Source organism: Thamnophis sirtalis, unplaced genomic scaffold (genome assembly GCF_051295495.1).
Source record: "Thamnophis sirtalis isolate CommonGarterSnake01/CBP01778 unplaced genomic scaffold, rThaSir2_p1.2 scaffold_5, whole genome shotgun sequence".
NCBI classification, from domain to species: Eukaryota; Metazoa; Chordata; class Lepidosauria; order Squamata; family Natricidae; genus Thamnophis; species Thamnophis sirtalis.
In genome coordinates, this window is record NW_028261385.1 from 106469015 (window position 1) to 106590910 (window position 121896).

Here is a 121896-nt window from a genome sequence, read left to right on the forward strand (position 1 = left end):
ACTTTCATAAATTTCTATTGCTACAAAAAGTTTTCAATGCAATATATTTTCCGATATTAGAAGCCTTCTCATCCAGATTCATGACTGACTCTAACTGAAGTTAGACCTGATTGATTGGGATAATCTAAGTCTACTGGATTTCCTTCAAAGATATTTTAGAAGTAACTACCATACTATAGTAGAAAATTTAACATATGTTTGTGTAGGAAGTTAAACCCTACCCTTCTTTTAGAAGAATGAAATATCCTAGGAAATATTTAAAAGACAGATTTTTTTCCCCTAAAAAGAGAGGTAGAAACTCAAGAGAGGCAGAAACTCAGCCACCCCCACCTTTATCAATAGGCCATTGGGCCCTGGGGCAGTATTCTACATAACAAAGGTAGGATTAGCCTTCTACCCATCTCACCACATGGCATTTGAAAATAAACAATGCTCAACCAAACCTGGACTCAAAGCACCACCTACAGAGTTGCCCCTGCATGGCCCCATGGGAATCTGACAACCAATCAGAATACAAGTTCAATATCAAAGGCCAGAGAGGGCATAAAACCAGGGACTTTCAGCCTCTCGGCCCTTTTTCTTCTTCACCCAACATCTGGAAGCATGTGATCCCCCTTTTCTGTTCAGGAGCTCAAGCCATATGATCCTGTCCACCCTTAAACCATCTTTCCAAGCAGCCTCCATGTTTCCAGTGTCTTTTCCCCCACTTGGAACTGAACCCAGAAGGACATTTCTTCCAACAGTTGCCAGATTATTTGGGACAAATTGGAAGAATTCAGTATTACTGGTGTACTGCTATTTTAAAATAAGAAAAGGAGAGCTTTTTTCCTGTCAGTTCAGCCCTCTTGGCTTTGTTCAATTTTGGGGCCCTTCAACAAGACCTATATTCTGCCCAAACAAGTTTCCTATTTCATCAACCCTGCTAATGCCCTTTCAGGAGTGCCAGCAGGATTGAGTCTACCTATTCTTTATCTTGCCTCCCCATTCTCAGCTGTTGAAATACAAGACATAGGTAGTAAAACTGATCAATATAAGACCTGGGCTGGATTAGGCAAAAAGACCAGCATACAGTGTTCACAAGTTTCTGACCAAAGCAATTAAGCTCATAAACCCTACCGGGAGTACAATAGCCTTACCCACCACTTACCAGTTGGTATGTAAGTATGTTGCTTTTGATTCAGAAGATAGTCAACAACCATTCACAGTCCAATCATAATAAATTCTCCAACTAGAGATCATATTAGGCAACAAGTGGCTAGGCCACTTCCCTCAGTGCATATCTTAACGATTTGGGAAATAGCTAAACCAAATTGACAGGAGCTGTCTACTGCATTCCATGCTCAGGAATAACATCAAGGAGAGGTCCTAGCTGAGCTGGTTTCCTTTTTTCATATCTGCCATTCAAAGTTACAAGCTTGATGAAGGAGATTTCTGTATGAAAAAGATTCTGAAGAAAAGTGTTTCTCTTGGCCCTTCTCCATGAAAAAAAAAAGATTGTTCTGGGTTAAATAATATCACAGATTGAAGTAAATGAAGATCCTCTGATGACATTTGCCTGACAGGTCAGTGGGAGGCCAACTTTGATCAACTCCAGTTCTTCAATCTTGATACAAAGCCATAAATGGTTTGGATAAGAATTGGGATACAAGCTTGGTGAAAGCACTTACCGTAATTGCCATGACCTAGTCAGAGTTTGGATTCAGAGATCCCTTCTAACTCTGTTATACAGTTACATGTTTGAGATGTGTGGCTATAGAAATGGAATAAATAAAGAAAATACACTGTAACATGGCTCAGCTACTCTGTGAACTAGGCCTGTTGTGTTGGCTTAATTTTTGTGCCACCCCAGTCACTGAAACATTCAATAAACTCTGATTAATAAACTGTGGGTTGTAGTAAGGGTGGGCAAACTGTGGCTTATAAACCAAGCATATCAAGGAGGCAACTTCATGCAGAAATAGTTTGGATGGCTACAGGTTACCTACCTCTTGTAATTCAATTCACTATCCATAGAAACTGGATTCACATACATTAAGTCATAATGTGGCTCATTTGTTCAGGTTTAACATGACCTGTAAACCCATTTCTTGGTGTCTGTAAAGCCGTAAGGGTGAGCAAACTGTGGCCCTCAAGGGCATTTGCAGGCCGATTGCCCAGCCATTTGATATAATGTTGAGGTGTCCAATGCAAATTGCCCGTTCGAAAGTGCTACAGTATCTTAAATCTTCTTAGATTTACATGGAGTTACATAGAGTTAATATTTACAAACAATTCCAGAAAGTCTTTGTATACGGCTAGGAAATCTTGCTAAGCTGCTTGTTTCAGGATGAAGTTTCCTTGGAGTGGAAGTGGATGCCTAGTGCAATGCATACTTGATTTGCCATTGCTTTTTTCCAGATATTTGGATTTCCTTGTTCAGCTTCCTGACCCAAATAGGAGCAAATTTTTGCCACTTTTGTTTTGTTTTGTTTAAATCATGAAAAATAACATTTAGGACACTTTCACCTAGCAAATGGTTTTAACTGGGTTTGACATGCACAGCATTTGATGGTCAGCCTACTGTATTTTTAAATGCTATGTTTAATAAAGAGAATAAATCTTGTATATACATGAAATAATACATCTAAGTGTTATGCTTTTTGAAGCTTTATTTTTTCTATTGTGTGGACACATGGGTCAGCTAGTTTTAAACAGATATTCTAAAACAATTTCCCCACCCTAAATGTCCCTCCTGAAATACCTCACCCCATCGTTTTCGAGAGGGGGGAACCCACTTTCCAGTTACCACGGAAACCGTCGCCAATATTCCTTTCCCTCCCCTCCCCCATGGCCTCATTCCCATTCCCTCCATTTCTTCCACAGTGCAGCTTTTTCCCCAACAGCCAATAAAAAGCCTGTTACTAAGCCTCCTGCTCGTTTAAATAACCCAATCATATGTCTTCCCTGCTTTCTCCTTATAAGGGGAGTGAAACGCAGCGTATCCTTCTAAAACCACGTGGATTCCCGTTAAGAGCGCGGGAAAAAGTGTTCCCCTTCCCCCAACTCAGTACTCTCGCGCGCTCAAGTAAATAAGCTCCGCCTCCTTGGCTAGAGGAGGACCCTGGGAGGGAGGTTCTGTGAGCCCGGGAGTTCGTTGAGAGCGAGAGCGGGCGGAACGTGGAGGGAGGCGCGTTGTAACGCGGGGGGAGAGGGAGAGAGTGACAGGCAGCTGGAGTGGAAAATTACAAGGATGAGAAGGCGCAAGATGGAGGCTTTGTGTTCTCAGGCTTGTAACCTTCTCTACGCAGCTCATGTCGCCATGTTGTTTGCTAGTTGTTGCTGGTTTACCTCGCAAGACAAGAACTTGAAATTTCGACGACGCATTCCTTGTTCGTTCGACAACCGTAAAAACGTCCCAGGATGCATATTGTTAGTTTTGATCATGCAACTTACGGTGACCACAAAATATGCAAGGCTGTCAAATTCTCCACAACACTCAAGTAAACAAAGTGAGGGGGTGGAAAAAATAACGCTAAGCAAACGCTGATCTGATTCTTTTAAACATTAGCGATAAATAAGATTTACTTCCTTGTATTTCTATGCGTGACACCACAGTTCAAGATTCATTTTTAGCATTTGGGTCGATTCAAGGTCTGAATGCCATTGTGGAGAAGCTCCCCCCCCTCCTTCCCAAAATCGTGATGAGATTTAGACTGCCAACTATTTCTTTTCTACAGGATTTGCTTATTAAGAACATTTTAACTGCAGAAGGGAATGGAATTGGAGGGAATTCTGAGTCCCTGAGGAGTTTCTGTGTCGTTTGGCTAGTGCTTCATAAGATGTCTGAAGGTGCTGTTGGGCTTGCAGAGACTTTTCTCATTCAATGACAAATTACTTGTCCTGACTTCTAAGATTTTAAAATAGTTAAAAGGGGGAGCCTAGCTTCCTGCTAAGCAAAGCAGTATTCTTTTGTACAATCTTTATTTGAAGAATGGTTGTGGGCTCAATATACAAAGTTAGAAATTAAAAATGGAAGGTGTTGTAGCCCAGTGCCTTATTTCAAGTACCAGCATCTTTCCCAAAAGCTAGAGGGTGACTTTTTGGTAAATCAGTGCTTTCTGATTGTTTCTTAGGGCATCATGATGAGAAGCAAACTTCCAGGAAACTATTGTAAGACCACCACCAACATATTTTAAAAATTCCAAAATAAGCCCATCAGTTGAATCCTTGGAGATTTTGTAGTGTCAACCGTAATGAAAAAACAATGGAAGGCTTAATTTATAGGTTTGTTAAATAACCAAAGTCAATTTTCATGAGAATTAACCATGATAAAATAAGTGAATGGAATATAAGTGGTAGAAGATTCAAGTGAAAGACAAGAAAGACCCTGTACATTGTGTTGGAGCAACTATGTAAAATCATAGTATTCCCCTCCACGTATTTCCACAGTGCTATTTACTAATTCAAATTCAATAATTTGATCTGAGAATAAGGAACTCACCTGTTGAAATATGCTTTTAAATCTGTATTATAGTTATTATAACTTCAAATAATCCAAAATTTAATCTTCTCTGTTATTGAATGAATTTAATTTTGGGAGGCCTAAGGATAGCAAGATTTCTAGAAAGGTATAGTGTACTGTAACACCTAGCTGCTGAACCATTGGAGTTTGTGACACTTAATGTAAGAGAGGTTTTATGCCTTGTGTAAGAGATATTGAATTGTTGTGTAAGGTATCAGTATAACCATGTCTTAAGATGCACTCCTTATACAGTAACATAAAGTTATAATAAATGTTCAGTTGCAAAAAACTAAGCTAGGTTCCTTATTAATAACTAGAATAATCATGTCACAGTTAAAAGCGCTGATTCTTTGGAATAAATTCTCTCAAGGATGACTCTTGGAATCAAGTCAATTGAAAACTGTTTTCAAAAATCCATGTGAAATTGCTTTAAAGTTAATGAATCCTTACTATCCTGAGTCTAATATTCATAGAAGTTTTGATTTAGAGGAGCTTCATTTTATATAATGAAAATTGAATTGATTGCAGTATGCTTTTGCATCAATTGTTCTGTACTCGTGTATTGGTATAAGTTTGGTATTCATTTTAGTAGGTTTATATTCTACTGCAAATGGAAAGTGACTCTTAGTGGCTTATATTACACATACGTGCACAAGCCTAATACACATACACTTATGTGTAGTCCTAGTACACTTAATGTTAAAAGTGTAAGATGTTAAAATAATTAAGGCAATGAAAAATAGTAACAACTCAAAACAGGAACAATACAACAGTAATAATATACCAGGAGGGCTTGTCTCTATTTAAAGACCTGTTGAAATATTTAAGTTTTTATTGGCTTTCTAAATTCCAGTAAGTTTAGGATTAAATATAGTGACATGTTTAGCCATGCATGGGAAAAGCTACACTTAAAATCGGAGGGGTTAGGATTTGTTTTATGAGAAATTTCAAGAGGGAACTATCAATAACAAGTAAACTCTCCTCCTCAACTATGGCTGAAAACTACAATAAGGATGATTGGCATCTTGGTAGCAGCACCAATTAGTAATCTCTGGAAGCAAAGAATGGGAGTGGAACAGGCAAAATGACACTTCTTCCCTCTCTTAGCCTTTGCTTTCTTTAACTTACCCCACATTAAAATAATGCTGTCAGCCTCAGTACTGTTGCAGAATAAAGCATCAGATGTTAGGATTTGAGAGACTAGTGGGTACCACTTGAGTGCAACTTTTTTATGCCCAGAGACTCTTGTTTCTCTTTAGTTTTTTCTTGAATGTTTTACTGAGGTTTATGTCATAAGCTTTGTTACTGTTCTAGTTTGACTACCCAAATTGGGAAATGAGCATCATATTGTGAGAGTTATACTATCTGGATGTCCGCTTCAAAATGATGCTGGAAAAACTATCAACCTCATAACATTTGCAATATGCTGTGTTTTGTCACTCATGCTTCTAATTGTTGGATGAGGTTGCCAATTATTTTTGAAATGGTGGAAAGCCCTAAACTGATGCCTGAGCTTAGTAAACTGAAATGGAGTTTAGAAAAAACGAGTCTGTTTGGTGGCTTCTATATGCAGGTTGGTGTCTTGATTTTTGGGGATGAGTTTATATTCTCTTCACTTTAGTGTGCTTCTACATCCAGTTGATTCCTGGAGATACATATGCTTTCATGGCACCAAGTGCCCTAAGCAAGCTTTCCAAGTGATGGATCAACTATATTCTGATCCAAGTTATCCATGCATTGATCTAGGCTGCAAATTCAGAAAGTTTGTCATAACTAGGGAGGGGATGGAGATGTTGAACTTTTTTTTCTTAAAAAAGGAACTTGAGGAACAAGGATATGTGTACAATGAAGATAAATTAAGGAAAAGTGGCAGATACCACTACATCTCTTTAAAAGACATTACCAAAACCCTGCTCTGAGTCTGAAACATTAATTGTAGATGTGGTTGGAAGAATGCTGCAAAATGTAGATGAAAAACCTGTCTGCTTAAAGGTAGTCACTTTAAGGCTACTTTATATCTTAGGTTTTGGAACTCTTATTCCCCTTGTATAACATACATTTATGTTGATTATGAATTGGATATAGCTAATTATATAAAGCAGCATTTAATCTAAAAACCTGAACAGATTTCTAACTCTGGGATTCTACTTGTTTAACTGAGATAAGCCTTTTATTTTTCATCAGGCCACTGGGTTTTTAAAATCTCTCTGTGGTACTTCTTTTGTCACTTGAACAGAGACTCCTTAATCTTTCATGCTGTTCTTTTTCCTTATAATCATATCACCTATTTACTTTATAACTATTCCTCTTTTTATTGTACTGTGTAATTGTGAAAACCTCCTTGGAGGGTGAATATAAAATTATCTTTATTTCAAAACATACTAGTGCTGATGTATTATTGACAGGAATGTTTTTTCAGGCTAGAAAGCTGGTGGCCCTGGGCCTCTTTCATCTCCTTTAGGCCTGTGGCATAGTTGGCACTACTATGAAGGAGAAATAGGCTAGCACTAGACTTATACTATTGAAATGTATGCCATGTCTCAAGTGGGGAAGGGATATTGCATCTTTTCCAAAATGGTAGCCATATTTTTACTATTCCAGGGAAAACTGCAGTAAAGCCTACATATCCAGAATTGTGCCATACCCATATCCTGCTCCTATAAATAAGTATCAGAAAAACCATAGGGGGCAAGGCAAGGTACCCTTACTTGTCCATTACTGTACAGTACAAAGCACCAACCTTGTGACACCCTGATCTCCAGTGGCACAACAAGCAACATTGCTACCAATTTAGGCTACAGTGTAATCACAGGTTCAAGTCCTCTTATCCTATTTGTAATTGCCTTTTCTGAAGAAGAAAAAATACTTTCACCTGTCCTGAAGGACAGGACAAAATTGTATTTGCGCAAAGTAGAGTGAAGATGAAATTTTGTAGCTACCTGTGTAGGTAGAATCAAAGGTGAGGATAAAAAGCAATTGTTTGAGGAATTAATATTTAGCTTTAGATGAATATGGGCACTAATTCTGAGGGAGAAATGGTGTAGTCTGAATATTTAGTAGTTATAACTGGAACTCTTGTGCATTTTATACTTAGCTGATTCTGCACAAATCTTCAATTTAGGTTTGCAAAGCAGTAGTGTTAATTAGTTTTTGATTAGTAATGACAATGTGCTTCCCTATGTTGGAGACACTGTGTAAAGGATACAGCTTCCTACTTCTTGGTGTATTGGGTAATGTTAAAATAACTCCCAAGAACCACCAGTATTAATATAAAAGGTAATGTAAAATAATCTTGTAGTTTTGTTTTATCTTTCTTGCTTTCCTGTGTAAATGAACTTAAGAGTATTGGAGTAGTGATTGCTGCTATGTTTCAAGTTTCAAAGTAGGTTATCTCTTTAAGGAGAAGCACTAGGATACTAAATAAAAGCAACAACAATAAACAAGTTTCCATGTGTATCGTATAAAATGCCATTTCTTCATATCTCCTTTTAGAGTATTACAAAATGAGCCATTTCATATATCTTGTATTTAAGTTGTGTTTATATTTAGTTATTAAATTTGTTATTATTGCCCAGTGCAGTAAGATTCTAGGCAGCTTACAAAAGCCAATAGAGTTTTAAAAAATAAAATCAGACAGGCAAAACTAGAAACAATGATACACAATAAAAACACAATGACCCCCAGGCCTGGGAGCAGAGACAGGTTTTATTTTTTAAATAGTGAATTCAATGAGGGGGGGGTAGAGAAGTTGAACATGAGTGCATCTTTATTAAGAGGAAGTTGATGCACCCCAGGAGACTGGGTAGCATCTGTATCTCTATGGGGATACCATTCCAGAAGATGGCAGTAACAGAGAAAGCGCACTTCATTAGTAGAAGGGATTTGGAGGGCACTCATTCTGGACACATATACCTGGGCGGGTAGAAACAATTGGAAGTACGTAGTGGTGGGTTTCAATGTATTTTACTACCATTTCACTCGTGTGCGCTCACGCAATGCTTCTGTGCATGTGCAGAAGCGTTGGGGCAGGTGAGCGGAGCCTCCTGCCACCGCCACTACCAGTTCACCCAATCCAGGGCGAACCGGCAGAAACCCAACTCTGGAAATACATGGTCCCTCTGATAACCAGACCCAATCAGCATCTTGAATTGTACCTGGAACCCCACTAGCAATAAACGCAGCTCGCATAGTGGCAACGATGCATGGACATAGTGAGAAGTGTCCATTACTGCTTGTACCACTGTATTTTGCACCAGGTGTATCTTCCATATGGTCTTTTATGGTAGCCCGTATAGAGCACATTGCAATAGACCCATTGTAAGATGACCAGGCCATGAGTACCATCTGAAAGGCTTCCTGCTTGAGAAAGCACAAGATGAATCTCTGCAAAGTTTTTTTTTGTCACAACTGCATCTGCACCTTGAGCAGTAACTTGAGTGCTGTACAAGAGGCCCAAATTGTGTACTCCCAAATGAAGTGCAATACCATCCAAGTCTGGTGGTAAAAACATTCCCGATCCACTGGGGGAGGGAAGAAAACAGCCCTAGCTACTCAGTCTTGCAGGATTGAGCAGGAGTCTATTCCTCCCTATCCATACTTGAACAGCCTCCAAACACCAAGTTGGTACAGCTTCACTTGCATGCCAGGTGTTAAAATGTATGATCTCACCCATGTAATATGGCAGTGCCATGATTTGAGTATTGAATTACATCATATCCTGAGCTGTATACCCAGGGCAGTTATTAACTGGATGGCAGATAGATTTTAATATGTTTTGTTACTGAAGATAATGGAAAATAGTTATTTCTGCTGAAGCGAAGTCTGCTAGAAAGTGTCATCATCAAAAGGGAGGATCGGGTTATGTTCTGGGAATTCTAGGATGTAGCATCCATGTTCTGCTTTTCCTCTGGTCTCATGATTCATCACATTTTAGATATTTTATCAGTGAAACAGCAATTTTTAGCGGTTGATAAATTTCTTTAATTTCATAATTTTGGGAGGGGGGATTGCCAAATTTTAACATTTTTACATAGCACAAATAGAAAACAACTAAATTGTATGCACATACCACTTCTTTGGTTATTGATGTTTGTATGAGTTTGTGTACTATATGGATGTATGTTACGGATACATTGTAGGTACAAACAGATGAAATGCAATCCTAGGTAGGCAATCCTACACATGCTCTGAAACTTACTTTGACCAAAGGACTATACTTCCAGAAAAGTGCTTAGGATTGTAAGACTCCAAAACAGGAACCGTTATGGCAAGATGAATCTTGCTTTATCTTTCTCTGCTTAAAGGAATACTACAGACAAACAAGAATTTGAATTCAGACCGTTGCAAAACTTGAACTCATTAAACTGAACAACTCCTAGTATATTTTTGCGATGAAGTTTCCATCTTGTTAGCTCCTGGAAAATGCCTCAGGCATTTTGAAGTAAGAAATATAGAATGCTGCCTGATCACTTGGCAAAGATACAAAGCACTAGATAATCCAACAATAAATGTAGAGGAGACCTAGTGATGCTCAGCACCATTAACTAAACCTGGCACTTTGCCATTTACCATGTTCATTTTGGGATAAAAATAGCCTGGCTCCACCTATCTGTACCTAATAACTTCCAGATTATAAACTACTGCACTATAATAAATTACATTTAAAGTTGTCTTTGAAGACAATTTAAAAATTGCCTTGTAAATTGAAAACAAAGCCATGTGCTGGTTAACCCGGACTGAGTTTGATTATGCTTTGCCAAAAGTACATGCTCCGGATTATCAAGGCTCAGTCCCAAGGATAAGCCTAAAAGGCCATCACAACTTGGGGAAAGGATATGTGATGGAATGCTAACTTTCATGTTTTTCAGTCAATATATCATCTAAAATACAAAGAGTGGATGAAGAGGAAAAGTCTTTCACATCTCCATAAATTTCCATATTTTCTCTATGAACACAAATAGGAGTCCCACTCCTTTGTAAGCAATGCTCAGATCAGCGACTTCTTGGCACAAAGGCAGCAGCAGAACTTTGTGTGGTGACAAGATGTTTCCGTATAGTTTAAACTAGAATGATTTTTTTTTCATTTTCAAGAAATATTTCACCTATTTGGAGATGTGTGCAGTCCACAAATATACTGCATTGAATTGGGGCAAACATCCTCAATCAAGTACATTCCATACCAACCTATTAATTATTTAGTTGCTATATTTTCCATTGTTTTATAGGACAGCAAAGCATTATTTAAACTAAGGAAAAAGAGCATAGTGTCAACTGCACTAAAACAGGATTCAGGGAAGAGAATGTTTCACATTTTGAATATGGCTGTCAAATAGACCAGTGTTTCTCAAGCTTGGCAGTGGACTTCAACTCCCACAATCCCTCAGCCAGCTTTGGGAGTTGGTCCACATATCTTCAAGCTGCCAAGCTGGAGAAATAGTGAAGTAGACCTTTATAATTTGGCTGCTATTTTCTAATTTGTCCAAAGCTGATATTTGGAAATTATCGGCTGAAGATGAATGGTATGGCTTTTGGATACTTAATAAAGCCATCCTTCTTAGATATTGTGGACTGGTTAGTGCCTGTTGATGGACAAATAGAAGAGTGGGAACTTTGCTTCTTTGTCCTCAGAAACATTGAAGACAACTGTCTAGAGGTGGTTACTCAGATTATGATACTATTTATGATGTCATGTAATTTTTATACTCGATTATTCTTTGGTTTAAATCAGTTTAAAGTGATTATATCCTCTGGTTGCATACAAATTAGGCAGGCTTGGCACTTACATTTTTAATGCAGTGTGACAGGTAACAAGTATGGCAGAAGTAAAGAATCCATGCATGTGGACTGTCATGAAGCACTCCGAGCATACATACAAGGTTACTTAACACTGGTGCTTTGGAAAATGTGAATGTAATGTTTTGATACTGGCAGAATCAATCCTTGGTTTGACAACACCAGTCCTCTCTGAGCATATGCAGAGAGCTGCTGAGTGACATTATGCAGCGCACAGCTGTAAAGTGGCAATATCTGGAAATGTTGCCACTGCAATAGGAACCCGGTGTTCTTGCCGGGACACAATCCTGCCGCATGTTTTGTCACAATCAAGAATGGCAGACCGAAGGAGAAAAAAAAGTGCGATTATTCGTGATCGTTGGGTGGAAAGCAAAAAAGTAGGCGCTTAGTTAATCTGGAATAAATAACGCGGCGTAGTACAAAGGGCGTGTGCGATCGTCTGTAGGCGGTGCGGGCGAAAGAAAGGGCAAACAAAGGAACAGAGGACAAAGCATACACGGCAGCGTCCCCAAGGGCAGGAGCTCAGGTTCATGGCTCTCGGTGCAGCCCTGGACCGCATAATCTCCTTTAACCCGCCCGATAGATAATTATTTGCAAAGCTATCTTCGTTGGTTTTGCAAAACGCAGCGGTGCCGCTTCGCGAGCCGTTCTTTCCCGCTTGCCACTCGCTTCTTTCCCCTCTGCCTCTAATCTCTCCCCTCCCTCCCGCAGGCCCCTCCCTCCCCGCTCTCTCGTCACCGAGCCCTTTTTCTGGCACTGCCTTGTCGCGGGAGAGAAGGATTTTGTTCCTGGCGCTTGGGAGCAGAGCGGCGGCAGCTGGCAGGTCCCTGCTTCGAAACTGCATCTCGTCTGCCTAGCCTTATTCTCGCTGCTGCCAGGATGTCAGAGAAGTCCGCCGACGAGGCTCCGGTGGAGCTCGGAGCCAAGGTGAGACGCTCGGATCGAGCCGGTGGCTACGCGCAAGACCTGGGAGACCTTCGTCTTCCAAGCTCGGTCCATTCCGAAATCATCGCGGCGCGCCAAGACTCTTTCGGAAAGGCAGCTTCGGAAAGGAGAAGGGGGAAGAAAGAAGCGCTCGCCTTGCCTCCTTTCCCGCCGCCAGCCTTCTCCCGGGTCCGATTCTCCTGTCCGCTCCCTTCTCCCTCCCTCATCCTCCTTGCGCCCCGCGCGCGCTTCCTTTTTTGTTTCCTTGGAAATGGAGCAGCTCCTGGCTGGAGATTGGGGTCGAGAAAAGCTCCTGGCGCGCTCAGGCGGTGTGTGGGCTTCGGTCCTTCCAACACCGCCCCCCCCCCCGGGAGCGCCCTCCTCTCGGTGCCATTAACCCCAAGCGCCCTTGGCTCCTTATTTATTTATTTTTGCCAAAGGTCCTTTGCCTTTGACAACTGGCGGCGGTAAAGGCAGATTCCGCCGAGATAAATCGTTCTTCTTTTGAAAAGCCCCGACAGGCAACAATGGTGGGAGGGGGGGGATTCATTCTTCAAAAGCCCGCGCTCTCCTGGGCTTAGCGCTCAAAAGGTGCGCTGCTTGGAAAGGAGGAGGCCGATCCTCCCACCGGGTACTTTGGAGGGCAGAGGAGGCTAAACCGCTTCGCTTGTATTAGAAAGAAAGCCGTAAGGCGGAGGAGCGCAACACAAAGCCAGGAAAAAAATGGAAGGCAATTAAAGGGCGGGGGTGCGCGCGGGCTCGCGCTTGCCTGCCAGGTTGCCAGCATATGCGTCCTTCTCATCGCCCGCTCAGTCTCTGGACTCCGGAGGCATCAGGTTTTAGGTATTGGCGGCTTCAGCGGTTCGACCGTTAGTAGCAGCATACTCTGTACATCTGTTCCGGAAACAGCGGGTGTTACTGGCGTTCAGCGGAGCAGAAAATGGGTTACCGGGCTTATTGTGTTCTTGTGAGGATGGTCCTCAAAGGATAAGACAAAACATCCCTCAGAAAAATCGCACAGGTCTTTCGGGGTTGGGGAGTGAGATAGATAATACCAGAGGGCAGGTTTCCCCCCCTACCTTTTAATTTACATTCCATCAACTAGTTTGTGAATAAGACCCGTTTGAAATTAATTGAAGAGGAGGTGAAAAGACAAGTAAAAATAGTCAAATGTTAGTCACAATATTAGGCACCAGGAGTCTTGTTACTAAGCACTTTCATATGGAATGAAACACAGAGACTTTCGAGATGCAAAATCCCCAATATGTTTATTTGGAAGTAAACTGTGGGATCCAATGAGGCTGTGCTGTTCGCCTCCCTTGTGCCTTTACAGAGAAGGGCAAACAATGGCACAGGATACTTTTCCTGTTGGAAAACAGGGAGATAGATGGAAAATGCAGACAAACGGCAAACAGCTCGTGTTCCAGAGTTGAAGCTTGCACAATGTTTTTTTTTAACCAGTTGAAAAGGAAAAGAAATAATTAATTGGAACAATCCTAAGAGCAGCCAGGGACATGGGGATAAAGGTTAAACATTGCAGAGGACTCAGCCTCGCTTCTGCTTTGTCTTTGCTGTCATGAAAACCAAAGAGAACTGGAACTTGGTTGAATAATTTTCCATATAGGGTAAGGCAGTGTTTTTGTAGCCCAGAACTATATGCTTAATTCTGTGCAATCGCTTCAGAAGGGGGACTGCCCTAGTGATCTTCTGTGTTGTTTCTTGTACCCAATTTAACAGCTTCCTTCAGAGATGAATTGATCTGAACAGTTATTTGCTGTTTTATAACTGGATGATGTCTATTCTATGATTTGTGTCTTAGTTTTTCATCCTGCACTGAGAACCTTTACGTTTTAAGGCCATTGTGCACTATAACTTTGGACACAGACCATCCATGTGGGAATTCAGAAAGCTACTATAAATAGCAGGATAGTGGGTACAGTGAAAAGGTAGTAGTTTTACAGAGAAAATCCAGAATGGGATCCATTATGAAGGCCCCTGGGTTTTTGGAAGAAGAAGATACCAAGGAAGTTTCATTTGAGATTTGGATGTATTAAATAAAGCAGTTTGGAGGGAGACATGCAGATTTGGATGCTGTGGGTCTGCTACCCAAACGATCAATTCAGGTGAGATTAGCATGTAACTAGGCCAGAGTAGGCTCCCCTGTGGCTGGCAGGATCAGAAATATTATGTCTTCAAAAATAACACAATGCCCTCTAGTGGAAAATGACAGCTTGGAACCTTTCTCATCTATGATACCTTGTACCATTTTGTCCCATCCCCCCTTTCAATCTTACACTGACACTTGCCTACACTGTAATTTTAGTTGTAGTTGCATTAAAGAGAACATGATTTATTATTTAGCTGGCCCTTGAAGGAAGTGATGTAGAATTTCAAGTTTTTTTTAAAAAAAAGACAGATTTCTTTTCTATAAATTCTCAATACAAAAAACAAAAGCGAATTGTAGAATATTTATGGGACATGTTTCCTGCCTTCCATCTCCCTCCCCCCTCCCCCTCGTCTTAAATTTATACTCTATACACCTGATGGAATGATTCTGAGAGGCTTACAAAAATGATGAAAAGATAAATAACAAACAGTTAAAATTAATAAGAATGAAATAGAGACTAAAAAAACCCCCAACGGGACAGATGGCTTGGGGGTGGGGTCTTCTCTCTTATCCTGTTAAGCACCTTTATCCTGCCTTTATTGTTATAGATAACTCAAGGTAGCAAACATACCTAATACTCCTCTCTCCTCCTATTTTCACCACTACCACCAACAAACCTGAGAGGTGGGTTGGGATGACAGGAAAAGAGAGAGACTGGGCCAAAATCACCTAGCTGGCTTTCATGCTAAGGCAGGACTAGAATTCACAGTCCCCTGGTTTCTAGCTGATGCCTTAACCATTAGACTAAGGTGGTCCTCATTGTTTCTGCCATCTCAATAAGCCTTTTTGATCATGTAAACATGTTCTTGGTTGATACTTGCAGAGACAATTACTGGAATACAGTTGAGTTACATGTTTGCTAAACTAGCATCGTGTAGCACAAAAAGGGTTTGAATCTGCAAAGCTGCATCACAAGAATTATAGAAATACAAGAAAGCCACTTTCTGTATTGACATTCTTGCAAACATTTAGCAGTTCCTGTTTAGAAAGAAGTAATATTTGGTGTATATTGCTGAACATATTGGAGATTTAATGTTACTTCTAATGTACTACAACTTAAGAAGCAATCATAAGGTTTGTATTTATTTCATGAGATGTTACAACAGGTTGCAGATTTTATGCATCATTAAAGACAGCAGTATAGGAAATGGACAGAGCACAACCCTTTTGCAAGTTATTTTCCATACGGCCCAATTAAAAGAATGCTGATGGATTGGTGAATTCTGCCACATGTTTAGTGAAAGGTGCAATTTGGAGTGTATGTCTCAGTCTAGAGGTAAATTATACAACAAGTACTGAATATTGACAAACCCTCAGTTGGATTTCAATGTGCCTTACCTTATCTGGGTTTTCTTATTTGTTACAGGTGTGAAAATGACAGGCATGTGCAATTTCAATGACATACTGTGATTTTTTAAAAAGTACAAAGCATCTCTCAAATGTTCTCTCATATAATGTGTAATCCTGGCTGCTTTTGCATTTCATTAAATGATCTTTTAAAAAAAACAATTGCTGAGTCACTCCTTCAGCTGCCTCCCTATTTTGCAACATTTTTTTTATCATACCAGCCATGGTGAATGTAACATTAATGTAGTTTGCATCATCTCTTTCAGGAGCTGAAGGAGAAGAAGGAGAAGCATGAGGAGAAGTCTGCTCGCAAAGACAAGAAAGAGATCATAGAGGTAAAATTGGGTCTGCATTTCATGCAGGAGCCAGAGGTGAGCAGGTATGGCAAGAATGAGGCAGAAGAAAGAGGGCAAGGTGAGGAAATGCATGGGGTCTGCCCACATCTCACTTTTTTGATGGACCTTCTGCATTGCTTCTCGTGATCATTATTGAACCAAGCTATGGTGAAATGAAATGATGAAACAATAAACATAGTCTCTGAGTTGAAAAAGTTTTTTGGCCTAAAGGGGAGTGGCAATGCCAGCCATCATCTTTTTTTTGCTGCCAACTGATAGAGCTTTGGAGTTGCAAAGTAAAAGCATGCCTCTGAAAGCAGCATTGTGGTGCAGTTTCCAATCCCTCTTTTCTTCAATGAACTCTCCATGAGACCCTGAGAAGAGGTGGAATAGAATCTTATCAGCAATAGAAGACCCTGGAAAATGGACCAAACCAAAGAATGAACGGACAAATGTTGCAGAGTAGTTCCCATTGGCTCAGACTTCAGGCATTGCAGAACTGAAGACCTGGGGTAAAGGAGAGTCTAGAGAAGGCAATAAAAAGTCAAAGGGCCAGTGAGGCTTCCCAAGGTTTGCTCCTAGAATTCCAGTTGTGAGAAAAATTAGGAAAGAAGAGCAGGAAGCATTCCCTTTCCCTCCCTTCATAACAAATAGCAGGTAGAAAAAGGGGCAGCCTAGATGTTTTTTAAATGCTGAGTTAGTTTTTCATAGATCTGTCATTCTTTTTTTCCCCTGGTAAGTACTTTGTGGTTAACAGCTGCACAGTTGGCAGACATTCCAAAATATGTGGCTTCTTTTGGCTTAGCTAGGCTGTCATTAGGTCAGTTCTTTTGTTTCTGTATCTGTCTTTGGGAGCCGTGGAAGGAGTCCGTGCAGATGGCAGAACACAGAGGGCAAGTGAAATTACTGTTGGCTACCATAACCCCTTCGATGTCTTGCAATTTGCTTTGAAGAGAACCAGCGAATGAGCAGAGTTGTATAGGTATTGGGCTCAGAAGACACAATTTAACATTTGATTCTCAGAGTGGGCATGGGATGATTGCCTCCCTAGAAACCTTCTTGGTTTGGTATAGTATTGGTGGATAAAGTTGTTCCCCCCCCCCTACTATAAAAATACACCCACCTTTCAGTGATTTTTTTTTCTCTGTGCAGAGAAATACAAAGACCGGAGTGGAGTTTGGAGAAAAATGATGGATACAAAAGCTCTATCCCTAATCTGTATAATCCAAAAGTCTTGGTGACAAGATAACTTGCACTCTATCCAAAATTAGATAAAAATGAAGAAGTCCCTAAGAGAAAAGGAGGAAGAAATACAAGGAAGACTTTCACATAATCTATTAAATATATATTGCTGCAAAAGACCACATTTACATAGTAGAGCATTTTGTTTCTAACTAGGGCTTATCACATATTTACCTGTATAGTTTACACTGTTACATATCATTCTTTTTTCCATCCTTCTCCTACTGCATAGTTCACAGTAGTGTCCCAAAACTTTGATTCAGCTTTTTGCATAATATTTATTTTTATCAGAGTAACCTATAAAAACAAAGATGAAGTGGAGTGCACAGTAACAAAGTTACTGTGGAGTGGTTCCATAATTATAAGTAAAGCAGGTACTCAAAAGTGTTAGTCACAAAGTATTTGCTAGGAAAAACAATAATGACAAATCAATGAAGATCTGACCCAGCATTTGAAAATCATAATTAGGACTTGACATGATGTGGCTAAAAATATTTCAAGTGATAATGTCAACGAATTTAAACGAAATATGTGTAGGCTCTTAGCAGTGAATCTGTTGTTAAAATGCCTAATATAGTGCATGGAATGTGCATGCATCCACTCTGATTCTTACTCTATCCCCATGCTGGCTTGCAAACTACTCTAGAAATGGATTTAGAATGATGAGTAAGATAACTTTGAAAAGCAAGAGAACTGTCAGTATAAGAAGACAAAAAAAGAATAGGTTCGTAGCACAGTCCTGCTGATGAAAATTAGCAGTTTTGGTGCTGAGAGTTGCTAAGAACTCCCAACTTCTCAAAAGAAGAGTGAGCTATATGTGTAATAGAATAATGGTAGCTATAATTTCAACCTGTCTTGGGGATAGGAGCTGAAATAAACAGATATAAATACAGCCAAAGTCTACTGGGGTTGGCTTTATGACCTGTTTGGCAGGTTGCGCTTATCATGTGACTTTCCTTTATGCAGGATGATGAAAATGGGGCTGAGGAAGAGGAAGATGATGAAGATGCAAATCCCGAGGATGTAGATGATGAGGATGAAGAAGATGAAGGTAAGAGCAAGTCAGCCACATAGTTCATACATTTTTGGTAAGTGAATTCCATGGGTAGATTAATTAGCATTGATTTACTTTTTGTTCTAATTCCAAGATGATGAGAATGAACGGGAACCAGATACACATGCAGTAAAACGATCTGCAGAAAAGAAGCAGGAAGAGGTGAGTAGGAACTTTGTTTAGTGTGTTCAGGAAAGCCTTAATAGGAATATACAGGGAAAGTGAGCAACACTACAGCACCTAAGTACCCAGGGGCTGATTCAACACTACATTGATTGATTTATCAAATTTAGACACTGCCTCTCTCACTATGTAACTGACTCTGGACAGTTTACAATTTCCTTTGTATAAAGGCAACAGATACAATGATTGAGTATATAAGTATGTTGAGAAGTTTTGGACTAAGGGAGTCTACATTTAGAATTTCTAGGGATTGCGGCAAGGTTTGTATCTGAAACTGTGGGCCTAGGCATGAACTAGAAGCTAACAAGAAGTTGCCCTTTTCCCCACCCTTTTCATAACAATTTATGAAACCTGTTCTTAGGATTCTGTGGAAATCTTAATTCCCGAAGACCCTTTGTACAAGTAGAATATAAAATGGAGTTAGACAATTTCTAACATAAGGCAAGATTTTGGTGGCAGGTCCCTCCATGGAGATTGGTGGTAGTGAACCTAGATTGTTCTTCATTCCACAGTCTTGCTTGTCTCACAGACTTGCTGGGTGGTATTGGCTATTTTTCCAACATTAGATCATAGCTTAAAATTGGAGGTGGCATGTGGAACCCAAAAGAGTTATTAATGTCAGGCAAGAAATTTAACATTATAGGCACAAATAAAGAAGATATATCTCTCTATGTGTCTTGTGGATCCACAGCAGTGATTATTTTACAGAAACCTCTGGGATTCACTTTCCAAATTGCTGGCTGGCGCAACCGATGCAACAGTTCTTTGATTTTCCACTCACCAATCAACTGAGTTAGAAGTACCTGTATTAAAGCCAAAGTGTTTCTTATCAAATACATCCACCTTTTTCTGTTGAAGGATGAAGTTGACCCGAAAAGAAAGAAGACAGAAAATGGCTCTTCAGCTTGATCCTCTTGGCTCCATCTGCATCCTCTTCTCCGCTGTCCAACTATCCGCACACCTTCATTCCTCTGTCTGTGCAGGCAGCCTCTGTAGTGCTGTAGCTGCAGATGAGGAAGAAGAGGAATTCAATGTGCTTTCTGTCAAGAGGAAGCTGAAGGAAGCTCTTCTCCAGCTCCAAGATTTGTTTCCATATTACAGTGCTCTCTACAGTTTCATTACCCTTCACCCTCCATTCAGATAGCTCCAGTCTTTAGAAACATTGCTTCCTCCGATCTCTTCCCAGAACACCCTCACAATTGCTGCCTGAGATCCTCACGCCTCCTCAGCTTTCAACACCTCCTTGCAAACTCCTCCCTGCTCCCATCCAGCACTTCACCCCTGCCCATTCCTCTTGGCCCCTTCCACAACCTTGTGGAGTTTCTATGGTGCTGAAAGGGTTAAATCACATTTGGCACACAGGAAGTCCAGGGCAAGGGAAATCTGCCACGATGTGTTCCTGGGCTGTGCCTGTTCCCTTTCGATTGCAGGAAAAAAGTCAAAATGTAGTGATGGTGATGATGATAATACAGTGAAATGTGTTTTACTTAAAAAAATATTTACAGTTTTTAATTAATGCATTTTGTACAAATTTAAATGACAGGCAGCAAGCTGAATCTGGTGAACTTTTTTCTTCCTGGAGGCAAAGCTTGTTTTTAATGTGTAAAGTAATGTGTGATTCAGTGGTTTTTTTTCCCATTTTGGGTGTTTGTTATTTTTTAATTAGAGGACCAAAGTTTGATTTCTCCCTTGTTCCTGTCAGGTTCTTCGGTTGTTTTTCTTTGTAAATTAAAGCAGATCCATCTGCAGTATTTTCTATGGCACAGACATTATGAGGATGAGATATATAAATATATATATTGTTTAGCACTGTAAATAAAAAACCTTTCAAAAAGATTTCAGATAATTTTTGCTTTGGAAAAATTGCCATGCAGATGGCACAATCATCTGCATTCAGTTCAAGTCAGATCTAGTACACAATAATTTATTTTTCTTAAACTAACAAATGTTGCTAACTTAAAAATACATTCTATTCCTTGTTGACATTTAACCACTTCCCATTTGTAGTTACATTTTTAAAAGTTAGGGATAAAAGAGAGGCCATTGGTTTGATGATAGATTAAGATGGAAACACCCTTTAATTATTCCCATATGTGGGGAAAACCAGTCAGTGGCGGGGCTGAAAAATAATGGTACAGTAAGAACAAAAAATATTCTGTCAGATCAAAGACACATTTATTTCTGATGACTTGTTAACTGATCCAGAGCTTTTGAAAAGCCTATAAGCAGCGGATAGGTATATGGATCTCCAACTTTTGTCGTCCACCAAATGGTTTTGAGATTATAGTATTTGAAGCTGATAGCTAGTAGTCACTGATATCTTCATTATGCATTTATTCTCTTTTATACTTCTCCAGCTTGGTTGTTAACCCTGATTTTTGGTAACAAAATCTGGAGTTTGTTATTGTGCATAGAAAAATATTAGAAATTTAGGATTCTGGAGGAGAGAAAGAAAAAAAACACCATTTTCTTTATGCTGCGCATAAATCTATGGTAATTCTACAGGAGCCAAAAAGGGGTGAGAAAAGAGTTACACATAGTAACAGTAATAAATAAAAAACATGGTTTCAAAATACTTTGATAAAACTATAGTGGAGCTTCCTTTTGAAGTTTTTGTGATGACTTTGTAATTTTGTGAATCAGTTTTTCAGTGATCAACAATGATCTGTTACTGTAACTTTAGTATATGTGATACACATAGTGCTAAAAGTGAGCAGATTTTAGCCTACAGGTAGTCCTCAACCTATGACCACAATTGAGCCCATCATTTCTGTGGCTAAGCAAGGCAGTTGTTAAGTGAATTGGGCTCCATTTTGCAACCTTTCTACCAGTTGTGGTTAAGTTGTTAAGCAAAGCGGTGCAGTTGTTAAACGAATCTGGCTTCCCCCATTGACTTTGCTCATCTGAAACTGGCTGGTTAAGGTTGCAAATGGTGATCACAGGACCCTGGAGCAGCACAACTGCCAAAAATATACATGCCACCTGCTGAGCACCTGAATTTTGATCCTGGGACCATGGGGATGCTGCAATGGTTGCAAGTGTGAGATTTGATAATAAGTCATCTTTTCAGTGCTGTTCTAAATTCAAATGGTCACTAAGTGAATGGTTTTAAGTTGGGGGTTACCTGAATATGCTTCCTTTATAGGGAAGCCTGTTGGCAAGCTTCTGGGGGGGGATGGGGGATTACTATTTTATTAGATTGCAGTTCTATGCAAGTTTCCTTGAGTTCCAGTTAATGGTTGGATTGACCATCGGGAAAGTTTTTACAGCATTGTTCTGTCCCTAGGTTGAATTACCACACATTCAACCAATGCAGTCGCAAGCATTTATAGGTTTGGCTGGAATCAGAGCATCATAATCCTGGAGAGGGAAACGGAACAAGTTGTACTGAACACAGAATGCGCAGCAGATGCCCCTCTAGAATTTACACATTTCCTGCTTAGAAGAAAGAATCACAGACTGATCCTCTAAAAAGGAGTTTGGACCATAAATGTGGGAAGGGATATAAAGGCAAGGAATAACTTGATGCCAATAATATTTGGGAGGATTGGCTATGGATAGGTAAAAGGGAATTCCTTGGGAGAGGTTTGGCATTAGAGGCATTGTACATGGACTGTACTGTAAATTATATGGAAGCCTCAATTCCTGCTAAGGGGTACGGTAAGATTTACAGGGGCCTGAAAGCCCAGCTGGGTGGACGCTACCAATTGATCTGAATAAAAGTTAAGCTGGCTCAGATAATTCTTCCCGTGAAATAAAATGCATGGGACCTGCTTTCTCAGCTGCTTACAACATTACATTTTAAAATGCTACAACAATCATATCACTCTGCAAAGCAGCTTCCAAATGACAAATAAAATAGATGTGTGGAAGAGTGTAAAAATGCCTAGGGGAGTAAAAAAGGATTGGCTGGCCCTTAAATGGCACTCTGTTTTGTGAGTCTAGGGAAAGCTTTGCTGTTGCTGCAAACTGGATCATAAGTGCCTTCACTGAAATCAAGAGGCCTGAGAAGAAAGGCTATTCCTCTCCTCCTAAAAGGATTAGCTCTGAATAGTGAGGCAGCCATTTTGGTGGCCATTTTGGTGGCCATTTTGGAGCAATGCTCTCACAGCATCAGCTAGGCTCATTGGGTGCTCCAGAGACATTCCTGTTTCTCTGCATGCATGCAGTTTGCTGCTGAAGTTCCATTTGGGGAAATATTCAAACATAACAATTTTTCTTAAATCTGAATTCACAGAGTTCCCCAAAGGTTGCCTTTCTCAAGCAGATTAGTACTGTAAAATGTCATTTCTGCGGTGCTCTAAATCGGTGTTTGGCAACTTTAAAATGGATGCACTTTAACGCCCAGAATTCCCCACCTGGCTTAAAGCTGTCAAAGTTGGGGAACACCGTTCTAAATGATCTTTCTTTAGTGATTACAATCAGATTGAGGAAGTTGCATATTCTGATTTGGGACTCTCTGTATCACAGTGCAACTGCCCATTACAGTAGAATGCTTATCTGATTCAGCAAATGAAAATTTATATGACTTGTGAATCAACTCTGAATATACAAAATGCATTAGCACTTTTCTAATTATTCAATCCAATGTTAAAGATAATGCCCTGTTCTAGGCCCACCTATATGATACTATATTTTTGACGGTGATTAAAAACCACTTTCCTACAGTTGATCCAAGAAAGCCTGGATATACAGTATGTGCATGGATTTGGTTCCCTTTGTTCCCTCTGGTGGCCACACTTAGCATTGCTCAGAACAGAAGCCAAGGACAATCTCTGCGAAGTGTATGAATAAACTGGATTTAATTCAACTAAAATGCCTGTCTCAGGAGCAATCAATCAGGCAACCTTTCACAAGGCATTTTGCACTTAACCAGTGACATGAATCACATATGTGTAGTGCATCAATTGTAAAGAAGACATTCATGTTTTTAAATAAATGTTATTTCTATACTGCAGTGGCTGGAAAAGCTAACAAATCATTTACAAATTGATTCGGTTTATATATTACTCAAACTGTTGTTGTCATGACTTTTAACTAGTGAAATAGTGCATTAAAATGCAACAATTTTTGAACCAAGGTACCTCATGGAGTAAATTACAGACTGAGTCCAAAATCTGGGACCCATAACTCCCAAAGGGAATGAAATTTGGGGGAGTTGTAGCTGCGCTACAACTTGTGATCTTCATATTCTAAGTTCTTTGACAGTTTCCCAGCCAGTCTTGTAAATCCCTCACTTCTTCCCACACCCAGCAGCAGCCACTTAATTGCCTGCAAGGAAGGGGGAAAGAAGTAAGAGAGGGAGAGAGAGGGAGCTTTCCAATGCTCCCTGCTAGAAGAAAACCCAACGGGGAAGCCACTCTAAAGTCACTCCTATTCCCACTATAGGATGTATATTTTTAAAATGGACTGCAATATCCATGTAATCAGGAACAAGTCAAGGAGGGTTGGTCCCCCTCTCAATTGTTGGAAGAAATATCCATCTGGGTTCAGTTCCAAGTGGGGAAAAAGACACTGGAAACATGGAGGCTGTTTGGAAAGATGGTTTAATGGTGGACAGGATCACATGGGTTTTTTGGGTCATGGGCAAAATGAGCACATGGATGTTTGTGTGTGTGAAAGATTTATACCCTTTTCTGGATCCCACCTTGGAGCTTCCTGTTCCTGTGTAAAAAATGTACTTTGATTGGTTGTCATTCTTCTAGGAGAGGGGTGGGTGCTAACTTCCTGCAACCAAAAATATGTGGATGGAACACATGTTATTGGCAAAAGATTAAAAATTAATCAGATCAGGGAGACTTGATGGGTGCTTTTAATTTTTGTGGTGCAAAGGGGAAGGTACAGATAGAGGCAGCAGAAAAGGATTCCTTCAGTGGCTCCCAAAAGGAGAGCTTTCAACCATGAAGGTCTGGCAGCCAGGGCAAAAGTTCTGGAAAGAAATTTACGGTATCCAATTTTCTATGCCGATTATTTTCAGATGTTTGATGTCAGTTTCTGTGAGCTTCCAGTCAGGTTTCAAGAAAGCACATATCCCAAAATTCTTCACAGCCATGGTTTTGCTTTAAATTACAGGATGCCCATCTCTAAGGGTTGTTTCTTGAACCTGCCCTAGCTCTTATTTTAGTGCATCCAGGATTTGTGAGTCCAAATTGAGGTTAGCTAGTGTGCAATCCAGGCTATTTAGTATTTTTAAAATTACACACAATGAGCCTTGGTACTCCTACTAATGGGACCACCAGTGCAACATATCCTGCTTTACTGGGCAACTGGGCAGCATCATTTGGGTGTCCCAATCAGGGCTTGAGTTTTGGAGATCTCTTTTCTACTATCTCTTCAAGTGAGGGAATTGCCTGAGATGGATGCCCCTTCCCCATGGAATTAGCAGGGAGATATGACTACTTGGGCCACAGAGCAAAAAGGAGAAGCTTTGTGTGGAGGTAGGTAAATGGGTGTCTCTCTGTGTCTGAGTGTGTATGCAGCTACTTTTACAATACAGGCAATACAAACATGCTGGACAAATTTCCCTCCCACCAGACAAAAGTCCAAGGTGTTCAGAACTTGCTGTGGCAACCACTCCTAAATACAACCCCCCAGAGTCCATTTAACTGAATACAACGTAAATGAGGCAAGAAAGAAAACTTTACAATGAATTTCCACCCTCCCCCATAGTCTTTCTAGCTGTCTTCTGGGAATTGAAGAGAGTCTTGTGGTCTTTACTTGTCCATCTCAGAGTCCTTTCTTTCATGTCTACTGGGTGGCATTAGGCTTGGCTTGGTGGTAAGGGTGGTCAGTCAAACTTGGGAAGGTCTGCTCCACTCTGGTTGCTGTGTTGACTTTCAGGTGGATGACTGGACCCAAACCCAATTTCTGGCTCAAATTGATGGAACATCCTCCTCTGGAGGCAGCATCTGGATCAGCGTGATCAGCTTCTACAGGTTGCAGAGTCATCTGTGCAGGGCTGAAAGACATGAGAACAAGGGCCCCTCCCCCCTTTGTGGGTAATCTTCCTAGGAAAGGCATTGTAAGAGGATTAGAGATGAGTGTGTGTGGAGGGCGATAGATAGCTTGCAGGCAGAGTTTGAGGGGGGGGAACATCAGTACTACAGTTATTAAACAGATAAAGCAATTATAACAAAATGGAGACATTACAGTTGAGGAAGGAAGAAAAACTAGATTCACGTGCTTCAGAAAAAGGACGGACAGATGAAATCATTTAAACACACAGTAAATCCAAGAATGAAATTTTTCCTGTAAATTAATTTAAAACATTCCCTCATAACCTTGGGCTGTTCTTAAAAGTATATAGAGAGAAGAAAACTTCACCCTGTTCTGTTGGCCAGGCATTCAGGGTGATGGCATTTTTTTTAAAAAAAAATGTTTTAACTCTTTTTCCTAACAATTTAAAATTCTTTTCTCAGTTGCAATTATCTTGAGGGCACACAAAGACTTAGACACACACACACATGCACCTTCCAGTGGTGGGTTTCAAAAATTGTTCGAACCTACTCTGTGGGTGTGGCCTCTTTTGTGGGAGTGGCTTGCTGCCCATGTGACCGGATATGAAGATGCCGATGACACTTGTCTTAAATTACCTCACACGCAGCACTGGCATGCATAAGAATATAATGTAAACTTGTTTTTTACAAGGCATCTTTGATTTGCGTTAAAACAACTTCAATATACGCAATGTTCTGATTGCACCACAAACACAGTAGTCATCCTTACCTTTCACAGAGGCACTGAGTTTTATAAATATGAGCACGATAGTGTAGAATAATCATATCCAAGGACCAGTGGTGGGTTTCAAAAAAATTTGGAACCTCTTCTGTAGGTGTGGCCTGCTTTCCGGGTCCACTGGTGGAACCTCTTCTAACTGGTTCGGTAGATTTGACGAACCGGTTCTACCGAATAGGTGCGAACTGGTAGGAACCCACCTCTGGCACATGCACAAAAAACAAGGACAAAAAGAGAGGAAAACAGAACTCTCAGGTTTACACACACTGGTCATTCCCACCATAAATCTCAGTTAAATTAGGGAAGGCACAAATCTTAACAAACATACCACATGGTTCCATGGTAGACAGAGGGAAAGAGAGAGAACAAAACAAAATCCCAGTGTTCCTATTTATATATTTCCCTTTTCTTTTAAGTAACTTTATTTAGCGAAATTGGGTTTTTTTCTTGCTTCATTCCTGAGCAGAGTTCATTTCTCACATAGCTTGCGAATGCGCGTCTTCCTCATTCCTGCTTGGACAGGCAATTTGTCCCAAACTCAGGCCTCCATCGGTCTCCCTTGGGGAGATTTCAGTGGGATACTAGACTCTGGGCTTCCCATTTCCTGATCTGCTCTTACCACTGTCCGTGACAAGTCTCCAAGGCCCTATTCTCTTTTCTTTTACTTGGCCCCTCGCAACCATGGAATACACCACCCCCAAACAGGTGAGGATACTTTCTAACCTGTGGTCAACCCCTCAGTTTTTCAGGCAAATGGCCTGGGAGAAGGTCCTGCACTCTGGATCTAACGCCCTATACCTGTGATGTCTACCGAAATTGAGTATGGGTACCTCCTTTACAGAATAGGGGTGTTTTCAATGATGCTCAGCCAGTCACCCAAAAGTGAACCTCTCATTTGCCTTTCAATCCCTTCCCGCACACTCTATCCCTTTCTTAACAGAAGGTCCTGCACTCTGGATTTAACCCCCTATACCTGTGATGGGGAACCTATGGCACGCATGCCACAGGTGGTACACGAAGCCATACTTGGTGACACGCCAGCCGTCAGCTCCAGCGCTCATGCGCGCGATGGCCAGGAAATTTTTTGCTCTTCCAGAGGGCCAGGGGAAGCCGTTTTCACCCGCCCGGCTTCAGGAAAGCCTCCAGAGGCTTTGGGGGGGGGGGTGAAAAACGCCCCCAACAGGCCAACAGGAAGTTCATTCCCAAACTTCTGGTTAGGCCATTGGGGTCATTTTTCACCCTCCCCAGGCTTCAGGAAAGCTTCTGGAGGCTGGAGAGGGCAAAAAACAGCCCCAATGGGCCAACCAGAAGTTCAGGAAACAATCAATTTCTGGCTTCTGGGGGGCTGAGGGAGGCCGTTTTCGCCCTCCACATGCTTCAAGAAAGCCTCTGGAGCCCGGGGAGAGGTTGTGCACGCATATGCGGGGAGGTCATGTGCGCATGCACAATTGGGCAGGGAGGATTTAGTGTGCATGCATGATAGTGTGCGTGAATGCAATTTTGTCACAACATAAGAAAAAGGTTCACCATCACTGCCCTATACTTTCCAGGCTTTGCTTTCTGTGTTTAGGAAAGGCACAGGAAAGACTCAATGGGTCTGCTGCCGGCAAGGGAGGCTTACCTGGGCGAGGTCCATTGGCCAGGTTAGCTTGGAATCCCATCTGGGGTGCCAAATTGTTGAGGAAATGTCAATCTGGGTTCAGTTCCAAGTGGGGAGAAAGACACTGGAAACATGGAGGCTGTTTGGAAAGATGGTTTAATGGTGGACAGGATCACATGGGCTTTTGGGGTCCTGGGCAAAATGAGCACATGGTTTAGAGAGGGAGAGAAAGAGATTCATACCCTCTCTTGGGCCCTGCCTTGGAGCTTCCTGTTCCTGTGTAAGAAACGTACTCTGATTGGTTGTCAGACTCCCATGGGGCCATGCAGGGCTAACTTTGTAGGTTGTCTTGAGTCCCAGACTTGGTTAAATCTTGCAGGGGGATGTAATGAAGGGGCTTTGGACAATTCCTATTATGGCTTAATGGCTTTGTCCTGGTTTGGATCTTGAGTGAGGGATAATCCTATCACCCTGGAGCTGAATGTCTTTTGCAGATAAGATGGCCCAGTTTTTTGTCTTGTAGCTAGATTAGCACCAGCCTTTCTGGGCTATTAACAAAGATGGGGGCTGCTTTCCAAGAGCATGTTTCTCCTTTTCTCATCCAGGGAGGTATAATATTCTGCCTTTTTAATATTTCTTAGAATATTTAATTCTTCTAGGAGAGGGATGGATGGCTAACTTCCTAGACTATCTTTCTATCTTATATCTCTCTTGCCTTTAAAATACTAGATAAACTGTTTTCTTCTTTTCTTTGGTGATACCCAGGGGTGGGTTCCTGCCAGTTCTAACCTCTTCTATAGAAGAGGTTCCACAAATCTACAGTGCTGTTTAGAAGCGGTTCCAGCTCCCTCCCCCCCGCCCGTGCGCACATCGTCAAGATGAAGAGTGAGAGGAGGAATTCTGGGAGTTGAAGTCCACAGGTCTTAAAGCTGTCAAGTTTGAACACCCCTGGGGTTTTGTTTTCTAAAGGGCTAGGGGTGCAAGGGTCTTGTAACTTGACAGCTTTAAGTCTTGCGTGATTCAAATGCCAGTGTTTCCGGGCCAACATTTTGGTTGCTAAGCAAGAGCGTTGTTAAGTGAGTTTCACCACATTTTACAAGTTGGCTATGCCCACCCAGTCACATGGCCGGCAAGCCACTTCCACCCAGTCACATGGCCGGCAAGTCACTCCCACAAAGCAGGCCACACCTATAGAAGAGGTTCTAAAAATTTTGAAACCCACTACTGGTGATACCCCTGAACTTTAATGTTGAAAATGGAAGCAGTAGAAGAGCATTGAGATAGAAAAGGCAAAATAATATTTTGAGAATAATCTTAATAGAGACATAGAAGTAAAAATAGTTTGGGATGCAAGGAAAGCTTTTATAAGAGGGTATTTTATAGTGTTTCAGTGACTTTAAATAGAAAGGGCAAGAAGAAATAACAATTGATGTTGAATGAAGACAATAAATAGAGAACTATTACCCTCCAAATTAAGTTTCTATAGAGGAAATTATCTATGTTACCAGTGAAGGAGATGGAAATAGAAATGAATTAGGCAATAGCATGCCCTGTTCTTTTAAAGGTCATGTAAAGTGGCATGTGAGAAAACCACACCTCTGAGCATGTACTATTTTCTTCTCCTTACTTGGGGGAAACCAGTAACCAAAGAGAGCTGCTCTTGCTGCTACCAATGGCAAACACTATGCAAAATATTTAGAAAATGAAACCCTCCCAACTTTATAATAAATCCCTGAAGATAAATGAGGCCTCTCTTGTTTCTTTTTTGCTTGCCAAACATTTTGGCCTGTCAGTGAGTTTTGCAAGCTTCCTGTCAAACAGAATTATGCATATGCACCACTTGATTACTTCAGCAGGATATCTTTGATGCATTTTACATGATTTATCTGTGCAATGTGCATGTAACTGAGGTGTTGATTAATAGAAGTTGGTGGAATCTGCCAGCAAGCAAACTTTTTTTTAATATATGAACGTTTATCGTGGTGAGCAAAAGAGAGCATGATACAATGGAGCTGATGACTGACTCAAGTCTTGGGAAAAGAAGATTAATCTGGATCTACTTCCACTGTTTCCCACTGACTCCACTTTGCTATTAGATCTTCAGAGGAGAAAAATGCCAATATGGACTGCATCCTCCTCACCTACCAAAGCAATGCAAATTCTTTCTTCTTTCTACCATGCCCCATGACTATCACCATCTTGTTGGTAATCCAGATGAGACAAGGCTCAGCTGTCTTTAGTTGTACTGGTATTAAGATAATTGCCACTTATTCTGACACCATCCAAAGTGGGTAAAATCTGTTAGGCTGTACCTTGGAGGGGAATCAGATGCCTGGCTATAATTGAAGATAGAGGCAAGACAGGGAAATCAGCAAGCGGTATTATAAATATCAGGACAACTCCAAGATAGGTAGATAGTGCTAGAAATCAGTAGTGAGGAAAGACCGTGTATTTGCTTCCGAAGTTTCAGTTGGATGTTCCTGAATTATAGAACTTTGTAAACAAGGTAAAAGGACAAGATCTCTGTAATCTTTTTCTATAACATATGTTACTTGCATTGTGTTACACATTAGTCTTTTTAAAATAATTTAGTTTAATTGAAGGAGGTCTTCTTCAGTTGTTTGCAATAATAAACCTTCAGGAAGGCTCCAGCTCTTTTCAGACAATCCTAAATCTCTCTTCCAAGTTCCTTCATCCTCAAGTATCCTCCTTCAGTCAAGTTTCTGAAACACTTTGAAGAGTTTTGAATAAACTTCCTTTAAAAGACATTTTGATAAGCATGACATCTTTTAGTTAAAAATATTATAATTATTTATTATTTTCACCATATGACTCCATTGTTTAATTCTCAGGGTACTTGAATTTGTTTATTTCCTATTTGCATTTCATTATGACCATCATATATTGTATGGTGATAAGTCTGCATATGCCAAAAGTATAAATTCAGTACATGTGTGTGTGTGTGTGTGTGTGTGTGTGTGTGTGTGTACGTACATACATACACACACATTATATATAATGGAGGATATATATATACACACATACATACATACACACACACACATACACACACATACATATACACACACTATATATGTATATATGTATGTATGTATATGTATATGTATATGTATATGTATATGTATATGTATATGTATATGTATATGTATATGTATATGTATATGTATATGTATATGTATATGTATATGTATATGTATATGTATATGTATATGTATATGTATATGTATATGTATATGTATATGTATATGTATATGTATATAGTGTGTGTGTGTGTGTATCCTCCATGGTTTATTGCTAAAAAGAACATAATCTTATACTATGGTATTCATGTCTATTCTCTTGTGATGCACAGTGAAAACTTGTACTAAAAGGCAACGGTGGGCCGCGATTGGGTGTCTATTCTTCAGGAATGTCTGTTAAATAGATGAGAATAACACTGCAGGGATTCACATAATTTCTGCTATGTTGCCATTATGCAAATGCCATAAATTGACATAAATTACATAATTTTCATCATTTGGGTAATGATATCATTAGCGAATGAGGTTGAATCAGTGGAACAAAGCCTGGTAAATTGAGATTTCATTATATTGCATAAGGTTTATACCATACAATAAAATAATGTCTTTTTAAGGTAGTTGCCTAAATACTATAGCTCTTGAAATGATTGGCAAAGACTGTTCTTGAACCTAGAAACCCAAGCACTTTCAGATGAATCTTCTGTTGTGGAATTTCTTGGACCCAAATCACAGAACTTTATAGGGCTCAAAGGATGTCTTCTTTCATTTATAAATGTTTTCCCATTTTTTGAAGAAGCTGTCAAAGAGGGAAAGACTGACAAACAGACCAATAATGCTTTTGTTCCTTTTTTGTCTAGCAAAATTGTTTTGCCTGCCTTTCATGCACGGATTGATTGCATCAGTTTATTTCAATTGTCTCAGTTAATTCCCCTACCACCAAATGGATTAGGGTTACTAATAGATTTACAAATTTGGGTAACCACACAGGTTTTAACACCAGTAGGAACAAAAGCCCAAATGCCTTTGGATGTCTTCCAATTGAAAGCACTCCATTATCTATGAGGGTGGGTGCACCATCACCTACTCATATGTTGAAGGTCTCCTTGATCCAGAAAGAGTCCATCCTAAATGAAAAGGATGTTACAACAATGGCTTCAACTATTATTGCTGAATTCAATTACTATTGCTGGATTGGGAACAAACCATGATGGTTACACTGTTCTTAATACCTTGCTCATTTGAATTACAAATGTTTTATGAAAAGAAGAACAACTGAAACTTTACAAATACATTAGGCTATAGAGGAAGATTTCACGAATTGCCATCTTGTTGTACACAAGAGTTTTATGTTAACCTTCCCCAAAAGCTCTCTCCTAAGTGCCTAGATTAGGAATGTTAAAGAGCAGCTGGGAAGACTCATTAAGCCCATTAATAATTTTCCCTTCTTTTTGATCCACATGGAGAGAAATTATACAGGTAGTCCTACCCATATAATCAGAACTGTGCCCAAAATTTCTGTTGGTAAGTGAGACATTTGTTACAGGAGTTTTGCCCCATTTTACAATCATTCTTGCCACAGTTGTTAAGTTAGTAACATGGTTGCTAAGTGAATCTGGCTTCCCCACTGACTCTGCTTGTCAGAAGGTCATAAAAGGTGATGACAGGACAATCCGGCAGCTAACTATGAATCAGCTGCCAAGCATCTAAATTTTGATCACCTGACCAGAGGGTCAGCAATGGTCATAGGTGTGAAAAATAGTCATAAGTCACTTTTCAGTGCCATTGTAAACTTCAAACAGTCACTAAAGGAACTGTTGTAAGCCAAGGACTATCTTTAATGCCTAAAACAGCAACTGTATTCCCTGAACGTCTTACAGCTGTAGAAATAGGGCTACTACTGTAGATTTCGTCTGCAAAATCCCAGAGCACCACTAGAGGGCCACCAGTCAATGATTGCTTCCGAATAAAATTGAGATTTCATTTCTGGGATCAATTTCAGGAGGACAAACTGCTGGCAGGTATTGGGCTGCAGCTCAAAAGGACAATGAAGAACACATGCAGCCATACATAAATTGGGCATCTTTAAACTAATTTTAAGTTTAATTTTGTGAAAGTTGAGGCATAAATCCATAACTCCAGATAAGAATTTGGGCATAGAAAGAGGTAACAAGCAGTGGTGGGTTCCTAACCAATTTACTACTGGGTTGCTGAGATGGTGTTTTGCGCCATGCTGCTCACTTCTGTTGCCCGCATGCCTGCTGCGTGTTGCTGCACATGCACAGTTGACTGAAAACTGTTCTGCACATGCACAGAAATGTGCCAGCAATTGCAAAAGAGGCTGGGGAACTGCTTTGGCCGCATGGCAGGTCTGGGTCACTGCCAATTGCAGCATACCACTACCAGTTCAGCCGAACCAGTAGGAACCCACCCCTGGTAACAAGAGAATAACTATATTTGTGAAGAATCAGGAAGAATCTAATTTATCTGATACTAAACATAGAACTATATAAATAAACTGGAGAGTTTGAATTCTTAATTTAATAAGGCAAATGTTATTATCAGTCATATAACTGAGACTTGGGGAAGGATTTATGAATGTAATATCTTTCAGCAACTGAAAGATATAATTTGTTCAAAAGTATTAGAAGCAATAGAAAGGGAAGAAGATTTGAAGTCCATGTTAAAAATACTTATACTGACACAATAAACCCAAGAAATGAACTTCATACATCTCTTTGTAAATATGTATGTGTGTGTGCGTGCGTGCGCGCACACACACACTGTAGTTCTTTGGGGAAATTCCTGACCTGTCTTGTGGACAACCTTTTCCTTTAATCTTGAGTAAAAAGTCTGAGCAACCTGAGAGAGGATTCCCTCTTCAGCGAGATGAAACATGGTCTGTGAAACTGACAATTCTCTTTTGTGGATTCTTATCTTGTAGTAGCAAAGGGGTACACTATATGCACATGATTTTATGACCTATATTGTTATGCATGTACAATCCAAGGAGAATTAGGCTATCCACTGGAGATGGAAAAGACATCTCACCCTAGTATTCTGCCAAGAAAATCATATGGACATTCACAATGAAGACAACATCAACACACTATTGGAAGATGAGCTCTGTGGGTCAGAAAGTATCCCTTGACCTACAGAGGAAAAGCAGAGGGCAAGTATAAGTAGCAGTGGTATTTAGGATATGTCTGGATTAAATATCAGAGGACCTCCCACTACCAATGATCCCAGAAGTAAAAAGAAAATTGGATGGTGCAATGATTTTTAGACTATTCCCATGTGGAGTATCAGATCCATGAAGCAAGGCAAACTTGACGTGGTTGGAGCTGCAATGTCATAAACGTTTTGGGGATCAGTGAATTGAAATTGACTTGCATGGTTATTTCACAGCACAAAAGACCCAGAATGCAGGGACGTGCAGGCAGGGGAGGCAGGGGAGGCAGAGTCTCACCACTGTCATTATGAAAAGAAAAGCCTCTAAAAAAGCGCCCTCTACGGGAGGAGGCAGGAGAACCACGTGCCTCATCTAGTCTGACTTTTTATGATCCCTTGAGCAGAGTTAAGCAAGGGTTAAAAGCCTAAAAATTCCTGGATAGGGATATCATTCTCCTGCCTCCTCCTGTAGAGGGTGCATTTTTAGAGGCTTTTTTAAACAGTTAAGCAAAGTCATCCACGGTGACTCTGGCAGCAACTAGCTCAGCCTGGCCTCAGTTCTTGCTTTTTCCTTTTAAATTTTTTTTCTTTTCATGATGACAGGCAAGAGCAGAGTTGAAATCCTATCTGAAACAGCTGGAAAAGGTACGTGTGTGGGTCGGAGGGAGGGGGAGGAATTCAAACTTCATCCTCAAGTGTAGATCCCTCCCAAGTGTAGTTTGATTGCGGACAGAGCCACGTTGCCTTTTCAAACACACACACACACACACACACACAGAGACACACCCCTGGATAAAACTATAAGCCCAGATTACAAGTTTGAAAAGGCAACGTGGCTCCGCCTGCAATCAAAGGCTCGAATCAGCTCCAATCCGGCTTCTCTGCCTCTTCTCTCACCCCAGCCTGCAAGCAGGAGGTGAGTGGGTGGGTGGGCTTTATTGCATTTCAGGAATTTCCCATCCAGACAGCAGGCTGCATTTGGGGTGGTGGTGGCAGAGGAGCTGCTTTCAAGTCATTGGAAAATATATCCAATCCCACTTCTGTGTTTGTGTTTGTTTGAGAGAAAGTGAGTGAGAGGGGGAAGGGGGTAGGAGAGATAGTCCAATCCAACTTCTCTGTGTGCGTGTGTCTGTTTGAGAGAGGGGGGAGGGAGAGAGGGAGGAAGGAGGGGGAGGAAGAAGAAAAAGAATGAAGGAAACCTTTTCACAAAGGAGAAAAACAAATGCTGTCGCTTTAAATTGGAACTGAGCATGCCTGGCTGTGGAATTCTGGGAGTTGAAGTCCACAAGTCTAAAAAAATTTGAAACCCACCACTGTATCAGTGCCTCATCAGCCATAAACCTCACCGCATGTCACTGCCAGAACGTCTATGGAAAAGAAATTCTAAGAAGAGAGAATGTATTAATGGGCATAAAAGTCAATGCTCTGATATAACCCCAACTGACAGAATGATGATATTATTATTATTATTATTATTATTATTATTATTATTATTATTATTATTATTATTATGTTTTGTTCAGGGAGATAGAGGAAATGGAATTGAAATAGTTCTATTGCAGCTGGTAGAATCTTTTTAACACAACATAAAAAGTCATCCTAATTAGAAGAAATCTGAATGCTGAAGCCAGAAGAAAATCACATTTTGAATAAGGGGGGGGGGGTGTCTGGTATAGAAAAACAAAGCAGGTAATGGGCTAATAAAGGCCAGGAAAATTCAATGTTCATAGCAAGTATCCAACAACTTGAAAGAATACTGAATACCCATAGATGAATGATGGAACATAGTGAAATAAAATGGGCAAGATATCCTGAGACCAGACAGGAAAGGTGTGTTGAATCCACTAAAACAAGACCTGATGCAAAATTCATGCAAAATTATAACTTAAACTGAGGAAAAAAAGAACACTCAGACCAACTCAATTTGATCTTAACAGTTTTCTGTAATGATTATGTAGTGAAGGTAAAGAGTAGATATAATGGCCCAGAAGTGATGGCTAGAATGTCTGAAGAACTGCGGAATGAAATTGAAGACATAATTAAAGATGAAGCAAACAAAAGAGAAAAAAACAAAATAAACCTGGTGGCTGCTTGCAAGTACTTTAAAAACTGCAGATGAAAGAGAGAAAGGAAAAGGCAACAAGAGACCGAGGAAAGCTTGTCCAACTAAATGCTGAGTTTCAGAACAAGCCAAGATGAGACAAGGAGTTACAGCTACTCCTCGTCTTACAACCATTTATTTAGTGACTATCTGAAGTGAACTGGAAAAACAACCATTTTCCACATAAGACAATTATGACATGGTGACATGATCAAAAATTTGCATGTTTGGCGACCGATTCATATTTATGACGGTTGCAGTGTCCTGGTGTCATGTGATCACCTTTTGTGACCTTCTGACAAGTAAAGTCAATGGGGAAGCCAGATTCACTTTATAACCTTGTTACTAACTTAAGAACGGCAATGATTCACTTAACAACTGTGGCAAGAAAGGTCATGAAATGGATCAAATTTCACTTAACAACTGTCTCGCTTAGCAACAAAAATTTTGAACTCAATTCTGATCATAAGTCAAGGACTACCTGTATATCTAAAGAAAAAATGTAAAGAAATTGAGAACAAGAAAGTTGAAGGATGAGAGTTTTATTTAAGAAAATTGCAGACATGATAGGAAAATACTGTCCAAACAAGGGCATGGTAAAATATGCAGAAGGCAAAAATATACAGAAGAAAATGGTCCAAGAAAGAATGCCAACTGTTGATACATATGAAGATTGAACTAAGCTACACAACCTGAAGTAAAACTGGCCCTTAAAAAATTCAGCAACTAGCAAGGCTGCAGGAATTGAGGAAATACCAGCAGTTAAAGTGCAATATGAATACAATTTGTAAGCTGACATGGGAAACACAGCATTGGCCAACAGACAGGAATAGATCAATTTATATTCTGCTACCAAAAAAGAGATTGCTACGGAATACTCAAGGAGGCTATGAAATAATTGAATTCCTCTCACATTTGAGTAAGACTCAATATCAATACTCCACTCGAGTCGTCTTGAAGGAAAATGGGCAGCAAAGATGTTTAATAAAAAGATAAAGTATTTTGCATTCCAGACTTCATCAAAATATGGAACAAGAATAGCTAGATGTAATGAGGTGCTGGGGAAATGCTTGAGGGGGACAAAATAAATGTTCAGTACTGCGTGATGTAAACCCAGATTACTCACTGGGGTCACTAATAATGAAGCTAATACTCAGATGTTTTGGAAACATAATGTGTAATGATAAATGGGAATGACCTTAGCATACAGAAGGGGAAACCTCAGACCAGACAACCATCATGCTAAACGTATCTCAGCCCACAAAAGGAAAAAGGTTGTGGGAAGTGTTTCAGAAGGGATCCTCCCCAGTATTCTGGAAAGTAAAGGTAAGAGGGGAGGTGTGTGTTCAGATTTGCAAGATTCTGTTACTGTATACTTACAGCAGGGGTGGGTTCCTGCCAGTTCTAACCTTTTCTGTGGAAGAGGTTCCACAAATCTACAGTGCTGTTTAGAACCGGTTCCAGCTCCCTCTCCCCGCCCATCCGTACATCATCAAGATGAAGAGTGAGAGGAGGAATTCTGGGAGTTGAAGTCCACAAGTCTTAAAGCAGTCACGTTTGAATACCCCTGGGTTTTTTTTTTCTAAAGAGTTAGGGGTGCAAGCGTCTTGTAACTTGACAGCTTTAAGACTTGTGTGTTTCAAATGCCAGAGTTTCTAAGCCAACATTTTGGTTGCTAAGCAAGAGCGTTGTTAAGTGAGTTTTACCACATTTTACAAGTTGGTCACGCCCACCCAGTCACATGGCCGGCAAGCCACTTTCACCCAGTCACATGGCCAACAAGCCACTCCCACAAAGCAGGTCACACCTACAGAAGAGGTTCTAAAAAATTTTGAAACCCACCACTGCCTTACAGTAAAGGTAGTGTTCCTCATGGTTTATGCTTTTTGTCTGGATTATCTTGAAAAGTGACATAAGGTGCAGGCAAAAATCACCGGAGAATACACTAATTGAAAGGAAGAATTTGAGAGCAAATTTTAAAAAGAGGAGACAAGATAGCTAGATTAGAGTTGCCTTGAATCGTGAGATTGGCGGCATATGTATTTAATAAATAAATGACAGCAGCAAGAGTTTATAAGAACTTGAAGATGCAGTTGCAGACAATCCTGGCAAAATGATATCCATCAGGTTAGGAAGTCAGAAACTAAATAGCAAATGAAGAAACTGGTTGAGTGGCTGAATCTCTATCAGTCAACCTTTCAGAAATCTTGAACAAAGTGCGAAATGCTAGATAATTAGAAGAATGGTCTTATTTTCAAAAGTGGGGGGAAAGAGGATCCCGTGAACTAGATTGCAATCAGACTGATATCAATACCAGAGGAAATTCTACATCAGAGCATAGAACGAACTATCTGTAAGAATTTTAAAATAATAGTGATTAACCTTAGTAAGCATGGACTTTTTAAGAACAAGCCTTATAAGACTAAATCTTATTTTATCTTTTGATGTTCTTTTGTAGATTGTAGGAATGGTGTGGACATTACACAGCATTCTTGTCTTTAACATCTGACTTCAACAAAACATTCTGTTTAGCAAGCTAATTAAAGTTAGAGTGGATGGCATAGCAGTTCTCTTAAGAGAGCTGATCAACAGTTCCCATGAAACTGCAGTGAAGTATGAAGGAACTGATCCTCCAACTGATTAGTTTCCACATGAAGAAATGGAGAGAGCGCTTATCAAGGTGATCGGGAGAATGGAGAGACTGATACCTTGAAATAGTAAGTGCAGGACATGATAGCACTTTACAAATATTAGAGACTGTTCTATATTATCCCAGGATATAAAAAGTGAAATAATGGTCTTCTATAAAAGTAGATTCTGCTTGCTCAATAAGCAAACATTTCTAACTATAGGAGCAATCTGACAACTGCTCAGTTTTCATGAATGGCAGCAATTTCACTTTATACATTCTGGCAAAGACCAAAGATTAATCTGGATTCTTTCACTCAGCAGGGGATTAGATTCAATGGCCTAAAAGGACCCATTTCAATTTTATGATTGGATGTCATCTAGATGTGTTGAACTCTTGGCTAGCTGGAGATCTGAGAGTTGAATTCTGACAAATTTGGAGGTCACCTTGATGAGAGCTGGCTTACGCCATAAAACATTTCTTATATTCTGGTTTTTATTTCTACCCGTCTGGAAATAATTTGAGAACATGTAATTTCCTGGAGAGCCAATTTGACACGGGTTTAAAACATTGGGTTAGAAACCAGACACCATGAATTCTGGTCTCACATTAGACACAAAACCAACTGAGTGACTTTAGGACAGTTCCTGTTTCTCAGCCAATGAAAGGAAGCAGGCAATGACAACCCACTTCTGAAAAGTTTTGCCAAGAAAACTTCAGGGACTTTTCCAGGCAGTCCCCAGGAATCAAAATCTGACTGGAAGGTATGCATGCATGCATGTATGGACATCCATCAATCAATCCTGGATAATTTAATTCTTTATTTTCCTTCCAAGCACATTTTTACAGCACCTTTTCTCTCTGACAGTATTTAATTTTCAGACATACTGGTAATAGCAATAAAAAATGATTATTTCATCATTTAAGGAAGATTTCCCTGACAATCTGAACTTCCAATGAGAGAAACAGTATACATTAATGTGTCTGTGAGTATGGTAACTATCAAGTTAATGTGATTAATTAGTCTTCTAATGTCAAATTATATGTTATATCCACTTGTAATTTAATTTTTCTTTGGCAGGCTTATTTGGCCTTTTTTATTATAAAAAGAAATGGTTAAACTTGCATACCAAAGAAAAAAGACTATAATGCCTGAACCCTTTTTCTGTTCCTGCTCTGCTGCTAAATTCATTTTTTATTATAATGGAATAGAATTTATAAGCAAGTAGACTTTCCTGAGAGCTGAAGCCTAATCAGTTTAAGAGGTGTGCAGAATTTTGAAGTTAGATTTTTCAATTCAATTTCTTTTCTAAAATGGAAGTGTTTTTGCCTTTCAACAGATCTAGCATACTGCTTATTGACTATTTCGGGGTGATGCATGCACATCTTCTCTCCTTTGTGGCTAGTCAGCCTCAATGTCTGTGATTCTCCTGTTATTTTCTTTTAAGAGCACTGTACTTCAGTGCAAAGAGATAGCTATATGATTGATCTTTTAGTGTCTTTTGGGAATGGCCAATTCTCCTTGACCACTACTAGATCAGATTCTTGTAAGTAGAAGAATCTGAAATAAACTTCTAGTATTTTTGAATTCTGTTCTAGTTCCTGATTCATTGTACCTGAAACCTTCTCATTGTTATACCTTTTTTCCTACTACCCAGAGTTATATCTGACTTGTAAAATCCAGACAACCACTAGATAGGAGTTCAGAGTTTTCTATTTCTCTTTTCTGGCATGGAAATTATTTGAAATGGAAAGAAAAACACAGCAAGTAAATGATTGCCTCAAAGAGTGTCACCAAGATAGATTTTATTTCTGGGACCCTGATCTCCATTTTCTGGAAGACTGACTGCTGGCACCGAGTGGGGTGCATTCTGCCAAAGAATGCAAAGGAATAGTAGCCTTCCACTCAGATTCATTCTATCCCCACTATATTTCAACACTGTTTTTCATTCATTTGCTTTAATATATAGAACAATTAATGTCAGACCTGCCCCAGTCAAGTCCCTTAGGAAAGAAAGATCCTCAACTCCATTTGGGTAATGTGATAAGTTCTTTTACTAAAGGTTGCTGGTTGCAGTAAAGTCAGGATAGAACTAAGAGTCACGTGTGAAAGGTTACAATTCCCCCCCCCCTCACCCCAGCCCTCACCCCTTGACCAGTTCATCTTCAGCCAATAGAGAGCTGCATCGGTGTTTTGAGAATCGCTGAGATGTTTGGGGCAATCCACATTTCACTCTCAGGATGTGTGGTCTTGAAGATTTGCACAAACTGGTTCCACACCTCTTTGGTCAAACTGCCATTTCCCTCCTCCCTATTCCCCATCATAAAACAGGTTTATTGTCCACTTGTCCCCCATGCCCCCTCCCCTCTAACTTTTGATAGCAGGATGCCAACAAAGCGCCAAGCTGAAATTGGCAGAACTGACAATAGTTTGCAGGTTTGCATATGTGTGTAGATAGGTAATGCTTTAAATACAAGCCTTTCTCTGATTTTGAACAGATGGTTGCAATTTGTACACACATACATATTGATCCGCTATTCCTACTTGGGGCATGTGATCTTAGACAAAGTGCAGAAAATAAGGAACAGAATGCAAAATAAATTAAAAGGAAAGATAGCAAAGTCTAGATTACACAACACTTCACTTCTCACTTCACTTTATCTTTTTATCCTTGTAAATGATCTTTGTTTCTACCATATTCATGTGCAGCTTTATATACTGCTTTTTCTTCTTTAAAGTATTTCATCGATTATATCCTTTCCCTTTCTTAGTTTCAAAGATAACCAACATATCTAACTGTGTGGTGGCACAGTGGTTAGAATGCAGTATTGCAGGCTAACTCTGCCAACTGCCAGCAGTTTGATTCTGAGCAGCTGATTCAGCCTTTCATCCTTCTGAGGTGGGTAAAATGAGGACCCAGATAGTTGGGGGCAATATGCTGACTCTGTAAACCACTTAGAGAGGGCTGTGAAGCACTGTGAAGCGGTATATAAGTCTAAGTGCTATTGCTATTATTATTTTCTTGCTTAATTTCATTCATTATATTTGCCCAGTGTTTCAAATTGTTATCTTTAATACAGCTAGTCCTCAACTTGCAACAGTTTGTTTAGTGACTATTCAAAGTTACATCGGCTCTGAAAAAAGTGATTATTGATCATTTTTCAGACTTATGTCAGTTGCAGCATTCCCATGCTCCCATGCTCAAAATTCAGATGCTTGGCAACTGGCTTATATTTATGACAGTATCCCAGGCTCATGTGATCACCTTTTGGAAGCCAGATTCACTTAACTACATATTACTAACAACTACAATAATTCAATTAATAACAGTGGCAAGAAAGATCGTAAAATGAGGAAAAACTTACTTAACAAATATCTCACTTAGCAATGTAAATTTTGGGTTCAGTTATGGTTGTAAGTTGAGAACTACCTATAACTGTAGACATGACAAGATGTTCCCACAGATATTGACCACTACTTCATGTTACTTTTTCATGGAGACTTTAACATTGGCCCCTCTACTTCTAGAGGCCCATGCACCCAAATTTCTCCAGCGGTTTGGGTAACATTCCTGAGAAGACCTACAAATGCAAGGACAATCAGAGAAGATAAAAGAGAAGTCCCATTGCTGGGATGGATACCGAGTCACACAAATTAATCACAGAAAAATACAAAAATGTTCATATAAAATAAACAATAGTCATAAGGTAATCCAGGCAAATATCAAATTAAAAAGCTAGAATAAAACAAACAAATCACCCAGAAAATGTTGCCTGGGAAGGCTTAAGAAAATAACTAAATATTTGATGGAAATCAAAATGATTTACTTAAAATTCTAATTGTGAATGGATTAACAATATGTAAGTAAAATGTGCCAAAGGAAGTTTCCTAATGAATGGGTCATTTCATGTTTGTGATGCAACATTTGATCAATTGTTCTTACCAGCTTCTCTTCACTTCAGAAGTCTGGAGCGCATGAAGAGAAGCCTCTGGCAATTACTGGAAGAATCAAGCAGATTTTTATTCATAAAAAGTGTTGATTCTTCAGATATAGAGATCTGAATAATTCATGTAAAGCTGGGAAACTCAGGAGCCTCTGCATGTTACTTAACTCCCTAAGTCCTTCCCTGGTTACAGACTACAAAGAATAGTAGCAAATTTTTAATGGGTTTGGAAAGGGTCAAGACCCAGTGGGGTTATTAAATGGCACATTCCCATTGCTGAGTAGCAACTCTATTCTGAACCTCCTGAGGCAACATGCAATGTCAGAAGTCAGTCTCCGAGAACTGTGGAATCATCATTCAGCCAAAGCATGCTATTGTTACAGCAGAACTCAGAGAAAACTTCTATTAAGGTATACAGCAAACACATCCTATGAGGATGGAAAATTGGTAACAATGTTTTGGCACATAAAGTCAGTGGAAAATAAGTTACAATTTACCTCTCTCACGTATTCAGAACAAACACTATGAATTCCAAATTACCCATGAATAATAGTAGCACTTTTACAGATGCCTGCAACAGACTTACCTATCACCTGAAAGATAGGTTGGAAAAAATAACAGCTTTATTTTTTGCGAATTCCAAAAGCTGGCTTGTTGTTGCTTTCAGCTTAAACATCTTCCCTCTTCTTGAATAGACTGAAGAAATGCAAGAATTACAGGTAGACAAGTACCAGAAGAAAACAAGAATAACTACTGTTTATTCAAGGGGATTGTAGTGATTATGAAATGATAAGGTCTCCAAGTCAAGCTATACGCAGTGGCTTTATTGACATTACTATATTACTTCCATGGTAGCGTTATGAAAATGGTTTACCATTCCTTTCATCAAGAGACTTTTTTTTAGTTCACAATCTAATTTATAACTTCATAGCCATAGGATGTCCTGGTGTTTCCCATTCAACCACAATTTCTTCACTAGAATAGAATAACAGAGTTGGAAGGGACCTTGTATTCCAATCTCCTGCTCAGGCAGGAAACTTTATACCATTTCAGACAAATGGTTGTCCAACCCCTGCTTAAAACTCCCAGTGTTGGAGCATCCAAAAGTTTTGGTGGCAAGTTGTTCCACTGATTAATTGTTCTGTCAGATTCTAGGTTGCTTCTCTCTTTGATTAGTTTCCATCCATTGCTTCTTGTCCTGCCTTCAGGTGCTTTGGAGAAGAGGCTGATTCTATCCTCTTTCTGGCAATCCCTGAGACATTGGAATACTGCTATCATGTCACCCCTAGTCCTTCTTTATCCCTGCACACCTTTATTAAGCTCAATTAAGATTGGCCAGATGCTGTCACTTAGCCAATTCAAAATCCCATTCAGGACTGAAGCTGAGTTTGACTTCCAAAGATGACTTTGGAAGCTTATCCTTTTTCAACTGATTCCTCCCGCCACTGCTACTACGGGTTCAGCCGATCCGGGCTGAACTGGCAGCAACCCACCTCTGCTGTGGTAATGTTAAATCATTTTTAGTTTGATTGTACATCTATGTCCTTCCCTAGGCATTTTGGAACATCTATGCACTGGCATCACCCACCTCCTCAGGCTCTAATAAGGCAAGATCCACAATTATATAGAAAGTTCAACTCACATTCAAATGAATTTACACAGAACTTCCCTTCAGATCTCCTTCTCCCTTCTGTCCTTTCCTTGCACCATAAACATTCTAGCTTATTATTCAGTCTATAAGCAGTTCAGAGAATTTACCCTAACAACCATTTTCTGATAATATACAAACTCCTGTATTCTAGAGTTCTGTTTATCCAGTTTTCTTTCCTGGGAATGGCCTAGGGGCCTTCTCATAAGGCTCGAATATTTCCTATGAACGTCATTGTAAACAACATTGTTTAAACAAATGGCCAAAGAAAATACATACTTCCTTTCCATCTCCAGATCAGTGTTAGTATTTGGCCTTCATGGCTCAAGAAAAAAACATAGATGCTATTGGCCCTGCAAAGTTTTAATAAGCATATTGTTAAAGAAAAAGGAAAAAGAAAGAAGACCCCATCAGTATTTTTATACAATAAATTCCTTCTCTCTGATACACATTCCAAAATAGCCAGAAAAGAAACTTTTTTGAGAAATAATTCTCTGAATGTTCAATCATGTTTGCACAATGAACGAAGGACCGAGTTACATAAATTGGTTATTGACACAGGGTTATTCTGTTACTGGACAAAAGTAGCCTGGGCTAGGAAGAGGAGGCATTAACATAGTTATTTCCTGGCCATTCCTTCTGAGCCCTGCTCCACTGAAGTGGGATCAATGCGATTAATTCCTTGTGATAAACGCAGAAAGAAGTAGGATAAATCGTGTATAATTCTAATGAAAATTATCAACATTTTTTTCCTGGATCAAACTTCTTCTTTGACTTTGAGGAAAATGTATAGGTGAACTACATACAACTTGTTTATCTACCAGCTTTAATTCCAATTGGTTCTTTTGAAACCAATTTTGGGGACATTTAAGGACCCCTGGACACTTTAATTAGAAGGACTCCATTTGCCCCTTGCTATGGGAAGTAAATTTGGGGACCTGTGTTTGTGTGTTAAGTAAGATCTATGCTTATGAAGCACTTTGAACATCATGAATTATAGGTAGTTCCTTGCACAGTCAGCCAGATGTTTAGATTGGATTTGGCATTCTTATCCACCTATCAAGTTCTTTCCAAGGACTTGGGATAATCAGATGTTGCTGTGGTTGATGGTGTTAAAGGTATTATCGCAGGATGTGGGCTGTTTTGAGTAAAGCTGTCTTTTGCAATTCACTGATGGTGATTTTCCCAATGGTTTTCAAGGGCTGCTCCGGGTTTTTTAGGGTTGCACCCAAGGCACTTTGTTATTATTGGTACTATTTTTGCTTTCTTTTGCCACAGTCATTCTATTTCTACGTGCAGCTCATTGTATTTTGTGATTTTCTTCAGTTCTTTCTCTTCTCTTCTGCTGTCTCCAGGTATTACTCTTTTTATTCCTTCAAAGAAAGTCAAAAATAAAAATATCAGAAAGGGGAAAATGTCAACACTTCAAAGAAAAATACACCAAAGGTACTTCCTGAGAAATTAGCCCTTATATATTTTCCACTGCAGGCAAAAACAATAGTTAATGAGTGGACTGAAAGAGGAAGAAAAAAAATGTTATTGTGGTCATTAACCAGCAGAGAGAATGAGAAAGAAACAGTTTCCATTGAAGAGTGCTTTCAGAACCATTCTGCCTTCCTGCGCATGTTTTTGTTTTTTTGCTTTTTAAAAAAAATTGGGGGTAATTTCTCGGCTGTGACGTTCACTTCAATGCAATCAGGAAACCAATAGCCCATCTGCAATATAAGGGCAACCTTTCGTGTCCTTTGATCAGAAATTCATCTTTCCTACCTTTGTCTGAATCTCTTCTGCAAACCAGGTCAATCCACCCCCATTCAAAGCCAGGCCAATTGGCAAGGGGCTGAGGGGGCTGGAGGATTCACCTTTCTCTCGGATGCAAGGATGACTCTACTCCTGCTTTTCTGCACTCTTGTTCTTATTCTGCAGATGACCAGTGGTAAGTTAGGGCAGGTAGAGGTTTTTTTTTAACCATGGGAGGTGGTGGGTGGGGAGAAAATCTGCATTAATTGTTTTGTATCAGTTCCTAGCATTTGTGCCCTTGTTGCCTAATATGCTATTATCTAGCTATGTCTTCCATGTTTTAAAGCCACAGATTGTCCCCTTCTGAGTCTTCTTTCAGATGCCTTTATCTTGTTTGGGCTCAGAGCCGAACTACTTTCAAAATGTCTTTTATTTTGCATTGGATCAATAATCTTCCTGCAGCTAGAAATATATCTTATTTAACAGGAGAGAAGTACAGGGTGTGGGGTGAGGAAGGCATAGGTGTGACCCTTCCTTGCTACCTAAGTCCCCAGGTGGTGAAAGACAACTTGAGGCACCTGCACAAAGGATTAGAGATTCACTGGGTGCGCCATGGAGGCAGGTAAGATAAAATGATCCAGTTTTATCTAATTTGGAACGGAGGGCGGAGTGAATCAGTGGCACTTCTGTTTTATATTCCACTTTCTCCTTTCCTTTTTTCTTTATGACCAGTTCTTCCATGAAACGTCATTTGGTGCTCAAGGTGAAGCCCAGTGGGCTGAAGAGTCTGGCCCATTCCATGATGCGCCGAGTAACTGTCTGGGACACTGGCTTTCTTAAGGGGAATTTTTCACTCCAGATTAACCCATTGCTGAAGGAAGACGCAGGAACCTATGAGGCACACGTGAGCCATGGGAACAAGAACTGGCACTGCCTCGTGGAGCTTGGTCTGGTGTCAGGTAGGTGGATGGGATAACTGCTCAAAGAGAAAAGTATGGAGACTCTCACAGGGACAAAGCCTGAATCCGGATGGATGGAATCCTTTAAAAACTTGGATTCTTTGATAAGCAAGCAGCAATTCTGAAGTTGCATGCATCTATGGGATTCAACATTTCAAAATGATTCATGTCCCCTGTTGAATAGAAGCAGTAAGCTAACTAAGACTATGCGGGACATGAAAGTCCCCACCATCTTACCTTGTTATTTTCAGCATTCTTTTCCCTGTAAGAGTTATCCATTTAACAGTATCAAAACCAGGCTGATAGGGTGCTTCAAGAAACCATGATTTCCCTTCTTTTCTCACTCCCTTCCTCCATATCATAAAAATAGGTCTTCTGAACACGGCAGGCCTAACAATCAATTCATGAATAGTCCCATAGGCTAGGGATCAAAGTGTTCTATGACTATTACTACACAATTTTCCTTTTCTTAACAGTCACTGCTCACCCTTCTCGTCCTCTAATTGAATCTGAATCGGTCAGGCTAAACTGCAAATCCAGCCACCCAGGAAATCCTACCAACGTCCTCTGGTTCCACAGAGATGTCCTCGTCCGCACCTCCTACAGTCTTCATCCTATGGGTCAAACCCTGCTTATCACTGAATCAGTCAGTAGTGACAGTGGGCACTGGGTTTGCCAACTCACCTTTGCAGATGGGGAGATAATTGTGGTCAGATACAACCTGCAAGTTATAGGTGAGATCCATCTTCTCATCTCATCTTCCCTTTTCTCACATTTCTACTCTTTGGGGGCGGGGGGCGGGGGAGAACCAGGGTAAGTAAAACCATGCTTATTTCTCTCTCATTCTTAGTGTGCTTGAATGAGTCAGAAAGACCATTGTGCACTGAATTCTAGCTATCGCTCATTTTTGCACCCTCTGGTATCCCACCGCTAAACACAGAGTGTTATTTTTATTATCTCCACTATAGGATTTACTGAGCAAGCCCCCTCTGTCATCTATACAGCAGCTGGATCTGATGCTCATCTGCCCTGTGTCCTGAATTCCAATCCCACGAATTATGGAATTTCAGAAGTGGCTATCCAATGGAGATACATGACGGGGAGAGATCTGAAGGCTAAACCCACTCCCAGTTATGAACATTATCAAGATTTCACTCTTCATCTCCCAGCTGTTGGATTAAATGATGCAGGCCAATATCTCTGCGAGGTCACCATCCAAGGCGTTACTATAATTCAGAATGTCACTCTGGCAGTGATGACAGGTGAGGAAGAAACTTGTAGCAAGCCCATTCTTTTCTTAAGGGATTTCCCCTGAAAGTTAAGGGAACCTAATCCATCCTATCTCCCAGCACCCTGAAAGAAAGTTGAACTGGTAGCACATTTATCTTTTGAGGTGGGACCATGGACCACCAGAATACTTACCACTTTGGGATAATTGAATACGGTGTATCCTATCATTCCCATGGACTCCCTATCATTCTTACCATTGGCCAGGCTATCTGGAAAGATGGAACTGATGGCCAATGTAGCCAGAGAGTAATAGATGAGGCAAGCTGATCAAAAGACTTGTAGACTTAAACTCAGTCAGAATAGCTACAGAACAAAACTCTTCACCTTTTTCTCTAATGGACTATTCTGAGAGTTGGGTGAAACCTATACAGACCTTCCCAGAAAGATATATTTTAATGCATAAAATAAAATACATACTGTAATTATGGAGGGAACCCAATTATGACAACCTGGCAATATTCTTTTTTAAGGTATAATCATTTTAGACAGCTGGATTTATTGAAGTTAACAAACATTTTTGGAGTCTGTGGGCAATACATTACATTGTTTGCCTATATGCATTATGACATGACAACTAAAATTTAGCTGAAGATCAGTAAAAACAGTTATATTTTTTCACACAGATTCATAGATCTGTAATCTATCCACAGGCTCCATGTAAAAAAATCCTGCTCTAAAGTTCTATAGTAAAGAGCTTCCCTTATTTTTTTAAATGCTTGTATCGCTCGTATGGGAGCCAGAATGGTGCAGCTATTAAGGAATCAGGCTAGAAATAGGGAGATTGTGAGTTCTAATCCTACCTTGGGCAGAACCCGGCTGGGTGACTTTGGGCCAAACACTTTGTCTCAGCCCTAGGAAGGAGGCAATGGCAAACAACCACTTCAGAAAAACCTTGTCAAGAAAATTGCAGGGGCTTGTCCAGTCAATTTCTTAGAATCAGACGCAACTGAACCAGTGGGAGGTGGAGAGGGATTCCTTATCCAGGAAAAAAAATAAATCCAAGGCTGATATTCTATGATTATTTATCTGAGAGTCAGCCACAATGAATGGAAACTCCGAATCATATTTGGTGGTACTGAGCCTGGTGGTGGGCAGATGTGATGCCGTGTTGTTTTTTGTTGGCTTAATTTTTTTCTGCTTCTGGGAAAATGAGTTTTGAGGAAGGAATTGAGAAAGAAATCTCCAGGAGACTGTGAGTTCTAGTCCTGCTTTAGACATGAAAGCCATCTGGATGACTTTGGACTGCCAGTCATTCTTTCTTAGCCAGTCAGGGTCAGGCGACAAGCCAATCAGTCAATTTATTGCACAACCAATGCATAGCAATAACAATAGCACTTAGACTTACATACCACCCCACAGTGCTTTATAGCACTCTATGGACAGTTTAGAGAGTCACCATATTTTCCCCCAACAATGTGCGTCCTCATTTTACCAACCTCGGAAGGATGGAAGGCTGAGTCAACCTCCAGTCCTGTCAGGATCAAACTCCTGACTGTGGCCAGAGTTACAGATAGATACAGATTAACAGAGTTGGAAGTCATCTAGTCCAACCCCCCACCCAAGTAGACCCTACACCAGTAATGGTTAACCTTTTCGGCATGCGCACAGCGGCCACCTGCTCTTCCGGGTTCCGTTGTGCACTTGCGCGCCTGACAGCTAGTCATACATGTGCTTGACAAAACCCAGAAGAGCAGCTGGCAATCGCACGCGTGCCCAGAGAGGGCTCTGCATGCCACGTCTGGCATGTGTGCCATAGGTTCACCATCATGGCCCTACACCATTTTTGTCAGATGGCAGTCCAGTCTCTTCTTGAAAGCTCCCAGTGATGAAGCTCCCACAACAGAAGACAAGCTGTCCCATTGGTTGATTGTTCTCACTGTCAGAAAATTTATCCTTATTTCCTAGTTAAATCTCTCCTTTTTCAGTTTCAATCCATTATTCCTTGTCCAGCCTGCAATACTGCATTTCTAATCACTACACCACTAGGGCTCCTTCTTTTAATTGATTAAAAAAACAAACAGGTCCTGCACTTGCAGAAAAATGCTAGGAAGAAAAACAAAGAACAATATAATAGTAACTATAGAAGTCCAAGAGAAATTAAATAAATTAAAGAGAATTACAGACATCAAAATAATGGCCGTTCATAAATGGATGAATGTGTCCCACAGGATTCCACTTGCTCCACAGGATGCCGAAAATGTGAACAACCTGAAATTAAATTCAGACAGCTAGTATAGTGTAGTAGCTATAAAATTGGGATAGGACCAAAGAGACCCAGGTTCAAATATATTCTTAGTTATAGAAGCTCATTTTATGACTTTAGACTAGTCATCTTCCTCAATCCAACCTAGGATTGTTGAGTATTGGAATAATACATAATAATATAGTACTTTATATAGATCCAAGTCTCAGTATTGCAGTTTGATTAACCTAACTGAGTGTTGTAAGAGGAAGGTGAGAGGGACAGGGGATTGGTGATTTCTGTTTCCTTGCTTTTTTTCAGTCGTTGCCAACACTATTGGGCCAAGAATTCCTGAAGGTTCTGACTTGGTCCTCATCTGTAACCTCAGCTACTACACAGGAAAAGAGCATTTTCAGTGGAAGTGGCTGGACCTGGAATCCAGCAACAGCTCTCAGTCTGGTTCCAGTAGGCCTGTGAAATGGGGCCCAATCCAGGAATTCCGCCAGGTGTCATCAAGGGATGCAGGCATCTGGGAATGCAGTGCCCATGGTCCAGAGGGGAAGCTGGGATCGGTGCAGTATCACCTGGAAATTGCAGGTATTCTTTGTTTCTTTAATTGCAGAAATGCCTATTTCACTGCAAATTATATGATCACAACAGTTCCCATGTTTATGCTTGACAAGAAAAAGAAGGTAGAAACTTCAGCACAGTGCCAGGATAAAGCAGATCAACAGAAGCTTGGAGAAAATAGAAACTTCTTCTGGTATTATGCATTCCAAGAAGTTGTTTGGGAACAGCATTCAAAAGTAACCTCCACCCCTACTCCCTTTACCAGCTGCCCCAGATAGCAAAAAAATTGAAAGATCTCCCATGAAGCTCAGAAAGCAGGTTAAAAGTGACCCGGCTTTGAAGCCAAACCCACAAACTGGGCTTGAAAACAAACAAGAACGCAGCGCAGTGTGGCCCCTGTGACCCCACAACCAGATCGCATTGAGCAGCTCTCATTGTTAGCCTCATTCCCTGCTTTTGAATTAGAAGAGTTTCCCGATTACCCCCCCCCCCCCCAAGAAGCAGGCTTAGATCTAACGTCCTGCAATAGTGTGACCCAGACGACATGAGAGGGCAGGCGAAACTCTGCTGAACCCCACGGAGAAATTCTACCGCAAGATTTCAAAATTTTGCTGGGCTGGCAGATGCTTGTGGGAGGGGGAGCGTGACCTGGACGGGTTCCAGCCACGAGCCGCTGACGTCACCCCGCTCTCTTCCTCCCCCCCCCCCCCATTCGCAACCCTTCTCCGAAACAGCTCGGAGGCTTCTCCCCAACCCGGCCAGGCGAAGCCATCGCCGCGGCAGGTGACTAAAGAGGGCGAGCCAGGCTGTCAAACGCTTGGTGGTCGCCCTCGGCTCCATTTATGCGCTCAGCCACTGGTGGAAAGGGAGAAGGGAGAGAGAGAGAGACCGCGGCTCCTGCTGCCACAGCCCCGCCTCTGCTCTTTCACTTGCGGGAGCCGCGGGTGCCGTGGCTGAGAGGAGCGGAAGCAACCGCGGCAGCTTCCCTCGCCGCTCGCCCCAAAAGGAGGAGCGAAGTGGGGCCAGGGTGGGGGTAACGGGCTGGAACAATATCGCCCCAAGCGTTGGGTGGAGCCTGGCGCATCTCCAGCATGTCAATTGCACGGGCTGCAATTTCGTTCCTCGACCCTCCTTCGCCTTTCGCCTGAACAAAGGAGAGCCGGGAAGAGGGCTGAAGAACAGCGCTGCCGTTCGCCTATTTCCCTTCTCATGCTTCATGTTCGGTTCTTTGTGAGAACAAAGCCCCCTTGCGAAGGCGGAGGAGGGAGATCCTGAGCTCATTTCCTTTTCAGGCGGGGAGGGGAGGGAGAGCAATTCGGTCGTCTTGGAAATTGGAGCTCCGTCCCGATTTTAAAAAAGCTCTCGACTCCCTGCCTTCAAAGGAACTGAACTGCAACTGATTCCTCCACCCCACCCCCCGCCGCCGCCGCCCTTGTTCAGCCTGGCTAAAACTATCGGGGGTTGCAATTCAGCAGCATCTACAGACCTGAGATTATAGCTGACAATGACATTATTAAAATTAGACGATCCAATTACTTCTTGTCTAACTCAACCCCCAATGAAGCTTTTGTTTTTATTTGGGGATTGAGTGTCACACACAATCTGACCTTCCCAACAATAGGCCCAGACAGCAACTTGGGACAGATATTGTGGTCCCCAAGTAGGCTGAACACAATTTATTTATGGATATCTCACCCACCGCTGAGATATCTAAGGTACTGAGTTCAACCCACAGGTTGTTAACACAGTCTATTTATTAATTGTTTAAGACAATTTTTATTAATCGTCTCCCTTGCTTTCAATGTAAGAAGAAGGAATAGTTGGCATCTGGTTATTAATTACATATCATTTCAAGTCTCTGGATGATCTCACTTAACATTTTTACATGGAGATTGAAAAGCAGAGCTAGGCTAAACCTTGTGGTAAAGATGTGGGCTTCTAGATTGGAATGGTAGTGTCATAAAATGCAGACCGTCTACTCAGAAAAGAACAGTGGTTAAAGGGATTGAACCCTTCAGAGGCCTAGAAGAATTAATCAGTCTCTCCGCACTCACATTATTTGTACCTTATTTTTAAAATCAAATCACTAATAGCAGTTAATTTGGAAGGAAGGAGGATCCCAGGAGTCTCAAAAGCAAAAAGTACAATTCTATATGCAGGAATACATCCCTATGCAATACAGTGACCTGTTGCTAAATAAACACAACTTTTATCTTGATATATATGGTGCTTCGTGATTACTTCTGTATTTTATTGTTTCATCCAACCAAACATTGTAATCACTCCCATCTTAATGTACTTACTACAAAATGTATGATCTTCAGTTCTGAACTACATCTCATCCAGTTGTTGCCATTTTACTACAGATAATTGATATCAGATAATTGAATTTCCATGTGATACAATGTGCACATACTAAGCTAAAGATGGATTTTTGAGTTTATTAGTTTTTGATCTACTCTGATTTTTCCCCCATTCTGATTTATTTGGTATAATTTTGTCTTGCAGCCAGTGCCCAGCTTGCCAGCTTGCCCTCTGTACCAACTGAGACAATATTTGGCCTGTTACTATTTTTTCTTGTTGTCTTACTCTTCATCATAGCTTTGGTCTACTTGAGACGAAGGGTAAGCCATAATCCACCACCCTTTTTTTTACTGTTCTTGCCTATCTTACTTTTCAAAATATGTGGGAAACCAAATCACCAGGGTACAATTTAATTAAAATCCCTCTCCTTTGAGGCCGAGGTCATGCCCTTCTTTTGACCATCCGCTACCAACTCAATTACCCAGTGGGGTAAATGTGATTGTGGAGGGTGAGCACTGTGGCACTTCAGCATTAGCTTTAGCCCCAGCTGAAGGTCTCCCTCATCTTCAAATGATGTGAACATAGTATCATTTCCTTGTGATTACACTTTTTCCCTGAAGAACAACTGATAAAGCTGTTCATAAAACAAAAGACTAACTACAATTTCTTTTACCATTATTAATTTTTAGATGTATTCCCTGAACTTCCAAGCGTTGGATAGGATTGTGGATGCTTTGCCTGGGAAAATAGAAAAGAATGGAAGCCAGAAGAAGACTCTAGAATTGGAATACTAAAGGAAAGGAAAACAAGGAAGGAGATTACTTATATGAGAACTGCCAGGACTGGCCAACTAAACCTATGAATAGATTTATGTTGGTTTGGGTCAAGGGTCAGTAAGTTTACTGTGTTTTAAACTGTGAGATAGACCTTGAAAACAGTGAAACCTGAATGTACAGTAATCTGTTGAGGGAGCAGATGTACAGCCAATTTCTTCACAGAAGTCACCTTTAAAATCTGCTGAATTTCTCAGATAATTGCTCCCCTTTTTAACTGCTTGGTAGTGAAAAACTGCTTGGTATATGTTCCCCCCCCCCACCTTTTGTGCAAGTTTAGAAAGTCTTGTTCATTTCTGTCCCTTTCTCAAGTCTATTGTTGCATGTCCTGATCCATGGATTTTTACACAAAATAGTACAGGTATTGCTCAACATATGACCACAATTGGGACTGGGTGGGATTGCCATTTTAAGTTGGTATGTCATAAAGTGAGACAGAGGGATGCGATGGCTAAGACGCTGAACTTGTCAATCAGAAAGGTTGGCGGTTTGAATCCCTAGTGCTGCGTAACAGAGTGAGCTCCCATTACTGGTTGGTTTCTGCCAACCTAGCAGTTCGAAAGCATGTGAAAATGCAAGTAGAAAAATAGGAACCACCTTGGTGGGAAGGTAACAGTGAGTGTTCCGTGTGCCTTTGGCGTTTAGTCATGCCGGCCACATGACCAAGGAGACATCTTCGGACAGCGCTGGCTCCTTGGCTTTGAAGTGGAGATGAGCACTGCTCCCTAGAGTCAGGAACAACTAGCACATATGTGCAGGGGAACCTTTACCTTTAAAGTGAGACATCATGTGGCCATGTCACCTTACAGCAGCAATCCCATCATTCTTGGTTGTGGTTATTAATCAGGAATTGCAGGTACCCATTTCAGTCCAAACCATTTCAAACTTTCTCCCTCCCAGCCCAGAACCTCAGTAAGATAAGGGACTGCCTCCAACTCCCCGCCACCCACCTGTATCTCCCCCATCTCTGTGTTTAGGCCCCCTGCCCACCTGCCTTGTAAGGTGGCAAGCAGTCCCAGAGCTGCATGCCTGTGAGGCTGCTTGCCATGACTCAGAAAGCCTCAGCTGCCCCAGCAAGTGCCAGCAAGCACTCATTTGCCCAGATGGCCTTTCCTTCCAGCTTCATTTCTTTGCAGAACCCAGTTGTTATTCTTCAGTTTGTAATCCACAGTTCTATAAACAGAAATAATTATCTCTGAAAGCTCAAATCTTTCAATAAAGTCATTTTGCTTAGACTTTAAAGACTGGTCTTTTAAAACTATTAAGTTAAAAATAAGTAATTAAAACACAAATAATAATTCATAGAATCTTAGGGCTGGAAGGAACCTTGTGGGTCTTCTAGTCCAACCCTCTGTTCAAGGTCCTTATATCAACTCAGAGAAATGGTTGTCCAATCTGTTCTTGAAAACTTCTAGTGATGGAGAACCTGCAACTTTGCGAGGCAAGCTGCTCCTTTGATTAATCATTCTCATTGTCAGGTAATCCTTCATTTCCAGGTTGAATCTCCCTCTGAAGAGCTTCCACCCATTGCTTCTTGTTCTGCCCTCAGGTTCTATGAAAAATAAATCAATTCCCTCTTCCCTGTGACAGCCCCTCATGTATTGGAAGGCTCTATCATGTCTCCCCTGAGCCTTCTCTACACTAGGTTAAACATGCCTAGTTCCCTTAGCCGTTCATTGTACAATTTAGCCTCCAGACTCCTTATCATTTTTGTTGTTCTTCTCTGCACTCTTTCTAGGGCTTCTGCATGATGATCCTCATAATCATAACTATCATTATGTTTTGTTAATACTGTGAAATGTGACATCTGTGGTCTATTTAATTGATGTAGCAACAGGTGAAAAAAAGTTAAAAACTGCTAAATTGTATTTGTTTTATTATTATTAAAAATTTTGAACAAATATTCCATATTTCAAATGTTGATGCTGTAGTGTTGTAATTTATTACAATTTATCAAGAAAAGGCAACCTTTGATTGGTCTGCTTATGTTCTGGTAAGTGGTCCAGAGATTAAGAACCATTGCCCCATTTAAGCACATAGTGATCATTACTGTCCCTATTAGATAATAGAACTCAGAGTGCATGTCTGTCTTCCATTTCTGAATTGCACTCTGAATTCCCTTGAGTGCTGCCCTGTATTTGGGCTAAAGCATTTTTTGTAGGCTAACCTCAGCAGTGGATTGGTTACTTTGCAGAGAAAGTACTGCCCCTTCAATTGAGCCAATGCTTGTCATGTATTGGTTCTATATCTCCCTTTACTGCATCCATCAAAGTGGGTGAATGCCTCTATTAACATTCTGTACGATAGAACACTATTATTACAGTCCGAAATCAGGCTATGACTCAGAAATATCCGAACAAACAACATTCAGACTAATTTGCATCTCATAAAAAGCTATTTAAAGACACGTGTTCTGACAGACAAGCACAACTCAAGATGCATTGACAATGTCTCCTTGTATGGTGATGAAATGTTTGCAACCAAATTGCCAAGCTTGGGGCTCAAACCAATGGCCTAACTACGAAACTGAGCTACTAATATTCAAACATATTTCAGAACACTATTATGTTGAAATCCCACCAGTTCTCTGATGGGGTGGAAAAACTGCACAATAAAGCAGTGTTTTTCAACCACTGTGCCGTGGCTCACTAGTGTGCCGTGACATAGTGTAAGGTGTGCCGTGGGAAAAACACTTTATATATAGTCAATATAGGCACAGAGTTAAATTTTTTTAACATTTTCTAATGGTGGTGTGCCTCGTGATTTTTTCATGTGTGCCTTTGCACAAAAAAGGTTGAAAAACACTGCAATAAAGTGAGTATGGTGGGATGGCCAACTCACACAGGTTGCCATGTTTTGAGAGAATGACTTCCCTTGCTTTATCTCTGGTCTAATGTTGGTTGAAAAGATGATTGCCAAATAGCAATTGGGCAGAATGGTGTAGTAACATGTTAAAATGGCGAGAGGGCTTAAAACCCAGTGGCTTTATGCTCAGAGAAGCAATTTTGAGAGAACCATTTTATTGCACCAACTCCCCCAACCTACTGAATAAGTGATGGATGGGCCTATTTTAAATTAGGTGTAGTCCTTTTTCAAAACTCCACAAAAGTGCAGTAATTTGAAAGAGTATGAAACCTGTGCTCAAAACCTAAGCAGCTTCCCCACCCCTCTTAATAGCTATAGGGAGCTGCATGTACAGCAGTGGCTGAAAATGGTGTCCACCTCTTTCCCATGAAGCTAAAAGGGGACAGGATTGACAGGACAAGAGGACATGGGGGAGGGATCATATTCACCAGACCAGTCTGAAGTGGCCATAGGCACTAGGCTGCTCCTGTTCATTCTTTGTGAAGTATTTTGATGGATCCCAATAGGGCACCACAATTGTTGGCTGTCAGTTTGTTTCTCATATACTCTCCATTGATTTATCTAGAAGTTTGCTAAAGTGACACTGCCATCTAGAGTCTACAAAGAAAGAGCAAAAAAAAAAAGATGATTTATCCCTCCCTCTCTCCCTCACATATGTTACATATATGTCATAAAACTGAACTCCTTTCAATATTTTAATTATATTTGTATAAAACATGTTTATGTTTTCCTCCAGTGTTGATAGTCATGAGTTTATTCCTTTTTTATTCTTATGCAGGACTGCAGCATGTATAGCAGAATAGTCCCTACCTATAGGGGACTATTCTTAATTCAGTCTCAAGGGAAGGCTTTGGTTTTGAGTGAAAAAGCTTTGCACAGTACTTATGACTGATAGATAGATAGATAGATAGATAGATAGATAGATAGATAGATAGATAGATAGATAGATAGATAGATAGATAATAGATAGATAGATAGATAGATAGATAGATAGATAGATAGATAGATAGATAGAGAGTTAGAAACATCCAAATCAATATTTAAGTATAATGCATGCTACATTCTTGAAAACAACGAGACAGCATATACATACTGTATAGCAAAGATGATGGACAGCATTAATCCACGTCACCAAGGCCAATCAATCACTCAGCAAGGATTCAAAATATATCTCCCTAGATCTTTCCAATTCCTGATCAGTCAGGGAGTAGACTAAATATTTCATTCTGGACCATTTCATTACTATATGGTAGTTTTCCAGCTTTATTGGGATACTAAATATGACTAGACTTTTTATATGATTTCATTAAAATTTATCTTAAATCTCGTAAGAGCTAAAGCCCTTTCTCACTGGGTCAGCTAGTACTGATTCTAATTAACTTACTTGCCAAGGGTAAATCTACATTATTTCAGGTTTTTAATGAAAGAAGTTATTTAATACCTGGATCAGCCTCGCAACTCCAGCGGTCCTTGGATGAAGCCGATTATCTAGACTCCTTTCAGTCGGGTTTCAGGCCTGGCTACAGCATGGAAACCGCTTTGGTCGCACTGACCGATGATCTCTGGAGAGCCAGGGATGGAGGTCATTCCTCCATCCTAGTGCTCCTTGACCTCTCAGCGGCCTTTGATACCATCGACCATGGTATCCTTCTGCGATGGTTGCGAGAGGTGGGGGTGGGAGGCACCGTTTTTCGGTGGTTCTCCTCCTACCTCTCGGACAGGTCGCATGAAGCCACTGGGTGAAATCGTTCGACGGCACGGGATAAAACACCATCAATATGCGGACGATACACAGTTGTATCTGTCCGCCCCGTGCCAACTCAGTGAAGCGGTTGACATGATGTGCCAGTGCCTGGAGGCTGTTAGGGTCTGGATGGGGGTTAACAAGCTTGTACTCAATCCAGACAAGACCGAGTGGCTGTTGTGTTTCCCTCCCAAAAACTTTGTCAATATTCCATCACTCAGGCTGGGGGTTGAAAATCTACGCCCCTCAGACAGGACTCGCAACTTGGGGGTCCTCCTGGATCCACAGCTGACTTTGGAACACCATTTGTCGGCTGTGACCAGGGGGGCATTTGCCCAGGTTCGCCTGGTGCACCAGTTGCGTCCCTACCTGGACCAGGAGGCGCTCGCAACAGTCACTCATGCCCTCGTGACCTCAAGACTGGACTACTGTAATGCGCTCTACATGGGGCAGCCCTTGAAGAGTATTCAGAGACTTCAACTCGTCCAGAACGCAGCCGTGCGAGCGATTGTGGGTGCACCTCGGTACACCCACGTTACACCTATCCTCCGCGAGCTGCACTGGTTACCGATCAGTCTCCGGATATGCTTCAAGGTGCTAGTTGTAACTTATAAAGCCCTGGATCTGGATACTTGATAGACCGCCTGCTGCCAATTACCTCCCACAGACCCATTAGATCTCACAGGGTTGGCCTCCTCCGGGTGCTATCTACCAGCCAATGCCATCTGGCTATTACCCGGGGGAGGGCCTTCTCTGTGGCAGCTCCAGCCCTCTGGAATGAACTCCTCGCAGGGATTTGGACCCTCACCTCTCTCCAGGCCTTCCGAAATTCTATTCTATTCTATTCTAATTAAAAAAAATCATTTGGGCATCAGACCATAAGCTACCTGGGATTATTTTTTGTAAAGTAGTAGTCATGTATGTTTCCAAACAGACAAGCTGAAGGACAATGGTTCAAATAAATGCTAATTAAAGTTTTCCTCCCAGACTGAAACCGGCCTCTTCAGGAACGGCCAAACAAAGTAGAGGGAGCTCTAAAATCAGGACAGCTGATGCAAAGTACTGCATTTGATTGAGACTGTCATTTGTTTCTATGATTATCTGGTTTGCACAGCAACCAAACAGGACAGGTACAGACTTCAACAGATAGTTAGGACTGCAGAAAAAAACAAAAACCAATTGTAACCAGACTGCCTGGCACAAGCCAGAAAGAGGGCTGTGAAAATATCTACAGACCTCTCACATCTTGGATATAAACTTCTCCCCTCAGGACTCCACTGCAGGGCATTGCATGCCAAAACAAACTAGACAAAAAGACAGTTCCCTCTTCATGCCATCACTCTTCTAAACAACTAACTCCCACAGCACTGCCTTATACTTAAAGATATTTACCCACTTGGTAGGAGGGTATTGCTCTTATCCTTCTCATCTTTCATACTAACTTATCTTATTCGTATCTTATGAATTATCCCTTGCTTGTATCTTGTGATTTATTATTGTATCTTATGATTTATGAATCTTATGAAGTACTGTAGATGGGCTGTGTCTCCACCAGCACTTAAATCAAGATACCCTGGCAACATCGTTTGGATATATCACTGTGTTGTTGTTTCCCCTCATCTCATCCCCAGCTTGTGAGCACACCAGCCTTAAGATGCTCTTAGCCCAGTCAGTGTTGAACCAGTGATGTGCAGTCAGGGGAGGCAGGGCCTCATCACTGTCATCATGAAAAGAAAAAAAAATGTAAAAGGAAAAAGGCTGAGGTAGTTGGTGCCAGAGTCACAGTGGATGATTCTGCTTAGTGCTTAACTGTTTAAAAAAGCCTCTAAAAAAGTGCCCTCTACAGGAGGAGGCGGGAGAACCACGTGCCTCATTTAGTCTGACTTTATGATCACTCGAGCAGAGTTAAGGAAGGGTTAAAAGCCGAAAAATTCCTTATGTAGATGAGGCACTTGGTTCTCTTGCCTCCTCCTGTAGAGGGCGTTTTTTAGAGGATTTTTTAAACAGTTAAGCAGAGTCATCCATTGAGGACTCTGGCAGCAGCTAGCCCAGCCTGACCTCAGCAGCTCTTGCCTTTTTCCTTTTTCCTTTTTAAATTTTCATCATGGCAGACAAGAGCAGAGTTGAAATCCTCTGTGAAACAGCTGGAAAAGGTATGTGGGTCGGAGGGAGGGGTAGGAATTCAAAATTAATGTAATTTGTAAGTAATTGTATTATTGTAAGTAATTTGTGTGTGTGTGTATTTTATCCGCCTCTGCTGGCATGCGGGCTGGCACTTTTTTTTTATGTCGGACATAGCGGCAGGGCTTTTGGACATAGCAGCAGGGCTTTTGGACATAGCGGGACGCCTCTATGTCAGACATAGCGGCAGGGCTTTTGGACGCCCCGGTGCTGTGTCCGACATAGAGGCGGGACACTGTGTCCGACATAGAGGCGGGACACTGTGTCCGACATAGAGGCAGGACACTGTGTCTGACATAGGGCCGCTTTTTCCCGCTTGCCTCACCAGTCATAAACCTCACCGCACATCACTGTGTTGAACTATGTTCTTCCATGTACCCATCAGCAACCGCCAGGGGTGATAAACTTTTACCACAATTAGATTGGAAGCAAAGACAAGTCTAATATTGGTGGAAATCAGAGAAGCACACTGGTCATTTCAAGCTAACCCTTTCTCTTTCAGTTAATGCTATTTGGCTGTTTTGTGCATAAAGAGCTTGATACAGATTTGTGCAAATCTTTTTTTGGCTTTGAATAAGAAAGGTAAAAATGAAATTCCTAGCACATCCCTCTAGAAACACAACTCTAGCTGCTGCAGGCACATGATTCTTGTCACAAGTTCATGAGTGCTTAGATAGCACCATAGTGGTTGTCATTTAGGATCCTTTATAGCATTGCCGAAGTAACTGGCAGCTGGTAATTTAAATGACAGTCTATTAACGCGCTCTACATGGGGCAGCCATGTAACACGCTCTACATGGGGCAGCCCTTGAAGAGCATTTGGAGACATCAGCTTGTCCAGAATGCAGCCACGCGAGCGATTATGGGTGCACCCCGGTACACCCATGTCACACCTATCCTCCGCGAGCTGCACTGGCTACCTGTTGGTCTCCGGATACGCTTCAAGATGCTAGTCATTACTTTTAAAGCCCTACATGGTATTGGACCTGGGTACTTGAGAGACCGCCTCCTGCCAATCACCTCCCTACAACCAATTAGATCCCACAGATTAGGCCTCCTCCGAATACCATCCGCTAGCCAATGTCGACTGTCGACCCCTCGGGGGAGGGCCTTCTCTGTGGCTGCTCCAGCCCTCTGGAACGATCTCCCTGTGGACATCCGGACCCTCACCACCCTTCCGGCTTTCCGCAAAGCCATTAAGACCTGGCTGTTCCAGCAGGCCTGGGGCTGATGAGTTCCCGGCCCCACTTAAACTGTTGTGATTGTTGTTTTGTTTTAACTTGCTTGTCTTGTGTTCTGTTTGTATTCCCCTTCCCTTTGGTTTGTTAGCCGCCCTGAGTCCCTCGGGAATAGGGCGGCATACAAGTTGAATAAACATTCCAACATTCCAGTTACACAGTAATGGTAGGTTGCTCAGCCAGCATTACTGTGTTTTAACTCTGCAGCCCTTACCAGTTTAGGACAAGGCTAAAGTATTATAAGAATGGAACAACCTCTTTCCCCTTGTTTCCTTAATGGAGCATGGAAGAATATGAAAGTCTGCTTTTGCTGCAGATATACAGAAAGGAAAGGAAGAAGAAATGAAATAAAGGTGCTGCTTGTGACTCATACACCTGCTGCAGGGCCATGATTGGTGATCTCCACACACACACACATACACACACCAGATGGAGATATACGGAAGAGGGCAAGAAAGCTGAAGAGGGCAAAAAACCAACTGTTTTGGCATATGGGCATTGTATATGTGTTAACCTGTACGACTTCAAGAGTTGAAACGGGCATATTCAGACAACTGGCAGTGATTGAGAATAGAGAAAATAGAAGCAGAATAAAGATCAGCAATGAGAAATAACAAAATTTCATGCTGGCACAGCATTCTACTGATTAAAGTATAGGTCAATAGTCAGGATGAGAGGGGGAAAGCCCATATTTCGTTTGGAAAGCAGAGAAGTCTTGGGATGTTCAATTTCTTAGATGTCTTCTTTAGGAAGCATTTGTTCATCAGCTGTTTTCTTTTAGTCCTGAAAATGAAAAGCATTTAAAGTCTTTTACACAACAGTATACAACAGTATATCCTGGTTGATGCAGCATTCCGTTTCATATTCTGTTCAGTTGTACATATAGCTGATTCCCCCCCCCCTCTCTCTCACACACACAGATTGCATCAATATTTTTAGTTGCTGTACCAATATTGCTAAGCAACCATCTTAATGTTAAATTTTTAGGGCACTTTGCCTTCTATCTGTTCCACACAAATGCATATGTAGAACAAATGAGTTAATTCTGGGGACAATGACACTTGAATAATTTAGTTGCTGCCAAGGACTGCATATTTTTATCAGATATGACAGTTTTAGTGTGTCTGACACATGGTTATATGACTGGCAAACATTTCAGTGGTGGATTAAATACTTAAAATAATTCAGCCCTCCCCACCCCTGCAGTTCTGTAAAAAGTTTTCTAATTAGCATGTTGAAAGTCCTAAACAGTTTAAAGTTATATAAACCAAAATCAAAGCATTTTTATATTGTATTTTTGATTTCATCTTTTCACTTTAGGAGAAATGGCTGAGTATATCATCGTCATTGTCATCACCAGCATCATCTTTTGAATTTCAATGCTTCCAAATCTAATCAGGAAATCAAGAGCATCAAGAGAAATTATAGAGCTACAGTTAAAACATCTATAGTATACAATAAAAATATAAAACCACAAAACATCCACAGTAATTGCAGTATAGTATTAAAAGCCATCATAATAACCAAAACAATAAATATAAAGACTCTGCTACAATATTTTAAATGAATATTGATTGCAAACAAGGTCATAATAAAAATCTCACAATTGCAAGTAATATGGTACTTTACCATTACAGAGCCTCTGAAGAAGCTTGATCTTTCCTGCTTCCCCCAAAGGTCATCACACATCAACAAGCTGGAGGCCCTGCACATCAAACCTGCAAATCTTTAAAACACAATGCAGAACAATCTCCTATCAGGAGCATGAAATTTAGAAAGTTAACAAAGGGGCCAACCAATTAGAGATGCATGGCTAGTTTTGGCAAGTGATCCAAAAGACCCCGTGCCTCACACTCTGCCACTGTGTGAGTTCTTCACCTGTCCCTTCTTTCTGTGGATGGAGAACTTATTCTGTTTTTCAAAAAACGATAGCTAAGTCAAAAATGGCTATACCGAACTTCCTTGGATTTGAAGCTCCGTTCTCAGTTCCTGCCGGAGAGGAGATGTTGATTTCGCTTACACCACTTTCTAGGTCCTGAAATCCTGCAGTGCAGCAGAGTGGCATGACCATATAAAAAGTAAACAGTCAGAATTGCTCATATGCCTTCATGACAGTCAGAAATGGGGGCGTGCTAGCAATGTGTTTTCTTGTACTGGCGAGGAGGAGGAAGCAATGAGTGGGAGGCCAGCATGAGTAACTGAGCTATTGGTCCGCAAACAAGCACTGATTGGCTTATAGTTCTCTGTGCTCAACTACTGACGAGAAGGACAAGGCACCAACTGTCTGTTTCCTCTGCTTGCTTCCTTTACAAGCAGGCCAACATGTCTTTAATCCTATATCTTGCCGCTGCAAATAATCAAAACAGTTCAAGTCAATCTTGGGCACCTTCTAAATTAGAATCAGAAGGATTAGGAGATTGAAAGTCTAGTCATCTGGAAAGACCATAATTGACTAAGCATAGATGTGATTGGCTGTCCATCAAGATTGCTAGAAAATATTTTGCATGGAATACTTTAACCCTTAGCCTACAAGTTTGATCAGATCCACCATCATTGATGTTTCAGCATTCCAGCACTAGCTGCTGAATTTTTATGTCTGTGTATAAATCCCATAAAAGACTTTTGAAGTAGTATTGCCTTAGTTAAATATATTATTGTCCAAAAGGTATATATTATTAAAGATACTCGAGGTTTCCTCAAGCATCTTCAGTAACTCTCATGTCCAGCCCAAGAATGACAGAAGTCTGTCAAAGTTCAGTTCTTTAGTTGTTTACATTTAATATCAGAATCTTTTCAGACTAAACCAATACTACTCTTACCTTAACAGGTACACCCTGGAAGATTCTAAGGCGAGACTGTTTAATGTCCTGCGCCTTGGGATATGCTCCCTCCTTCCTGGGAAACTGATGCTTCACTGCAGTTCATCAACACCATCTCTCCCTTCATAAGCACCATCCCTCACAGTTACACTTTTGAAATCAATATTATTTAGTTTATCAGCAAGAAAATTGAAGAATATCTGTTCTATTTGAACAATATAAAATGGAGCATGAAAGTTACTAATAACAGTTACTAATTTGGTAGCTGTTTGGATACATGGCTATTGATCAATTCATTATATCTGTTAATTTCCATATAAGCAAGTGCATAATTTATATGTGCGGTGCAATGGCTCAGTGGTTAGATGGTGAGCTAGTGAACTGGAAAAGTGACAACCCAGGTTTGAAACCTGGATGCCATGCAACGGGTGAGTTCCTGTCACTTGTTCCAGCTCCTGCAAACCTAGCAATGCAATACAAATGTGAGTAGGAAAATAGATATCACTTCAGTGGGAACGTAACAGTGTGTCCCATGTGTCTCTGCATATAGTCGTGCTTGCCACATGACCATGGAAATGTCTTTGGGCAAGCTAAGAAATGGAGCTAAGCTAAGCTCAGCTAAGAAATGGAGATGAGCATCACCCTGTAGAATTGGACTTAACTGGACAGTGGAAACTGACAGTAAGCTGAACACATGCCACGGGAACTTGTAATTTTGAGCAATAGGTTTTAAGGCTGATTATTCCAAAAGAATACAAACAAAAGTCCTTACAAGTAATTGTTTAAAGAATTAAACAAATTCAAAACAGATTCAAAAGAGAATAATAGGTCAAACTAAGGATGATATTTTTCTTACTCATTTATCAAAGGCCAAGCAAAGGAGTTATCCTCACCAGGGCTCTGAAAGTTATGCCTTCCCTTTTCAGAGAGAGTTTACTTAAATATGATCTTGAGAGAGACAAATGGATTTCATGACATTGAGCAAATTTCTGTTCTTCTCTCTGATTTAACCTCTGCATTGTGCCAACTGTTATTTCTGATTCACAAGAGTATCTTCTCTCCGTTTGCAAGAAAAAAGTGATAGTAGAGCTATCTTGAAAGTCTGTAAAAGCTGTTATTTGAAAACAAGACTCACAAAAAAGTCTTTTAAGTGAAAAAACATTGAAAGAAAACCGGTCTTCTTAAACCCAATGGTAATTTATCTCCACCATAATAAGATACTAACTCTTCTCTGATCCTCAAATGTTCAGGGTAAATTTAACATTGCACAATTGTTTCACAAAATTGATTTTAGAATTGCTTTATGTGGACCCTGTTTTCCTATTTTAAAGCTGACCCTTCTAATTTGCAGGATCCATCAGTTTAATCATAGAGTCTGCCTGATTCCAAAGCTGTTCTTATTAGAGATAATAGGGTTGATGGAGTTGATAAGGGTCTCTGAACCTCCATTTCACTTTTGAGTTGATTTTGTTCTCTTTCTTTTATTCAGTCTTTCCTTGGTGATTTCACTCAAGATTTTACTTTCTGCATCACATTTTTTTCTAAACTAGTTTTGATAACTTCAATATTCCTGGTTTTTTTGTATCCTGATTGTTTGAATACTTATGAATAAACCAATCCAAAAGTTATCTCCTCTACTTTGTCATAAACCATATCTGTTTAAAACCTTTCTGACAACCTATTGTAAAGCACAGTAAGTTATAAAATCAGTAGCTACTTTATGCTCCCTTGGAGGTTCTTCTGGTTGGTTCTCAGGCTCATTTATCTGTTCTGTAGTTGTTAAAGTTAAAGGTAGGTAAAGGTTCCCCTCGCATATATGTACTAGTCGTTCCAGACTCTATGGGGCAGTGCTCATCTCTGTTTCAAAGCTGAAGAGCCAGCGCTGTCCGAAGACATCTCTGTGCCATGTGGCCGGCATGACTAAGCACCGAAGGCACACGGAACACTGTTACCTTCCCACCAAAGGTGGTTCTTATTTTTCTACTTACATTTTTATGTGCTTTCGAACTGCTAGGTTGGCAAAAGCTGGGACAAGTAATGGGAGCTCACTCTTTTACGCAGCACTAGGGATTCGAACTGCCAAACTGCTGACCTTTCTGATCAACAAGCTCAGCGTCTTAGCCACTGAGCCACTGCATCCCTCCTATAGTTGTTACTGTGATTATTTCCTTTTCCTGGAATCTAAATCCAACTTGTTCTTCTAATAAGACTAACTCCCCTCTTGCTCAATGATATCAAATTTAAATCATTTTGAGTTCTTATACGGAGGCTTTAGATGTCAGTAAGTTGTCAATTTAGATGTCAGCAAGTTGCCAATTTTCAGTTGTTTTGGCAGTCAGTCCCATGACTGTCTAGAGCTTATCCTACTTTATTTGTTAGAAGCCTTGCAGATCCTTCCTCGAGTTACCCTTTTTTGTTAGAGTGCTACAACATTTTTATTTGCCATCTGTGTGACTGTCTGTGGCTTTTCTCTCAGGTGCGAGAATATGAAAAAAATAGGTGATATAGACAAAAGAATTTCCCCATTAAAAATAATTAGAGTGCATTTCAGAGTCATGCTCCTTCAGAACTTTCTCTTCAGGGAGTATTCTTATTAATAGATCACGGAAATGAAAATTAAACATAAAATACAACCAGTATGCAAATAACAACAATGCAACAATCAGTGAAAACACCTGGATTTGTGGAACAGTGTGAATAAAAAAGCCAAATTTCTTAACGAATAATATATACCTCTAAAGAAAGAAAAATGCCAACCAAATTATTTCTTCAGAAAGTCATGCTACTTTTGGAAGGGAAGAGAAATAAAGAAAAAGAAATCAGATTGTTTAACTTTTGCCTAGGTTTTGAGAGAGAAGATGGCGAAAAGAAGGCTAGAAAAGAATTAAAAGCAACTTTAGCTGAGGAGAACTTATTCAAAGTAAGAGCTATTCAGATTGTAATAAAATATTAAAAAGACACAAGGTGTGTTTGCAAACAAAACTAACCAAATCTGCTATTGCTGGAGGTAAATTATTGCACCAGTTAATCAATGGTAGATGACATTCTGGAATACTACACTGGCCAATGGGAGGTGTCCATCTTTGAAAAAGGTCCAGCTTATTGTTTTTGTTTTTTAAAAAAATGCTGGCAGAATAGTAAAGGTTGTCTTACCTACTCTTTTCAAGTTTCATCCCTATCTTCCCTCTGCCTTCATTTCACTACTCTATATTAAGAGAACAGTGAGATTCCTTCAGGATCCCTTGTTTTATAGGGGAATTCCTAAAACATTTTTTCTATGTCAATCAAAGAAAGAGATGATTCTCTCTGACACAACAGCCCTGGGGGTGTTTTGAATACCATATTAATCCTTCCTTCCCTCTTGATTCAGTTATCTTATATGAGTACAGTAATAGAGAAGATTCATGGATTAGTCACAGAGAAGATATAGAAGTTATTGTAAAGGGATACCTGTCCTTTTCTGCTAAACTGCCGAGGTGGCGCAGTGGTTAAATGCAACACTGCAGGCTACTTCAGCTGACTGCAGTTCTGCAGTTCGGCTGTTCAAGTCTCACCGGCTCAGGGTTGACTCAGCCTTCCATCCTTCCGAGGTGGGTAAAATGAGGACCCGGATTGTTGTTGGGGGCAATATGCTGACTCTGTAAACGGCTTAGAGAGGGCTGAAAGCCCTATGAAGCGGTATATAAGTCTAACTGCTATTGCTGTTGCTATTGCTAAACTGGGTGCAGTAGCAGTTGGATTAATATCTTTTGCAGAAGGAAAGAAAGAAAGGGATTTACTCAGTTGGGCACCAGGTACTATACAAGAATCTTTTCTGAGTTGAAAGGATCCTTCATATCTTGGAATTAATGAACGGTTTTTTAAATTATCTGCTCCTCACCAGACTTACTAATTAGAATAAAATAAAAGGAATCCATCACTCCTGGATGGCTACTGGATTTGGGAACATATTTTAATGCATCAGACAAAAAGAAAAAAAAGTGAGAAATTGCTTTTCTTCTTTTTATATAGAATGAAGAGGAAGGAGACTTTTCTACTGTATTTAATGTACTGTGGAAAGTTATCACCCAGCTCTCTCCCAGGAAAATGAAATATCCTAGGAAATATTGAAATGGCAGAATATTATATTTTCCTGGGTGTGAAAAGGAAGAAACATGTTTTAAAGAGAGAATAGCTCTCTGCAGCTTCCTGCCCCCACCCACTTTGTCAATGGGCCATTAAGAAGGCCAAGCCAGTTCCTTTACACAATAAAGAGTTCTCCCCTTCAGCTCCAGGGGGATGGGATTAAGGCATGATAATATTGGCACTTTACCCAACTCGCCACATGGCATCTGAGAGCTCAACCAAACCTGGATTCAAAACGCAGCCTAGAGAGTTGCCCCTGCATGGCCCCATGGAAATCTGACAACCAATCAGAATACAAGCTCAAGATCAAAGGCCAGAGAGGGCATAAAACCAGGGACTCAGCATCTCAGTCCTTCCTTCTCTTTTCTCCACCAACATTGAAGCATGTGATCACCTTTTCTGTTCAGGACTCAAGCCATGTGGTCCTGTCCACCAATAAACCATCTTTCCAAGCAGCCTCCATGTCTCCAGTGTCTTTTTCCCCACTTGGAGCCGAACCCAGAAGGACATTTCTTTCAACAGTACTTAATGAAAAAAAGACTGGGAGTGTCATCATAAAGTCTTCCAATACTTAAGGGGCTGCCACAAAGAAGAGGGAATCAGCCAAAGCACCTGAAGGCAGGACAAGAAGCAATGAATGGAAACTAATCAAGGAGAGAAGCAACCTATGGTAGTACTAATTATACATTCCCTGAACAATTAATTAGTGGAATGATTTGCCTTCAAGGCAAAGTGTGAGCGCTCTATCACTGGAGGTTTTTAAGAAGAGATTGGATAAGCATTTGTCTGACATGTATAGTTCTTCTGCTTGAGCAGGGAGTTGGACTAAAAGATGCACACAGTTTAATAGCTGTTTTAACTATAACTCACTTTGACCAAAAATAAGCCAATTAAGTTTTCCAATACTGTTTTCCAATACTATAAAATGATTATAGAAATTTGGAATTCTTTTGAACTACTGTTTTTTTTAGGCGTCTTTCAAATATTTTGTATATTATGAGAGATACACTGTACAGAGAGATAAAAGTGAAAAAAAGTTCCCATTTTCTGGCTTAAAAGATTAATATAATTTTGATGGCTACTAGGCTTTATCTTTAGGTCTGCAATTATACAATTATTGAACGGAGAAATTGAAGTATTAAAAGAAAACAGTAGCTCTTAGCAAACACGGAAATATGTTTAGTGTAAGTATAGTATCTTTCTATTTTAAATCAGGAATGTCTAAGGCATTTCCGCATTGCCATAATTTTCATTTCCCAAAGAAAGACCAACTGCCAGGTGCTGAAAGAAGGAAATTAAAACAAAATTGTCAATAGTTTTGCTCCTTCTGGGATATTGAAAGGGACTTGCAAAGTCCTCAGCACTGTGGCCAGTATTTTCCTTACAGGTCCTGAAACTCAAAAGCCAGGAGGAAGGATGAGGCATAAGTTTCCTTCAACGTTTTAACAATCTTAATTGCAATGGCAAAACTGTATTACACTTAAGCCAGAGATAAATTAGCACAGATTCCTATTCTCCACAAGCCCTATTGTAACTAGTCTCTTTGCAAAGGAATGGAGCTTCTCCTTTCAAGCTAAGGGTCCCCTCCCCACCCCACTAATAGCAAAATATATGTGAGCTTCATGCTTTACTGTACTTGTTGAAAGCTAGTTCTCAGTACTGAAGCTAGCTAACTACATACTGAAGCTGTTTCTACAGCAGAAAGAAAACACCTTTAATTCTGGCAGAAAGTGTATACTAAGTATGGATGGAATGTAGTTTTGGTGCTTAATCCTGCCCTTACGTCAGCAACTTTGTTGTTTTGATTGCATTGCTACCTATGGGATCTTCAGTGAGAAAAATAACTGTCTAAATTGAATGACTAAATAAACCAGACACTATTCTCAGACTTGGCTGGATCAAATTTGAACTGTTGTGTTTTACGAACTGCTACGGGGTACAACCAGCCATTCACACTCCCCATCTTCATGTATTATACCTGACTTCTATCTGATCCCTCAAGAGTTGTTCTAACCCTGTCTTTTTCACTACAGATCTTGTCCCAGCAGAATCAATCATCTGAAAGTCATTTGCAAAGCTTTACATTCTATTTCTAGCCCACACGCAAGTCCCTTGATGCCAGCTGAGGCTCAGTCAACAAACTGCCACAAATGTCAGGTGTTGCAGCTGCAACTGGAGAGTATTTGGCCTTTGAAGCTGGTTACAACGGCAGAAGTGTGTTGACTGGGCAGTTTGGCTTTTCTTAAACTACTCTGAATTACACCTACGTGAATTATTATTAGGGCCAGCTTGAGGTAGCTTTACAGCAGGGGTATCAAACTGGCATCCCGTGGGCCAGATGTGTCATGCACAAGCCACACCCACCCCAGCTCCACAAATGCAAAAAATGTCACAATACATCACTTGACACAATCAAGTTTGACACCCATACTTTTACAGGATAAAACTCTGGTTATTCATAGTAAAATCTAGTAGATAACAAGAGATATGGAAACTTAGAGTTACCACATAATTGGATAGGGAAAGGAAGACATGGAGAATTAGAAAGGAGAACAAATGGGTTAAGAGAGAGAGAGAAAACACTGTTTAACTTTCTTATCATTCATGACAAAAGTCACATTGAAAAATTCTAAAAAATGTACTTAGGCTTATATGTATATGTAATTACGTTTTCCAACATCATAAAAAATGTATTTTTCAGGAAAAATGTTTTTTAAGTTGCGATATTCTTCCAATAAATCTTTATTTTCAAGAACATAGGCTATTGACTACTGTACACACTTTCCAAATTTCACTATAGAAATGTATGACATGAACATCATGAAATCTAGAGATTCCAGTGATGCTAGATTTGAATGGGCTGGTTTGAGACTGATTTCTGGAATCAGGAAATAAACCACAAAAATCTAGGTGTTGAGTCTGTTGACAGATAAGGAAAACAAAGAAGCAGACTATTTACAATAGACAAAAGTTTGAATGATTACTATTGTGAAAACAGTCTCCAATTAACAAAAAAGCAAGATATTAAAGTCAGAAAATATTTAATTTTAAGGCTATGCCCACCAGATAGGGGACACAAGAATAAAAAGGAGGACATGTTTTGCTGTATATTTGGTAAGGAAGCTGGACCTTCTGGCCTTCATTTCTATGGCATGAACACTTAATTGGATGGGGAAGGAGACTATCTTTGTGTGGAGTGGCATTAATAATCACTATGAAACAACAGGAAGGCATGTGTTGAGCTCCAGCTAGCATGCCACAGTCCATGTTAGTCCACCTAAAGTAGAGCTGACTTCCCTTCCCCCTCCCAATCACATCCCCCATTATGTCAGGAATTTGGTGCCTTTTTTGAAGGGTCTAGCCGAAATCTTGAATATAGAGAAGACGGGTTATAATTCAGTAGTTTTTTTTCTTTTCTCTAGTTTTTTCTTTTCTTTCTTTTTTCGTTTCTGCTATAATTTTGCACCAGTGAGGCTAAACCCAATTTCGTTGGATTTATTTTGTACAATGACAATAAAGACTATACTATACAAATGGAACACTTAGCTTTAAAAAGAAACAACTCACACATCTAGAAATGGAGCATGGGATAATAGCCACACAGAACTTACGAAGTTATAGATCATAATATGTAAAATGAAAACTACTGCATAATGACTTAGATATCGATTGCGTTGTGTGAATTCCATTTCTACCTGCACTTTTTAACTCTTTCCTTGGAATAGGACAAAAGGAGAAAGAGCTTACTCAGAAAAATGAACTCCCTCTTAACTAGGAAATGCCTGGAGTTCTGTTTCAAATGACATGTTGGGCTCACGGTTGAAGTTTTTAAACATATTTTGTGAATATGTGTACGTTTGTAATACTAGGTGAGACCTCTTGTGACATGGAATTAAAAATGGTGGAGAAAATCTCACCTATATGAAGTAATTTCTCCACAATGCTATACAATGAAAAGCATAGATTGAAGCAGCGTTGGTCTAAAAAGCAATTTTCCTTAGCACATTTTTATTCTGGAATACAAGAAGCATTTAAGATCCCAGAGTTGGTCATCTGGAACTGACCCAAACAAATCCTGTTGATTATATCTCTTCTGAGCTTCCCCTGAAATAATTTCGCTTGACCATTAGGTGAATTATTTTTAAGAGATGTCTTTTTCTACTTTTGTAGACCTTGGACAAAAGATCTTTTGTAACCAAGTTATTAGTTCTAAGAAGAAATATTATCCCCAATACTGCAAATATTATCCAAATGCCACCTGCTCAGCCGAAATGAGTCATAGATATGGAGAGGGGGAGAACCTGAAAAGCCCAGTTTAGTAAATATTCAAGCCTTCAATCTTTCTGGTAGGAATGAAAGGCCAGCTAAAATCACCTCTTCTGAGTTTAGTGCAAGATTTAGTGGGGCAGAATCAGACATACCATATTTTTTGGAGTATAAGATGCACCAAGGTTTTGAAGAGGCAAATTAAAAAAAAGTAGATAGGTAGATAGAGGGATAGAGAATGAGAGAAAGAGAAGAGAAATACAGTACGTAGGGAGGGAGAGAGAGTGGTTAGGTAGGTAGGTAGGTAGGTAGGTAGGTAGGTAGGTAGATAAAGGGATAGAGAGAGAGAGAAATAGAGAGAGATAGAGAAATAGAGAAATACAGTAGGTAGGGAGGGAAAGAGAAAGAGGGTGTGGGTAGGTAGGTAGAGGGATAGAGAGAGAGAAATAGAAAAAGAGAGAGAGAAATACAGTAGATAGGTAGGGAGAGAAAGACAGAGAGGGTAGGTAGGTGGATAGAGGGAGAGAGAGAGAGAGAAATACGGTAGGTAGGTAGGTAGGTAGGTAGGTAGGTGGGTAGGTAGAGGGAGGGAGAGAGAGAGAAATACAATAGGTAGGTAGGGAGAGAGTAGGTAGGTAGGTAGGTAGAGAGAGAAATACAGTAGGTAGGTAGAGAGAGAGAGTAGGTAGGTAGGTAGGTACATAGAGGGAGAGAGAGAAATACAGTAGGTAGGGAGGGAGGGAGGGAGAGTGAGAGTGAGAGAGAGTAGGTAGGTAGGTAGATAGATAGAGGGAGAGAGAGAGAAATACAGTAGGTAGGTAGGGAAAGAGAGAATAGGTAGGTAGGTAGGTAGGTATATAGAGGGAGAGGGACAGAGAGAGAGAGAAATACAGTAGGTAAGTAGGGAGAGAGAGAGTTGGTAGGTAGGTAGATAGGTAGAGGGAGAGAGAGAGAGAAATATAGTAGATAGATAGGGAGTGAGGGAGTAGGTAAGTAGGTAGAGGGAGAGAGAGAAATACAATAGGTAGGTAGGGAGAGAGAGGGTAGGTAGGTAGGTAGGTAGATAGAGGGAGAGAGAGAGAAATACAGTAGATAGGTAGGGAGAGAGAGAGTAGGTATGTAGGTAGGTAGATAGAGGGAGAGAGAGAGAAATACAGTAGGTAGGTAGAGAGAGAGAGAGTAGGTAGGGAGATAGAGGGAGAGAGAGAGAAATACTGTAGGTATTGAGTGAGGGAGAGAGAGAAATACAGTAGATAGGTAGAGAGAGAGAGAGTAGGTATGTAGGTAGGTGGGTAGAGGGAGAGAAAAAGAAATACAGTAGGTAGGGAGGGAGAGAGAGGGAGAGAGAGAGAAATACTGTAGGTATTGAGGGATGGAGGGAGGGAGAGAGAAATAAAGTAGATAGGTAGGGAGAGAGAGAAAGTAGGTAGGTAGGTAGGTAGGTAGGTAGCAGGGGTGGGTTCCTGCCAGTCCACAAATCTACAGTGTCGTTTAGAACCGGTTCCAGCTCCCTCCCTCCCCCGCCCATCCGCACATCATCAAGATGAAGAGCGAGAGGAGGAATTCTGGGAGTTGAAGTCTACAAGTCTTAAACCTGTCAAGTTTGAACACCCCTGGGTTTTTTTTCTAAAGGGTTAGGGGTGCAAGGGTCTTGTAACTTGACAGCTTTAAGACTTGCATGATTCAAATGCCAGAGTTTCTGAGCCAACATTTTGGTTGCTAAGCAAGAGCGTTGTTAAGTGAGTTTCATCACATTTTAAAAGTTGGCCATGCCCACCCAGTCACATGGCTGGCAAGCCACTCCCACCTGGTCACATGGCCAGCAAGCCACTCCCATAAAGCAGGTCACACCTACAGAAGAGGTTCTAAAAAAATTTGAAACCCACCACTGCTGTATCCATACTTCATCACACCTTTATCCTGACACCTTTCAAGTTTTCTAATATCTGTTAAGCTTTGTCACCATTATTTTGGTGTCTGAGAGTGCAGCCAATAGAAAGATACGGATTAGCAATGCAGACAGCAAATCTCAGAAATCTCTAGTTTTCTACCAAGTCAAAACAACATATAAGCTCTTTAACTTGACAGGTGGGGAACAATCTCTAACCCAACCAAATGTCATGAAAAATCAAGAAAAATAAAAAGAATCCGTCTCCTTTCTCTTCTCACAGAGATCACTCATCCAGGCAGCTACCTACCTACCTACCCTCTCTCTCTCCCTACCTACCTACTGTCTTTCTCTCTCTCTCTCTCCCTCTACCTACCTACCTACCTACCTACCTACTCTCTCTCTCTCCCTCCCTCCCTTCCTACCTACTCGCCCAACCTCTCTCCCTCCCTACTGTATTTCTCTCTCTCTCCCTCCCTCTACCTACCTACCCTCTCTCTCTCCCTACCTACCTACTATATTTCTCTCTCTCCATCTCCCTCGACCTACCTACCTACCTACCTACCTACCCACCTACCTACTCTCTCTCTCTCACTCCCTACCTACCTATCTACTGTATTTCTCTCTCTGTCCCCCTCCCTTCCTACCTACTCTCCCAACCTCCCTCCCTCCCTACTGTATTTCTCTCTCTCTCCCTCTATCTACCTCCCTACCTACTCTCTCTGTCTCCCTAGCTACCTACTGTATTTCTCTCTCTCTCTCCCTCTACCTACCTACCTACCTACCTACCTACCTACTCTCTCTCTCTCCCTCTACCTACCTACCTACCCTCTCTGTCTCCCTGGCTACCTACTGTATTTCTCTCTCTCTATCTCCACCTACCTACCTACCTACTCACCTACCTACTTTCTCTCTCTCACTCCCTACCTACCTATCTACTGTATTTCTCTCTCTCTCCCCACTCCCTCCCTTCCTATCTACTCTCCCAACATCCCTCCCTCCCTAGTGTATTTCTCTCTCTCTCTCCCTCTACCTACCTACCTACCTACCTACCTACTCTCTCTTTCTCTCCCTCTACCTACCTACCTACCTACCCTCTCTGTCTCCCTAGCTACCTACTGTATTTCTCTCTCTCTCTCTCCCCCCTACCTACCTACCTACCCACCTACCTACGTTCTCTCTCTCACTCCCTACGTACCTATCTACTGTATTTCTCTCTCTCTCCCCACTCCCTCCCTTCCTATCTACTCTCCCAACCTCCCTCCCTCCCTACTGTATTTCTCTCTCTCTCTCCCTCTATCTATCTACCTACCTACCTACGTTCTCTCTCTCACTCCCTACGTACCTATCTACTGTATTTCTCTCTCTCTCCCCACTCCCTCCCTTCCTATCTACTCTCCCAACCTCCCTCCCTCCCTACTGTATTTCTCTCTCTCTCTCCCTCTATCTACCTACCTACCTACCTACCTACCTACCTACTCTCTCTCTTGCTCCCTACCTACCAATCTACTGTATTTCTCTCTCTCTCCCCCCCCTCCCTCCCTTCCTACCTACTCTCCCAACCTCCCTCCCTCCCTACTGTATTTCTCTCTCTCTCTCCCTCTATCTACCTCCCTCCCTCCCTCCCTACTGTATTTCTCTCTCTCTCTCCCTCTACCTACCTACCTACCTACCTACCAGAGGTGTGTTCCAGATTCTTTTACTGTCTGTTCACTCAGGGATGTGCTTCAGGTGTGCGCATGCTAGGCACACATGCACAGCAGTGAAAAAACTGTAGAAGCAAAAAAACAAGAGAGAGCCGGTTCGGATGTGTGGGCAGCCGAGTTACTACCTACTTGGCCAAACTGGTCCAAACCAGTAGGAACCCACCTCTGCTATGCATGTACCAGCAAGGGACTCTCTAGGACAGGGGTGTCAAACTCAACTTGTCACAGTGATGTCACATGACATATCGGAACTTTCCCCCCCCTTTGCTAAACCAGACGTGGGTGTGGCCAGCACATGATGCATCCGGCCCATGGGCGCGGAGTTTGACAGTCCTGAACTAGGATGACTTCTGCTTTGGCAATCTGCCAAAGTGAAGCATCTATGATGCTAGCCCATACTGTTTTCAAGTAACTTATGACTATTGCAACACTTATGACTATTGCAGATCCTGTGGTCATGTGATTTAAATTTGGATGCTTGACGACTGATTCGCATTTATGACCATTGCATAGTCCTGGGGTCATATGACCTTCTGACAAGCAAAGTCAATGGGGTAACCAGATTCACTTAACAAATGTTGCATAAAATGGGGCAAAACTCACTTAACAAATTTCTCACTTAACAACATTAATTTTTGGCTCAATTGTAGTCGTAAGTTGAAGACTACCTGTATTTTATTGTTTGAGTTCATAGAAGCTATTTTCCCTCCCCTGATCATTATTTTTATGAAATTCTATAGCTAAAATTACTGTATTATATATTTGATGATATATTTTATAATATTGTATATTTATAAATTGTGTTTCTTTTATGCTTTTATTATTATAACTACCTGGAATCATTGGATTCTGGAAGATAGAAATGGGGAAAATAAATACTTTTTCTGGAAAAAAAATTTTTTTTTAAATAACCACTCTAGGCTTGTTTATCAGGAAGAGTTATATAAAAATAAATTAGTAATCATAATGACAGATTACCTAAGATTTAACATAATTTATAATAAATACATTTATTATACTTTAATTTAATTTTATAAATTACTAAATTCTTTATATCTAGAGAGAGACCATCCAGACAGAAAGCTATTTTTACTGCTGCCTTTGTTACATTTGTGTTGCATTTGTGCTGATAAATAAATAAAGGGAGACTAGTATAGATCTATTTCAAGCTATTTAGCTCTCATCAGCTAGCCATACCCTTACTGGGATTTGAACCTGTGCTGTATTACATGGCTAACACAACTGCCTAATATGTAATACAGCACAGGTTCAAATCCCAGTAAGGATATGGCTAGCTGATGAGAGCTAAATAGCTTGAAATTGATCTATACTAGTCTCCCTTTATTTATTTATAAGCACAAATGCAATACATATATATATGTATTGCATTTGTGCAATACTGGCTTCCCAGGCTTCAGCTGATAAGGAGGAGACCTGTGGCTTAATGGCTAAGACGTTTGCCTAAGATGCAATACAACACAGGTTCGAATCCCAGTAAGGGTATGGCTAGCTGATGAGAGCTAAATAGCTTGAAATAGATGTATACTCGTCTCCCTTTATTTATTTATCAGCACAAATACAACACTATATGTGTACATACATACATACATACATACATACATACATACACACACATACATGCATACACAAACACACACACACTCACACACACACACACACACACATATATAATACTTATGTGCCTACCATATATTCATGTAATTCCTGTTAATTTCCAAGATTAATTTTCTTTCACATTTATTGACTCTCAAAAAATCTATTGCTTTAGCCTACCTTACCCTGTCTCACGTTACCCCTAGGAGCAAGAGTAAGAAATAAGATATATACTGCATGTTGACTATCAGTTCAGATTTGCGGTATTCACTGTCTTCCCCACAGTACATGTCTATTTGACACTTCACCTATAAATCAAAGCTATACCCCCAATTCCAGAGAGGGTTACAAGCAGCAAGGAAAGAGTGGGTGGCAGAGAGAGATGAAATCTCAGCAGTGTATAGGACTTGGTGGGTTTCCTCTGTGTTAACCTATGGCTGGATCTCATAGAAAGCAACCAACAAAATGTGGGTGAGAAACCACAAAGCCCCTCCTTATTCTTCTAAAGAAGAAGAAAAATCATTGAAATTCAACATCATTTTGAGATATCTTCATTTACAGGGGTATATTGAACTATTTGATTGGGCTATGAGCAGTGCCACTTAATGCAAGCCATAACAGGCTGAATATCTCCAATAGTTACCTTATCAGGGCTGGGGGGGAAATCAGAATTGTACTGGATGCCAGCAAAGTGTTAAGGATTTTCTGCATCACTTTATCATTCTCCACCAGTTGTCTGGAGTTTTGTAGCCCTGATATATTAGCTCTATCTTTTGAAATTCTCTTGTCCTTCATGCATACAATATCCAGAGATCCTGAACCCTCTAAAATACAAATAATTAAGAAATCATTTCACAAACACTTGAGCATTCATAAACTTCCCAGTTCAGATCTGGGGCTCAGACTGTCAGTTTGTGAATGAAGATATTTTGATTCAAAGGCAAATTAAGAAGTGAACTCCAGATTGGAACTCTAGGACAATCCCAGACCTCCTTTTTCAGCCACTACAGGTAGTCCTTGACTTGAATCATTCAATTAGTGACTATTTGACAGTGATGTGCAGTGAGATTTATAGCTGGTGAGGCACTGACACAGGGTGTCAAATTTTAGTAGACTTGTGGACTTCAATTCCCAGAATTCCCCAGCCAGGCATGCTCAGTTCTGATTTAAAGCGACAGCATTTGTTTTTCTCCTTTGCGAAAAAGTTTTCCTTCATTCTTTTTCTTCTCCCTCCCCCTCCTTCCTCCCTCACTCACTCCCTCTCCCCTCTCTCAAACAGACACACGCACACAGAGAAGATGGATCCCTCTCTCACTCACTCACTCTCAAACAAACACAAACACAGAAGTTGGATTGGATATATTTTCCAATGGCTTGAAAGCAGCTCCTGTGCCATACCCCCCCCCCATTCCTCTGCTGCCTTTCGATCCGAGCCTTTGATTGCAGGTGGGGCCACGTTGCCTTTTCAAACTTGCAATCAGTGATGCTGGGCTTATATACTTCTATCCAGCTGTGTGTATGTGTGTGTATGTGTGTGTGTTTGAAAAGGCAACATGGCTCTGCATTCAATCAAACTTTTTGAATTCCTCCCCCTTCCTCCGACCCACACACATACCTTTTCCAGCTGTTTCAGAGAGGATTTCAACTCTGCTCTTGCCTGCCATCATGAAAAGAAAAAAAAATGTAAAAGGAAAAAGGCATGAGATGAGGTCAGGCTGAGCTAGTTGCTGCCAGAGCCTCTAAAAAGCCTCTAAAAAAACACCCTCTACAGGAGGCAGGAGAACGACGTGCCTCATCTACGTCAGGAATTTTTTGGCTTTTAACCCTTGCTTAGCTCTGCTCGAGTGATCATAAAGTCAGACTAGATGAGGCACCTCATTCTCCTGCCGCTTCCTGTAGAGGGCGCTTTTTAGACGCTTTTTTAAACAGTTAAGCACTAAGCAGAGTCATCCATGGTGATTCTGGCAGCAACTAGCTCAGCCTGACCTCAGCTCTTGCCTTTTTCCTCTTACATTTTTTTTTCTTTTCATGATGACAGGGGTGAGGCTCTGCCTCCCCTGCCTCCACTGACTGCACATCCCTGCTATTTGAAGTTACAATAACTGCTTTTCATGCTTATGATCATTGCCGCATCCATATGATCATGTGATCAAAATTCGGGCACTTGACATGAATTGATGACACTTTTTAAAAATCTGCAGCTAATTCAAATCAGATCTCAATTAGCTTCAGATTAAAAAAAATGCAAGTACAGTGGGAAGGGTCATCACTGGCAAAATGAAAGACATTTTGAGGATGTCTATTCCTTAGCTTGCATTTTTATTCTATGTGATCGAGGAATTTACATGCATAGCTTTTTCTGTGTTTTAGGTTTTGTTTTGTTTTTTGCTTTTTCTGCCTGCCAAATCTTTTGTAATGAAAATAGCTAGTGAAATCAATTCATGTTTTGGTTTCTTTCTGTAAATTCTCAAGCAGTCCAAGAGGGTTTTGTTGTCCTTCTTCCCTAGAATGAATCAATGACCTTTACCATGCCCATGTTCATTAGTTATTTAACAGGGCAATTTCATTTTTGTCAGTCTTCCTTTTTATTCCTAATTACACAATTAGGAGAAAATAAGACAAAAGAGGCAGCTTTAGGCATTAAAACTGGGAGAAGGATTTTGCAAATTACTAATTTTCAAATTAACAAGGAGAAAAATCAAGTCAACAAGTTTTCTTTTTACAATTCATGTAGTCTATGTATACTTGTAAACATTCCTGGAAGTGAGAATCTGACCTGAGCAATGATTAGAGAAGCTGATGTCACTGTAACAAAAATGAGTTTTATTTATATGAAGTGCATTATAGGGACGGGCAAAGCCCAGCACCTAGCTAGCCACATCCTGCCCAGAGAATGTCAAAGGTGAAGAATACATATGTGCTTTATTTGTACATCTGGGAATTTCTTCCCTAAACCCCCAAAACTTTAATCTTAGACTGTCTGCGCTTGACTTCACTCAATTCTTAAGAGGTCAGTAAGGGGATGCATAAGCACACCAATGTGCCTACTATCCCTGTCCTAATATTCCTTTTTATTCATATCCGTTTCATGTATTCAAAATCATGTTTTTACTTATAAATGTTATCTAATACATGCTTGATGATATAAGTAAGTAAGTAAGTAAGTAAATAAGTAAGTAAGTAAGTAATCTCCTTCCAATGTCTACAACAAAGAGTAACCAAAATAAATGGAATTCTTAATTCTCTATTCACACCCTATTCCCCCCCACACCCTTGTGCTCACTCAATAGGTCATGAATTTTTGAAGCATCAGTGACACTAAATTCAAATCGTAACATAGAATGCATACCTTGAAATTTGATAGGATTACGGAACATAGACAATCAAGTTATAATAAGTTCTAAGAGAAGCAAAATGAGAAATTGACTGGAGAAGGCAGTGCTTTTGAGGGAGATGTCATTAGTTCCTTTTTAAAAGGGGATAATGGCAGCTCTGCAGAGATGAGACTTTATTTTTTTAAAAAGGCTTTATTATTCAAATAAGTACAAAATACACGGGAACTTGCAAAAACCTGCAAAAGTATTTTTAAAATTAATTCCTTTTAATAGAGTTTGCTTCTTAAACCTGAAACTTTCTCCAGACTAACAACATTTGTTAGTTACCACCTTTCCTAGAGAGAAAGCATTAACCCCTGGTCATTATTGTTGAATAAGAGATAGAGTAATGTAGATTTTTGTGATATCATTACACAAATTATGTAATTTGGCATCATTTGCACCGTTAGAGGTCATTTCTATGATTATATCATGCAAGTGACATAAATTGCAGTGAGAATTTGATCAGTGGTGAAGACTATCCAGACCCAAAGTTTCACTCTAGGGGAATGGAGTGAGATGGGATTGAAAAATGTATGTGATAAAAGAAAACAAGGTCAAGAATTAATGAGTGCTGAATGAATATGGGTTGAATGTGAAAGTGACAATTAGTATGAACGAAATACATTGCGTTATTTAATCATATAGAATGTAGGAACGAGGGTCGAATTGTGAAATAAATACACGAAGGAAGAATGAATGGGCTGGGAGTGGAAGAAGACTGAGAAAATCATGATTGGATGAAACTGATCAGATCCTCAAAGAGAGCAGTGAAAACTTTCAAGAATAAGGGATAATGAAGTGGTGTACAGATATGGCAGAAGCAAAGATGATTTACAAGTATGGAAAGGTTCAGAAAGTACAACAAGGATGTTGGTGTAATCTAACCCTAATTTGATTTCCCTCTTTTTCTTCATACTGCCTGCCTTTTGTCTATGGAGATTCTCAGTCATCCAGGTCATGGTTGTCCCAAAGGTGCTTTTTCAAGAGGCAACTGGACTTTCTGGTTTTTCTTTGAAGACATTTTGCTTCTCATCCAAGAAGCTTCTTCAGCTGAAGAAGAAGAGCTGAAGAAGCTTCTTGGATGAGAAGAGAAACATCTTCAAAGAAAAACCAGAAAGTCCAATTGCCTCTTGAAAAAGCACTTTTGGGACTGTCTCCCTTTTCTTTCTTTCTTTCTTTCTTTCTTTCTTTCTTTCTTTCTTTCTTTTTTTCTTTCTTTCTTTCCCTCTCCCCTCCCTCCCCCCCTTTCTCTTCAATTTCCATTAAGTTGCTTATACTGAAAGGGGAATAGTGTGCCTGATATGTATCTATGTGAGGTAAGGAGGGAGGAAAAACAAGAAATGTCAAGTTCTCTCCTTGAATACATTATTTTGCTTGTAAGAGGAAGGTGGTTTTTTTTTGTTTGGTTTTGTTTTCTCTGCTTCTTCCCTCAGTTCTTGTTGTCTGTAGGTTAGATGACATCTGCAAAAGATTCATGCAAAAGGAAAGAACAGAGAAGAAACAGAGAGACGGAGCAAGGTAAGGGCAAAGTTTTACTCTTTAGAAACATACACTAATTCATTTACTTGTTTCTTTAAAATACATATTTATGTTTCCACCCCAAACAGTTTTCTCTTAGGCCTGCTAACAAATATTTTAAACCCATATCTTTAAAATGCCCTAAAAATATGATGTGCTCTCTGACATTTTGTGCAGCTCCACTTTATCCTCAGATTAGTGTGAATCCATCCTCAACCCCCTATTTGCTTATAAAAGATCAATATTTTTTTTCTCTTTTAAAAGTAGGCCACACTTTGTAACCGACGTTGCTGGACTATGTTAGTATTATTTTTTATGTTGTTTTCTCTCTTTTTACTAGAATTTGGGGGCCTATTTTTCACCTTTCTTAGTTCAGATTATTACTGTATACGAACTCTTATTTCTGTGACCCAGTTTCCTATAGTGCTTGGAAACAGAGGGAGAGAGAAATTGGAATTCTCTTATTTATGTATCGGAAGTATTTTTTCTTCATCATCTTTTCTTTTACAAAAGCATCCCAGAGTTAAGCATAAAACGTTCCTTTCCTAACGTTTACTTTCCAAGAGGCAAAAGACAGAAACAGAAGGTTTGGAAACAGAAAAAGATATAGTAATAGTTGCTTATGGAGTTGTCCAGATCAACAGAAATGTCCGTATTAACTCTCAGAGTTACTTCTCTACCTATTCATTTATTGGCATGCCTTTTTTAAAATTACTGATCTCATTCTCTCTCTCTTCCCCCCCCCCCCCCCAATTATTTGGCTTCTCTTTTGTTTTCCTTTTTATCTCTTAAGCCTTGTCTGATTCTTTACCATTCCACTCAAGGGCACAGTAGCTTTTCCAAAATGGCTTTCGGAATAGAGATTATAGAGATTACCATGTGGAGTTGGTAATGGCAGCTCACAGAACCATATTTTGCTTCTTCTATCTTCTATTCAAGATGATTGGACTTGCCATATCCCTGCCCTGTCTTCAAGCACTCATCTGGAAAACTAAATAATTTGGACACTTAAAAAAAAACACAAGAATAATCCTTCTGATAGACAAATGGAGGCTGGGAACATAGAGTTTAGGGTGAAATATGCTTCTCCTACCCCTTTCCCCCAAACTCCGTGGTATCTAATATAGATAGATATAATATAATAATATGTAAAAACAATAATATAGATATAAGTCATTTTAGTCTGTCTTGTCCTTTACTCCATCTCTGAAAAATGAGACTAATATTTATCCAAGTTTACATTGATTTATTGATCAAACAGAGCCCTTGTTCCCCCTCACCTCATGCATCCTTCCTTCATTCAGGAGAGAAGATTTCCGCAATAGTATATTTCAAACTCTGGATTATCCTTTTATGTAGAATCTACCTTTGGAAAACCAGAGAGATTCTTTTATTAGAGAATTCTTGAATAACTAGGAAGATTTTCCATGTAGAGTCTACTGAAATGAGAAGGAACTGGGCAAGAGCATATAGCTTTTCACTTAGCTCGTAATTTGAAGAGGTTTCAGCAGAAGTATGTATTGATGACTTGTTCATATAAATTGTAATAGTCCAGTACCCTCAGTTGCCAGAGGCAGCCAATTTTATAAATAAATAATACAAAAAGCATATTAAATCTGAAAGTAATTCAAAATTCTATTTTGATTTTTTTAATGGGTCCTTGTCCAATAGCAGTTGCAGACCATGAAAGTGTCAATCAAGAGCTTTGTTGATAGATTTTCCATCAGACCTCTTCCTGATAAAATTAGGTGTGGAGGGAGTGAGGGATGTAGATCTTACATTTAGCCCATTCAGGAAAATGCACAAGTTGGGAGATTACTGGAATACATGTAGAAAAAAATGTAACTTCTGGTTATCAAAATTATTCCGTGGCAGTACAAGAGACCTATAAACTTTGTACAAGTAATCTTTGACTTACCACAGTTGGTTTAGTGACCGTTCAAAGTTATACAGAAAAAAGTAACTTACGACTGTTTTTCATACTTACGACTATTGCAGCCTCCCTGAATTTCTGATCAAAATTCAGATGCTTGGCAACTGACTCATATTTATAATGGTTGCAGTGTGCCGGGCCCCATGTGGTCACCTTTTGTGACCTTCTGACAAAGCAAAGTCAATAGGGTAACTAGATTCATTTAAAAAGTAACTGCTGTGATTCACTTAACAACTGTGCAAGAAGATCTCACTTAGTAACAGAAATTTTGGGCTCAATTGTGGCTGCAAGTCAAAGACTAGCTGTATTTTATTCACAATTGTTGCTTCCTTTCAATACTCTTTGACCTTTCTTATATGTGTTTGTCCGTATTATTTAAAGCTTTTATACAATAAAAAGCAAACAAACAAATATAAAAGGAAAGTAGAGAATGATAAAAGCAGAAAAAATGTGCTAGAGCCCTGCAGATAAAGAAAGAAAAAGAAAAGAAAAAGTTAAGCAAGTGGCTTCTTATAGGTAGCCTTATGGTTATATCTATTCATTCAGCAACCATTCAAAATTATGGCGGTGCTGAATAAGGGGGACTTACGACTGGTCTGCAAAATTGTGGCCCTCACACCTTCCACTTTTTCTCCTCCTGCAACAATACCCACTGACTGACAAATGGCCTTTGCTGGCTCTCCCAGCCCCACTCCCATTTTCCCCCAACTCACATACGTTATCATAACTACTTGCACAGCAGTTACAAACAAAATGTTACCATTTCTGCCTCTTTAGAATTGCCTTATATAGTTCCTTTCTATCCTTTTTCATCTGCAAATCTAGAGATTACTAGCTCACTTTTGTGCCTCAGCAAACAGTCCATAAAAAGTTTCCAACCTTTTATTGCTTTGTTCCTAATCAAACAATCTGACAATTTCTGCAAGCTCTGTCATCCTCACATGTAACTGTTCCATTGTGGATCTGGGAGTGTTTTTCCATCTTAGTGCATATGGGAACTTGGCTGCAATTACCATGTATAAAACTAATCATCCACAAGTCCTTTCTAATTGTGACTCCATAAATCCTAATTAAAAAAATCTGGTTTTATCAGAATATTAATTTTTAAAATTAATTTCATTATCAACTAATGCATTCTTCAATCTTCTAAGGTCTGATAGAGCTTAGCCAACGTATTTACAAAATGCAAGGATAAAATTAATTGCATGTTTTTCAGATCTGGCAATTAGTCTGGGGAGGTGGGTAGATATATGAGACCAGATTCTTTGAATAATCTCCAGCACTCATAAATCTCAAAAGATGGACAACTAAATTTGAGTTAATAATTATTTGACTTCTACCAATGGTGGATTAGCAGAAAAGGGATGGCCAGTTTGATAAATTATCAGATCTAGAACTTCTTGGATGAAATGAAAATTGAAAAATTCATTTCAAGTAGCGTTTAGGCATGGCTTTGTCACTAAAGTTGCTTTGCAACCTCAGTGTAGGATGACCTTGCCAGGGGAGCAATGGCAGTACAGTAAAGCTATTTTGATTCTCCGGAAATTCAGCTGGTTCAGCACTGTCGATCATGGCATCCTTCTGAAGAATTTGTAAGAAGGCAGTTCCACTCAAAGATCCTATGCCAATTTCAAAGTGGCTCTAGGCTTCTTACTTCCATGATGTCAGTAGTTTTTCAAGAACTGAGATTTATTTCCAATTCATCTTTACTGTAATTGAAATTGGTGCAGAACATTGTGTTTTGTTTATAATCCTGTGGCTTCCTATTGGAGGATGAAACTCTTGCCTTACTGTTCTTTCTGGCTTCTGAGCTCTGGCTTCTAAAGTAGAACTGCTACTTCAATTGCTTTGCAGCAGGCTAAATGAAAGGAATTGGGAGGGGAAGGTTTGAAACTGACAAGAATTTTGTCTGTCGCTTCTATTTCAGCTATAGATCAACCATCCCTTGAACTGTGTTTCTTTCTTTTCCTTTTCCTATTACTGTAGATGGAGTAAGATTGATGGATTTTTTTAAAAAATGTGTTTGTTTTGAGGCAATGATTTTGTTCCTTGTTCTCAGCCATTCAAATCAGCAGAATTCAAACAATAATGGATCGTTAACTTCAACCTTCTTCTCAGAGTGTGAGGAGTAAAAATAGCAGTGTGGAAGTACTATGAGTCATATATCAGTGATCCCTCTTTGCCATGACCTCATATGCTTATATGAATGACTTTGTTCAATAAGAAGATATTATGACATTCCACAGGATTCTGCCTTAAGCCTCAGGCTATTTAATGTGAGTATTAGATCATTCCTTGAGGCCACCCTTTTTCCCCTCAACAGATCCAGGGGAAAGAGCAGAAATGCTTAGTGGGTATCTTGCTACAGTTAAAGGTTCAGTGAGCTTAGACCAAACAAGACAGAGGGTGAGTGGATAGTCTGAGTAAATTGTTGAACCAATCTTGTGGGGATTGAGAGTTTGTTAAGGGATTACATTTGTAGTTTCAGGAAGCTTTTAAATCCATCTCAGTTTTAGAGACGTGGATATCCTTTGTGGCATAATTACTGTTCACCAGTGTGACCTGATTTGCTATCTAGAGTCCAGCCTAGATAGAAACCATATGCCCACTCACACTTAACTGCAGTCCTGCTGATATCTTTTGTTCTTACAAGTTTCTCATGATGTTGTCTTCATCTGATGCCCGGTTGCTGTGAGACAGAGCAAAATCACCTTAGCTCTTCCATTGTTTCCCCCTCCTCCTCCTTTTTCTGACACTATTCAAAAATGACCTTCAAGGCAGTGTTTCTCAACCTTGGCTACTTGAAGATGTAGCAAATGCTGGCTGGGGAATTCTGGGAGTTGAAGTCCAGACATCTTCAAGTGGCCAAGGTTGAGAAACACTGCTTTAAGGTATATAAAATCCATTACCATGTTTTCCCGAAAATAAGACAGGGTCTTATTTTCTTTTGACCCCCGAAATATGCGCTTGTCTTTATTTTCAGGAATCTCTTATTATGTTTGAGGTGCAGGAGGCCCCTTAACTTCTGCCCATGGCCTGCGGATCAGCTGATCCAGAGAGGGCCGGAACCTCTGTCTCTTTTTCTGGCACACTCTTGCCAGCCCTACCGTCGCTGGGCCTGCTGCTCCTTTTGCGGCCGCCACTGAGAATGGGCGTGGTAGCTAGGGTTTGCAAGAGCGGCTTCCACGAGGCCGTTCCACATGGATGGAGGGTGTATGTGGGACATGTGTGGCATGTTCCCTCCCCTTTCCTCCAGGAAATGGTAGGGACCAGCTGCGTATGTGTTTAAATATTTTAGGGAAGGGCTTATTTTTTGGGGGAGGGCTTATTTTAGCACACAAGCTCAAAGGCCTGCTTGAGCTTATTATTCAGGGAGGTCTTATTTTTGGGGAAACATTGTCATCTTTGCTCTCTTGGAAGGAAGCCAGGAGCCTGACAGTGCCTGGGAATAGAGGCTACAAGGGCAGATCAAAGGTTAGCAATGGAGGCAACATCTATCTTTCTGCTGACTCAAAGATGGAGCAGAGACCCTTTCAAGTCAGCATCTCGGGAAAACCAATGATAGTGCTTGAATAAATAAGATATTTCCAATAATCCATATGAAAGGATAATATACCACAAACAGAAATAGTGTTTCCTGTTTTGAATAAGTTAATGCAGTAAAATGAATTTCATAACTTGAATTATCAAAGAGGAAATATGCAAGAACCCCCTAACAATTCCAAACACACCTTGGACAATTAGAAGAATTTTAAAAATGATATGTCAATCAGAAAAATATCACAGAAATTCTGATGATGTCAAAACGTGGCATCTCTATTCAAAAATATTTTGACATTTGTCTATGCCAGGGATGAGCGATTATGTTTGCCAAGGGTGCACATGAGAAACTGGGATTGTTGTGGAGGGATGAACCAATAGGGCTGTGAAGGTGTGCAGCTGTGAATGCACGCACACAAATACATACGTAAATTGAAAAAACGGGGACAGCCAAAGTGGCCATAAAATCCCCAGGTCTGGTCTATACTGAAGCTCATCCTCTTGTTCTAATTCTGCAATGCTATCATTGTAACTGGAATTGTTAGAAGCAGATGGAGTCATGATTTGAAGGTGACACAATGGTGTAATTCAACTGAGATCATCATCAATGACGTAGACTTTTTCTGCTGAAAGGTCTTACAGTAATTAAAATTATCTATATACGAGAAGTTGCCAGTAGCTTTGACTAATATTTTGTTTTCTTGTTTATCAAGAGATGTTTCTCTTTCAAAAATAAGAAGAAATGGAACAACTGTTTAATTTTGTTGCTGAATGGGCATGTTAAAACCATGACTAAAGATCTGTTCTATGGAACTGAATGGAAGATCTTTCCCATATCTGTAACCACTCCACATTCTACAGAAAAATAGCGGATCCTAACGCAGCTCCTTGGTGCAAAACAGATTCTGGTTCTTTCAAAGTAGGAAATGAAAGGATCTAATTCTAGTGGTGTAAAGCAGTGTTTTTCGAACTTGGCAACTTTAAGATGTATAGATTTCAATTCCCAAGATGCCCCAGTGCATGCTGGCTGGAGAATTCTGGGAGTTGAAGTACACACTTCTTAAAGTTGCAAAAGTTGAGAAATACTGCTCCAAAGGACCGTGAAACTTAAGTACTTGTTTCAATGCTGCCTGTGAGTTAAAATCACAGCTCTGCTTTTAAAGAAAGAACATGAGGGACAGATACTCCTAAAGGCAAGAGGAGAGCAGGATTTAGCCTTAGAAAGATTAATAGGAGTCCTTATGTAAGCAAGACTTTTAAGAATGGAAAGAGAGAGAGAGAGGACCTGATGGAGAAAGTGTTGCCCTCTCCTTGTCTTTAGTTTATAATTTGTTTTTCTGCCTTTATTTGTTTAAATAAACAGAACCCCCAAAAATATAGAGAAAGGGAAATATTTACAAAGCAAAACAATATTGTGCGTATGAGAGAGAGAGCGTGTTAGCTTTTTATATATGTATATAAAGTTTTACACAGTGGTTTCAAATAGAGCAGTGGTCAGCAACTGGTGGTCCACAAGCACTAAATACTATTTATCTTTTTAAAAAAATCATATTACTAGTCCGCGGGATTGAAAATTATGAATTTAGTGGTTCCTGAGGTCCGAAAGGTTGGTGACCCCTGAAATAGAGGATAACCATATTTTATTATAATCATTCATAAGTAATCTGGGTCTACAGTCCAAAAATCATATTCTTACAAATTAGAATGAAAGTGCAGTTCATAAATGTTATGATTCCTCTGTCAAGTCACACAAAGCCTCCAGCTGTTCAGTTGCCATCAGCATCCAAGCTAAATGTTCTACAAGAGCACTGTGTGTGTTGCTTCTGGCCATGAGGACCTGCGGAAGCACGGAAGTCACACTTGGAATACTGCATTCAGTTTTGGTTGCCACGATATTAAAAAGATGTGGAGATTCTAGAAAGAGTGCAGAGAAGTGCACCAAAGATGATTAGGGGACTGGAGGCTAAAACATATGAAGAACGGTGGCAGGAACTGGGTATGTCTAATTTAATGAAAAAAAGGACTAGGGGAGACATGATAGCAGGCTTCCAATATCTCAGGGGTTGCGGCACCTGAGGGTAGGACAAGAAGCAATGGGTGGAAAGTAATCAAGGAGAGAAGCAACTTAGAACTAAGGAGAAATTTCCTAACAGTTAGAACAATTAACCAGTGGAACAACTTGCCTCCAGAAGTTGTGAATGCTCCAACACTGGAAGGTTTTAAGAAGATGTTGGATAGCCATTTGTCTCAAGTGGTGTAGGGTTTCCTGCCTAAGCAGGGGGTTGGACTAGAAGATCTCCAAGGTCCCTTCCAACTCTGTTAGAGAGCCGAGGTGGCGCAGTGGTTAAATGCAGCACTGCACGCTACTTCAGCTGACTGCAGTTCTGCAGTTCGGCTGTTCAAATCTCACCCGCTCAAGGTTGACTCAGCCTTCCATCCTTCCGAGGTGGGTAAAATGAGGACCCGGATTGTTGGGGGCAATATGCTGACTCTGTAAACCGCTTAGAGAGGGCTGAAAGCCCTATGAAGCGGTATATAAGTCTAACTGCTATTGCTATTCTATTCTACTCTACTTTCTCAACAAAAATGATTCTCCTCACTTTTATTGTTTCTATCACATGCATAAACAACCACCAGGATAAGCAAGGCAGTTGTTGTGAATTTTGCCCCATTTTAAATTCTTTTTTGCTACAGTTGTTAAGTGAATCACCACAGCTATTAAGTTATAGTAACATGGTTGTTAAGTGAATATGGCTTCCCCATTGACTTTTTTTTCCAGAAGATCCCAAAAGGTGATCACATGACCCCAGGACTGTGCAACTGTTATAAATATGAGACAATTGCCAAGTGTCTTATTTTAAATACGTGATCATGGCAATGCAAAATGTAAATTGAGGACTACCTGTATAGAATTCAGCTCACCCCATCATAAGACAACTCAATGAGCTTCTGTGATTGGAGATAGTAGAAAACCTCCATCTCCTTGCTCCTTGATAAAGCTAACTATGAACTCAAGCTTTTTTTGGGGGGGGGGTGATCTTTTTTTCTGGGGAAAAATATCAGCCAAAGTGGAAAGTTTGAAATAAGTCCACTATAAGAGGAAATTCATTCCTCCCAATGTACATCTGTCTCAATAGAAAGGCTCTTGTTCTTTTTTTCTGATGTATACATGAAGCACTTTTAACCTAATTTTTAACTTGCAAGTTGCCCCAATGTGTTTGTGGGAAGAAGAACAACTCAATCAGCACTTTTCTGACAGTAGGATTATGGGCACTGATTTTACTCTAGCAAACCTGCTGATCCCTGGATATTTTTCTTTTTAATGACTTTTTATATGATTCTGGGCTATGTTCTTGGAGTGATTTTGACAGGACAATCATTCTTGGAAAATGTAAATATTTTCCTTTTATTTTCTACCACAAAACTGTGAACTTTTCTTTGTTATAGTCATGAGCTGCTTGATTCCTATGTGTAAACTGGCTAGAAGTGAACTTAAGATGCCTCTTCCTGGATTTCAAACCACTCTTCTTTTTTCGGCAAGGTGATAAGGTTCTGTCTGGATCACATTAACCACAGCCCCCAATTGATGCATTCCCCTGCTTCCACACATCTCCTGGGCTTGTAAAAGTAAAAAGAAAAAAAATCAGTTTTATCATTTTTTTTCTATCACTTGACTAGAGGAGGATGTGGCAAAACTCTTGTGCATATTGCGTTTTTTTTTAAAAAAAGAAAAAAAAGAAAGCCCCATAGTTTAACTTCTTGATCAATGAAAAAAGATAGGTATGTATGTATGTATGTATGTATGTATGTATGTATGTAGGTAGGTAGGTAGGTAGGTAGGTAGGTAGGTAGGAAGGAAGGAAGGAAGGAAGGAAGGAAGGAAGGAAGGAACATTTTACTAATTAACGTGTAAAACAAAATTGTAGGGTAGCAACCAGTGATGGGAGGTATGCAATGCTCCTTCCCCAGTAGCCAAGTCAAGGGATTGCCTATGATGAAAGGAAGGGCAGCAGGCAAACTGTGCAGTACTACTTGAGTCAGAAAACAGTACTTCTGGCTCATAGCAGAAAAAGTCAGTCACAGAATGCATTCCCAGTGGGCTGTAGATGAATAGAAGATGATGTCATGCATTTCTGACTTCACGAACTAGTTAGTGGCCTGCGTTCACAGTGAGGCAAGCTGGTCAAATAAGTCAGACCAAATGAAAGCTGTTCCGAAGCTTCAGACTTCAAACTAGAGGTCAAACTATGATTCCACTAAGGAGGTAAACCAAGCCAGCAAGGAATTAAGTCCTTTTTGTATCCCAGGCTTTATGCTGCATTTGTTCTGATCCACTTGACAGAGATGCTCAATTGATGGAATTAAACCAGGCAGTCGGGAAAACTGAATTACCCACCCAATGAGAGCAATGGGTAAAGCAATAATTCCAGATCAATTCCCAGGGAAGACCTATTAAAAGACATACCACAGAAAGAGGACAACATAACAGTAGTCCCCTATAGCTCCGAGCACAAGCCACTCAAATGCTTTATCGGCAAGCTACAGCCCATACGACAACACACTTTCTGAGGCCCTGAGTGGCTGGTCCATAGTTGCCTACTGACAGCCATCCAACCTGAAGCAAATTGTCATAAGAAGCAAAACAAAACAACAACAACAACCCCAGGAGAAAGATGCTAACGTGAGAGCCAGACCTTCAAGAAACCCAAATGTTTACTCTGTTCCCACATCTACATCAATGAAGCCATCACAGGTCCAAACAAATGTACAGGTAAAATTAGAGCTCTCTTCACATGCTGGTCCTCTAACGTGAGGTGTTAATGTCCTTTTGGATGCCAAAATCAACAAATGGAACACATTTTGCACAAGAACGGATGGACACAAGGTTGACATGAGAACTAAAAAAAAAGAACAAAGTAATATCAGGGCATTTTAAACTCCCGGAACACTCTGTGGTAGACTTCAAAATAACAGCTTAAGGGAAACAGAACTTTAACAGCCCCACTGAGCAGGAAATGGTTGAATTCATATATATAAAAAGATTACAGGCACTTTGAAAAGGATTCCACAAAGAAAGTGGTTTTTTTAATACATTACAATATTTAACTGATAAGGTGCTTCTAAACAGTCTCATATGTAACCTGAACAATCAACCTGTCTTCTCCCCTCCCTTCCCCCTTCAACCTAATTTCAATCCTATATTAGTCTAGCCCAGTGTTTCTCAACCTTGGCGACTTTAAGTCCTGTAGACTTCAACTTCCAGAATCCCCCAGCCAGCATAGCTGGCTGGGGGATTCTGGGAGTTGAAGTCTACAGGACTTAAAGTCGCCAAGGTTGAGAAACACTGGCCTAGCCACTTTAAAGTTCACAAAAACTTATATGTTTGAATAAAACTTGTAGATTGTCAGAAAAGGTGCTACCATGGTTGTCTTTATTCCCCTCCCCACAATAATCTTGAATACCAATTTTAGCTGATGAGGTTTAGCAGGTCCTTTTTTTGTCTTCCAGCAGGGCCCAGTCAGAGGTTCTTTCACAGGACTCATTGGAGGTGTTGGGGTGACCTAATCAGACAGCCTGACCCAGAGAATCTCCAGTTGTCTTCCTCTAGCTCACCTTATCCTCATGGTTTTTAAGCTGCTAGGGCTAGGCAGTGAGATTGCAAATACACATTTGATTTACTTCCACGGAGACTGCAAATTTATGCATTCTGTACTCCTTGTTCTATGACCCTTGCACATAGTAGCAAAAAGGAGCAGACATTCTCTAACTCTTCTCAAAGATGGGAAGAGATTGAATGGACACATTCAGTTTTCCTGATTTCCTCTATTCTGTAACTGACAAAGATTCGTGCCTCTATGGGTTTCTTAAAATGCACTAAAAGTACCAGGAGATTGTCTTTATCTCTGCTGAACAACTATCTTTTCTTGGTTATTCAGTAGTATGGATTTGATCTAACAAAGCTTCTTTTATGTTTCTCTTTGAACCACCCATGTTGTTTTTCTTGCCTCATATGCAACATGTAAGATTACCCCCGCTGTAACATTTAGTGTACCTGCATCTATCTGAATTCTGATACAACCAAAATTCAATGTCTCTGTGTAGAAAAATAAACTAGGATTTTGGTGAAATGTATTTTGAAAAGCTGCAGACTACCCACTCACTTCTTCTTCTTGGCTCCTCTCTTAGCATGAGTAATTGAACAAATCAGAAATAATTTATTTAGAATTTCCTCTAAACCTAAAAGGGTGGCTTGTTTTTAAAAATACTAAATACATAGAGGTATTTAGGTAAGCCACTCGACATACGATCACAATTGAGCCCAAAATTTCTATTGCTAAGTGAGACAGTTTTGCCCCATTTTATGAACTTTCTTGCCACAGTTGTTAAATAAAACACTGCAGTTAAATTAGTAATACAGTTGTAAAGATAATCTGGCTTACCCATTGACTTTACTCCTCAGAAGTTCTCAAAAGGTGATCACCTGACCCTGCGACCCTGCAATTATCATAAACATGAGCCAGTTGCCAAGCATCTGAATTTTGACCATGTCACCATGGGGATGTTGCAACCGTCATGTGAAAAATGGTCATAAGTCACTTTTTTCAGTGCTGTCCTATCGTTGAATGGTCACTAAATGAAAGGTTGTAAGTTGAGGACTACCTGTATATTAAAACAAGATTTTATTTACAATTTTGGCTTGTAAGAGGAGAAGCAATCCAAAATCTTGGGAGCAGTATGCAATTTCTGGATTGTTTAGCCCTTAACTCTACAGTAATAGGAAGAACCAGATGAGAATGTACAGGCTATGTGCATTACCTTCATTTATGGAAAAAATTGCTATTATCTGATTTACTGTTTTGTGTTCACATCAAGAGATAATAGAATTCTGCCTTCAGGTGCTGCAAATGTACAGATATCTTTTAATGCTGTCTCTTTGAAAATGAGGTCTATATGATAAACCAGCATAGCGGACAAAAGGCTATGCTCACCCATCATTTCAGTTGTGCTAGCTTAGCATGTTTCAGATAGAATTTATTTCGTTTGTGTGGAGCAACAGGGTCATCTTAGCAGAAAATGTAACCTTTTTTATTTAGATATCAAAACATATTTCATTTTCACATTTAAGAATTCTAGATGATGTTTATCACGTATGGAAATACATAATACATCAAAAATAAGTTTCATTATTACTGCAAATTTCTCACTATATTTTCCTACTTATTCATTAAATTGCACCTAATCTTCATAAAATCTGTATAGCCGCAGCTTCCTTCACACGCAGTTTTTTTGCCCATACAGTGAGTTTTCTTAAGACTCCTATTTGCGGTGTTTTAAAAAGTATTTATTCAGTCATTAATGTTGCATTGTTTTGCATCTCACAGCAGTCATAAAATGTAATTGTTTTATGAGAAGATAAACAATGAAGATGAATTAAGTTTGGAAGAAAGAGAAAGAAAAACAATAGTGTACAAATTATGCCTCAAACATTTTTACATAAGACATTTTGCCACACAAGACTCAACTCAGTAGCCATTATTAGTTTATGTTAATGTTAAGAGATAATTATAAAGTGAATGTAAGTTTAAGTGTAGAAAATTGCAAAGCCTCCATTTGCCATGAAAAGTTTGGTGCGTCTAAAGTTGCTCTTGAAAACCATGAAGCAATTTTTTTTCAAAAAGTGGGGGGACACTTTCATAGTTTGCAAATTACAGTTCGTTCAATAGCATAACCGGCCCTATGCACAATTTAGTTATTGAGGCATATTATAATTCAATACTACATGATTAGATACGCAACTAATTGAACACAGAATAACATTCACCCCCTCGTATGTACGGTATTTTCTGTGGAAAGACATCCAACTGATCTGACCATACAATGACCTTTTATGAAACAACCATACATTGATCTTATGAAATCCATTATATTCATATACTACTATCATAGTGTCATTTTCAAGTTTCATTAAAATTATGAATACCCTTCAAAATAAATATAAACATTTGAAATAATATGCCCATAAGCCAGCCACATTTAATTCTGTAGAGCAGGGGTGTCAAACTCGCAGCCTGCGGGCTGGATGCATCATGCGCTGGCCACCCCCACCCCCATTTTAGTGAAGGGGGGAAATTGGGATACATCATGTGATCACAACATGTCATCATCACAAGTTTGACACCCCTGCTGTAGAGGTTTATAAAATCAATCCAAAATGCAGAGATAAAATATTAGCTTTAAATTCAACAAATATTTATGCAGAACAATAATTGTTATTGTACTAAATCTACCTGTATAAAGCACCCACATCCACAAGAAAAAATGTATTCCAATTTCTTTTTAAATGCTATGACTATCATTGTATATTTCTTGTTTCCCAACCACATTACAAAGTTATAAGCATAGAGTAGTATAAGAGATGGACTGGTACGGTAGGAAAACAAATATCCTAGGATCAAAAAATATCTTTTTGTTCTACAGTACAGTTGTTGTCAATGAGCTGCTAGTGGTCCATCACAGCAAAAGGGTAGAAGAAAGAAAAGGGTAGAAGATTCCAAACTTTTGGTCTTAGGGCCTAGAAATGTAGACATTAAAAAACAAAGCCGATCTTTGTAGTTAGTCTATAACTGCAATTAAAGCATAAGCCAAGTTAATGGTTTTTCTTGAGAACTATTCAAAACGAGTTCTTATAGAAAGAATTATTGTGCTTGACTCCCTAGGAGACTCTGCTGGAGAAGACAAGACATGGGGATAGGGTTTAAATTGAAAAAAGAACATAAAAGAAAGGGTTAGCTATATGCCTGCATTATTATTTGGCCCATAAAAGTGAGCCCCCTATAATTGGCTTTAGGTAAAACTGAAAGTATTAGATGGTTTTTTGAGAGCACATCCGATCTCATTTGTACTGGTTCTAAATTTGTTCTGATTATTTAATAATTTGAGATTAGTGTAGTAGGAATGGCAGAGAGAATGCAGGCTCATCTTGTCATAAACAGCAATGTGGAAAAGGAGAAACCCACAGAAAAGGACCTAGGCCTTGTCAGCCGAGTGTCCTTGATCATGTATCATTTATTTGCAATAAAATCTCAGGCACCAAAAAGAGGAAGAACAGGGCAGCCCTAAGGCCAAGGAGGAGGGGAGAGTAAAGGAGGAACAAGAAATGCAGAGAGGCGCCCCATACCAAGGTAATTTTATTCAACCCCTGTAAACAAACAATGATTTTCTAGGAACTCTACGTTATATTTTCCACCTCACAAAGGCAATTACATCCTTGGGGCTTTAGAGGTCTTGTTTGCCTTCCTTGTTTAGAGGAGGAATTCAATATAAACGTTGTTCCCATTGTATCAATATAAAAATTGCTGCTATAATTTAAGACTATTATTCTGTGTCCAACATTCTGGGATGACGTAGAACAGGAAATGACTTATTCAATGGAAATTATCTTTAAGTATTTGAACAGTGCTCTTATTACTCCCTCCCCACCTTTCTTATTTTTCCCAGGCTGGTTATATCCAATTTTCTCAATTTCACCTCTGCTTCTATATCTCTGATTGTCGCTATAAACTTGTTCCAGTTTCTTGGAAACTTACTCAAATAAGGCTCAAAATTGTAACCTTTCTCCGTTTCAGCGACAATGCGGAACAATCATATAATTATCATTGGTTTCTTCACTTAGATTCCTAAGCGATATTAATGGTTCTTTTTTAAAATTGAAATCTTTAATTCCTTCTGGTTTCCTCTAATATCCAACCTTGAAAGTTCCATCTTATCATGGTTCCCCGCCCCAACCAACAGCATTTCTCCACAGGAATATTTCTTATAATTAATTTCAATAACTTCTGAAAGGTCTTAATATGCAAATGTTTCATATGCAATATGAAACAATTTCCAGAAGCGATTAAGAAAGGTAGTATATGAATTCAGTGTCCTTTTGAAGGTGCTGACTGTGGCTTGGGCAAAGATTGTGATTCCTTGGTTCCCAGAGTTCTAAACCTGGTGGTCTCCTTGAGAGGATCTGCTGTCTGGAGGTTGTGCAAATGATCCTGAGACATCTGCTTGTCTGGGGAGGAGTTCTGAGAACTGAAGCTGGCTCCTTTTTCTGTTGCAGTCATTGGGTCCTTTTCAGAGGAGCCGTCTTCAGTTTGCCTCTGCATTCCTGGAAGTCCTCTTCTCTTCTGGTTTCTGTTCCCAGCACCCATCCCTTCTTCTCAAAGGCATATTTGTACTTTTCTCTCTATCTCAACATCAGCAAAGGATATATAAATGGAAACTTACCACCTACTCTTTTGTTACAACATATATTTTTTAAAAAAATAATCTATGTTTTCTCATCATCAAATCCAAAAGTCATAAGTTCAATTTTTTAGCTTCACACAAAAAGTCTCTAAGGAACAAGATCTCTATTTCTGATATTACAGAATTTGAAAGATATATTTAACAAATAAAGTTTGCATTTTTAAAAATCTCACTGTTATCTTGATACTGAGCAGTTCAGCACATTTCATCTTTTTCACTTTCGAGATGGCTATATATTACTATAGGATATTTGCTAGCAGTACATCTCTCCATATTATAAACAGAGCTTTTATTGTAAAATATATTTTATTTATTATAAAATAGCAATAGCACAGACATATAGCTTCACAGTCTTTACAGCCCTCTCGAAACAGGTACCAGAGTCAGCATTTTGCCCCCAACAATATGGACCCTCATTTTAACAGCCTTGGAAGAATGGAGGTCTGTGTTAATCTTGAGCTGATCTGGATTGAACTCCTGTTAAGGGCAGAATTAGCCTGCAGTACTGCATTCTAACCAGGGGTGGGTTGCTGCCAATTTTACTATTGGTTCGCAACCCACACACACGTGTGTGCTGTACAATGTAAATTGTTCTGCGTGTTGCGCGGCGGCCCAGCGGAGGAGAGGGAACTGGTTCGGGGGCACGCCAGGCTTGGGTCGGTGTCAGTTCTGCAACCCAGGCCTGACTTCCACTACTGGCAGCAACCCACCTCTGATTCTAACCAATACTGCACCACCCCAGCTCTTAATCCCAGTGCAGTACCTCCTTTCAAAAGGAACCAAAGAAGCATGTAGGTTTAATTTCTATAGTCTCCAGGTAAAAGAAATAGGTTACATGCAATGTGAAGCTCTTTCTGCTGGAGATCTGATAAGGCTGCTGACATTTAGGGTACATGGCACCAAGCTTGATGGATATATAATCAGAAGTTACCTCGCTAGTAGTTTTCCTTCTAGAGTTACTCAATCACCATAAGAAAATAACAACAGCAATGATGAAAGGCTTTATATAACTTTGACAATGGCTGGCTTATGCTATGAAGATGCAATAGTAGGAATATGTTCATAGGCTGACTTGAAAAAGGACAGGGTCCTCCTATCTGAATCAATATTTTGCCCTACCTCAGATTAGGCGTCAGTGGTATTTTTGATTGATATATACTCTTATCTACTTTTGAAAATTCCATAAATTCTAGAAAAGGTAAGATGCATAGCAATATTTATTTATTTTGATTTGATTTAGAAGCTATCAAACTCCAAAGGGTTCTGAATTGCTTATCCTTTGAAAGCAAGAAAGTATAAAATAAATCATTATCCCCATGATCTATAGGGATCATAGGGATACCCTATAGGGATTGTAAATTGAAGGGTTATTTTATATTGATATCAACATACATTGTTTAGATGTTAACTCTTTTTTAGTTAATTAGTCTCCCCCCCCATTTGTTTATCACTCATTGTACATTGATGACTTTTATTAGTTTACAACCATCATTCTCTTTCTCCCCCTCTCCCCCTCCTCTTTTTCTCATTTTATGTATTTCACTGTTAAACATTTTGATTGGCTGACCATCTGTAATCAACTCATTTTGACTCCCACCTACCCCATAGTCAGATTTTTCTCCATGACAATCTATCCATAATTTGACCTTTCGGGTCTTTAAAGAGTACGCCCATTGCAATTGTAACTGAGTCCATCTCTCTTGCCATTGGTGAGCCATTGGTTTGTTTTCTTAGCTGTCCATATTACCTTGAAGAGTCTTCTCTAACAGCAAAGTTCAAAGGCACTGTTAGGAATATAATCTAATGGTTGGGTTGGCAATATATAAACCATGTAACAATGTTGTACCTGTTCCTTTAAATCATACTGTAAAATGTGATTGGTTGCTGTTTTCCTCAATTGGCCATAAGAGGGAGCCAGAAAGTGCCGTGAGCTATTGTAAGTTTTGCAGCTAGAATTAGAATTAGAATTGATTTTATTTGTAGGCCGCCCTTTTCCCTGAGGGGACTCAGGGCGGCTCACAGAAACCAGGGAAGGGGAAATACAGCACTAAGACGACAACACATAATAAAATAATAAGCAACATGCATACAACATTCGGGCGGGGTAATGGTCCTTATCCCCAGGCCTGACGGGCGAGCCAGTTCTTCAAGGCTATGCGGAAGGCCTGGACGGTGGAGAGGGTACGAATCTCTACGGGGAGCTCGTTCCAAAGGGTCGGGGCCGCTGCTGAGAAGGCCCTCCTCCTTGTAGTTGCCAGCCGACACTGGCTGGCCGATGGAGTACGGAGGAGGCCTAACCTATGAGATCTTATGGGTCGTAGGGAGGTAATTGGCAGAAGGCGGTCTCTCAAGTATCCAGATCCACTGCCATGTAGGGCTTTATGGGTGATCAGTAGCACCTTGAAGCGCATCCGGAGATCGACAGGTAGCCAGCGCAGCTCGCGGAGGATAGGTGTAATGCGGGTGAATCGGGGTGCACCCGCGATCACTCGCGCGGCTGCGTTCTGCACTAGCTGAAGTCGCCGGATGCACTTCAAGGGCAGCCCCATGTAGAGCACGTTGCAGTATTCCAGCCTAGAAATCACGAGGGCCCGAGTGACTGTTGTGAGGGCCTCCCGGTTCAGGTAGGGTCGCAACTGGCGCACCAGGCGTACCTGGGCGAATGCCCCCCTGGTCACAGCCGCTATATGATGGTCGAATGACAGCTGTGGATCCAGGAGGACTCCCAAGTTGCGAACCCTCTCTGAGGGGTGTAAAATTTGACCCCCCAGCCTGAGTGTTGGATTAATGGCCAAATTTTTGGGAGGGAAACACAACAGCCACTCGGTCTTTTCTGGGTTGAGTACAAGCTTGTTAATCCTCATCCAGTCCATGACGGCTTCAAGTCCCCGGTCCATCACGTCAACCGCTTCATTGATTTGGCACGGGGCGGACAGATACAATTGAGTATCGTCCGCGTATTGATGGTATCTAATCCCGTGCCTACGGATGATCTCTCCCAGCGGTTTCATGTAAATGTTAAATAGTAGGGGGGATAAGACCGAACCCTGCGGCACCCCATATTTCAGGGGCCTTGGGGACGATCTCTGCCCTCCCACTAACACCGACTGCGACCTGTCCGAGAGGTAGGAGGAGAACCACCGTAACACGGTGCCTCCCACTCCCACCTCCCGCAGTCTTCGCAGAAGGATACCATGGTCGATGGTATCGAAAGCCGCTGAGAGGTCAAGGAGGACCAGGATGGAGGGATGTCCTTCATCTCTGGCTCTCCAAAGATCATCCATCAATGCGACCAAGGCGGTTTCAGTGCTGTAACCGGGTCTGAAGCCTGACTGGAAGGGGTCTAGCTACTAGTAAACTTTGAGTACTGGACTGTTTGTATGATTACTGGACTATGTTATTTGGATTATCCCTTAACTGAAAGACATTGATGACTGACTGTGTTATCCGTGTATGATTTGGACTGTTTGATGGACTCTGACACCTCTATTTCCATGAAAGTAAATTGTAAAAGTAAAAGCCTATTTAAACTGCAGTGTCTCTGTATGCTGGTTTGTGTGTTCTCCAACACAACTCTCACAACGCTTTTCTGAACGTACTCGCTCTCCCAACAGGGAGCTTACCTAACAGGCATCTTTACTCTTCATATCCTGCTTATTTAAAGTCCAACTTTCACTTCTATAGAGTGCCATAGGAAACACCATGGCTTGCCCAATTCTGTTCCTTGCAGGCATAAATACATTGTGGCATTTGAATATCTTTTCCAGGGTCTTCATGGCTTCTCTAACCTAGTATTTATATGCAATGTATATCTTGACTGCTTGCTCCATTACTGTTGATGGTTGACACCCTAAAGGGCAGAAGATCTCCACTACTTGGATATTTTTATTATCAATTCTAAGATTAATAATTCTACACAGTCATATTTTTCTTAATTATATTTAATTTTAGTCCCATTATTTCACTCAGCTCTTTGACTTTTAGTTCTGGGGTTTGCAAATCCTTTGCATTTTCAGCTATTGGTAATATCACCAGCACAGCCCAAAGGTGTGAATGTTTCTTCCTCTGATTTTGAAACATGCTTCTTCTTCCAATCCAGCTTCTCGTAAAATATATTCAGCATATAGTTTGAATTGAAAGCAGGGTTCTTTTAATAGCTCTGTGACATTCCTTTCCCAACCTGGTGTTGGTCTGTTTTTTCATGAGGACAATTAGATGTTCTGGGAGTTCAATTTTTCTGAGCATCTTCTAGAACTAGGCATGATTGACACAATCAGAGGCCTTTCTATAATCAATGAAACACACAGTGACTTATTTTTTATACTCTCTGACTTTCTCAATTATCCAGCATGCATTAGCATTAATGTGTTCCTTGGCCTTTTCTAAAGCCAGCTTGAACATCTGGCATCTCTTTTTCCGTGTAGGGCTCTAATCTGTGTTGGATGATGCTAAGCATTATTTTGTTAGCATGTGAAATTAAGCATATTGTATAATAGTTTGCACACTCTGTTAAGTCTCTTTTCTTTTCTCTTTGTATTAGAGTGTAGACTGACCTCCTCCATTGGTTGTCCATTATGTCATTCCCCAGATTTGCTGGCGTAGCTTGGAGAATTTGGTGGAAGCCACATGTTTTAAAGGTGGTTCATGAATATGTATGACATATAATTTAAGTGAATGAAATATACATTAAACTAGCCTGCTTGCATATGCCCTGTTATGATAAAATAGAATAAGAACAGAATAAGAATATAATAAATAGAATAAGAATAAGAATAATAAAAATAAGAATAGAATAAGACTAGAATAGAATAAGAATAAGAAATAGAATAGATGTTTATGCATGTGATAAAAACAATAAAACTGAGGAGAATCATTTTTGTTGAGAAAATAGAATAGAATAACAGAGTTGGAAGGGACCTTGGAGGTCTTCTAGTCCAACCCCCTGCTTAGGCATGAAATCCTACATCACTTCAGACAAATGGTTATCTAATCTCTTCTTAAAAACTTCCAGTGTTGAAGCATTCACAACTTCTGGAGGCAAATTGTTCCACTGATTAATTGTTCTAACTGTCAGGAAATTTCTCCTTAGTTCTAAGTTGCTTCTCTCCTTGATTACTTTCCACCCATTGCTTCTTGTCCTGGCCTCATGTGCTTTGGAGAATAGCTTGACACCCTCTTCTTGTGGCAACCCTGAGATATCTATCTATCCATTAAGAAAATGCATGGTGTCTGGGTCATAAATACGATATTCCCAGTTCTCTGGCAAATCTTTCAGATAAGGAAGTGTTAAACATATTCCGTATCTCTGGACTGCCATCTAGTGGTCACCTGTATTTCTGCAGCCCTATTTTTTTTTTTTATTAAATGTTTTTTAATTTTAGTTTAAAACGGGTACAGCATCTTTCTTAATATATCAATCAATTACAGATAAGTTTTGGTACATCTCCTCCACAGTCAACCAACATAACTCATATTAACTCAAGCATTATTATATATCCATTTTCATTTAACTGTAATTATTATTTAGAAATATTGGTAGGAGTAATAATCTTGAACAATACCTACCCACACCGATGGGAAGGGAGAAAAATAAAAAGAAAAAAAGAAAAAAGAAAAAAGGACAAATAGAAAATTAAAATTAAAATAAAAGATAGTAGATAATACAAAAAAAGACAAAAACGACAATCGGGAAAACAAAACAAAACACAGGTGTCTATTATGAAAAAAAAAGAAGTATATCAACTGGTTACAACATGTTTTGGTGCTTCTCTTCCGTTAATTCATATTAATTCAAATATCTTAACTCGAATATTTACCATATCAACATCATTATACCTCCAGTTTTAATTATTATGGTTATTTAAACATCCTTCATCCTTAGCTATGCTAAAGAATTAATCCATAACACATGCTGGCAATTCATTTACTTATTTGTAAAATCCTCTATTATCATCAAATCCTCATATCCTATTTTAGCTAAACATCCATAATATTCAATTATATCATATATCATAACATTTTCCCAGTATTAATTAACATTTGATTGTATGAATTTTATTTAGTTTTTTAATAGTGCTAATTATTATAGTTAATACTCTTTATGTATAATCTAAAGGTGTTTTCTCATATCCAATTGTTAGTTATCATATCAACTCCACATTATATACATTACTATCAATATCAATTATTATTCAGCAATATCTGTTACAAGAAAAAGCAATTAGGTTTAACTAGTTTTCAATTGTATTTATCAATCTATCAGCCAGTTCCAAATTATATATATTGCTATCCATATCAGTCATTATTCAGCTATATTTATTACAAATTGAAGTAATCCGATTTAGCTAATTTTAGGTTGTATTCTCCCATCTGTCAGCCTGTGTCCCTCCAACAACGAGATTTCCTCAGTCCAATAGCCATTCGTTGGATAAATTTACCAAATGTTTCCATAAGCAAATCCAAACAAAAATATTTCGGCACCTTTGGATTCTGAATGTCGGTGATGAAATAATAATGTTGTCCTAGGCTTATAAAATTTCCCAAATTTACTTTAATTCTCAAGGGTGGATTTTCCATTCCTCCTGCACTCTGTCTCTTTAAGTGAGTCGTCTTTATAGCTCCCCCACTCCTCTCTTCCTCTGAGATAGACCAGACACCATTTCTCACATTTTCCATTTGTGTTTCAGGAACATTTAAGCATTCAACGATCTCAGTTTTAACTTCATATTTTAGAATCAGTTGATCCAGTTTTCTTTCCAGTTTTTGATAAGAATCAAAGAGTCCTCTACATGCAGAGAAAAGAGCCTGAAATGAAATCTTAGAGGTATTTTGGGACGCCATGATGTGTTGTAGTTAAAAATTAGAAGCTCTCTTTTTTTTTTCCCCACAGGCTTCGAAGCACTTTTTTTTTTTTAGTCTCTTACAGGCTGTCAATCTTATCTAGTTGTAAACAGAACTAGGTAGTAAAGTAATAAAAATGTCGAATCATGACGGGCTAATTAGTAGGAGATAAGTTTTACGATCCACTTAGGGAGATTCAGAGGGGGGAGGATGTCGCGGAGTTTCTTGAAGCATTTAAGAAGTAAAGTAACCACCAGTCATAAATCCATTAGAAAAAGCCAATTCGCCGCTAAATCTTCCTGTTCTTTGGTTTCAGTTAGCTTAATTTTTTAACATGGACAGTCTCTCTTGGATAATAAAATCAGCTTACCAGATGACATCACTTCTTCCATTCTTAGGGGCAACCTGCAGTTTCAGTTAGCACGCAGCTAATCCAAAAAGGAATTGGCACGAGGAGTTAATACCCCCCCCCCAGAGATTTGCGGATATCTCTCGGGTCCTGGGTCTCTCCCCACCTTCACTGTCGTCTACGGGACAGCTAGAGTTCAAAGAACCCGTCCAAAAATCCTTCGGTATAGAGGAATTTCAGGAGTAGCCTGAAACTCCATCTTCTCACTGCTAAGCCCCGCCTTCTTCCATTTTTGCAGCCCTATTATAGTATGCTTATTCTCTTTCCCTCAGTCGTCCACAAGCAGAAAGGAGGCCTATCTTAGCATCCTAGCGATCAATGGGTTATTTGGGATGCGAAGACAGTAAGTTCAAGCCAGTGTGAAATATGAAAGAGGAATGTATTGAATTAATAAAAAAGAAAGTTAGTAATTATTATAGATGCCCACATAATGCAGTTAGGCAGGGCACTTTTGCTGCTTTTTGCCACTTTGCTTAAGAAACAAGGAGTATAAACAATAACTGGGGACAGCTTAGTAGCACCTAAGAAGGACACATAACTAGGGCAGAATCACACCTCATTATTGCTGCTATTGATATTGTAGCTACTAATTTCTGGCTCCATTTCAGAGGTGGGTTGCTCCCGGTTCAGCCCAGATTTGGCAAACCGGTTGTGGCGGTGGTGAGAGGCTCCACTCACCCGCTGGACGCTTCTGCACATGTGCCAAAGTGTGCCTGCCCACGAGCAAACCGGTAATTTAAAAAATAGAAACCCACCACTGCTCCATCCCTCTAACATCCCCTTTAATACTTCCAATGCTATAATGTTTTGTATCATTTTATAAGTTCCCGTTAACCGACACCAAAAGCAGGGCTATATTTTTCCCTTTTTACTTAGAATCTTTAGTCCCTTCTGATATCCAGTTTCTAAAATCATAAAGTCCTTTATTTTTCTTATGAACCAAGGCAAACAAAATAACACTGATTTCTAACTGACCTCTTAATTCACTTCTAAATTTCATAGATCAAAAACGTCTTTAATTTTTGCTGTTTATTTCAAATTCCTTAAGTTTTTAAGATTGTGATTAATTTTTCTTTTGTTCAGTGTTGAAGATAAACTTCTCCTAGTTGCTTTTGCCCTACATATTGAATGCTACAAGATATTTTTAGAATAAACCATGCTGACTTTTCTGGATGATTTTTATTTTTTTCTGCCAGGAACTTATTGCAGCTGTCAGTTGTCTGGGTGAAAAGGTGCATTGGTGAATATGGTTTTAAACAGCATTCTTGTTGCCTTTGTTCTTTACATGGGTGAGTTTATCACAAGATATATTTGTGGCACAATGGAACTGTCATTTGATCTCTTATTTTCCTGTCTTCAGTCTAACAGTTTTCATTTCTTTTCATAACTTTTGCTGGCAAGGGGGAAGCCCCAATGGGTTATTCTTAGCAGTTCATCAGCATACATACTGAGAAGTACTCATGATGGCCATCATGAATTATCTATATAGAAGTTCTAAAGCGAAGGTGGGAGACATGTGGCCTTAAGAAACAGTGACATATACATCCTTTAATGTAAAGGACTGTCCTTTATGTTTACTTAATTTAATTATTTATTGATTTTTCTCTTGAATTTTCCTTTATAAAGTAAAGTTATAAACACTATTTTATCCTTATGAATCTCTTTCAGGTTTGCTTCTTTCCCAAGTTTATCCTCCCCTCCTTAAATTTTCATGAGACCAACATACAACCCTCAATAGAAGCATAACTAAAACAATTACTTCATAGGCAGAAAGAGAAAGAAAGAAAGAAAGAAGTGTCCAGAGAGAGGAATGTGAATCTATCCATTACTGGTTTTGGCCAATGCAGGTTTAACTCTCTCCCTGAAATTGTTGTCTAAAAAGAAGCCTAATATCAGCTGGTATTCCCCCGATATTCTGGTATTCCCCCGATATTCTGGAACAGAAATAAACTCATATTCAAAAGTAGCAGAATGTAGAATATAGAAACATAAAGCAGTTGTAAAAACCCAAAGAGTTTTTGACCAAATGCAATGGACTCTAGCCATCAGTTAAAACTCACTTGTTGGTGTCCCCTTAAATTGAACTTCCAATTTTCTTGGGATTGCATGAGAATCTCTGTGGATATTTTTAGTCCACTAATCACCGCCTACTATGGGTGGCGGTGCTCATTTCAAGGCCATTGAGCTAGCGTTGTCCAAAGACGTTTCCTCAGTCAAGTGGCCAGCATGACATCACAGACCATTGTTATCTTCCTAACAAAGTGGTACCTATTTATCCACTCACATTCGCATGCTTTCTAACTGCTAGGTTGGCAGGAGCTGGGACGAGGATAGGAGCTCACCTCATCACACGATGCTTAGGTCTCAAACCTGAGCTGACAGCTTTCCAGCTGACAAGCCCAATGTCTTAACCACTAAGCCAGGTTCTTAGAGCAGCCACTGACTGATATGATGTGTGGGCTCATGTCCACTCTGAACCACCTCTGTAACTTTGCATCCAAAATGCAGCACATCCCTAATTTTTAATCTTTTTCTATGGCCTTGCTGTGAAAAAGCCCATTGAGAAGTAGGGCACTGATATCTATGCTCACAACAAAGAACAGAATTTTCACATTACCAGCAGGTTTGCTATATCACCACTAAATCCAATTACTCTCCTTTGGTTTAAAAATCTAGATATAACCTATCTTTCATGATAGCTTATAAAAATAACGATGTGCACATTTATCTTCTTTGTCCAGGTGGCTGATCAATTTATTCTTCATTTCTCCTTGACCCTGCTTCAAAACAAATTCCTTGTACAGTGACAATTTGTTTTTGCTAATTACAGACTTTCCAAAAGCTCCAGAGTAAATCAGCAGACACGTTAAAACATAATGAGTTACATAAAATAAAAGGCCAATATAGCGACTGAGTACAGTGACTCAGATTACACACTTTGGGCTCAGAAACATCCATAATTCAGTGTTGAGGAAATCTCATTTGTTTCTCGTTGATTTTCTTTCTTCTTCCATTATTTTGACTTTTTAGCTCTTCTGGGGGAAACTTTTTCCACAAGGGCTGAAAAGATAAATGTTGCTGCTGGCAAGTCTGTCTTTCTTCAGTGTCGAAGTAAAACTGACCAGAGCACTCCAAACAGAATAGTCTGGAAACATAATGGAAGACTTCTGGTACGGAAAATGAAACACCAAGTATTTAAAGGTAAAACTGGTCGAACCCTTCCACATATAGCCAATAAAAAGAGATATGAGTCTTTGTGTTTATGGTTTAATTTCATCCAGTTCTTTTTTCTTCAAAGGTGAAAGGTCTGTAACATACATATTGAAGGATGAGGAGACTTTTTCTCTAGAACTGCCAAAAGCAGAACCAGGACAATATGTCTGTGATGTGGATGGAAAGCAGGTGGCTACTTATGATATCGAAGTGTGGACAGGTGAATTGTGGAACAGAGATCATGAAATCTGCCTCTTTGTCTCTGTCTATCTCTTCTTCTCCCTGCTATTGAATGAGTAATTAAACAAATAAATTATCCTTGGGAAGAGGCATGGGAAGGAAAATTGACCAGTAGGCCTTCTTTCTTTCACAGTTACCGGATCTAAAAGTGGATACCTCCTGCAAGGTGATACTTTAAAGCTGAGTGTGTCTCCTGTCAAAGATGCCATGATTGAATGGTTTGAACCCTACAATACCAAAGTAACAGGGAACGAGCCACGATGGAAACGGCACATGGGTAGCTTACAGATATTAAACCTTACAGTTCAGGATAATGGGATATGGAAATGTCACATCTCTCATCCCGATTATAATATCAACCTCTCCTACAATGTCAAGGTACTAGGTAAGAGAAGTCATTAAATTTGGTTCAACGAGCCTGAAACCTGGGTACTCTCAAAGTCTTTCCTCATAAAAAGTTCAGCATCAAGCATCATTTGCTCTGCTAACTGCTTCCAATATCACTGCATTGTGCCAAGATAAGGTTACTTCATCACTGACTTTTTCTGGAATTTACATCCTATGTTAACTCACATTTACGTTACAGATAGGATAGAATGCTATTGTTCTCTGTTCACTACTGCCCACTGTCTATAGTTATTTTATCAGATATATTTTTTGTCAAAATGTTGCAGTAAAAACTTCAGAACCTCTTTTTCCAGCATGCCCAAGCAAAATTATTGTTACGCATCTCAGTGGCCCTTGTGGTATCCCCAAAACAATGAGGGAGCTTGAACTGGGAATGTGTTGATTTTTTTTTTTTTACAATTTCCCTGTTCTTTATTTTGATGACTTTTCCATCAATGAGTGTCACATTCACAAAACAAGAAAATCCCTTTCAGCAGTAACCTGAATCAGCCACAGAGTAGGGATTAGCTCAGAGGGAAGCAAATGTTTTCTGCCATCTCAAGATTAGTACTTTAAGTCACTACTGTAGAGGGGAAAGGGCCATAGTCTTTTTCTACAGTGGAAAAGCAGCAATGCACACAATTCTGATCATATGTTACTTTCTATTTTGGTTGGACATAAAATCAGGTTTTTCCAATCCATTGGATGAGTTCCATTTTGCCACTATCAACAGCAGCATCCTCCTTTCCTGTCCTTTGAATATTGACCTGCAAGAAAAAAGAGATCAGGAGATTCCAAAAGTCCAGTCTTGGAAATGGCTTAAGAATAATATTCTCATGACGGGGCCTTACATAAACAACAATAGCTCTTTCTCTTTATCCAATGTCCATTCTGGAGATGCTGGACAGTACCAATGCCGTCTTGGATTTAAACATGGAACTTTGAGTAAAACCATCAACCTAATATTTGTGAACGGTAGGAATAAGTCTTGATCTGTTTTTGTTTATATAAGAATTTTTTATTTTTCAATAAACACAGACAAACAAAACACAAAAAACACAAAACCATCTTCCATTACAAATTGTAGAAAGTGTGTCAATTGGTTACAAAAAACTTTCGTGCAGCCATTCCCCAGTTATCACCTACAATTCATATCAACTTATATATTTTAAATCAAATATATTTATATATATTACTATCATCATACCTCAAACTTCATTTGACTATAATTATTTTAGCATCCTTTTATATAAAATATTCCAAAATTTAAAGAAAAACCACTTAATGGCATTCTGTCAACTGTTTTCTTTTTTTAATAAAAAAAAATTATTTTCAAAACAAACATACAAATCCACCTTTACATACTGTAGAAAGTGTATCAGTTGGTTACAAAAGGCTTTTGTGCATCTCTTCCACCATCATCAAATATAATTCATATTAATTCTAATATTTTAACTCAGATATTTATGATATTACCATCATCATACCTCCACTTTTGTTTGACTATAATTATTTAAACATCCTTCATCATAAAATATACCAAGATTTAATACATAACCACATGCTGACATTTCATTTACTTATTTATAATATCCTCCATTAACATTATATCCTCATATCCTGTTTTAGCTAAACATCCATAATATTTAATATTGAAATTTTCTAATCCTCCATATATATAGTTATCATTATCCTTTCTTTATTTAACTATATCCTATATCATAACATTTCCCCCCATTAGTTAAAACTTAGCTGTGTCTAATTTTATTCTTTTTTATTGTTATTGTTGTTAATAACCTTTATATATAGTCCAAAAATATTTCTAACCTTCTCTTCACAGGTAACATTCAATATTCATATCCAATTATTACTTATTATAACAACTCAACATTGTATACATTACTATCATTATCAATTTTTATTTAACTATACCTATTATCACTGAATTTAACTAAGTTTAGTTAGTTTTAAATTATACTCTTCCATCTATCAACCTGTATCTCTCCAGTAGCAAAACAATCTTATGTCTTCTGCCATTTGTGGATCCAGACCTCCAAACATCTTCTTAAACAAATCTGTATGGACTCCTCTTTGCAACTCCTTGTTTATAATATTTCTCATATAATATTGACGCTCTTCTTCTGTTTCCTTTTTCAGCTTATCTTTAATTCTCAGCAGTGTTATCAAATATTTTGCAAATAGTATTTCATAATCCATAAATTCTTTTTTGCTTTCTTCTTCTTCTATGTCCTGTCCTTTGAAGTAAATTTTCTCTCCATTTAATTCCTTTTCCAATATTCCACTCTTTCTTCCCTCAGAAATGAACCAATTGCCATGAATATCAACAAGCTCAGTCTCTTTATATTCATCTTCCATTTCAATTTTTTGAATTTCAGTCTTCTTATTTTGTGTTTGAAATACATCCTCAATTTTTCCATCACATTTCGTTGCCAAATGCACCAAATAATCCAATTTTCTCTCAATTCTTTCCTCTGTCTCCAACACCCTCTCCAGAGCTAAGAATACTTCTCGGGGAGACACCATGTTTATACGGAGTTGTATTTTTTCTTAGAAGCTCAGCAAGATTGAAACACTCACTTGCAAACTCTTTGCAAGCGAAAACAGACTTCAAAGTAATAGCTGTAAAATCTTATCAGATCCTAAGCCAAACAGCCACACAATAAAAGCTTAGAAAGTCGAAGTCAAAACAATCCATCTGTATCTTACAGAGAGTCACAGAGAAATGTTAAAGGGATAATCCATCCATTTGAAAAAGTTTTGCTTAGAATCAATCCATGTAAATAACATTTAAAAGGTAAGATAACCACTGTCCAGAACCATTACAAAAATCAAATTCGCCGCTAAGTTCTTCTATTCTTTGATTTAAATTAGTTTTTAGATTTTATAGGCAGTTCATTTTTTAAAACAATAAATATTTCTCACCAGCTGGTATCATTTTCTATTTCCACATCATTTTGTTCCTTTCTGAGGTCGCCCTGATTTTGTCAGACTTGACAGATTGGAATTTTTATTACCAGCAGAAGACTTTTGCCTTGCTTTTCTCGGGGATTTTGTGATATCCCTGAGAAATCCCCCCAGCAATAAAAGTGTCGACTGCAACCTCAGAGCTTTGAGATCGCACATTGTCTCGTCATGGCATTGCCCCCCCCCTCCAACTGTTTTCATTATCATCCGGTAACATTACATCTTTATAAATGTTCTAAATAAAAAAATGATTATATTTAATAACAAAGTTTCTAGACCTCCTTTCTTAATCACTGTTTGCAATTTATATCCAATTTCCTTTTATCAAACCAGTGCATATATATATATATTATTTTTAACTAAATAAGCTTTCATACATAACAGAATTTCTAAACTTCCTTTCGTAGTCACCATTACAATTTATATCAAATTTCCTCTTATCAAACCAATACATATGTATACATTGTTATCATTATCAATTATTTATCTAACTATATCCATTATCATTTCATTTTTTACATAATGCTCTAAATTTAACTAAATTTGACTAACTTTTTATTATAAGCTTTCATATATCAACCTGTGTCTTTCCAGTAATAGTGCAGCCTTATGTCTTTTGCCATTTGTGGGATTAGTCTTCTGGTTATTTCCTTAATAAGATTTGTATGGACTTCTCTTCGCAACTTGTTGCTTGTTGCATATCTTATATAATCTCGAAACCCTCCATCTGCTTCTTTAATCATCTTATCTTTGGTTATCAATAGTGCTTCCAACAAAATTTCTCTCCTTAGATCCATCAATTGTTCTCTTTTTCTTCTTCTAAACCTTGAAATCTGGGGTAGAGCTCATGTCCATCTATCTCTCCTTTCCATATTCCACTCTTTCCATTTCCAACCACGCTCAGTTCACTGTTGGTATCAACAATTATCTTGTCTCTTTGTTCATTTTTCCCTTCAGTTTTTAGGACTCTAACTTCCACTTTTTCCATTTGATGAACATATTCAATTTTTCCATCAAATTTTATTGTATTACAATCTATGTTTTCCAATCTCTTCTCAATTTTCTCTGTTACTTCTAGTAATTTTTGAATTTCAAACATAATATTTTGCAATGTTAAGGTTTCTTTTTGATGTTGTGCCATTCTTCCAACTGGTAAACACTGCCATTCTAGCCTTCAAACGTTTTTATTAGATTTGACACAAGTTCATTTATAATCTTTCAAAACAAAGCTTTGTTTTCACTTCTCTCCAGTTGCCAATGAAGCTCCCAAAAAGCACCTGTATAAACAACCCATGCTCTTCTCCTTATCACTCTCTATAAACAAGCTGAAAAACCTTGAAGTGCAAAGTCAAAATGATGAAAGCAAAAAAAGAAAGGGCAATGTTTCCAGGACTTAAGCCTCCAGCCTCCAAGTGGCAGTGTTACTTCCTTTCTCTCTGATATTACAACCCTTTTTGTATTCCTTTTATATCTTCTTTATATTCCAGGCTTAAAAGAAACAAAATTCTTAAGTGAAGCAAAATGAAAAAAAACCATCCAAACCAGTATTATAAAAATAAAGACAGAGATTTTAATCAATAGGTAAAAAAAAGAAATAGAAGAAGAAAAACTAATTCATTCACTTTAAAAAATAGGAAATATTTGCAAAAATTCCATCCATAAAAGAAAATTAAAAAAAGGTAACACACTATCCAATGTAGCTTAATTTCACCGCTTATTTTCTTCTGTTTTCAAATTTAATTTAGCTTTAATTTGGGGGTGGGGGTAGTCTCTTTTGTAACAATAAGATTTCCTCACCAGATGGACACACTTTCTCTTTCCGCTTTCCTTCCTTCCTAGAGCTGTCCCAATTTCAGCAGCTTTTGGCTACGCTTCTGTCGACGGCAAGAAGAGATTCTCTTGGATCAATCAGGGACTTTGCAATGTCCCTGAGATCAGCAAGACGTACTCTTCCCTGTCACTGTCTCTTCAGGACAGTTTAGGTTCAAAAGGACTGTCCAGGGGCAAAAGTATCGACTGCGATCTCGGAGCCCCGTCGTGTCGCTGCGACGTCAGCTCCTGTCCTCAAGTCTTGAACTGTTTGATGATAACATGCAATCTCAGCTTACTATATTAATTGTAGATGCTATTGCCTTTGAATATCAACACAGCCATTTTTTTTAACATTGTCAAAACTCAACCTTCTTGAAATTAATTGTTCTCATTAGGGAACAATTGGTGTGGAATGAAGTAGGTCACATTAGACAGGGGTTTCAGAAGAGTTGGCTCAGTCAAGTTGCCTGACTAAAAGGATGTAGGCATGGATGTGTTCTGGATGTGAGTTCTGTCAGTCAGACTATTTCAGAAGCACTGTGACCCAAAATAGCCAGTCTGACAGATTGCAGTATAGGTACAGAGGAAGGATGTGAGGTGAAGTTGGAGAGAGCTCTCCTGATGCTCCTGCTTGGTGCACCCTATGATGCAGCTGTCAAGCTATTTCTAAGTACAGGTCTATCAAAAGAGACCTTTCAAAACAGTACTGGTAGTAGATCTCAGTTGAGAAGTAGTCTGCTTGACAGATATGCAGGAGGAGGTTGGAAGGAAGCAGGAGTACAGACCAATCAGCCTACCATCAGTACATGGGAAGATACTGGAAAATATAATTAAAAAACAGATCTGTGAACATCTAGAAACAAATAAAGTTATAACTAGTAGCCAGCACAGATTGGTTAAAAACAGATTATGCCAAACCAATCTTATTTCATTCTTTGACTCTTCAATATCTTCATAAATGACGTAGATGATGGTATAAAAGGCGAACTCATCAAATTTGCAGATGACAGTAAACTTGCAGGAATAGCCAACACCTCAGAAGACAAGCTCAGGATCCAAAAAGATCTTGGCAGGCTTGAACAATGGGCTCTATCCAACAAAATGAAATTCAATATGGAGAAAAGCAAGGTTTTACAGGAAAAACAAAAGGTACAAGTACAGATTAGGCGAAACCTGGCTCAAAACAGTAACTGTGAGAGGGACGTTGGAGTCTTAGTGGATGATCACTTAAACATGAGGCAGCAGTGTGAGGAAGCAGCCAAAAAAGCTAATGCAATCCTTGGTTGTATAAACAGAGGCATAGAATCAAAATCACGTGAAGTAATAGTACCACTTTAAAAAGTCTTGGTAAGACCACACCTGGAATACTGCATCCCAGTTTTGGCCACCACATTACAAAAAAGATGTTGAGACTTTGAAAAAAAGTGCAAAAAAGAGCAACTAAGATGATTAAAGGCCTGGCGACTAAAACATATGAAGAACGATTTCAGGATTTGTGTTTGGCTAGTTTAGAGAAAAGAAGGAGGGCATGGCAGCAGTATTCCAGTATTTGAGAGGCTGCCATAAAGAGGAGGGATCAATTTATTTTTCAAAGCACCAGAGAGAAGGACAAGAAACAATGGATAGAAGCTAATCAAGGAGAGAAGTAACCTAGAATTAAGGAGAAACTTGCTAACAGTGAGGACAATTATCCAGTGGAACATCTTCCCTTCAGTCGTTGTGGGTGCTTCATCACTGGAGGTTTTCAGTACTACTTAGTAAATTCAAACCAACTTTGTTAGTTTGAAAAGTAAGGTGTTAGTGCAGTGTTTCTCAACCTTGGCAACTTGAAGATGTATGGACTTCAACTCCCAGAATTCCTCAGCCAGCAAATGCTGGCTGGGGAATTCTGGGAGTTGAAGTCCAGACATCTTCCAAGTTGCCAAGGTTGAGAAACACTGTGTTAGTGTGAAAGAATCTATTTCCCATTCTGTCTTATAGATTCAGGCAATCCTCGATTTATTATCATATTTCCCTCCGAAATTATGGTCCTAAGTCATTGCAGTCGAATGTTGAGGCATCATGTGACTGGACCCAATTTCTTTGACATTTTTGCAGTGTTTGTTAAGTGAATGCCACGATGGCTAAGTAAATGCTGCAGCTGTGAAAGAAATCAATTTTCCTCAGTTGCCATTTTTTGCAGGAACCAATCACAAATCTTGGTCACATGATACTTCGTACAGCTGTAAATGTCAGCTGGTTGCCAAGCACCCAAAATACAATTGTGTAATCATGTGTGGCCATTGTAACTTTGAAAATAGTCGTAAGTAGCTTGGGGGGGAGGTCTGTCTTCATTTCAAATAGTCACTAAGTGACTAGTTGTAAGTGGAGAACTACCTGCATCTGTAATATTTTGTAGATTGTAATTAACCCAACTCTGCTATCTCTGGCATGAAGGCTAAGGACACATTTTGATGGGACCTTGGTTGCTGTGCTTGCAGCTGGGGAAACGTCTAGCTGAGAAATAAAGATCATTCCTCAACTTTATTAAATAAGAGGGCTCCAACTTTGGATGGGGGCAATGAGATTAGAAGAAGAGTTGATTTGATGGTTCAATCAATATAGTTTGCACAGGATTATGGCTGCAACACCTGAAGGATTTGCTAATTACTCTGAGCTACTTATTTTTGGGGAAACTGACTTCTGAAAGTTGACTATGTAATTGAACAACTACATATTTTGGTGCCAATCTATGGGAAAACTTGAATCATCTTTGCATACTGCTGATTTAAGTTAGGTATGAATCCTTTGATATCTGTCCTCTGTCCTCTTTCCATTGAGAAGGGACTCTTTCCAGCACCATGAATGAATAGCCTGGTACTTTAGATCATATGATAAAATATTCTTCATGGGAAGGAACATTCTCCCCTAGATCTCGTAAGATCTCTCTAATATATTTTTCTTGCTTTCCCTGCAGTCTCTGCTATCCCTCCTGTGCTCAAATCCAAAGAAGACAGTGTGACCTTGTGTGGTCATATCACTCCACTCCATATCATCTCTCCACTGACTGAATTGTGCTGGGTTTATGTAAATAATTCTACGAGTGAACCCAAATGTGGCTCTCCCGGTTCAGAGCATAGATTCTGTCACATAGCTACAACTGAAGGACTCTGGAGGTGTGATTTCAAAGTGAACAACGATGTGAAAATCAGTATTGACTATATTCTGGGTAAGTTCCAAGGTAAGTAACACTACCATCTTGTTCCTGGCTCTGTTTCTGTGCACATTCTGTTCTCCTCAACTTCCAATCTTTTCCCCCCACAGAAAAGCTCTCAAATGAGACTACTTTAGAGAATACTTTCTCACTGATCAAAATAGCCTCAGGAATTGGCGCAATGCTTCTGCTGTTAATTCTTGTTGGTGTCTGTGTACCTACTTGTAAACGTATTAAGCAGAAACAGGTGAGTTTCTCCATATCCATAAACCGAAAGGGAGGTTGGGTTCTACAACAACAACAACAAATGGAAGCAGATCTGAAAGAACATGAAATGAGAAGGATCTTTCTTTTATTTTTTGGCAGCAACAAGCCAAGAGGATGGCACAAATTAAGCAACATTTGCTTGCCAAGAGGACATGCCAATGTCAGAGGTAAGAGTCCAGTTGCCCAGCCAAGAGGAACACATCTTTGAAAGCCCTTGGTTAAGTTGTCCTGGGATGAATCGGTCCATCTGGACCTCCAACCCAGCAGATCCAAGACATCACAGTTATTATTCTTTACTAGAAAAATACCATATCTAATAGCTTCCTTTCCTCTTGCAGTAACAAACCAGAATCAAAATGCCTTAAAATAATAACCTTATTGTGCCTTTAGATTTCAGCTCTGCCAATTCAAATTTGTCATCTGCTTGTTATTCAACTAAAATTGCACTTGAATTGGCTACCAGTTAAATCAAATAAAGCTTGCAGACCTACAGAAATTCAGAAATAAATCATGTCTAAATTAGACAGCCATGCAATTTCATCAAAGGTCTCATGAGCTATCATTCTTCAACAATTCATTTTTATGCTTTTTTAAAACAGAAAGTATCCCACTGTGCAGTTTATATTGCAAAACCAACTACATTTATCTACAGGAAATCTTAAACAACCCCATGCTTTCCACTGAGCCTAAATTTTGGATAACTCGTTTTTCAATCTTACAGGGACCTACCTAATGATTACTACCACACCTGAAGGAGAAAAAAGCAGATGTTGAAAAATCACTGGCCTGACCATTTACAATCATTGACAATGCAGAGTTACATGTCATTCCAATACCGCTGGGTTGCCTTAACTTTCTATCTGATATCCATAGTGCTGTAATCATTTGGGCAAGTCTGTATTTTGAAATTGTGGAGCTCGCAGAAAATATTGACCAAAAAGGATTCACCTTAGTGATTGCTTCTAAGTTGTCTAATAGCCGACTACTCTTTGAACCAATCTGCGGTTCTCTCCACTGCAACTGTAAATGGACAAAGATGTGTTGTTTGTTTTTAAAATTCCTGACCAGAAATAAAATGTTTATATCTTTCCCTCCACCCAGCCCCACTGGTTAATTCATGTACATGTCTACAGATATTTGTTTGCATTTATTGTGTAGTTTGCAATGTCTTGTGAGAGAATATTCTATCATTTAAAAAAGCAATATTTTTAAATGTATATTAACAGTCATGATATAATTATGATGCTAATGGCTTAATGTATTTCAAAGGACACATTCCTTTTTACTGTTTGGGAAATGCTGGTGGTGGGTGGGGAGGAAGAGGGGCTTCTGCATTCTGAAAATTGCTTCTAAGTAGAGAATTTCACTGATGAGACACAAAAATTATTGGAAAACTATTTCCAATCTATCTTGGATCTTTCCACTGTTTTATTTTATTCCTTAGGGCAAGGGTCTCCAAACCTGGCAACTTTAAGACTTGTGAAGCTTTAAGACTTAGCATCGCTGGCTAAGGAATTCTGGGAGTTGAAGTCCACAAGTCTTAAAGTTGCCAAGTTTGGAGACCCTTGCCTTAAAGGGGAGAATAACCCTTTTTTATCTCTTGATATGCATCACCACCACAGCTCTAAGACATAAGAACTGAATGTAAACATAGGGAAAAATTCCTGTTGCTTGGCTGTTTATGCACAAAAACAAGAAGTAAAAGTGTCTGTATCCATTCCACTGATGCTTGTGAATAATGACATTTGAAATATCAAGGTCTGAAGAGAGCCATGTACATATCTTAATGTTAATAAACATTCCTCAAAAACCTTAGTATTCCTGTTTTTCTTTAGCGTTTGGCTGCACGAGATGCCATTTCTGAGGCCCTCGGCTATTTCAGAGCAGCTAAATCAGGTAGCTGGACTATGATTACAGGGCTTTGGCTTGAGATTAGATGAGCCCCAGGAAAATTGCCAGTCATATATAATTATAATCCAAATGCTGTCCCATTGAGGCAAGAATACAAATATACTAATTAAACAGTTCAGAAGCTAAACTTTTAGTTCTAAAACAAGCATCCACATTGTAAAAGCAGGAGATGTTAGGATTTTGGGGAGTAATAACACTGTAGTTGAAAACTCCTACAACTACTACTATTGTGACTTAATTCAATTGTTCCTAATAACACGTCATTCCTGCACTTCTGGATCTTTTTTTAATCCATCCTTTCTTGTCCATATCCCAGTTTTGCTGGGATATTCCGGAAGCTGAAGTCCCACATATCTTAAAGTAGCCAAGTATACAGAGATCAAAATAAGCACCTACCAGTCAGTTCAGATAGTACAAAAATAGTTATGTTTATTTATTAAATATTATGAAATATCACAAGCAGGGAGAGCAACAGGCAAGAGATTAAAAAAAGGTAGAGGACTTCGTATCAACAGTCTACATGATGGATATATTTCAAAACAGACAGAACTTTCCAAAATCACTAGAAAAATCACATCTGGATAATTAGCACAAACCATTCCAAAGACAAAGACTTTGGATTATGCAAGTTTTAAATCTCTTTTGCACACAACAACATTGGAATAGAGGTGGAAAGTAGGGTACTAGAAAATCCTTCCCTTGTTCCACATCAGAAAGGAAACAATTTGGTGGCTGGGGATGATTGATCCCAAATCCTCAAGGAGTATTTATACCTTGACACACACACCTCCAAGTTACATCTTCATAGCCACCCTTAAAACAGTGAAAATACCATATTATCCTTCCTGTTGATCCATCAGCAAACACATCTGCCTCCATCCTAACCCCAATGCAAGGTCTGTTTTGTTTGGCAAGTCTCTTTGCAAACAGTGTCAGCTAAGATGTCACAAATGGACTCTGCAACCATGGCACCATTCCTCCCCTTGAGATTAAAATAATGATACAATGATAATATGATAGCACAGCAGCTTCACCTCTGTAAGGAAGAGGTGAGAGACCAGGAGCTTGGAAATGTGTGAGACAAGAATGCCTTGACAATATTGAAAAGGGCCAAGCATGTAACTACTCCTCTAGAGGTTTACAGTACTTTTTTATAAAAGAAAAACACTCTTCTGATAAAGCAAAAAATAAAAGTCTGGCCTCCCCTTCCTCGCTGTGTGTGTGAGAGAGAGGGCAGGGAAGG

General features: G+C 39.7%; 3 protein-coding genes across 5 annotated transcripts; all 3 read left to right on the top strand.

Moving 5' to 3' along the window:
- The first annotated feature begins 12000 nt into the window (after positions 1–12000).
- Positions 12001–20381, top strand: PTMS (parathymosin). 2 transcript variants are annotated; one of them, XM_014064679.2, is made up of 5 exons: positions 12001–12220; positions 15998–16066; positions 18275–18359; positions 18457–18524; positions 19254–19397. In XM_014064679.2, exons 1-5 carry the CDS (start codon positions 12173–12175, stop codon positions 19335–19337), a joined length of 354 nt encoding a protein of 117 aa, XP_013920154.1. In that variant the 5' UTR covers positions 12001–12172; the 3' UTR covers positions 19338–19397. The 2 variants fall into 2 exon arrangements, with proteins under 2 accessions (XP_013920154.1, XP_013920155.1); XM_014064680.2 differs by lacking the exon at positions 19254–19397 and adding an exon at positions 19404–20381 and having other exon boundaries at positions 12016–12220.
- Positions 20382–46200: 25819 nt separating this feature from the next.
- On the top strand, positions 46201–55979 carry LAG3 (lymphocyte activating 3). The gene is made up of 8 exons (XM_087716438.1): positions 46201–46347; positions 46638–46773; positions 46884–47110; positions 47587–47844; positions 48079–48372; positions 50904–51179; positions 53661–53776; positions 54146–55979. The coding sequence occupies exons 1-8, from the start codon at positions 46293–46295 to the stop codon at positions 54248–54250; spliced, it is 1467 nt and encodes a 488-aa protein (XP_087572564.1). The 5' UTR covers positions 46201–46292; the 3' UTR covers positions 54251–55979.
- A 27564-nt stretch (positions 55980–83543) lies between these two features.
- Positions 83544–120479, top strand: CD4 (CD4 molecule). 2 transcript variants are annotated; one of them, XM_087716439.1, is made up of 10 exons: positions 83544–83630; positions 107842–107934; positions 109676–109846; positions 109944–110078; positions 110232–110483; positions 111173–111460; positions 118239–118502; positions 118586–118722; positions 118842–118909; positions 119464–120479. In XM_087716439.1, the coding sequence occupies exons 2-10, from the start codon at positions 107892–107894 to the stop codon at positions 119492–119494; spliced, it is 1389 nt and encodes a 462-aa protein (XP_087572565.1). In that variant the 5' UTR covers positions 83544–83630; positions 107842–107891; the 3' UTR covers positions 119495–120479. The 2 variants fall into 2 exon arrangements, with proteins under 2 accessions (XP_087572565.1, XP_087572566.1); XM_087716440.1 differs by having other exon boundaries at positions 118239–118490.
- The last annotated feature ends 1417 nt before the right edge of the window (positions 120480–121896 follow it).

Excerpts from the sequence above, each read along its gene's own strand:
- LAG3 (XM_087716438.1), top strand. The coding sequence starts at position 46,293 with ATGACTCTACTCCTGCTTTTCTGCACTCTTGTTCTTATTCTGCAGATG. Across the intron at positions 51,180-53,660 it reads GTATCACCTGGAAATTGCAG|CCAGTGCCCAGCTTGCCAGC; the intron begins GTATTCTTTGTT and ends TTTGTCTTGCAG. Across the intron at positions 53,777-54,145 it reads TGGTCTACTTGAGACGAAGG|ATGTATTCCCTGAACTTCCA; the intron begins GTAAGCCATAAT and ends ATTAATTTTTAG.
- PTMS (XM_014064679.2), top strand. The coding sequence starts at position 12,173 with ATGTCAGAGAAGTCCGCCGACGAGGCTCCGGTGGAGCTCGGAGCCAAG. Across the intron at positions 12,221-15,997 it reads CGGTGGAGCTCGGAGCCAAG|GAGCTGAAGGAGAAGAAGGA; the intron begins GTGAGACGCTCG and ends CATCTCTTTCAG. Across the intron at positions 18,360-18,456 it reads TGAGGATGAAGAAGATGAAG|ATGATGAGAATGAACGGGAA; the intron begins GTAAGAGCAAGT and ends TCTAATTCCAAG.
- CD4 (XM_087716439.1), top strand. The coding sequence starts at position 107,892 with ATGGTTTTAAACAGCATTCTTGTTGCCTTTGTTCTTTACATGG. Across the intron at positions 109,847-109,943 it reads GAAACACCAAGTATTTAAAG|GTGAAAGGTCTGTAACATAC; the intron begins GTAAAACTGGTC and ends TTTTCTTCAAAG. Across the intron at positions 111,461-118,238 it reads CAACCTAATATTTGTGAACG|TCTCTGCTATCCCTCCTGTG; the intron begins GTAGGAATAAGT and ends CTTTCCCTGCAG.